Here is a 142,709-nt window from a genome sequence, read left to right as displayed (position 1 = left end):
ATTATGATTTGGGTATGGCAAGGTCCACCGATCAGGAGATGACTGCCATTGGAAGTCTTGGAAGGATGCCATTGGAAGGATGGTTTGTCACTCACAGGTCTCAAGAGAAGGTAGCTACCACCCAGGGAAGGACCACTGCTGGTCAGGAGGGGAGGACACGGTCAAGAATCTTAATTGTGGGTTCCCCTGGAAGGAGTAGGTGAGACGAGGAAGCAGGCTGAGGGTGAGCAGGTGGGGTGACTTCAGGCGGCTCTGGGGACACAGGGGCTGTCCTTAGTTGCCGGTCCTGGGGTGATCAGTGCAGGGGATGCTAGCCCTCAGTCTGGGAGCCCAGTGAAGAAGGTGGTTAGGTTTTAGGCTCTGGATGGTTGGCTTGTATTTGAGAATCATGCTCACGGGTGATTCATTTGCTCCCTATAGGCACTGGCTGACCCTGGGAGTGGCAGTCCACCTAGGGTCAGGAATTCCCAGATCCCAAATCATCAGCACACAGAAAACAAAAGGAGCGGTTAATATAATCACGCTCTGGCTCAATCGTGTCCGACTCTTTGCGGCCCTGTAGACTGTAACCCACCAGGTTTCTCTGTGCATGGGATTCTCCAGGCAAGAATACTGGAGCGGGTTGCCATTCCCTCTTCCAGAGGATCTTCCTGACCCAGAGATAGAACCCGTGTCTCCTTAGTCTCCTGCCTTGCAGGCGGATTTTTTACTGCTGAGCCACTAAGGAAGCCTGGTTAATACAACGAAGAGCGCCTAAAAAATCATCAAGAGAGACAAACAGCCCCGTAAGCAAAAGACTCAACTGTAACTTCATAGCGGAGGAAATCTAGTACAAGAACTAAAAACAAAGGTGCAAATTAAAACCACAATATGGCACCAAAAAAAAAAAAAAGTCCCCTACAGTAAGATACCATTTCTTATCCATCAGATGGGCAAACATTAGAAAGTGGCTGCTGGAGGTGGAACCTGGTGCCGCCACTTTGGAAAACAAGTCGGCATTTTTATCATGAAGTTAAAGATATGTGTTCCCTTTAGCCAAGCACGTGTGTTCGCACATACATTCCCCAAAGGAAGCTCTAGCAATGTCTTTATTTAAACGCTTTTGGGTGAATACGTAACTTTAAGTGGTATTTTACGCCAACAACATAGAGACATGACCCCGGAGACATACCTGAGCCAGCCCATGGCCTGTTGAAACACCTGGGCTAGCCCATGGCTAGGGATACACCTGGGCCAGTCCACAGCCAGGGGATACACTTGAGCGAGTCTATGGCCTGATAAAACACCGCGGCTAGCCCATGGCCTAATGATACGCCTGGGCCCACAGCCAGGGGACATAACTGAGCCAGCCTGAGCTGGCTTCTGTCCCTGATGACTGACATGTCACCCACTGATGACAATGGAGACTCAGGAAATGCGTGGACAGGAGCCCTTGGGTGGTTGTGAGAGTGTGGTGTTTCCGAGAGGACAGGAGATTCTCCCCGAGGCCACACCTTGGAGGCAGTGGGGCTCTTTCCTGTGGCTCAGTTCAGTCTCGAGAGCCCATGAGTGTCCCCAAGTCCCCAGCCTGCCACCCCCCAGCATGAAGCCTGTTTCTGAGAGTCACACGCTCATGTCAAAAAAATCGTTTTTCACAGCAGGCTTCCCCAATCCTTGTCCTCCACCATTTCCTTTTTTTTTTTCCCCTTTAAATTTAGAAATTGAGAGAGAAAATCTAGGCTGGGTCATGCTTGGGAAAATGCTGAAATTTTTTTTTTCTCTTCTGCTCAGTACATTTCTTTTATCTTAAAAAAAAATTAATACCATTAGGTCATCTGCCTCCCCCTCCCTTTTTTTATTTCTGGGAAAAATCTTCATTTTGTGTATTTCTCAAGCATCTTGACATTCCGTCTGAGACTAGCAGCCGGATCACTTCCTCCCAGTCCCTCTCAAAATTCCTGCTGGTTTTATCTCCTGCAAATGCCTTAGTGTTGCAAAGCAAATCCCCCCTCAGTCTGTCTCTCTGCCCGCCTCTCTGTGAAAAAGAAAGGGCCCCCGGCTCTCAGTGAGGTCCTCAGGCAGCCCAGATGCCTCCCCCAGCGCCTTCAAAGGTGCCTCCTCTGGGCCCACCAACCTCTGCCTATTAACTCTTTCAAACTGCATTTGTCAGCATGTGAAAGCTGTCTGGGTTCATTGATAAAAAAGGTATTGTTTTTTAGGACTGTTTTGTATTAACAGGTTGCATCGGGGACAGTCTGCATTTACAAAGGGCTGTAGGTCCCTTTCACCTACTTGTTGCTATAAAAGATGAAAGGAGTGGGTTGGAGACCCCCCTGCCGCCCCTGCACCCTTGCCAGAACACGCTTCATGGAAGAGGTGGGCAGCTTGGAGGTTACTTCTCCCCAAACCCTAAAGAGTTAACGTGCAATGGTTAAAACTCCTCTCTTTGGCCCCTGGTCCCTTATTCTAATGTATGAACTCTCATTCAGACATGAGCAAGCTGCATGTGCGTCTGGGGCTTGGCGACAGCTTGCCTCCTCTGGGTGACAGGATGGTCCCTGCCGAAATGTTTGTAAAAGCACCATGTTATAAACACCCCGGGCTCACTGAGATGTAATCGCTTCTTTTGCAGGCAGGTCTCTGCAGCCCCCACAATCCAAGAGGGGTTCACTTTGTCTCGTTCTGGCTGGGGGACTCTGGGCCCGAGGTGAGAAAAGTGACCAAGGTTATTAAGAATTCTGACAAGGTAGGCTGAATAAATTGTGTTTTCTTTGTGAGCCTTAATCCGGTGTTGTATTGGCTTCTCGGACATGGCTAATTTATTTGGAATTTCATTCTGTTCCTGACAGCGTCCTTGACTAGCTGTTTGATCACCCCCGAGCAAAGTTACATACCAGCTTTCAACTGCTGGCGGGGCCCCGGTGTGATTTTTCTCAAGTGTGTTCTCCTGGGCTCCGCTTTATGTTTGCAGGAGGACATTTCCAATGGCGGGGGCCGTCCCTTGTTAGAGAGAAACCCGGGCTGGCGCAGGGCTCTCCCTCAATGAGGAAGCTTTCCACTCTTCCCCACTTGTCCCCCTGTTTGGGATTCTAATCTGCCTTTGTGGAGCAGGCAGAAAGAAAATTAATTTTCTCCCCGTCTGCGAGGAGCGAGAGTGGCAGTGGAGACCTGGTTTGAAATGCAAGTTGTGTTGATTTCAGCGGCTGCACCCGCTGGGCCTTTGGATGCAGTATTCTCAGAGGAAGAAGTGGATCAACCACAAACCTTCTTGGGGAGGTAGTTCCAGGGTCTCTTTCGAGCTTAGGGGCCTCTGGCATTTTTCCCTTCATCTGGGCAGAAACAGGAGTTGACATCCTCTCTGTTAACTCACATGTACATGCAATGTTTGCTTTTTATTTTTTGGTAATAATAAGTGTGTCTTGCTTTTGCCAGAAGCAAAAGTGAATCATGATTTTCAATAAGACTCCAATACCTTGGAGGATCTCCCTCTCAGCCCTGTTGTAGCTGGTGGTTTGACCATTTGGGCAGAATCTGGTCTAATAAAACTTGGGCCTGCTTTAATTGGGCTTCTTGACGTCGGCCCATGAAGATGTCCTTTCAGAGGGCCTTCTAGGTGCAGGAACTGTGCTTAGCCCTGGGGGCTCTGGTGGGAGCTCACATTCTGGGAATACATATAGGATTTCAAGGGATGGTAGGTGTGTGATGATAACACACAGAACCAACCAACCTAGCACCAGGGCGAGATGCCGGACTCAGCTTTGCTCACTGGGCCCCGCCTTTGAGTCAGGGGAGTCCGCTGGGTCTTTACGACATTTGAGCAGTGCTTTCATCTCCTGCAGAGGGTTCTGACCCCTGGTCTGACTTGCAGACCACGAGGGAGGGGCTATTGTCCCCTTTGATGGAGGAGGAAGCTGAGGCCAGAGCAACGTTGAGACACCCTGATGGAGACACAGCTTGTTTAGGGCGAGCGGGATGCTTGGGGCTCGTTCCAGGGTAGTGACCTCCAGGGACAGCAGATCCTGGCTGGGGACACAGCTGTGCATCTACTTTGTCCATCTAAAGTCCCCGGCGCCTGCATTGGGTAGAACTTTCCCAGGAGAAGGCAGTCCTGGGCTGGCTGCACCCCGCCCAGGGGAGAGGGACTATTTGCTCCCTGCCGGGACCTCGCCTGTGGACCAGGGTCATCTGCTGGGTATTGTTAAGGGGCTGATGAGACAGGACTTGCTGGGTGCTGCTTCAGAGCTTGGACACAGCGTGCAGGAAGAGTCCCTGGCCCTTTGCTGTCCTGAAAATAACTTGGGTCCCCCACTCTGTCCTCAGTGACCCAGGTGGACCCTTCACTGGCTGGGCCCTGGAGTCGGGGCAAACTAGCTCCCATGGCCAGGATGCTCACTGAGGCCCGGGACGTGTTTGGGAGGCGGTTCAGGCACCCTGGGGACCCAGGAGGGAGGAGGGGGTGAGCAGGAGGCAGGAGGCAGGAGGGAAAAGCCAAGGGGAGCGTCAACTTAAGGCATAGTCCTGAACTCACCGTGATCTCAGAGGGCGATGTGAGGGCTGTATGACCTTTGAAATTGTCCTGACCCCCAGCAGAGGAGCTCGCCTTTCATCCCTCCTGGGGTCAGTCCCTGGTGAAGGGTGGCCTGGGAGGGTGTAAATCCCTGGGCACTGGGGTGACTCCTGTAATCTGGGATGTCCCAGGAGAAGGGTCGGGAACAGAGGGATGTGGGAGGGTCCCGGGGGCCGGGGAGGAGCCCACCCTCACTGCTATTTGGGGGGTCACTTGGGGTGTTGGGGTACCTGTGCCCACCCCATGGGACACTGTGGGTGCAGGCCACTTGCTGTCACCTTATTACCTCCCCCTGTGGGTGAGGGTCACCTTGTCCGTCGTAGGTCCCCTGCACCCACGTCAGGTAGAGCTCCCCCGGGACAAGACCGTTTTGGGCCTGCTGGACCCCGTCCAGGGAAGGAGACTGTTCACCTTCTCTCCTGAAGGGCTTGCTGACCTTGGCCTCCCCAACTCCAGAGGCCCAGGGACGTCTGAACAGGAAGGGAAGGACTCCATGACCCTGGAGAGTCTCCGGGCATGGAGGTCACGTGACCCAGGCGATATTGACTTTGTGTGCCGACTGTGTGCTCGCAAACAGAGAGGTTTATCTGAGGCTAAGGCCACCTTGTCCCCACTGCTGGGTCAGGGCCTGCGGGGTAGGAGGCGGAGGACGGGCCACCCTCGTCCAGTGTGGGCCCCGTCTCTGGCCACCCAGGACGCCCACCAGGAGACACCGACTTCCGAGATAAGTGACAAACTGAGAAATTAGCTTCTCCTCCCTCCCCGCGCTCAGCCACTTCCCCCGGGAGCCTCACTCCACGTGCAGGTGGGTTCTTGCAGTCGGGGGTTGGGGGGGGGGGGCGGGCGGTGCTTGCAAAGGCCCCTGGGGACGTTCTGCAATGTCCTGGAAGCCCTGATCCAGGCTCTACATCCTGGGGTGGGGGGTGGTCTGTTTGATTAATGACTCCACGTCAGGATCCTATGATCTAAATTCCCACGTGGGTTTGAAGAGGTAGTTGAACAAAGCTCTGCTCAGGGCAGACGAGCCCAGGGCTGAACATTGCCTGAGAGTCTACTCTGCAGACACGCTGGACACCTGGCCAGGCCACTGGCTGGCGGCTCTCTCTGTGGATGGAGGTGGAAACGGGTGCTTCCCACCCAGGGCACAGGGCTTGGAGCACTTTCGAGAGCCCATTTGTAGGTCACAGTAAGGCCTGGGCTCTGGGGTGGGGTGGGTGAGGGTGCAAGTGGGGAGCTCACAATGGGTCTGGCCCACAGCTGGATCACCCAGGAGTGACCACAATCAGCTCTTCCACTGCCCGTCTTACCCTGGCTCCCTGTCAAAGTCTCTGCATTTACTCCTTAGCTAGAACCTTCCATAAAGCCTGGGCGGACTCACATTCTCACTTTGTAGATGGAGGACGAATTCAAGAATGGAGGCTCCTCAGCTTTCTCCCTGCCTTGTGTCCCTGGGGGTGGGCAGTTTCCTGGCGAGAGCGCAGCTGGACTCCCTGATCTGGCATTTGGGGGCCAGGGCACCTCCTGACCTCCAGCTTGCACCCCTTCGTGTTATGGGACCAGGGGATCGGGGTTGGAAGAGGCCAGGCTGTCTCTTCGTCCATGAGAAAACTGGCTGTGGAAGGTCAGCCACGGACTTTGGGATGGGAGAGTCTGCGGAGGTGTGCGTGCCCTGGTGTGTATGTGTGCATGTGTGTTACACGTGCAGGTGTGTATGTATGTGCTTGTATTCTCGTGTGTGTTATGGGTGCGGGGGTGTGTGTGTGTGTACCTATATTCTCGGGTATGTGTGTCATGGGTATAGGAGTGTGTGTGTACCTATACTGTGTGTGTTATAGGTGCAGGCATGTATGTGTACCCAAATTCTTGTGTGTGTATGTGAATGTGTGTTATAGGTGCAAGGGTGTGTGTGTGTTATAAGTGCAGGCATGTATGTGCATTCGAGAAGGCGATGGCGCCCCACTCCAGTACTCTTGCCTGGCGAATCCCATGGATGGAGGAGCCTGGTGGGCTGAAGTCCATGGGGTCGCTAAGAGTCCAACACGACTGAGCGGCTTCACTTTCACTTTTCACTTTCATGCATTGGAGAGGGAAATGGCAACCCACTCCAGTGTTCTTGCCTGGAGAATCCCAGGGACGGGGGAGCCTGGTGGGCTGCCATCTATGGGGTCACACAGAGTCGACACGACTGAAGCGACTTAGCATGTATGTGTATACCTGTATTTTCATCTGTGTGTGTGTGTGTGTGTGTGCGTGCAGCAGGCAGAGAAAGGCGGGCCGAGGATGTGGTCACTCCAGTGGTGTGGTGGAGACATTTCTGCCCGGGTCCTCTTCGGGGACAAGAGCGCAGCCAGTGATTCCACGCCCAGGCGCCTTGCTGGTCCCGTGTGGACACTGTTCCTTGTGCATCCCCACAGCCCTTCAAGGCAGAACTGTCACTCGCCCCCCTTTCCCATACGGTTTGGCCCCGGAGGACGATCACCGTGCTCGGTCACTCCATGTCTGCGGTGGGCCCTGGACGGGGGCCCTGCTGGGTGTGAGGGGAGGGCCGCAGGCCGACCGTCCAGCCTGGGCTGTGGGCGGCGTCCAAGGCCCTTGGTGGGCCGCTGGGGGGTGATCTGGGGACCGCCCCGGGCCTTCCTGGGTGATTAAGCGGGTTCCCCTCCCGGGCCGCCCGCGCCGTCCCCGCCCCCGCCAGCCCGCGCTGCCCACCCCCGCGGGCGGCGGGCGGGCGGGCGGGCGGCCTTTGAGGCGCTGGCGGCCCGTGCGCTAATTGAGCTGCGCCGGGGTCGCCTGTGGGCGCGGGGCGCCGGGTCTCACCTTCGCGCCCCTCTGCTCCCCTTTCATCCGCACAGCTCCCGCCAGCCCTCCCGCCGGGCCGCCCGCCCCTCCCGCCCGGCCTGCTGCCGCCGCCGCGGGCCCGCAGCCGCTGGACAGCGCCGGCCTCCAGAAGTGATAGCTAATTGGGCAGAGAAAGGGCTCGATTGTCTGGCGGGGCCGGAAGAGCGGGCGTGGGCGGCTGAAAGCGCCCGGAGAAGGTGGCCGGCTTCGCCCAGCAGCTGCCGCCGGAGACGTTTGGAGATTACGTCAGCGCCGGGCCCCGAGCCTCCCGCCCGGCCGGACAATGCGGCCCTTGTCGGCCCCGAGCGCCGCCCGCGCGCGCTGAATGGCGCGGGGCCTCTTCTCCAAGGAGGCCGCTCGCCGTCCCCGAGCTGTCCTCTCCCGCCGGGGAGGCCCCTGCGCTGGGGCGCGGAGGGAGCGGGCTCGGTGCCTTAGGGAGGAGACCCCCGGGCTGGGCGGCGCGCGGGGGGCGTGGGGGCTGCTCCTCTGGTTGGGGTGGGGGGTGGCGGCTGCCCTCGCCATGGCCTCCTGGCTTGGGGGCAGCACGGGCCCCGACCCGCTGCTGGTCCTGCTGGTCATCATCTTGTTGGCACGCTTCCTTCTGTGGTCCTGCCTGGGCACCTACATCGATTACAGACTGGGCCGGCGGCAGCAGCGCAAACCCAAGGAGGACTAGGGCCTCCGCCGGCCCGTGGCCGGAGCTCCAGGCACACGGGAGCCCTCCCTGCTGGAGGGTGTGTCCCAGAGAAGATCTGTCCTGGCGCCGGGGGTGGGGTTGAGGCGGGGTGCAGAGCGGGGAGACCACCCCTGCAGCCCACCTGCTGGGCAGAGATGGCCCAGCCCCACCAGGACTGTCCTGGCCACCTGCATCCCACGTCAGAGGATGGAGGGGCCCCCCCTGCCTGTCTATCCACCAGGTTGTGGGAGTGAGTGATCCTGGCGGTGGGTCTCGCTTTTAGACTTTCTCTACTTCCAATTCTTTATAAATCTGTTTGCAGGAGGAGGCGCGGGGTGAGCCAGAGGGGCTGGTCTGGGGGGCGGACGGTGGCCAAAAGACAGATGTGACCACATCACAGGCCGGCCCTACCTCTTAAAGCCACCCTGGACTCCACCTCCGGCAGGGAGGACAGTAAACGCAGACTGTGCCTTGGTTTCCCCAGAGCAGACCCCTAGGGGAGTCTCAAGACAGACTTGTGACTATGAGTCCAAGTCCAGCTCCAGTTGACCATGGACAAACTCACTTTCCCCGTCTCTTAAATGGACGCACTAGTCCCTGTCCCTGCTGCACCAGCCCCCCCACCCCCAGAAGGTTATTACCAGAAGGGTCAGGTGAGGGGTGGGCTGAGCCATCCCCCTCCCCCCTGCCACCGCCCCCCTCTCCCTGCCACCGTCCCCCTCCCCCTGCATCTGTAACCTGCAGGACACACGGAGGATGGTTTAGTGAAGCCACGGGACCCAAGGCCCTCTGCTCCTTTGTGCTTTCAAGGATGAGGCTGAGACATCCCTGAGAAGACGGACAGGCAGGGAAACTTGACTGGAGCCCAAGAAGCCAGTGCCCTCTGCACCCTCATCCCGTTACACCCTGAACTGAAGCGGCAGCACGAGGTGGTTCTCCTCTCGATCTGGCAGCAGAGTCGAATCACCCCAGAGGTTTTGGCAATGCCAGTGGCTGAGTCTCCCAGACTGAGAGGCATCGGCTGATTCGAGATGTTCCGGGCAGGCTGGAGCCTGGTGGCACCGTGAATTCCAAAAGGGCTTGGCTCAGCTGGGATCTTCGGTGGCTGTTAGAGGTCTGGAGTCACTGAGCTGAGCAGACGCTTGGGCCCTGGTAGCTGGGAGCCATCCGCCTTGAGGCATCCTGGCAGAAGGGACCACAGCGTGATCTCTCCAGGCCTGTGTACGTGGCTGTCCTCTGGGCAGTCGTATAGCCAGTGGCTGAGCAGAACCCATGCCTCTTTGTAAGGACGATTGGTCACGGGGTGTCTGAGGGCTCTGATCATTGGGTTAGGGGAGGGCTGTTCTTGTTCTCTTTAGGGAAACTTATCTAATTTTCTTTAAAATGATCACGTGTGATTTTGCTGATCTTTCTGAGGAAGGGGAATCACATTCGTTGTCGTGAGCGTATGCTAGTGGGGGAAGTTTGCGTGGTATTGCCAGGGTTTAAAACAGAAAGTCCCACGGCCTGAGAAACCCCTCCGTCCTGGGCAAAGCAGTCCCTTGGATGGAGGGAGAAGTCAGATGTTCACATGACACACTCAAGTCTGCCCCACCGTTGAGTGTGTGTGGCCTGTGTGTGGCCTGCATGCGACCTGTGTGTCCACATGGGCATGTAGATTTAAGGTCCACTGTTTGGTCCATGGGGCTTCCCTGGTGGCTCAGTGGTAAAGAACCCGCCTGCCAATTCAGGAGATTTGAGATGTGGGTTCAATCCCTGGGTCAGGAAGATCCCCTGGAGGAGGAAATGGCAACCCACTCCAGTATTCTTGCCTGGAGAATTCCATGGACAGAGGAGCCTGTTGGGCTAAAGTCCATAGGGTCGCAAAGAATCAGATATAACTTAGTGAGTAAACAACAACAACAACAACAGTTTTGGCCCATGAGCTAATATCCCAGGGTTCTTGCTAGAGCTGGGGAGGGACTCACTCTTCTGTTGGGCTTGTCCAGTGGAGGGATGGAGCCATGGGAGAAGACAGGATTCTGCCAACATTGTCTGAGCCCCTTTCCAGTTTCATTGACCCATAGATTTTTCATCTCTTTTCCTTAAGCCAGTTTACATTGGTTTCTGTTACTTGCAACTGACAAAATTAGTCATCAGAATTTTGTCAAAATTACTCATCAGGGTACAAGTCTTGTGTATCCACACATTGACAATTTACAACCTCCTGACATGGGCCTGACTCGGTGTGGGCACCTGAAACATTGTGGCTGGGCGAATAGGGGCTGTGCCCTGGTCATACGCAGGCAGCGGTTGCATTCAGGGCGAGGAACAGACATAACAAGAGAAGCTTTTTTTTTTTCCTTTCCATTTTCTTTTACATGGAGCAAAATGTCTGGCATTTGGCAGGCAATGGCACCCCACTCCAGTACTGTTGCTCGGAAAATCCCATGGATGGAGGAGCCTGGTGGGCTGCAGTCCATGGGGTCGCTAAGAGTCAGACATGACTGAGTGACTTCACTTTCACTTTCCACTTTCATGCATTGGAGAAGGAAATGGCAACCCACTCCAGTGTTCTTGCCTGGAGAATCCGGGGATGGAGAAGCCTGGTAGGCTGCAGTCCATGGGGTCGCACAAAATCGGACACGACTGAAGTGACTTAGCAGCAGCAGCAGCAGGTTGTAGTATGGGCATGTCATCAAGAACCTACACCCTTCTGTATTTCTGCTCTGCCATCCTTAGGAGGTAGCTTGGTCTTCATGCTTACAAGAAGGCTGCAGCTACTCCAGGCATCTTGAGTGAGTTCCAGTCAGGAAGAGAAAGAAAAGGGTGATAGAGAGGGAAAGGTGTCTATATCAGAGAGGCAAAGCTTCCTAGAAACCCTTAGTTTCACGCCATAAACTAGAATTATGTCCCATGGCATCTCTAGATGCTGGAACATTGCCTCTTGGCCATTCTTTGCAATTGCAGCTTATATCCAGAACACTATTTGGGGATCTTTGTGTGTCTTTAGTGGCATCTTTATGCCACTGTGTGTCTTTATGTGCTTGTTTTGCCCTTGTCTGCCTTTGAGAAATACCAGCCATGCTCAGCTGTCCTTGGCCGCTCTGCCCTGGAGTCAGAGGGTGGAGCTTCTCATGGTTCCTAGGAGGCTCTTAAGAGTTTGGTCCAGTAAGAAGTCCAAGGATGAAAGAAACTTATTCCTTCTTAGAGATGCTTGGAGATGCTTCTTTAGTCACACCTGGTAGCACCAGGCAGACTGCAGCACGTGGAAGGTGGGCAGTGAATAGCTGATGGCTGGGTGAATGACAGTGAAGGGCAGCAGGTGGATAAATGGAGGGGCAGTGCCAGTCCTTAACTCGGAAAGTATCACTGGGGCTCATAATCTCACAACGTGGGAAGCATCACGAATACCATGTCAAAGGTAAAGTAGAACTTGCCCTGCAGGTAGCTTGCAGTCTGGGAGCCAAGAAATGGGCAGCTAAACTAGAAACAGGACTTAGACCCGAACAAGGCACACCAGGCTCCTAACCACCAAGACTGTGGCTGGTGTAAACTGAAATGTCCTGTAAGTGTGAAACACACCAGATTCTGAAGGCTGGGTGCAGAAACTACTGTAAAATCTAATTAACAATGGTTTTTTATTGATTATGTATTGAAATGATAATATTTTGGACACCTTGGGTTAAATAAAACATTAAGATTAATCTCACCTGTTTCTCTGAATGCACCTTAGTGTGGCTACTGGAAAGTTTAAAGTTATATATGTAACTTGCATTGTTTTCTTATATCGCATGGACTGCCACAGATCTTTATAATGCAGTGAGGGGGTTATGGTGGGTGAGTGGATTGAGTGTCATGGGAACACAGAAGGACACTTCCTGGAGGAGGGGTCTTAAGTGATAATGCAAATACGTCATACTAGAACCTGTGAGACGCAGCTAAAGCAATCCTTGGAGGAAAAGCTATAGCCACAAATGCCTTTATTAATAAGCGTGGAGTGAAGTGAAAGTTGCTCAGTCGTGTCCGACTCTTTGCAACCCCATGGACTGTAGAGTCCATGGACTGTTTCTAGGTCAGAATACTGGAGTGGGTAGCCTTTCCCTTCTGCAGGGGATCTTCCCAACCCAGGGATCGAACCCAGGTCTCCCGCATTGCAGGCAGATTCTTTACCAGCTCACTCACAAGGGAAGCCCAAAAATACTGGAGTGGGTAGCCTATCTCTTCTCCAGTGGATCTTCCTGACCCAGGAATCAAACTGGGGTCTCCTGCATTGCAGGTGGATTCTTTACCAGCTGAGCCATCAGGAAAGCATGAAACAATAAAAATTGATGAATTAAGCATATGACTCAATACATTTACGAGAACAGGAGAAAAAGCTAAGAAAAACAGAAGGCAGAAATGAAGAGAGGAAACTGATGTATTACCAATGATAGAACAAACAAATGTATCCGAGTCCTGTATTTCCTTTTTTTTTTTTTTTTAAGAAAACCATTTCTTCTACATGCTTTCTCTTCCCTGTGTCTTTTCTGGCTGTGGCGGTCTTGGTGCTGCGCGCGGGCTTTCTCTAACTGCTGTGAGCGGGGGCTGCTCTTTGCCGTGGGGCGTGGGCTTCTCACTGGGGTGGTCTCTCTCGTTGTGGAGTGTGGGCTCGGGGCACCCGGCTTCACAGTTGCAGCACATGGGCTCAGTAGTCGTGGACCAGGGGCTTAGATGCTCATTGGCATAAGGGATCTTTCCAGACCAGGGACTGTACCAGGGTCTCTTGCCTCTCCAGGCAGATTCTTAACCACTGGACCCTCAGGGAAGCCCTTCTTGTTGTTGATTGTGTTAAAACACACATACCATCAAATTTATCATCTTACCCATTTTTAAGTGTTCATTTCACTTGTGTTTTTGAGGGGAAGAAACTCAACAGTAAAAGCGACAAGATTAACCAACCCAATCCAGAAAAAAGAAGAAGAAAACACACAAAATTAAAAAGTCTATGGGGAAACAACTACAGAGACGTGGAAAACTCAGTTCCCAGCAAACAGGTTCTGGTGTATGTGAAGGATTTTGGGAATTTGAAAACATAAGGAACACATTTTATGTAGAAAAAAATGACCCCCAAAGAGATGTAAAAATCTGTACAAATGGATTACCCTTGGAGAAATAAGTCATCCAAGTCTACTGCTGCTGCTAAGTCGCTTCAGTCGTGTCCGACTCTGTGTGACCCCAGAGACAGCCGCCCACCAGGCTCCCCCGTCCCTGGGATTCTCCAGGCAAGAACACTGGAGTGGGTTGCCATTTCCTTCTCCAATGCATGAAAGGGAAAAGTGAAAGTGAAGTTGCTCAGTTGTGTCCGACTCCTAGCGACCACATGGACTGCAGCCTATCAGGCTCCTCCATCCATGGGGTTTTCCAGGCAACAGTACTGGAGTGGGGTGCCATTGCCTTCTCCCATCAAAGTCTACCCTCCTTAAAAAATAGTGTAAAGGCCCAGAATGTTTCAGAGGAAGACCTCTTACAATACCCCAAAAGAACAGATAGTACAACACCACTTAGACGGCCCCAGTGCCTGAGAGAGGGGCAGCTCCCAATTCTTTCTTATGTCGCTGCTGTTTGGTTGCTAAGTCATGTCTGACTCTGCGTGGTTTAATGTAGTAAACATTTATTGAGCAAACTCCGGGAGGTAGTGAAGGACAGGGAAGCCTGGTGTGCTGCAATCCATGGGATCATGGAGAGTTGGACATGACTGAGCGACTGAACCACAATTTATTGATACCAAAATCCACCAGAAGTAGTACAGAAAGAGAAAACACAGACCAGTATCACTTAGGAATACTGATTAAAAAAAAAACAAACCATGAAATTAAACATTACATTAGAGGGATAGGACATGGGGACCAAGTGGAGTGGGTTCCAGAAATGTAAGGACGGCTGAACATCAGGAAATCAGTTAACATAGTTTATGATATAAACAACTCCAAAGAGAAAAACTTTTGATAACTTCCTTTGATATATTGCCAAAGATATTTGGATAACATTCACCTCCAATCTCAAACTCTGAATCAGACAGAAATAGATCAGATCAGATCAGTCGCTCAGTCGTGTCCTACTCTTTGCGACCCTGTGAATTGCAGCACGCCAGGCCTCCCTGTCCATCACCAACTCCTGGAGTTCACTCAGAGTCACGTCCATCGACTCAGTGATGCCATCCAGCCATCTCATCCTATGTCATCCCCTTCTCCTCTTGCCCCCAGTCCCTCCCAGCATCAGAGTCTTTTCCAATGAGTCAACTCTTCGCATGAGGTGGCCAAAGTACTGGAGTTTCAGCTTTAGCATCATTCTTTCCAAAGAAATCCCAGGGCTGATCTCCTTCAGAATGGACTGGTTGGATCTCCTTGAAGTTCAAGGGACTCTGAAGAGTCTTCTCCAGCACCACAGTTCAAAAGCATCAATTCTTCAGCGCTCAGCCTTCTTCACAGTCCAACTCTCACATCCACACATGACCACTGGAAAAACCATAGCCTTGGCTAGACGAACCTTTGTTGGCAAAGTAATGTCTCTGCTTTTGAATATGCTATCTAGGTTGGTCATAACTTTCCTTCCAAGGAGTAAGCATCTTTTAATTTCATGGCTGCAGTCACCATCTATAGTGATTTTGGAGCCCCCCAAAATAAAGTCTGACACTGTTTCCACTGTTTCCCCATCTATTTCCCATGAAGTGATGGGACCGGATGCCATGATCTCTGTTTTCTGAATGTTGAGCTTTAAGCCAACTTTTTCACTCTCCACTTTCACTTTCATCAAGAGGCTTTTTAGTTCCTCTTCACTTTCTGCCATAAGGGTGGTGTCATCTGCATATCTGAGGTTATTGATATTTCTCCTGGCAATCTTGATTCCAGCTTGTGCTTCTTCCAGTCCAGCGTTTCTCATGATGTACTCTGCATATAAGTTAAATAAGCAGGGTGACAATATACAGCCTTGACGTACTCCTTTTCCTATTTGGAACCAGTCTGTTGTTCCATGTCCAGTTCTAACTGTTGCTTCCTGACCTGCATACAAATTTCTCAAGAGGCAGATCAGGTGGTCTGGTATTCCCATCTCTTTCAGAATTTTCCACAGTTTATTGTGATCCACACAGTCAAAGGCTTTAGCATAGTCAATAAAGCAGAAATAGATGTTTTTCTGGAACTCTCTTGCTTTTTCCATGATCCAGGGGATGTTGGCAATTTGATCTATGGTTCCTCTGCCTTTTCTAAAACCAGCTTGAACATCAGGAAGTTCACAGTTCACATATTGCTGAAGCCTGGCTTGGAGAATTTTGAGCATTACTTTATTAGTGTGTGAGATGAGTGCAATTGTGCGGTCGTTTGAGCATTCTTTGGCATTGCCTTTCTTTGGGATTGGAATGAAAACTGACCTTTTCCAGTCCTGTGGCCACTGCTGAGTTTTCCAAATTTGCTGGCATATTGAGTGCATCACTTTCACAGCATCATCTTTCAGGATTTGGAATAGCTCAACTGGAATTCTATCACCTCCACTAGCTTTGTTCGTAGTGATGTTTTCTAAGGCCCACTTGACTTCACATTCCAGGATGTCTGGCTTTAGGTGAGTGATCACACCATTGTGATTATCTGGGTCGTGAAGATCTTTTTTGTACAGTTCTTCTGTGTATTCTTGCCATCTCTTCTTAATATCTTCTGCTTCTGTTAGGTCCATACCATTTCTGTCCTTTATCGAGCCCATCTTTGCATGAAATGTTCCTTTGGTATCTCTGATTTTCTTGAAGAGATCCCTAGTCTTTCCCATTCTGTTGTTTTCCTCTATTTCTTTGCATTGATCGCTGAAGAAGGCTTTCTTATCTCTTCTTGCTATTCTTTGGAACTCTGCATTCAGATGTTTATATCTTTCCTTTTCTCCTTTGCTTTTTGCTTCTCTTCTTTTCACAGCTATTTGTATGGCCTCCCCAGACAGCCATTTTGCTTTTTTGCATTTCTTTTCCATGAGAATGGTCTTGATCCCTGTCACCTGTACAATGTCACGAACCTCAGTCCATAGTTCATCAGGCACTCTATCAATAAGATCTAGGCCCTTAAATCTATTTCTCACTTCTACTGTATAATCATAAGGGATTTGATTTAGGTCATACCTGAATGGTCTAGTGGTTTTCCCTACTTTCTTCAATTTCAGTCTGAATTTGGCAATAAGGAGTTCATGGTCTGAGCCACAGTCAGCTCCTGGTCTTGTTTTTGCTGACTGTATAGAGCTTCTCTATCTTTGGCTGCAAAGAATATAATCAATCTGATTTCGGTGTCGACCATCTGGTGATGTCCATGTATAGAGTCTTATCTTGTGTTGTTGGAAGAGGGTGTTTGTTATGACCAGTGCATTTTCTTGGCAAAACTCTATTAGCTTTTGCCCTGCTTCATTCCATATACCAAGGCCAAATTTGCCTGTTACTCCAGGTGTTTCTTGACTTCCTACTTTTGCATTCCAGTCACCTATAATGAAAAGGACATCTTTTTTGGGTGTTAGTTCTAAAAGGTCTTGTAGGTCTTCATAGAATCATTCAACTTCAGCTTCTTCAGCGTTACTGGTTGGGGCATAGACTTGGATTACTGTGATATCGAACGGTTTGCCTTGGAAACGAACAGAGATCATTCTGTCGTTTTTGAGATTGCATCCAAGTACTGCATTTCGGACTCTTTTGTTGACCATGAGGGCTACTCCATTTCTTCTGAGGGATTCCTGCCCGCAGTAGTAGATATAATGGTCATCTGAGTTAAATTCACCCATTCCAGTCCATTTCAGTTCACTGATTCCTAGAATGTCAACATTCACTCTTGCCATCTCTTGTTTGACCACTTTCAATTTGCCTTGATTCATGGACCTGACATTCCAGGTTCCTATGCAATATTGCTCTTTACAGCATTGGACCTTGCTTCTATCACCAGTCACATCCACAGCTGGGTATTGTTTTTGCTTTGGCTCCATCCCTTCATTCTTTCTGGAGTTATTTCTCCACTGATCTCCAGTAGAATATTGGGCACCTACTGACCTGGGGAGTTTCTCTTTCAGTATCCTATCATTTTGCCTTTTCATACTGTTCATGGGGTTCTCAAGGCAAGAATACTGAAGTGGTTTGCCATTCCCTTCTCCAGTGGACCACATTCTGTCAGATCTCTCCACCATGACCTTCCCATCTTGGGTTGCCCCACAGGCATGGCTTAGTTTCATTGAGTTAGACAAGACTGTGGTCCTAGTGTGATTAGATTGACTAGTTTTCTGTGAGTATGGTTTCAGTGTGTTTGCCCTCTGATCCCCTCTTGCAACACCTACCGTCTTACTTGGGTTTCTCTTACCTTGGGTGTGGGGTATCTCTTCACGGCTGCTCCAGCAAAGTGCAGCCATTGCTCCTTACCTTGGACAAGGGGTATCTCCTCACCGCTGCCCTTCCTGACCTTCAACGTGGGATAGCTCCTCTAGGCCCTCCTGCGCCCGCGCAGCCACGGCTCGTTGGACGTGGGGTTGCTCCTCCTGGCCGCCGCCCCTGGCCTCGGGCTTAGGGGCGTGGGGTATAGATAATAGACCAATATGTTTTTAACCTGAAAAAATAGTTGTCTCTGAATAGGAAAAATACAATATTATGATTAACAGAGGATGAGATGGTTGGATGACATCACCAACTTGATGGACATGATTTTGGGTAAATTCCGGGAGCTGGTGATGGACAGGGAGGCCTGGGGTGATGCAGTCCATGGGGTCACAAAGAGTCGGACACGACTAAGCGACTGAACTGAACTGATGATTAACAGGGAAATACCACAGCCCCATAAGGTACATACTACAGTCTCCATTATACAGATGGGAACACTGAGGCACAGAGAGGTGGAGTCATGAATCAAGATGTTCATAATTGTTCGAATTTGTTCTGGAGGCACAACCAGCACAATCAGAAGGATGAAGAAACAGGAGGTGTGAACACTGGGGAGGAGACAATGCATCGTTATTTACAGTGAGATGGAGGACTTTCCTGGAAAAAACAAAGGGAAATCCATGAAAATGATCGACAGCAGAATCCAGTAAGGGGATATTGGGTCCATATTGGGTCTGAACCAGTATGTGGAAAGCGCCTACGCAGCAGTTTATCAGGAGCTGTGATGGCATGAAAGACTCCATTTATAAGAGCCACATAGAGAAAACCTACTTAGGGGCCAGCTTCATGATGACACGTTAGCTGCCGTGGGTGGCCGAGTTATTTCCTTTTGTCGGTTTTACAGCCACCGTGGGTAGGATTCATCGGTGAGATTCACTGGGGGCATGAGGCCCGAGGCTGACTGTTTGGAAGGAAGTGGCTGGGGGTAGAGGAAGGTCAGACCTGACCCTTGAGGACAGACAAACCCTACCATACCTGTCTCTCTCACCTGCTACCTTGATGCCCAGTGACCTGCAGGGGAAGCTGGCACCTTTGCCACCTTGCTACCCGTGCTCGTGGCCTGGGACTTAGAGATGCCATGGCTACCGTGGCACCTGGGGCTGCAGGTGGACCTTCATGCATGAAAGATGATGGTGCCTCCAGAGACATGGGTTCGATCCCTGTGTCGAGAAGATCCCCTGGAGGAGGGCATGGCAACCCACTCCAGTATTCTCGCCTGGAGAATCCCCATGGACAGAGGAGCCTGGCTGGCGACGGTCCATGGGGTTGCAGAGTCAGACACGACTGAAGCGGCTGGGCATCCGTGCACGCGTAGCCGATTAACAAAGCTGTGGTAGTTTTAGGTGAATGTGGGTGGCCCTGTGTCACCGCTCTGCGTGTGGGGAGAACAGGACAGGGCACTGAGACCTCGGAAAACACCTCGTCCGTCTCTTCCTCATTCCCCCAGGTGCCTCCCTTGGCCCAGCGAGTGTGTCCTGGGCATCCAGAGACTGCTGTTCCAGAGGAGCAGGTGGGGGCAGTGACAGTCTCATTGCTCAGCCAGGCTTGGCCTCCGGGTCGGGGGACACAGCAGCCCAGCTCCTGCCCCCTTGCCCGCTGGGCTGGGCCTCCCCTGAGAGCAGCCCTCAGAGCCCCCGTGGTGGAGATGAGTCACTGGGTCTAAAAATAAAAAGAGTTAAGTCATGAAACGGAGCCTTTCCTTTTTAAGCCAGATGTGCTGCTGAGGGATTCCCAGCAGCCCTCGGCCTCGTCCCGCCACTGGGGGGCTGTCTCACTCGCTCACACCCACCCTCAGGTTTCAGCACCTGCACAGCCTCGGAATGAGAGTGGGGTGGATGGAGAGGCGGTCCCTGCCTCAGTGGGGAAAACAGACGAGGTGAGAGTAACGCCCACGTCAGGCAGATGGTCACAAAGACTATAACCATGGGGTGGAGGGTCATGAATATGCACACAGGGCTGCGTGTGTGCTAAGTCGCTTCAGTTGTGTCCATCTCTTTGCGACCCCATGGACTGTACTCTGTCCGTGGGATTTTCCAGGTGAGAATACTGGAGTGGGTTGCCGTTTCCTCCTCCAGGGAATCTTCCCAATCCAGGGGTCAAACTTGTGTCTCTTACATCTCCTGCACTGGCAGGTGGATTCTTTACCACTATATACATGGGAAGGGGAGTTAATTCTCTCTCAGAGTCTGGGGAAGGCTTCCTAGAGGAGGTGTCTCTGGAAATAAGACTTCTGAGAGATGGGGAAGGGACAGAAGCTTGGGCAGAGGTCAGGAGGTCTGGACCATCGAAGTGATGTGAGAGGAGTCAGGGGTCTGAAACGTAACAGGAACAGACTGGGGCAACTTTTTTCACCCCCAGGGGTTCAGGGAGATGGTCACCAGGGAAGCATGCATCATGGGGACAAGTCTCGGGGAATTGCGGGCTTGTTATCATGAGCTTCATCATGAGCTTCCCTGGTGGCTCAGATGGTAAAGAATCTGCCTGCAATGCGGGATACCCAGGTTCGATCCCTGGGTCAGGAAGATCCCCTGGAGAAGAAAATGGCAATCCACTTCAGTAATCTTGCCTGGAGAATCCCATGGACAGAGGTGCCTCATGGGTTACTGTCCACGGGGTTGCAAAGAGTCAGACATGACTGAGTGGGTAATAAACACTCATCATCATTAAGGGGGGCAGAAGCGGGTGTGTGGCTTCTGCAAAGAGCTGAGCCCATGCACAGAGCTTGCCCACGACATGTTGCAGGAAGGCGAGAAGCTTCCCTGGGGCTGTGTCTTGGCAAGTCGGATGGGACTTTTCTGGTTGTCACAAGAATTTGGCTGAAGCTGATAAGATGATAAGAGCCCTCATTCTTGAGGGGTTCGAGGCTCCTGGTCCCCTCCAACTGAAAGTGAAGAATGTCCCCAGCTGTCAACCCCATCCCATCCACCTCCAGCCTAAATGGGGTGCCTGGGGGTCATCAGTGAGTGGTTGCCCTGGCATTCAGGTGATTCTGTCTCTCCTGGCCAGGCCAAGGTTGGGAGGGCTCCATAAAACTACTCAGAACGTGGGGTGCCTGCAGGGGGACAGGGGGTGGGGAGAAAGCTTTCTGCTGAGGGGAATCCTGGCTGCAGGTTGCTGCCAGCTCAGAACCTGGGGGGAGGGAGAAGCCTTGGGGAGCTCAGCTGAGATTCCTGGCCGTGGGGGGTCAGGCATGAGCTAGTTTCTGGTACCTGCTTCCCTCCTGTGAATCCAGGCGGCTGGAGACTGGCTGCAGTGTCCCCCAGGGCAGAATGAAGAGGGGGACAGTGGGGCAACCTGCATGGACGCCCTTAGGCATGGTGAGTGCTGCAGAGACTCCAGATTTTCCCACAGGGTCAGGTCACTGCTCCCATCGTCCTTACTGCCAGGACGCCGGAGGCCCAGCTGAGCAGGGTCAGTCTCCAGCTCTCCCTGGGGCGGGTGTGCTGTGGTGGACACCCTGTGGTGGACTGGGCTGTGGTCATTAGGATGTGCAAAGAAGAGAAGCAAATGGCAGCTGCACCCTTGAAAAGGAAGTGATTCCCTTGGTGTGGATGGGCAACGCAAAGGAATGAACCCAGCTCCTTGGGGAGCCCCACGGCATGGACTTCAAGCACCCTCAAACTCTGGGGCTGCCAGAAGAGTGATGGACTTCTATCCAGGGTGTACTGTTGCATTTTGGGGCTCACTGTTACAGCAGCTCTGCCTGGTCCCTGCCTAAGACAGCAGGGATGACTCTTCCCTGTGGACCGAGGTAAACTGAAGAAGGCAGTGGGGGCAGGGCTGGAGCCATCCTGCGGAGACACCTCTCCTGCAGGCAGTTGGCCGGGGACACAACCCCCCAAGAGTTAGAGTCTGTGGGGTGGAAATTCGGGAGCAAGAGATGAGGAGGGCTGGCTGGGAGGTCACAAGAGGCCCAGCAGACACTGCACATTTGGGTCCCCAGAGATCCCACAGAGGTTCCAGATGGAGGGCCAGCATCTTGCTCCTGCACGTGGGCTGGATTATAATCACTCCCACCGGGTGGACATGCTTTCTCTGCTTGATCCCTCCTCCCAGACCCTGATGCCAGAGACAGGGAGGCTGAAAGGAGAGAAAAGGGACAGGCTGAGGTTCCTCCCACCACCTGGGCCATGAAGTGGGGCTCATTTTGGGGCAGACAAGGTGGAAGAGTGTTGAACTAGACTTGAGAACATGAAGCTGGTTTGGACTCAACCGGACTCATTGCTACTCACTCCCAAAAGGAGTCTTAATAACAGAATGAATCTTAATTGTGTTCTCATATAAGAAAATGAGTAACCAGCCCCAGGAACCATACTCAAAACATCAGGAAGGGATGATGAAGGGGGACTCTACTGGGCATGGGTGAGGAGGGTACGGATGGAGGGAGACAAAGCTATTGTCAGTTCTGGGGCTCTTTGTTACACAGCTTGGTCCATATCCTAACTCGTACACCATTTCAGCAAACCTGTTATTAATACAGTCAACCTCCTCATTCACAAAATAGACCCCAGCTGCCTGGCCTACAGCACAGAGAGTCAGGAAGAACCAGGACACACAGACATCCTTTATACTGCCCTTTTCTCTAAGGTTGGCCTTCTCTTCACTTCCCTGGAAGCCTTTGAAGCCAGGACCCATGACGATGCCCCGTTTTCATCCTCCTAAGAAGCATGTGCTGCCTGTCAGGAGAACCAGCCCCTTGGATACCAGCTGTTCTTATCACGGGACAGAAATCAGCAGAAGAATCAGAGTGAAAAAGCCGCCCTCTCCCACCCACTCCTTCTTGCCACTGAGAGCAGATAAAGGTGGCCTTGGCAGAAACACGGGCTAGGATCACTGGCTTTTGTGTGTGGATGGGTGGCCTCACATTTGGGACTCTGGTAAAGCCTTGTGCTTTGGGAGCTTGAAGCCAGCCGAGGCGGGCTGGTCCATCCCTGGAACAGCTGTGGGAAGAGGGCAGGTGGGGATGTTTTCTCAGAGCCCCGAGGTCTTGGGATCAAGTGCGCTTTGATCGTGGGGTTGGGCAGGCAGACAGATGGCCCGAGCATAGCCAATGGCAGGTTTTGTACGACGTGCGTGGGAGCCTGGCTGTCTTCACCCACGTTGCTGGGCCCCCAAGGTATCTGGTGAGCACTCACCACGGCGTGTGCACAGCTGTCTGACTGTGGTCTCACCCACCCCGAGCACATGCCTGTGGGCCCTCTACTTCCAGCAGACTGGCCAGGGGCCAGTGCAGAGGTAAAGAGCACACTTCAGTGCATCCTCAGCACCCAGCACTCTGCAGGAAGAACACGCAATAAAAGAGTCACAGCACAGACGAAAAGTCAGGGTCATGGGAAGACAGATGATCCTAAACAAGGAAGGTGAACCCAGGGACAAGGTGGGGGTAGGAACAGGCTGCTTCCTCAGTTGCCGTGGCCGAGGATACAAATTCCTGGCAACCAAAGGGAGAATCTGCCTGTAATGTGGGAGACCCAGGTTCCATCCCTGGGCCAGAAAGATCCCCCGGAGAAGGGAATGGCAACCCACTCCAGTATTCTTGCCTGGAGAATCCCATGGACAGAGAGGAGCCTGGCGGGCTATAGTCCATGGGGGTCACGAAGAGTTGGACGTGACTGAGCGACTAACACTTTCATATTTTCAAAGGGAGAAGGGGAAGAATGAAAGGTTTAGAGTTTGCTTGGCCCTTGAAGAAAATATACCACTTCTCGGGGACAGTAAATGTTCCCTAACACTTATTTGTTAAAAAAAAAAGCTTGCCCCAGGGCTTTTACCTAAATATCATTGGGAGATCTGATGATCATATTGTACTAGTCAGGGTTTTCCAGAGGAAAAGAACAGACCAGCTGTGCTGGTTTTATTTATTTATTATGAGATTTATTATGAGGGATTGGCTCACATGATTACAGAGGCTGGCAAATACAAAGTTTCCAAACTGGAGACCCAGAAGGCCTGATGTTCAGTAAGCGTCTGCAAACGATCTGCTGTAGAACCAGGGAGAGTGGACGCTGCAGATGGTGTCTGAAGGCCAGCTGCTGGGGAAGGCTGCCTTGCTCAGAGGAGGCTGGGCTTTTGGTGCTAGTCAGACGAGGCCCACCACACGGGGCGTGTGCAACCCACAACTCAGTTGGCCAACTCATATATTAGCCCCACTAGCCTCTCTCTCGTCTGGCCATCCACTCTTTCACCAGGGCCTCCACTGGCTGAGCTCACCCAGACGCTGGGGGGCAAAGGGCTATGGGAAATGTAGTCCTGTTGCTATGGTGCCCAGACAGGGCTGCGGGGGATCCAAATGTCTTCTCCTGCCCTCCCTCCCACCCCTGCCCCCAGCATCCGATCCCCTTTCCTACCTGCCTTTATTTTCCGCCATAGAACTTGGTACCAGCTGATGCTGCTTAGTACCAGCTGATGCTTGGTACCCGCTGATGTCCAACCAGCTGAGTCAGACACGACTGAGTGACCGAACTGAACTGAACTGATGCTGCATTATGTATTCATGGTCTTCTCTGGATCGGATTTTTATTTAATGGATTGTCTAGAGTGCAAGCCCAGGAGAGCAGGGGATTGGCCTGCCTTGGTCACTGTCTTGCTCGCTTGAGGATGGTGCCTGGTGTCTAACTGGTGTTTAAATCCCCACCTCTGGGTTGATTGACTCTTCTGAGTCTTCTCTCCTCTGGCTACACCCTCATTCCTTCAGCCCCCCACCCCCGGGTCCTGGCTTCTGGCTAATTGCTGTGTCACAGACTCTCCTAGCCCAGCTGACTGGGCGAGGCTGGACCACTGGCAGGGTCTGTTCGAGGACTTCCACCCTCGTCTCACAGCTTCTGAAAGCAGACACAGCTTCATCTTGGGTGCTAGACAAACCCCTGTGGGTCGTCAGGCCATTTACTGGTGAGGAGAAGGTGGTATTACCCTTGAGGGTTAAGGGGCCCTTGTGGGAGCTGGGGGTAGTCGCAGCTCCTATTGAATGACCCATATAGGTGAGTGCTTCTGAAGTGGGTACCATTCTGTTTTTTGACCTTGGTTACATGAGTATTTGCTTTATAATTCTTTGTTAAGTTATACATTTATATTTTATGTGTGTGTGTGTTGTGCATGTGTGTGTGTGTGTGTGCTAAGTCGCTTCAATCATGTCCAGCTCTCTGCGACCCTATGGACTGCAGCCCGCCAGACTCCTCTGTCCATGGGATTCTCCAGGCAAGAATCCTAGAGTGGGTTGCCACACCCTCCTCCAGGGGATCTTCCTGATCCAGGGATTGAACCTGTGTCTCTTATGTCTCCTGCATTAGCAGGAGGGCTCTTTACCACTAGCGCCACCTGGGTTATTTCACAGTATTTCACAGGTTTAGAAAATAAAGTGCATTTTAACATATTTTACATAAGTAATCCACGTTTGTTACAGAAACATAATAAAGCATTCAAAAAGACAGTAAAAAGAACGACCCATGCAGACCAGTGACCTTCCTAACAACATTCTGTGTACCCTTTCTTGTATTTTTCACAAACTTCCCCTGGACAGGTTACTAGTCCTGGGCCTCAAAGCAGCTTCCCCCACACCCCCTGCCAACCCGCTCCCCGGCCCACCAGGTGGCATGTGAACATCCAGGCTGCAGGCACAGGTGGTCTGACTGTGGTGGGCCCTAGCCCCTTACCCTTGGCAGGCTGTCCTCTGGGCACTCTAGGTGGCCAAATGCCACTTTGCTGTGGTTATTCAGTTGCTCAGTTCACCCCATGAGCAAGTGGGGTGCTCATTCAGTTGTCCTTTTCACTCCATGGACTGCAGCACACCAGGCTTCCCTGTCCTTTGTGATCTCCCAGAGGTTGCTCAAACTCACGTCCATTGAGTAGTGATGCCATCCAACCATCTCATCCTCTGTCGCTGCCTTCTCCTCCTGCCTTCAATCTTTCCCAGAATCGGAGTTCTTTGCATCAAGCGGCCAAAGTATTGGAGCTTCAGCTTCAGCATCAGTCCTTCCAAAGAATATTCAGGACTGATTTCCTTTAGGATGGACTGGTTTGATCTCCTTGTAGTCCAAGGGACTCTCAAGAGTCTTCTCCAACACCACAGTTCAAAAGTACCAATTCTTCGGCGCTCAGCCTTCCTTACGGGCAAATGCCACTGCAGAGAGTCAAAGGTGGGAGTGGGAGTGATCACAGGATGGATGACGAATCCTGGGGACACCTGGACTCAGCCCTGAAGCCGGGAGCCGATGGAAGGAGGTGCTTTCCGAGGGGAGGCTGGGCTTTGGGCCTTGTTGGAAGAGGGAGGCAAGGATGGGTTTGGAGAGCTGAGCTGCCGGAATGGGGGTGCCCAGTGGCCGGATCCTGCCTGCTTAGTGGAGAAACGAGCTCTTGCTTGCAAAGAAACATCTGTCTGGAAAGCTGGGGACATAGATGTTTTTACGCATGCCATATATAATGTGGGAGAGGCTGGGCCCATGTTCCCTACGTGTTTATTGCAAAACACTCTTATCCGAAGAATAACAGGAAAAATATCACCCACACCCCCACCACCCCAACAAACCAGCTGTAAACTTTTCATGCTCCCCCAGGGCCACATGCCTGTGCAGACAGGATGGGGGACCACCCGTCGGAGACCAGGCTTGTTTGCTCATTGACTTGCTCGGCAAAAGTGTACTAAGCACCTAGTTACGTTTTGTCAGAAATGGCGTGCCTATAAAACCTTCTTAGATTTTTCTCTCCGGTTTTATCACTTGTGTAAATGTCCCTTATTAATCGGGGTATGTTAACTGCTGTAACCACCGGCCCCAGTTGCAGTGGCTTAACCCAAACAGTGTGTATTTCTTGTTTATGACATTGCAGTGCAGGCTGGGCTGGGACCCTGCTCCATGTGGTCATCTGGGCACCCAGGCCTCTCGCTCCCCGAGATTCCACCAGCCCCCCCCCCCCCAGAGTCTGGGAGGTCTCCTTTCGATGCCCTGTGTTGGGCTGGCAGAGGATGAAGAGAGGAAAGGAGAAGGAAACTTTTCTGGCCAGGCCTGGAGATGCTGTATGTCGTTTCCACCACGTTCTGCTGGGTGTACGTGAACCTACCTGCAAGGGAGGCTGGGCCGCGTGGCCTAGGTGGGCCCCCAGGAGGAAGAAGGAACAGATGGAGGAAACGTCTGCCCCGTATCTGTGGCAACCCTCAGTAATAGATTGTTTAGCTCTGAAACAAACCAAGGCGGAAGGAAAAGGTGGTATTGTCACCAACAGCTGGAGGCTCCCAGGAAAATATACAGGATGACACCAAGCTGAAGGGGACCCCTGGGTCAGAGCCTGCTCGCTGGCCCGAGTTTGCCCAAATCCTTTCTGACCTTAGGGTGGACAGAGACGCAGATGAGCGGGGTTAGGCACAGGGCTCACTGCAGCCGGGATGTCTGGTGGGACCTCACTGGGCATCACAGTAGAAGGATGACCAGAGAGGGTGGGTTGCTTTGTACCACCTGCTTCTACGCTCATTGTGGCCAACTTCCTGCTCCTGGGAATAGGGCAGAGCTGAGCACTTCTGGGGGATGAAATATGAGATTCTAGATTGCTGGAGGATGCAGAGCAGGAGGAAGAGCAGGCGTGTCATCAGATCTGGTCAAGAGGACCCAGTGGGTGGAATTTTCACTCTAGTATCTTGCCTCTGGTGAAAGCGGTCCCGTGGCAGCAGGAGTCTTGAGTCACGTGGCTGTCACCTGGAGTGGCAGTCCTCTGAGTGCATCACTGCCATCCTGGGCTGTGCTTTCACCGTGTGCCTGGGACCTCCTTCACCCCTCACCTGTGGTGGAAGAACTGCTTGCATCTCCAGTCTCCTTCTTGGCTTACTTTCTCACATTGGGGTGCAAAAGCTTCAGTAGCTTCCTGACAAAGCATGGCTCATAGGCAATTGCTTTTCTGAGAAACTGCTTGTCTGAGATGCTTTTTATTTCATCCTTACACTTGAGTGATACATTGGCTGGCCATAGCATTCTAGATAGGAAATAATTTTCCTTTAGAATTTTGAAGGCATTGCTCCACTGTTTTCTTGCATCCAAGAAATTCTGTTGAGAATTTAGAAGCTACTCTTAGAATCAATATTTTATAGGTAACTGGTTCCCCCCAACAAATACCAAGCTTGTAGAAATGTCTCTTTGTCCCAAATGTACTGAAATTTCTCATCACCGTGTCCAGGTGCAGGTCTGTATTTATTTTCTAAGTTGGGTATTTCATGGGCCTCTTCAATCTGGAAACAAAGCTCTTCAGTGCTGGGAACCATCTCGGATGATTTCATTGGTTATATCTTCTATTCTTCCTCTCAGATACCTTTGCGGTGCCTAGTATCTGCATGTTGGATCGTCTGTGTCTTCACCCTTCTTATCCTCGCTCTTCTTTTCTTCTGCCCTTTCCTCTTTTTATTTTACTTTCTCGGATATTTCCTCCACTTTATTTTCTAATTCTTTTATTGGGTCTATCACTTCTGTGGTTTTTAAGTTTGGGGAGATTTTTCCTTTTAGTCTTTTGAATGTTCCTTTTTGATAGCACCCTGTTCTTGTTCTTGGGTGTGGTGTCCTTTCTCTCTGAGGGTACGGAGGACGGCTTCTTGCTGTTGACACAGCTGTGAAAGCTTTGTGTCTTTTGGACAGTCTGTTTCCTCTGAGTTGCATTTTTCTGTTGGTTGCTTTGGTTCCTATTTGCTATGTAAGAGGCTGTTCGCAGATGGCTGATAGCCTTTGACTGTCAACTCGAGACCAAGCTGAGGTGGCACACAGCTCATTGGAAGCTCAAGAGTTGTTGTTGCTGTTATGTTCAGTTGTTCAGTCATGTCAGAGTCTGTGACCCCATGAGCTGCAGTGTACCAGGCTTCCCCGCCCTTCACTCTCTCCCGGAGTTGCTCAAACTCATGTCCACTGAGTCAGTGATGCCATCCAACCATCTCATTCCCTGTTGTCCCCTTCTCCTCTTGCCTTCAATCTTTCCCAGCATCAGGGTTTTTTTTTTTTTTCCAATTGGTCAGCTCTTTGCATCAGGTGGTCAAAGTCTTCTCCAACATGACAGTTCAAAAGCATTCACTGTTAGAAGTTCAAGAGTGGAGCTCGACTCCTCTTGTAGCCACACTGTTCACTGTAGAATGATCTGGGCTGGGTTTTGAGCATCTCCTGATGTCAGAATTCTTAGACTTTCCTTTTGGGTGGGATCAGGCCTCAAAAGGAGGGCAGGATCTGATTGCTGGTCTTCTGGGAACCTAGTTGGTGAAGGAGAGAGGATGCAAAGTATCATTCAACCTGTCTCCCTGGTTTTGGCAAGGTACCCAGGCCCTCGACTGGGCTGGTATCTCTTATGTCTTAACTTGTCCAGAAAATAAGCTTCTTCTTTCAAGATGGGGGGTGGTCCTCCCAGTGGTGGGAGTTGGAAAGGGATCTAGATCCCTTTGCATCTCAGAAATCTTTCAGCTAGTCTTCTTCCTCAATGCAGCCTCTTTATCCCGATTCTGGAGGGGGGAATTCGGGAGGATGCTGCTTTATAAATAAGCTCTTCCCACACGTCTTCACTTTCCCAGGGGCCTCCCATGGAACTCTTCTTTTTAAAGTCATTCTGCTAAGTCAGTGTTCACCAGCTTGTTTTTTTGTCCCCATCTAAAATAAGGTTGCTGTAGTGTCTTTGCCACGCCCCACATCTTTGTGGGTTTATGTCTTTAAAATCCTCTCCTGTAGCACTGGTCAGGTGTGAGCAAGGAGCAGATTAGATGCCAATCAGTCAGCTGCCCTCAGGGGCCTCTCCTGCTCCCCTCTTTAATGTTGCTTCCTGGTCTCACTGCCTGGCCCTCATGACAGCGACTTTCACGCAGGCATGACCAAGGACTTTTCTTTCCAAAAGCCTGTTGCACGAAATGTTGGCTGAGAATGAAAGGTGTTCTGGGGTCAAATACTTTGGGATGTTTGGGGATTTACAAGGGTAACTGTACTCAATCCCCAGGCTTGGGTGCAAAGACCAATAACCCGCTAGGCCATGGTGCTTCTCGAGTGATTCTGGTCTTACCTTCCTCAGTCTCTCTTTTTTTGGCTATATCACACTACATGTGGGATCTTACTTCCCCAACCAGGGATTGAACCTGGGTCCCTGCAGTGGAAGCACAAAGTCTTAATCACTGGACCGTCACGGAAGTCCCTGGCCTTGCCTCTACTTCCAGAAGAATGGTGATAAGGATGCTATTTAAGCCCCAAGGCTGACCATTCCAAGAGCCCTAGGGCTGGGTTAGATGCCTCCCAAATCCTGTGAGCTCCCACGGCCCCTGTGGTTCCCTGGTCACATCCCCTGTTGTGCAATTGCCTGCTTGCGTTTTCCTCCAGCTGGGAGCTGCCTGGGCTGGAATGGAGTCGTACTAACTTAAAATCCTGTTGCATAGCACAGGTCTGGGGCAGAAAAGGCACGTAAATGTTTGTTGGAAGAAAAGATGGAAGGATGGAAGGGAGGACGTGAGGAGGGAGGAGGCGGTGGTCCTCCACCACCTGTGTGCACAGACACACGAGCCCGTGGGAGCTGGTGCCCGGCGCCGCTGTGTGTAAACAGAGCCTGGCCCTCTGGCGTGGCCCGTCTCCCCACACGGGCCCTCACCTCCCCGTGGAAACCTAAGATCCAGACTGGGACGAGGCTTGGCAGATGTCTGTGAAAAGGGCCGTCTGCCTTCGCCGATAAGACTCTGTCAGACAAAGGGCTGGCCCGGGCCGGGAATTCCCACCGGGTGCCAAGTCAAGAGACTCTGATCGGCCCGGGTCATGGCTCCCCTGACTCTCAGAGCTGTCCCTGTGGGCCTGGGTTCCCCTCTCATCCAAACCCATGGCCATTTTGGGATTTCTCAGAAAGGAAGATTTTTCTCCCAGGGTCCTGAGTTGGGGGTGTGGGTCCCATTGGCTCAGCTGAACCGTCTCTCCCTGGACCACTGGGGTCTGTGGAGCTGAGGACTGGGGGGCTTGATACGGGGTGGGGGGCACACAGCACTGACAGCTGAGTGGTGAGGAGTCGCCCTATGGGAGTGGACTGGGCTCCTGGCCCCAGTGTAATGGTCTCTCTTGTGCCTGAGTTGATAAGTGGCCTTGTGAGGCCAAGGAGGCCAACGACGGTGTCTAAGACCACACAGTCCTTGGGGTGAGGGCCACTTGTGGCCATGGGTGTAAGCCCAGGACCCTTCTTGATTACTGTGCATGCTCTGAAGGAAGGGTGTTTGGGGGCCCCCGGTGGCCAAGGCACCCCAAGGAGAGCCCATGCCTGCACTTAGAATGGGCACCCCCAGAGATGGAGAAGGGCAGTGCTGAGAGGGGAGTGCCGTGGACCAGCCTGTCTGACCTTCACTGGTGCGGCACAGTCACCCCATCACCCCCTTTCTGTGAATGAGAACCCCTGGTTCATAGGAGAAGCGTTTTGCCAGGAGCCAGGCGTCTGCAGTGTGGAGCTGGGTCTGCCTGGTGTCGAGGTCCTGGCTTCCTCCCCTGACGTCTGAACCTGTGCAAAGAGTCCCTTCCAAGGGAGGCAGGGAAGGCAGGAGGATCCCAGGGGTTTCAGTCCTGTTCTCTTCTCACTTCTCTGCCAGGCCTCCGATTAGACCGACAGTCATGGCCAGCCAGCCCCGCTAGGGCCCCACGGCTGCCACCGTTAGCGGGGCTGTATCTGCACGTCCGGCTCAGGGCTGACATATCTCGGGGGCCCCTGACTCACGCCCTCCCTGGCCCGACTTCTTCCCCTTCCCTTCCTCTGCCAGCACCTCTGAAAGCTTGGCCCCAGTCTCTGGAACAGGTTCACACATTACTCAGAGAAGTGCATCCTTTCTTTCACTGGTGAGATTTTCACCCAGCTGTTTCTCCCCAGCTCTCCCCTGAGCCTGTAAGGACCACAGAGCCTCACGCTCAGAGGCAGCGCGCACAGGTTGGGAGAAGAAAATACCTGTGGTGTCACACCGCCACCACTGCCATCATCTGATTTTAAAAAGAGGGTGAAAGGGGGGTCAGGTCCCCCCATACCATCTCTGTATCCGTCAGCTATTGCCCCGATGCTGCTGCGTAACAAACATCTCTCGGACTCAGTGGCACAGAACCATCAGACGTCATCTTTTGCTCGGGTGGTTGGTGGGTGGCTATGATCCACGAGGCAGGGCTGTGGATTGGCTGGGGTTTTGCTGCTCCAGGGACCAGCAGGCTCCCATGGGCATGGCCTTTCACAGTACTGGTGGAAGTGCAGTGGACAAACCCAGTCTCAAAGGCAAATTTCAAACTTTTGTTTTCATCTGTCAGCTAACGTACTTTTGTTCAAAGTGAATCAGGTGGCCAGGACCACATTACTGGGGAGGATATCCTTTCTCTGGGTCCCCTGGTGAGGGGCATGGGTCCAGGGCAGAGTGAAGAGTGGATAACATGTTGTTGTCTGCTGTGGCCCTTGCTAAGGGCTTCCAGCTGAACTCTACCCTGATTGAAGGGTGCTGGTCAGTGTGGGTGGGGTCGAGGCTTTGGGAGCTAGAAATGGTGGATTTGGTTTCCAGGCCCATTTGGTTACTTACAAGCAATGGGACCCTGGGCAAAGCTTGACTGAGCCCCAGTTTCCTCCTGTGTAAAATGGGAGATGATATTAGTGTGCACCCGAGCTTGTGGTGAGAACCAAGCGAACCGGACAGGCCGCTGTACAGTCAGCTACAGGACAGCCAGCATGAGTGCCAGGGCAAAATCTGGACTCCAGCACACGGAGGGACCAATGGTCACTGGTTAGTTCTGGAAGCTCCCCTGTGACCAAACAGAGCCTCTGTCTTCCAGCTTGTTGACTTCACACAGAGCTGGGGAAGAAGTGCCTGGTTATTGAGAGCCTTAAGGGACTCCAGAGGGCTTCCCTGGTGGCTCAGTGGTACAGAATCCACCTGCCAATACAGGAGACATGGGTTCGATTCCTGGGTTCGGAAGATCTCCTGGAGAAGGATAGCAACCCATCCCAGTATTCTTGCCTGGGAAATCCCATGGACAGAGGAGCTTGGTGGGCTACAGTCCACAGGGTTGCAGAGAGTCTGACACGACTTAGTGACTAAACAATGACAAGGGACTCTAGAATTTACACTGTATGCAAGATGTGTTCTTGTTTGTGACCTGGTGGGGCTGGAATGAATGGACAGGCCCACCCAAGTCTCTGCTCCAGAGTCTCTGTGTCTTTTGGGAGGAGCCCTCAGTGCCTTGGACTTCCCTCGTGGCTCAGAGAGTAAAGCGTCTGCCTATAATGTGGAAGACCCGGGTTCAATCCCTGGGTTGGGAAGATCTTCTGGAGAAGGAAATGGCAACCCACTCCAGTATTCTTGCCTGGAAAATCCCTTGGATGGAGGAGCCTGGTAGGCTACAGTTCATCGGGTTGCAAAAAGTCAGATACAACTGAGAAGCTTCACTTTCTTTCTTTCTCAGTGCCTTGGAGAATCTGATAGAAGCTCTTGCACCTTCATCCATCACAAAACACATACACATGCCATTTTACTGAACTCGATAAAGGACAGAAATGGTATGGACCTAACAGAAGCATAAGATATTAAGAAGAGGTGGCAAGAATACACAGAAGAACTGTACAAAAAAGATCTTCACGACCCAGATAATCACGATGGTGTGATCACTCACCTAGAGCCAGACATCCTGGAATGTGAAGTCAAGTGGGCCTTAGAAAACATCACTACGAACAAAGCTAGTGGAGGTGATGGAATTCCAGGTGAGCTATTTCAAATCCTGAAAGATGATGCTGTGAAAATGCTACACTCAATATGCCAGCAAATTTGGAAAACTCAGCAGTGGCCACAGGACTGCAAAAGGTCAGTTTTCATTCCAATCCCAAAGAAAGGCAATGCCAAAGAATGCTCAAACGACCGCACAATTGCACTCATCTCCCACGCTAGTAAAGTAATGCTCAAAATTCTCCAAGCCAGGCTTCAGCAATATGTGAACCATGAACTTCCTGATGTTCAAGCTGGTTTTAGAAAAGGCAGAGGAACCAGATATCAAATTGCCAACATCCCCTGGATCATGGAAAAACAAGAAAGTTCCAGAAAAACATCTATTTCTGCTTTATTGACTATGCCAAAGCCTTTGACTGTGTGGATCACAATCAACTGTGGAAAATTCTGAAAGAGATGGGCATACCAGACCACCTGACCTGCCTCTTGAGAAACCTATATGCAGGTCAGGAAGCAACAGTTAGAACTGGACATGGAACAACAGACTGGTTCCAAATAGGAAAGGAGTACGTCAAGGCTGTATATTGTCACCCTGCTTATATAACTTATATGCAGAGTACATCATGAGAAACTCTGGACTGGAAGAAACACAAGCTGGAATCAAGATTGCCAGGAGAAATATCAATAACCTCAGATATGCAGATGACACCACCCTTTATGGCAGAAAGTGAAGAGGAACTAAAAAGCCTCTTGATGAAAGTGAAAGTGGAGAGTGAAAAAGTTGGCTTAAAGCTCACCATTCAGAAAACTAAGATCATGGCATCTGGTCCCATCACTTCATGGGAAATAGATGGGGAAACAGTGTCAGACTTTATTTTTTTGTGCTCCAAAATCACTGCAGATGGTGACTGCAGCCATGAAATTAAAAGACGCTTACTCCTTGGAAGGAAAGTTATGACCATCCTAGATAGCACATTCAAAAGTAGAGACATTACTTTGCCAACAAAGGTCTGTCTAGTCAAGGCTATGGTTTTTCCAGTGGTCATGTACAGATGTGAGAGTTGGACTGTGAAGAAGGCTGAGCGCTGAAGAATTGATGCTTTTGAACTGTGGTGTTGGAGAAGACTCTTGAGAGTCCCTTGGACTGCAAGGAGATCCAACCAGTCCATTCTGAAGGAGATCAGCCCTGGGGTTTCTTTGGAAAGAATGATGCTAAAGCTGAAACTCCAGTACTTTGGCCACCTCATGCAAAGAGTTGACTCATTGGAAAAGACCCTGATGCTGGGAAAGATTAGGGGCAGGAGGAGAAGGGGACGACAGAGGATGAGATGGCTGGATGGCATCACTGACTCGATGGACGTGAATCTGAGTGAACTCCGGGAGTTGGTGATGGACAGGGAGGCTTGGCGTGCTGCGATTCATGGGGTTTCAAAGAGTCGGACACAACTGAGAGACTGAACTGAACTGAACTGAACATTGAGCAGCTCACAGGCTCCCTGGAGGCCGTGTATACAGGAGAGATGAACCCTGTCAAAGGGCACGTCAGGGAACAGGAGTCACTTGAAGGGCTCCTGTCTGTCAGGGAAGGCTGGGGAGTTTGAGGATTGTGGTGTGTGTGATGCCAGTGATGGATTATAATCCAGTCCTCAAACTGTGAGTCCGTGAGTCCATGCTGATAATGAATATGTATTAACAGACAAGTAGATAGATAGATAAACAACTGAAAAGAGAAAGCTCTTTGCAGTGGAATGTCAACTAACAAATGTTGATGGATTTAGGCTAAGAAAAATTGCAATTTTGCAACCATCAGCGTGAATAATACAGATGGCACACAGGTAAAGAATCTGCCTGCCAATGCAGGAGACACAGGAGACCTGGGTTTGATTCCTGAGTTGGGAAGATCCCCTGGAAGAGGAAATGGCAACCCACTCTTGTATTCTTGTCTGGAAAATTCCAGGGACAGAGGAGCCTGGTGGGTTACAGTCCATGGCATCACAAGGAGTTGGATGAAACTGAGCAACTGAGCACACACACACACAAAGTCACATATCGTACTCAAAGATGGACGTGAAAATGGCATGGTGAAAGTTTAATGAGGAACGAATTATTTACTTTGTCTTAAAATATCTTCCCACTGATGATTTATCACATTCAAAGGGACAAACGGGGAAGAAAGTAAAGTCAACATCACCCAATATGGAGACCAAGTGACATTACATGCCCTCCATTCCACATGTTCCCTCCAAAATCTAAGGAAATGCCAGACAGACACCAACAGAGGAGTGACCTATCCTCTTCAAAATGCTAACCTCATGAAGACAAAGACCAGAGGCATTGTCCAGAATAAGGGAAACTTAGAAAGATGTGATGGTAAATACAATGATGGATCTTATTTGGAAACAAAATGGTTTGAAGAACATTATGGGGATGATTGGAAAGATTGGAACGATTGTTTCAGTGGTAAATTTTCTGAATTTAACAATTGTACCATGGTATTCCTCATTAAAAATTCTATTCATCCTTAAAAAAATATTTGTACTGTGGTTATGTAAGAAAATGTGCTCTCTGTTAAAAGATACACTGGCTTCCCATGGCTCATTGGTAAAGAACCCACCTGCCAATGCAGGAGACCTGAGTTCAATCCCTGGATCAGGAAGATGCCCTGGAGAAGGAAACGGCAACCCACTCCAGTATTCTTGCCTGGAAAAATCCCATGGACAGAGGAGCCTGTGGGGGGCGGGGATGGCTACAGTCCATGGAATCACAAAAAATTTGGACACGACTTAGCAACTAAACAACAGCAACACTTGGACTGAATTGTGACCTCTGAAAATTTACCTGTTGTAGTGTCAGGTGTAGTGTGGTTGTACCTGGAATAAGGAAGTGAATCAGATAAGATGAGGTCGTGAGAGGGGGACCCTGATCCAATGGAGTTAGTGTCCTTATGAGAAGAGACACAATACTCTTGAGGCAGCATCCAGGGGTCCGGATGGCTGGGTCAGAGTTGGGGCCCTTTGCCTTCCCCTTTGTCCTCTCAGGGATTACCCCATCAGCAGGGCAGGCCCTGGGGGCCCTGGGTGTGACTGAGCCATGTTCCTCATCCCCTTGGCCTGACTCCTCTCCCGGTACTCAGGTTTCTGCTTATCTCTCCCTCCTTCCTCTGCCACATCCCACCTCTGCCCGTGCTCCATCAGAGAGGAGCCTGGCTCTCTCTAGGTCCTGATGCTCAGCCCAGAGGGTTTCTGTATAAACCACCAAACAGCCTGCACACTCAGTCTTTGCTCTGCTCACTGTGTTGGGGAAAGTCACCACCACACAAGGAAGCAACACCCTGAAAGCATCTGGGGTCTTTTTCTTCTGTTATTATTTTCTGGCTCCGCTGGGTCTTCACTGAGGGGCACGGGCTTTCTCTAGCTGTGGTGCTCAGACTTCTCTTGTGGCCGCACACAGGTTTAGCTGCCCTGCAGCGTGTGGGGTCTTAGCGCCTCAACCAAGGATCGAACCCACCGCCTGCTTTGGAAGGAGGATTCTTAACCACTGAACCAGCATGGAAGTCCCACTGGGTCTTTATCCTTTCTTCACGAGACCCTATTACACAGACACCCCCAGCGCTGCAGGTGCCAACCTGGAATAGCCAAAACCCTCGGCTTGTGCTTCTTTGAAAGTGAAAGTCACTCAGTCGTGTCCGACTCTTTGCGACCCCATGGACTGTACAGTCCATGGAATTCTCCAGGCCAGAATACTGGAGCGTGTAGCTTTTCCCTTTTCCAGAGGATCTTCCCAACTCAGGGATTGAATCCAGGTCTCTTGCATTGCAGGCAGATTCTTTACCAGCTGAGCCATCAGGGAAGCCCAAGCATACTGGAGTGGGTAGCATTTCCCTTCACCAGGGGATCTTCCCAACCCAGGGATCGAACCCAGGTCTCCTGCATTGCAGGCGGATTCTTTACCAGCTGAACCACAGAGGAAGCCTCTTAAACGTCATTAAAATGCCACTCAACTATTCATTCTGTTTAGCAGCATGGCCACTGCTCTGACAGTTGCCTTGACCCAACTGAGATCTCAAATTTCAAACCACGGGGCTCCTAGTTTCTGTAGGTTGATTTTCTGAAAACCTTCAACAAGTGGGCCCCGCCATCTCAACAGCCTCTGTGAGCCGGGAGGGAGCTATGGTCTGGCTGTGCAGACGTCTTCTGAGAGCATCTCACCACCCAGACCGACAGCTGGTCTCCGATTGCATTATCGGTGGGTTCATTACCTATTACCGTCGGGGCCAGGGATGCATCATGTCATTCGTGATGTCCTGCAACATCTCAATCTTTGTTAGTTCATGACTTCATTGCAAATCCCCGCATTTTTGCAGAAATCAGCTGGTGAACTCGTATGGTGCAATCTGTCCTTCTTTTATCTCTCCCTCCGGTACCCGGGATCTCCCCCAATTGCCTTTATTCATAGACAGAGCAGATCATTTCCCCCTTTTAACACTGAACAGTGTTTGCTAAGAAATGAAATATTTTCAACTCTGAATTTCAGCTATTTTCCATTTTCCTCAACCTAATTGAATGAGCAGATGCTTTATCTGTCTTGGCTCATGGCAAAATGGACGCTCACTCCCAAATTGCCGCAATGCCAAATGCATTTTGCTTCTTTAATGTTTTCTGATCGTTTCCAGAGCTTCTTTGGTCATGGGAAGCTCCGTGGGTTGCAGACGACCCTTCCTGATAACTGAATTTTTGTTCCCGGGATGATGAGCTGCAGTGACAAGAAGGGATGTCCTTTCTTCACAAAGTCATCTTTTAACCATCAGAAATGAAAGAAAAGTCTTCTCGAGGACCAAATCCGCCTTGAACTTTTTGCCCTTGGAGGGGAAATGGTGGCGGTCATGGTCCACTACTTTTGCTTAAATTTCAAATCAAGCTGGATTCTAATCGAAACGGTATCATTCTCTGAATCTGTGTTGACCCCAGATAAACCTCAGTGAATTATTGATGATAAAGAAGCCAACTATTTTTCTACCATCTGTTTCTGGCTGGGCTCTGCGGGAAAGCTTGGGGTGGACATGCGGTGGGCTAAGCGGGATCTTTGGAGAGTCAAGGCCAGCTGGGTTGGACCCAATGTCTTGGCTTTATTGTTGTCTCCATGTCTCTCCTAAAGAAGACTCTGCTGTTTTCACACCAGCACTGGACAAAGAGAAACTTGGCCTGAGTTTTGTTAACTCCGGGGCTGATGTAAAGTGATTCTGCTGGTTTACTGTTTCTGACAATACAGGGGTTGGGGGAGAGGAAATGGGTTTCCTCTGGGGACCAGTGGAGACTTAAGATGCTGGACTGGGAGTCTCAGAAAAACAGGCGGAGGGGTGACAGCCAAGGGCTGGGGTCATCGAGGGCCAGATGGCGTGGACGATGTGAAACCACGGGAGTCTGAGGGGTCCCACTGGTGGCCTTTAGGCTCAAGCTGTTCAGTGTCCCAGGATGGCCAAGGGGAAGAGTGCTTTTGGGCTGGGACAGGTGAAGCAGGATGAGGCATCTGGGGTGACCCTGGATCTTGGCAGCAGGCTGGGTGGGAATGGGGGGCTGCCATGTGCTTCTCCCCGCTGGGTCTGACTCCTTGGAGGTCTGGTCTGGGGTCGTCGGATGGCTTGGAATGGGGACCTGCTGTCACTGCGGGGTCCTCTGGCTATTCAGCAGCTCTGCTTGGTTCACTAGGAGGGACCCTGGAACCCAGCTGGCTGGAATTCACCCCAGACCTGGGAGTGCTTCTCACCTGGGCGGCTCATCATAGATGCAAGCTCCAGGGCCCCTGCTGCAAGACCGCCTCCCCCACCCCCCTACCAGATGCTCACACAGTCCTGCAGAGCTCTTCATATCTGCAAAAGTGAGATATGGCAGCGGCAGCAGGTAAAGCTGCTGACCTCTCCTGCTGACCTGGGCACAGGCTTGAGGGGTGACAGGGAGACTGCTGACATGGTCCAGGCCCAACTGAGGGACAGTGGTGGGAGAGTTTGCATGGTTCTGGTCACTTCTGTGTGGAGTCCAGTTGTTGCTGGCCCCCCAGGCACAGGCTGGCTTTCAGGTATATGTCTGCTGGGATGACCACCCCCAGTGTCTTGTAAAAGAGTGGAGCTGAGCCCACCGTATGGGCTGTGATGTGAGCCCATCTTCCGTCCTCTGGCCCCGCGAGTGTGTGGGCAGGAGAACCAAGTCTGACGGTCATGGAGCCAGAAGCGTGTCTGTGGAAAACCCATCCAGTCACCCTGAGTGTCACATTGTGAGCGGGGGATTCAGTGCTTATCAAATCTAGTCCAAACGAAAGGTCTCTTCTTTCAGGAAGTGACTTGACAATGCAAGGCATATCTTCACAAGCAGGTGGTACCACCTGCATCGCTCCATTTTGTCCTTTTCTTGGTGGGAATCATGGCAAATCCTTAGCTGGACTCCTAGGTTTGCAGAGCATAGCATACAAACAGCCAGAACACAGGTATCTGTGTGAACAAAAGAGTTTTCTTGAATCTTGAATTGTGGTGCTGGAGAAGGCTCTTGAGAGTCCCTTGGACAGCAAGAAGATCAAAGCAGTCAATCCTAAAGGAAATCGACCCTGAATATTCACTGGAAGGACTGATGCTGATGCTGAACCTCCAATATCCTGGTCACCTGATGCAAAGAACTGACACATTGGAAAAGACCCTGATACTGGGAAAGATTGAGGGCAAAAGAGGAAAGGGGCAACAGAGGACAAGATGGTTGGATGGCATCACCGACTCAATGGACATGAGTTTGAGCAAACTCTGGGAGATAGTGGAGGATAGGAAGCCCTGCATACTGCAGTCCATGGGGTTGCAAAGAGTTGGACACGACTTAGCAAATGAACAATGACTACAATTGAATCTCAAGCTACCACACCACGGGGACCATAAGATGCCCCAGTACTGGACAATGGCCTGAGGACACCAGGATGGAACTTCTACACGGATCTGTTGAGAGCTGAATGCACTGTGTATGAGACAAGCCTGCTTACAGAAGCATGCAGCCCAGGACAAGGCAGCCATGCGCTGAAAAACCCATTGGAATCATTGTTGTTGTCTAGTCACTCGGTCATGTCCGACTCTCTTATGGCCCCGTGGACTGCAGCCCACCAGCCTCCTCTGTCCATGGCATTTCCCAGGCAAAAGTTCTGGAGTGGGGTGTCATTGCCTTTTCCAATTTGACACAAATCAAAATCAAAATCAAATGAAAATCACAGTGAGAAATCACCTCATACTCATTAGCATGGCTACTATTAAGAAAACAGAAGGGACTTCCCTGGCGGTCTAGGAGTTGAGACTGTGTCTCCACTGCAGGGGGCACAGGTTTGATCCCTGGTGGGGGAACCAAGATCCTGCATGCTTTGTTGGTGTTGTCCAGCCGCTAAGTTGTGACTCTTTGTGACGCAGTGGCCTTCAGCACACCAGGCATCCCCATCCTTTACTGTCTCCTGGAGCTTGCTCAAACTCGTGTCCATCGAGTCAGTGATGCCATCCAAACATCTCATCCTCTGTTGCCCCCTTCTCCTCTTGCCCTCAATCTTTCTCAGCATCTGGGTCTTTTCAAATGAGTCAGTTCTTTGCATCAGGTGGCCAAAGTATTGGAGCTTCAATTTCAGCACGAGTTCTTCCAATGAATATTCAGGGTTGATTTCCTTTAGGATTGACTGGTTTGATCTCCTTGCAGACCAAGGTTCTCTATAAAATATCATGTATGAAATGAGTTGCCAGTCCAGGTTTGATGCACGATACTGGATGCTTGGGGCTAGTGCACTGGGATGACCCAGAGGGATGGTATGGGGAGGGAGGAGGGAGGAGGGTTCAGGGTGGGGAACACATGTATACCTGTGGCGGATTCATTTTGATATTTGGCAAAACTAATACAATTATGTAAAGTTAAAAAATAAAATATAATAATAATAATAATAATAAAAAAATAAAAACAAAACAAAACAAACAAAAAAAGTCTTCTCCAGCACCAGAATTCTAAAGCATCAATTCAAAAACATGCTTTGAGGTGTGGCCAAAAAATTTAAAAAGAGAAAAAACAAACAAACAAACAGAAAACAAGTGATAGCAAGATATAAAGAAATTGAAAAACGGCGCCCTGTTGGTGGGAATGTAAAAAGGTACAGCTACTATGAAAAATAGTGGAGATTCCTTAAAAAATTAAACAGAAAATTACACTGTGATCCAGCAATTCCACCTTTGGCTATTGCCCCAGAAAAATTGAAAGCAGAGTCTCAAAGAGATATTTGTACCCCTATGTTCATAGCAATATTCTCCATAATAGCTAAAATGTGGTACAACCAAGAGTCCAAAAATGGATGAATAAATAAGCACAATGTGGCCCATCCATACAATGGAATATTATTCCGCCCTAAAAAGGAAGGGAATTCTGGCACTCGCTGCGACAGGGATGAGCCTTGAGGACATGATGCTCAGTGAAATAAACCAGACACAGAAGGACAAATATCGTGTGGTTCCACTCACAGGAGTTCCCTGGAGGAGTCAGATTCACAGAGACAGAAAGGAGAAAAGCGGGTGCCAGGGGCTGGGCGGAGGAGAATGGGGGCCAGTGTCTACCAGGTAGAGCGGTTCAGTTTTACAAGATGCAGAATTATGCGAATGGTGTGATGGCTGTACGAAGTGAACGGGTTCATTCTCCGCTGACTGTACACTTAGAGGTGGTTGAGATGGTAGACTTGATGTTACGTGTATTTTATCACAATAGCAAAAGACGTAAAGAAAAAATCCACTTGAATGGCTTTCATATTTCACACTGTCTGTATCTTTCAGAGTTATTGGTGATTTCAAAAATAAACATGATACAAAGGACTATCCTAGTGGAAACCTAAAATATAAGCCAAATGCATGCAGGTGGATAAAATATCAAAATACTAAGATGCCTCTTCTTCTTTTTTTTTTTAAATTAATTCATTGATTAATTTTATGGCTGCACTGGGCCTTCATTGCTGCATGTGGACTTTTTCTGGTTGTGCGTGGGCTTCTCACAGTGGTGGCTTCTCTTTTGCAGAGCACAGACTCTGGAGCTTGGGCTCAGAAGTTGTCGTGCATGGGCGTATTTGCTTCATGGCATGTGGGCTTTTATTTCCCGGACCAGGGATCGATCCTCTGTCCCCTGCACTGGCAGGAAGATTCTTATTCACTGTGCCACCAGGGGAGTCTCCACACTCGGTTAAATGATCTGTCGCCAGTGTGAAATTCTCCATAATTTTGAATGAGGGCTGACTATTTTCATTTTGCACAGGGCCCTGCAAATGATGTGTCTGGACCAGGTAAGGGGTGCCAACCAGCTAGACCTGGCCAGGACCTCCCCAAAACGGCGCCGTCGGCCCCTCTGTGGGGGCTCTTCCAGAACGTGGTCTCCTGGGAAAGCTGAGTGCTTTGTGTGGTTGATGAGTTTCACCGCCCCCCCCCACCCCAACCACTTTCCTTGAATCTATTTGTAAAATGAATTACTTCAATACAGGAGGAACAGGAAGGTTCTTTATCTCCACTTGGGCAAATCCATTAGGATTAGCAGCCCCTCTGAAGCCCCTCAGAGTGGGTGACATCAGCTTGTCTTTGGTGATTTGCAGAGTGGCTGCGTGATAAGGAATCTGGGCCCATTTTCTCAACAACAGGGCATCCTTCCGTGGGGGTGTCCAGGAATTAAGAGTCCTATCTCTCCATTTATCAGGGCCTCCTGGGGGACGTGATGGCCGGGCAGAGAAGTGCCGTTGCCTCGCTGGCTCCCGTCCACAGGGCCTGCAGCCCCTGCTGGCTTGGCTGGACCCCTGGGCTCTCCCCAGGGTCTGAAGACCGTGTGGATGGACGGGGAGGACCAGGACATGGAAGGCACTTCAGAGTGTGTCTGGCATGAGCTACACATTCAGGGGGTGAGAGGAGTTTGTTTGGCTAGCTGTTGTGTTTTTTGCCAGTTGCTGTTCAGTTGTTCAGTCGTGTCCGACTCTTTGCGACCCCATGGACCACGACCTGCCAGGCTTCCCTGTCCTTCACCATCTCGTGGAGTTTGCTTGAACTCATGTCCATTGAATCGAGTTAGGGGAAAAGATCCCCAACTGTTCTGCCTGGACTGGATTCAGGCTGGGGTCCCATGAAGGTGGCACTGCCTAGGAAGGGGAAAAACCCATCACACCTGCTCTTCTGACAGTCTGAGGGGAGGGGGCTTGTTCCTTCCCTGGGCAGATCTGTGTAACTCTTTTGGGGTATGACACAGAAGGGAGGACTTGTAAACTAACTCCCAGTCTGGGTTGGAAAAGGCATCTTGGTTTCTGCTCATATGTTTCTCCTGGGATCATAGTAGGGGGTGGGGAGCTGGTGTCCATCCTTCGTGTTGTGTGATGTGTGTGATCAGTTGTGTACAACTCTTTGTGACCCTGTAGACTATAGCCCACCAGGCTCCTCTGTCCACAGAATTCTCCAGGTAAGAATACTGGAGTGGGTTGCCATTTCCTTCTCCAGCGGATCTTCCCCACCCAGGAGTGGAAGCTGAGTCCGCCGTGTCTCCTGCATCGGCAGGAAGATTCTTTACCACTAGTGCCCCCTGGGAAGCCCTGTGAGGAAGCCCAAGAAGCACAGAGGCCACGTGTGTTTCTGACCAATGGTCCCCGAGGCCCCAGCTGACACCTGCCTCCACCCCCAGCCTTCCACAGCCCAGCTGAGGCCACAGATGCAGTGGAGCACAGATAAAGTGTCCCCACCATGCCTGTCTGCATCCCTGACCCCAGGAGCCATGAGAGATGGTGTGTCTGTGAGTCACTCAGTCGTGTCTGACTCTTTGCGACCCCATGGACTGTAGCCCACCAGGCTCCTCTGTCCGTGTAATTCTCCAGGCAAGAAAACTGGAGTGGGTTGCCGTTTCCTTCTCCAGGGAAGTGAGAAGTGGTGATTACTGGAATAGATGTGATTCACCTGTGGGAGGAACCATCTGGGTGAAGGGACGCCTGTTCAGAGTCTCGTACTGGCCGCCACGGCCCGTCACTACACCTCCCCGGGGGAGGGGGAGGGGCTAGCAGAAGAAACCTGGTTCGCAGGAGCCAGTCCCCTCTGAGCCCTGCCATGGAGGGCACGCCCCCTGCTATTCACCTGCCACATGTTGTGTGGGGGGTGCCCAGAGTGGTTTCCTGGTGAGACCCTCGCTGACCGGGTGGGCCTGTACAGATCTGGGGTTTAACAAGAAAAAGCCACCTTCCCTCAGATCTGTGAGTCAAGTGACCTGAAATTAGCTTTGTCAGGGATGATGGAAACGCTTCTGTGCTTTGTCTGCAGAGCTCACTCTCAGTTACAAATGATTCAGAACTCTTGCAGGGGAAATCCTGGGCCCCGTTGAACTGCTCCCCCACCCAAGATATGTCCAAGTACCTGAGAACACGACCTGATGGGGCAAAAGGGTCTTTGTAGGTATTGAGATGTGGTGTTCTTTCCTGGAAAGCTCCATGGATAGAGCATCCTGGCAGGCTACAGTCCAGGGGGTCGCGGAGTTGGACACAACTGAACAACATGAGCACGCTGGGATTATCTGGGTGGGCCCTAAATCCAGTGACAAGTGTCCGTATCAGAGGAGGAGTTGTTGTGTTTAGTCGCTCAGTCGCGTCTGACTCTCTGCGACCCCATGGCCTGTAGCACGCCAGGCTTCCCTGTCCATCACCAGCTCCCGGAGTTTACTCAAACTCATGTCCATTGAGTCAGTGTTGCCACCCAACCATCTCGTCCTCTGCTGCCTCCTTCTCCTGCCCTCAGTCTTTGCCAGCATCAGGGTCTTTCCCAGTGAGTTGCCTCTTCGCATCAGGTGGCCAAAGTACTGGAGCTTCAGCTTCAGCACCAAAGGAGGAGAGGACACGTCAGAGGGAGAAGACCTCCATGTGTCTATGGAGGCAGACATTGGGCTGACAACGCCACAGGCTGGGGACACCTGGAGCCTCGGAAGCTGGAAGAGGCAGGAAGAGCCGTCCCCAGAGCCTTTGGAGGGAGCCAGCCCCGCCCACACCTCCACCTCAGACTCCACCCTCCAGCCTGGGAGAGAATGACCTGCTGTTTCAGGTCCGTGGTCAGTTGTCAGGCTCTCCTCCCCTCCCCTAGAAGCCCCACCAGCTGAGAAGGCAGTTGGGAGGAGAGTGTGACCCAGGGGAGAAGCCAAGGATGAGGAGGGTCACCAGCATCGAGGTGGTGACTCTGGGAGGGAGGAGCCCACGTTGGAAGAAGGGTGAAGATGGAGCTGGGGGTGCTGGAGGTATCCAGGCCCCTCCAGGAACTGGAAGAGCCAGGAAACAGATTCCCCCCTGGAGCCTCCAGAGGACCAGCCCCACCGACGCCTTGCTTTCAGCCCGGGGAGACCCACGTCAGACTTCCGACCCACAGAACTGTAGATAATAAACGTGTGTTATTTTATGTAGCAATTTGTTATAGCAGCCGCAGCAGGAAGCTTAACGCAGAGTCTGTGGGCTCTTGGCAATGGTCCAGCCGAAGATGTTAACATGGGGTGGCGAGGGGCAGTTGAAGGAGACGCGTCCTGTGTAGACAAGCGGACCTGGGGTCCAGGACCCAAATGGCAGTCATTTAATCGTGACATCATCACTGTCACCATCAGTAAAAGAGTCCCTGCAGAGAGGACCGTCCACAGGAGGTCTGAGGAGGGTGGTCCATCAGGATGGAGCGTTTCCGTGGCCGCCCTCAAGTTGCTCTTTCCCACGACGTGAAGGGCAGGGGTGTGGGGCCTGGAGGCAAAGGCAGAACTTAGAGACCAAAGTCCACGGGGGCTGGGGGCATCTCGGCGGAGGACGAACCTGTCCCATCCTCCGGATTCTCCCTCTCGCTTTCTTTGCCTCCCGGGGAGGGGAGCACTGGTGGACCAGACGCTGTGGACAAGCAGCGCGAGACTATAGGAGCCCCTGCCTGGCGTTGAATCCTGGCACCAGCACCCATTGTTTGGGTAATCTTGATTACTCCACCTCTCTGTGCCTCAGTGTTCCCATCTGTATAATGGATACCATAGCATATACCTGTTGGGGGCTGTGAGTTAGCACGTGGCAGGGCCTCTGAGCAGGCACAGGTATGTGATGAGTCTGGTGGCACTTCAGTGCTCTGTGGCCCTGGGAAGGGAGGTGGCCTCTGAACTTGGGCTGGGGGAAGTGCAGAGCTCAGAAGTCAGGAGACAGGACTCCATGGGCCCATGCCCCACCAGGGAGGTCCTGTCCTGGGCTCCAAGTCCTTGAGTCCTGGGAAGGTGGACAGAAGGTGACAGGCCGGTGACAGCGGCTGCCCACTGCCGTGATCAGAAGCTGCCCTCTGGTCTTGCCCGAGGAGTCAGTGCCCCCGCTGCTGCAGAATGTGGCACCGGAAGTCAGAGGCGTCCAGGGAGGTGGCGATGCGCCCAGTGAGGGCTGGGTGTAGGGAGGCATGTGGGAGGACTGTCCCCATCCTGCTTAGCACCCGGCTCACAGTAGGTGCTCATTAAATGCCTGTGGGAGGGATGGGGCGTGGACAAGGGAAGTGTGTATCTATGGGTAGCTTGAGGGCTTCCCTCGAAGCTCGGTTGGTAAAGAATCCACCTGCAATGCAGGAGACCCCGGTTCGATTCCTGGGTCGGGAAGATCCTCTGGAGAAGGGATAGGCTATCCACTCCAGTATTCTTGGGCTTCCCTTGTGGCTCAGCTGGTCTGCCTGCAATGAGAGAGACTTGGGTTCCATCCCTGGGTTGGGAAGATCACCTGGAGAAGGAAATGGCAACCCACTCCAGTATTCTGGCCTGGAGAATTCCATGGACTGTATGGTCCATGGGACCGTACAAGAGTTGGACACGACTGAGCGACTTTCACTTTCATTGTGAGCCCCCCAGCCCTTCCACAGGCTTTGGAGGTGGCGGCTGGAGCCCAGAAGGTGAGTATTCTGGCTTTTGAGGGAGGCTCTCAGCTGGAGCCCAGAAGGTGAGTATTCTCCTGGCTCTTGAGGGAGGCTCTCAGCAAGCCCAATACGAGAACCTTCACTGTCGTTACAGGAAGTTTGAGAACTTGCAAATTTACAGTCGCTTGAAAACATAAACGAAATACTAACAATTAAATCAGTGTATCATAAAAACTTTTCCTTGAATGGAGTCTTTTATAGAAAACCCCTTTAAAAACGGATAAGAACTGGGGTACTCTGGCTGAGTTGGGGGTGCACACAGTGGACACAGAAGGCTTGGGACCAGGTTCTCGGTTGAGCCTCAACCCTGACTTGTGGCGCTGGGAAGGTTGTCAGTGCCTTTTGGAGGCTCTGTTTCTTCAGCCACACAGAAGAGCAGCGCGATGCTCTTAGCCACAGCGTCGCTCTGGGGTGGGGGCACAAGGGTTTCGGGGGGCATTGATGCCAGCACACCAGGGGGAGGGGCTGCTTCCTGGGTGGCGGCCACACAGGGGCCTCCTTCCTCCTGGGAACTCGGGCTCATGCTGTCTTCTGTCTCCATCTGGAAACCCCCCATGCTGTTCCCTGCAGGCTGGAGCCTCCTCTGCCATGCGTAGGTGCGCAGGACTCCGTGCTGCCCTGTTGGGCTCAGCCCGGCCATCCAGGGATGAGATGCTGTCACGGCCACACCTCTGTCTCGGGATCTCTGCCACCCTCTCAGGGGGGTTTCAGGGTCTGCCTCTGAGCAGAGCCCGGATCTGACTGCGGGCACCACCACTCTCACTTCGCTCCCTGAGCTGCGGTCTTCACATCTGTAAAATGGGGCTGCACCTCAGGGAGGACCTGGCCAGTGGCTGTCCCTCGGCTAATGGGGTCAGGGAGGCACAGAGGGTGGAGAAACAGCACTGCGAGGGGCTGGCTGGTGGCAGGGTGTGGGCTGCTCTGAGGCCAGCCAGGCTCTCAGGACAGCAGGGGGTGCAAGGCGAGGGAGAAGAAGCTGGAGCGCGGCTGGGGAGCTGGAAGACCAGGCTGAGGAGGTTTAAACTTTAGGGACTTCCCTGGTGGTCCAGAGGCTAAGACTGCACTCCCAATGCAGGGGACCTGGGTTCAATCCCTGGTCAGGGAACTAGACCCCGCATCCTATAACTTAAGATCCCACATGCTGCAGCTAAGACCTGGTGTAGATAAGTAAATAAATGAATGAGTATTAAAAAAGAAAAAGAGGTCCACACTTTAAATTGTTGCACAGAAGAGCTGGTTGTGCAGCCAAAGAAAATGGCAAACAGAGAGGGCAAGCGACCTGGCCAGTGTCACACAGCACTTTGGGGGTGAACTGGGGCAAGAGCAGGCATCCTGCTTCTCAGCCCTGTGCGGTCTCCCTGGAGCTGATGGGCTGGCCTCCCCGACGGCTTCAGACCCGAGGTGCGGCCTTGGAGCTGAGAGTCCCAGGCGGGGAATGAAGCCCACAGCACCCTTGGCCTGTGTCTGGGTCAGGGGGCCGACATTTCTGACTTATCTTAATTTGCCTTGAAATCAGGCACAAGTCCTTTGTAAAACAGGAAGTGGTCTCTTCGGGCCTGACATGAAATAGTATTGCAGTCACCTTGCATTAACGAGACGGCTCTCAGAGGAGTGGCATATTGATGTGTCTGGTGGGGTCAGCCCAGCCCAGCCCATCGAAGCCTTTGATAGCGCAGCTGATAACAGATCCGGCTATAAATACCCAGAATCAATCAGTGGCGGCTGCTGACAGCCAGCGTGTTCACATATCATGGCAGATGGGAAGAAGGCAGGAATGGCCATTTGTCTTGCTTTTCAGATGGATTTCCTGTTTTTTAGGGAGCGAGAGGGGGCCCATCTGGCGATCAGATCGTGGGCTGAGATAGCCGCTTCTGGGTCACTGGCCCGGGACTCGACATGTCTCCCCGGCCACGTGGTCCCGGTGTCACGGCGGCCCCTGCAGCCCGGCCTCCACAAATGGTAGCCATCAGGAGCCCTCCCGCCACGGAAGCTTCCGGAAGTGGAGGATGGGTGGGGGGCCTGCCTTTCATCTTTTTCTGCTTCCTTTCTGGGCACCTAGCTTTGCTCACAGTCATTTCACCAGGCTTTTTCCTTCGAAGGCTCTTCCCAACTTGTACATGTATACGCACAGGTCCATGCGCACCTGCATACGTGTGTGCATGCACACACGCTCCATGGCCATCTTCCCCGGCCGACCCGGGGTACTTCCTGGCCGGCTGTCTGTACGCTGCCCCGCATGCCTCATCCAGGTAGAGGCTGTGGGGTCTGCTGCTGCTGAAGACCTGCCAGGGGGTGGGCTGGGGGCCCCTTTTTTCCTTTTGGATCCAGCCTTCCCACCTGCCAGCTTTTGTCTTTGTGGGTTCATTCAACGTCCGGAAGTTCAGTTTCCCTGACTGCATCATAGCACGCTGCCTTGGTCCTTGATAGGAAGCACTCAGGGCGAGCTCTGTGTGCCGTGAGCCTGGCGTGCTGTTGTGTGTTCTGACGGTGGTGCTGGAATGAATGTCCCCTCCTGGAGTCCTGTTCCCAACATGGTAAACAGCTCTTGGAGGGGTGCCTTGGGGCTGGAGGACCCCCGTTCTCCTTGTCCCTCTTGGGGTGATGCTGTCACGGACCCACCGCCCACCCCAGCCCCGAGCCCCAGCTATTCCCGGAGTGTGCCCTGGGGGCTGGGACCCATGCCTCCTCTTCCTTTTCAGGGAACGGGCGAGGAGATGCTTCTTCTGTGATCATGTCTTGGATGTACCCCCTCCTTTAGCTTATGAAACCTCCTGTCCCCCAAATTACATCCAGACAGCTGCGGTAGCAGGCATCTCTCCCTTCCAGCTCAGGGGCCCACCAGCCGGCCAAATGGGGCGTTTAATTGGAAAGAGAAGCTGGCAGTCTGCCCAGAAATCCTAAAGAAAGGCAGCAGAGTGAACCAGCTTTTAAAACCTCACCACACACCTTCCCTGGGTATTTCTGTATCGAATACTTGAAGGGGTTTTTGGGACTGTTTGAGAATTAAAAGCACCAGTCTGAAGCCATGCAAGGCAGACCCCAGTCCTTGGGGTGGAGGATGGGAGTGCTGAGTGGCGGGAGAAACTGACCGCTTTGTACAGATGGGGAAATGGACACAGTTCAGGGCTGGAGGGGAAAACTCAGTTCTTCAGATGTTAACTGGGGTTCTCGCTGTAAAGGCCACACTGAGTGCTTGCTTACCTCCAAATTCGTCCCCCAAGATTTTGAAGTCTTGGCATGTTTATGGATGTCAGCAAGAACTCTTCCCAATATTCTGGTCCTGCCGGATGATTTCTGAGTCCACAGGATGTGAGCAGGGCAGTGTTGAGTGTATGAAGTAATAGTGGCTGATGGAAACTGATTCCTAAAGGCCCCGCGGGTTTATCTGCCAAGCAGGTGGGGGGTGTCTCCCTTCAGAAAGAAATCGGGGTCCATCAGGGCTGGAGTTGGACCATGGAAAGTGGAGAGTGAAGATGAGGAAAGGGGTGTACAGGGCCATCGGGCCAGCAGGTCCAGAGCCTGAGCCCCCAGGTGGTCAGCTGACTGCTCTCGCCTGAGACCGTGGAGGTGATACCCCCTCACCAGAGTTGTATGGTCAAGAACTCAAGCAACGTGGTGGCCATGGGTCAGTCCTGCTTTTTTCCCTCTGTAGAACCATAGCTGCTTTGTCAGGGGCCGAAAGATGAAAGGAAGCATTAGGGCCGAGGGCTGCCCCCATGTCACGTAGAGAGGCTGGTCCATCAGCCCAGGGGCTGCTTCTGTCAATTCAGGGGCATCCCAGCCTTGGCCTTTGTGAGCTGTGTGACTCTCAGCAGGTTATAAAGTCCTGTGAAGTGGGGCAGTGACAGTCTTACTCCACAGGGCAGGTGGGTGGCAGTGCAATGGGCTAGTCCACACAGAGCTCCCAGAACAGTGCCTGGCTGGTGCTCAGAGTGGATGAACTGCTGCTGGTTATCACGGTGGTGACGGTAACAGCGGTGATGTCGGTGGGAACTGGTGGTGCCAAACAGAGGTGAGGATGGTGCTGATGCTGGTGATGTCAGTGGTGATGATGAACCGAGCATCTGTTGTAGTCTAAAGTCTGTCCTAGGCACAGGGATACCACCGTGAACAAGACAAAGATGATCCCTGCTTTCTGGGGAATCCACCCTAATGGGGGTACAGCCGGTGAACTGATATCTATATAAATACATATTTGAATAAACTGATAAATAAAGATAGAAGACGAAAGGAGAAGGGGGCGGCAGAGGATGAGATGGTTGGACGGCTTCCCTGACTCAGAGGACAAGCGTTTGAACAAACTCCGGGAGATGGGAGGGGCAGGGGGGCCTGGCGTGCTGCAGTCCACGGGGTCGCAAAGAGTTGGACACGACTTCGCAACTGCACAGCAACAACAGACTGGTGAATATAGAAAATCGTGGCAAACGGGTGAGCCAGAGCCACGCAATGGGCAGGACAGCCCCGCGGCGCGTTGGAGAAGGCGGCACTTGGGTGAAGGGGGCAGGGCGGGTGTTAAGGTCAGTCTCTCCTTCCCCTGCCCGCGTCCCGCGCCTTTCTCCTCTCTCTGCTCTGTCGCCCTCGGCTGGGGCACTGAGTCTCTGACACTCCTTGAAGCTTTGTAGGCCTGAGGTCCTGGGCTAGCTGTGTCCGCTCTCTGGGGCTTGGTGGTCCCGTCTCTACATATGTGTGTGTGTGTATGTGTGTGTTGGGTGGACATGCAGTCCAAAGCCTGCTCGGCTCCTTTCGTCTGTGGGATCTTGAGCATCTTGGGCCTGTGCTCACGGCCTTGACCCGTCGCGGAGTAATTGGCAATAAATGGTTAGCACGAGGGGCGTCTGTAGGTCAGGGCCCTGGGGAGCGCAGGCCGGTTCACATCACAGCGGTCCTCCTGGCCTACCTGCGACGAGCTGGCTCCAGGAGCCATTTCCCCGGATGAAACGGTCTCTGGAATCCACCGTATATCATTGGCCGTGACGTCTTCTGTTTAAACAGCGGCAGCCGGCGGAGGGTGTGCGCTGAGGCCGCATGTCTGGGAGCAGGGGGCTTGGTCCTGGCCCCCGGCCCCCCGCCCCAGCCCCCTTCCCTGTGGAAGGCCCTGCTTGGGGGAAGGAGGCATATGGAACCCATTTGGGAAATTCTTTCTGCATAAACCACTTTTTCCAGGTAAGACACACACTCGTATTGACTGGGAAAGATGAAATAGCTTTCTCGTTTTGCCAGCTACGTTTTTATGGATCTTAATTAAACACATGCCCTCCCTGGGCTGGGAAATTGAATGCTCTTTGAGCGGCCCCTTCTCAAGAGGTGGTGTCGGCCCAGGGGAGGCCCAATTATAACCTCCATCCTCGCCACCTCCCAGGACCTCCCAGACCCTCCGAGCGCTTGGAAAATGTGTGCTTGATAGAGGGGTTTTGATTCTGCACGCCTGGAGAGCGTTAGGCCTGTTTCCAGGCCCGAGGCAAGTGGTGGTCAGAGTCCCAGGCCGACGGCGGGAAGTCCTTGGGGACCTGGGCTTTCAAACCTCATTGAGCATCAGAGCTCTCCTTTCACACCCGATCACACTTAGCCCCCCGATACAAACCAGATGAAGCTGCTTGGGCAGAGGGGGAGGGGTGCTCACACGGCCCCGTGCTCACCCCACGCTGCCCTGACGGTCAGTGAAACTCGTACTGAGGTTGTTACGTGCCTCACCTCACTGAATGGTCACAAAAGCCGAGTGAGGGAGGTGCCATGGCCATTTCACACTCGAGGGAACCTGGGCACGGAATGAGAGCGACCTGTCCAAGGTCGCCCAGCCGGGGCGGGAGACATCGCAGTCTGAACCCTGCGTGTTTGGCTGGACCATCGCTGGGAGGCTGCTGATGGGCTCAGGGCTGTCCTTCCATGGCAGCGACGCTCTCAGCGTGGTGGGAACGGGCAAGGTCCCCATACATAGTGCCCTCCTCAAGCCTGGCTGAGCGGGTCCCAGCACCCAGGTTCACCTTCTCCAGCAGGCAGGGCTCGGCGGGATGTCTCTCAGCCTGGGGCTAGCAGTTGGTCCCGGGGACCCCACGATTTCTCAGGAGCCTCTTCAGTGGGTGGTGGTTTAGTTCCTGTCGTGTCCGACTCTTTGCGTTTCCATGGACTGCAGCCCGCCAGGCTCCTCTGTCCGTGGGATTTTCCAGGCAAGAATACTGGAGTGGGTGGACATTTCCTTCTCCAGGGGATCTTCCCGACCCAGGAATCGAACTCGGGTCTCCTGTATGGTGGGTGGATTTTTACTGACTGAGCCACCTGGGAAGCCCCTCTTCAGTTGGAGGAGAAGGCAACTTTGTTCTCCTTTATTTGTCAGGTTTTTGCAAATAGTTCACTTTATGGAAGAGAATCATTGATGAAAACCAGTTTGCTGACCTTGGGGTTACTTCTTCATGAGTGGGTAGGGCCAGGCTCCTCCTGAAAATGTTCCTGTCTAGCCCAGAACCCTGAGCAGGCAAAGGGGAAGGCCCTTACCCTCATTGGTTTTGAAGTCAGGATAACGGAGAGATAATTTACATACTGTGAGATTTAGTCTGTCCAGGTGTAGAGTTCAACTTGTCTTGACAGCTGTGTGGAGTCCTGGAGCCATCACCGTAATCAAGAGGCCGAATATTCCAGCGCCCTGCAAGGCTCTGCCCATCCCTGGTCCTGCTCCCGAGGGCCTGCTTTCCATCTCCAGCATTTTGCCTTTTCCAGAACGCCATGGCAGAAGCATCACGGAGTATGCTGTCTCTTTACCCTGGCTTTTTTTGCTCTTCATTATGCCTTCACAATCCAGCCCCAGTCCCAAGGATGTGGTGTGCTGTATGTTGTGGACCGGGCGGCTTTGGGGCAGGCAGAGCTGGGCTGACCCACGGGGACCCTGGAGCAGAGCGAGGCAGGTCCAGGAGCATCTCCCAGTGAGCCCTGAGGTAGGCAGCGCACGGCTGCAGGTGTCAGAGACCCGGCCAGAGGTCTGGAGGTCTGGAGAGAGGTGGCCCCAGGAGCTCAATCCCAGAGCTCTGCGCGGTGGGGGAGCTGGGTGCCTTCGCTGGTCGCAAGGTGACTGCGGCCTCTTGTAGCATCAGGTGCCTACGTCACAGCATACAGAACGGGAAGGGGCGCCTTCCCTACGTCGCAGCGTACGGAACGGGGAAGGGGCGCCTTCCTGCTTCCCTTCGTCAGTAAGCAAACTTCCAGGAGCGCTCCCCCGTCTCAGCCGCCTTCTCTGGGTCTCATTGGTCAGGACTGTGTCACAGCGGGATGAAGGCTAACATCCTCGAGGCTGGGGAGGGGCCCACGCGGCACGGAGCAGCCAGCACCTGGGCAAAACTGGGCTCTACTGGCCAGGAGAGGAGGGGACACTCGTGCGACAGACAACCAACAGAGTTTGCTCGATGAAGTCGGGGAGAGCGCCCAGTGCAGTGTGAGGGCAAGTGGGTTCTTGGGTACAAAGGGCCTGGGGGAGAAGGAGACCATCAGGGAAATGGCTCCTCACCACAGCCAGCTGTCTGTGGTGGGCCCTTCCTACAGCTAAGTTCAGATGCAACTGACTTTACGGAGGGGGAACAAATGAATGATGTCCAAACTTAGTATGCTTGCCACCATCCCTGCCTCCCTCCTTCCCTGTATCCCTCTGTCTTTCCATACTCCATTCATCCCTCCACCCTTCCACCCCTCCTTCCATCCAACCCCCATCTTTCCATCTCTCCATCACTGCACCCCTCCATCCGCCTAACTCTTAGGGCTTTGCCGGTAATCACTATATACACCTCCAGGTGAAGAGTTGCCTTTTAGTTCTTAATATTCAAAGAGTGCAAATTTCCCCTTGCCTTATACCGCCCACCCCCACCTCCCAACAAATTCTGCAGCCAGTCAACTACTTTTGATCTCTCTGCTTGCCGTGTTTAATTAAGACACACTCCAGCCAGCTCGGGAGGAGTACAGCCTCCAGGTGTAGCTGGCCTTTCTACTGTTCCTCTTGTCTGTGATGTCCCAGGCCACGGAGGACCACCGAGGTGCGAGTAGAGATAACCCACCTTGGCTTTCCTTGCCGGCAGACTTTCTGGATGACTTTGAAACACCAGACGACGTCTGTGGCCAGAAGCCTTGAGCTTTGGCCCAGGGGCTGTCTGGGTGGATCTCATTTGAGAAGACACTCGATTGGCTAACTTCCTTGTTAGCACCATTTGTGAAAACATGAAGGCTGGTTGGTTTATTTGTTTATTGGTTGCAATGGAATTTTCAAGACTTAAAAGGAAAGCACCTTCACTGCTCCCACCCAGGGGCTTTTCCACCTGGCAAGAGAAACCACCCGTAGCTGGGTGGTGGATGTCACATCGTGTCACTTGGGAAGAAGGAGGTGCGCTTCACGGAGGTTCTGACACGACGTATGTAGGTTAGCCTTGCTCGCTCGCAAGCTGGAACACAGTCCACAGGACTGCGAAGGGCTGGGAGGCGTGCATTTTAGTTTTCAAATTTATAAACAAACGCAGCGTGAGGGGGACCAAGGGCTGCCACCTGCCCGGGAAGCATGGGCCCTGGTGGTACGTCTCATTGAGGACTCCCGGTCGTCCTGGGCAGTCTCCCCCCTTTTCTTGGAGAAACTGGGAGGCGGGAGTGTGGCAGATTGCCTGGGGACAATGGGCCCCTGTCCTGTTGGGTGGGCCACTGGGCCCCAAACAATAGGCAGGGGCCGGCCCTCTCCTGCTGCCCACGGCCCGAGACAGATGCCCAGGGGCCCCCTGCGAGCGCCCCGGAGGTGACCTCTGGGGCTGCCCCGTTACTCCGTGGATGAGACCCCGAGAGGGCGGCAGGCAGACAATGGGGTCTCATGCCAGGCGCCCGGCCTCCGGCACGGGCCGGGGCTTCCCGGGGAGAGCGAGGCCTGGCAGGTGCTGCTATTGTTTGGGGCACGGGGGCCTTCCCGGGGGTCTTCCAGCTCGGCGGCCACAGAGGCTTGGGGCTGGGGGCCCTCTTGTCCTCAGGGTGGGGGGAGACCCAAGGAGCCGGTTTGGCCCCGTTCAATCCTGACAGCCCCTGTCCAGCCCTGGACTTGGCCTCTAAAAATGTCATTCAGAAAAGCAATTAACTGGCTTCCAGCAACACCAGGTTCTGAGTGTCAGATTTTTATGACCAGACCTGCTGAAGGAAGTCCTGGGCTTTAACCTGACATTCTTTCTTGAGTCGGGGCACAGGAGGAATTTTCCGGAGGAATGTCCATTTAGGAGGATGAGGGGCGAGCTGGGGGTGATCTTTCTCTTCCAGCTCTTTCTTCCCTGGGACAGAAACCGCAGCATAAGCTGAGAAGAGCCCAGAGGTACATCAGTGGGTCCCTCCGACCGAGGGAGGAACAGCAACCAGTGTGCAACTGTGTGCACGTGTGCGCATGTGAATGCATGCAGGTGTGCATGTGTGTGTGCATGCACGTGCACACGGGTGCATGTGAGTGCTGTATGTGTGCGTGCGCACACATGTGTGCATGTGAGTGTGTACGTGTGTGCTTGTGTGAGCATATGTGTGCATGCACTGTGCTGGGGCTCCCCCACCCCGTGATTATTCATAGCAGCTTTGTTTGTAGAGGCTCCAAACTGGAAATAATTGAAATATTCCTCAATAGGTGAATAAACAGAATGTGATAATCCATGACATGAAATACGGTGCGTGTGTGCTCAGTCGCTCAGTCACGTTTGACCCTTTGCGACCCCATGGACTATAGCTGGCCAGGTTCCTCTGTCCATGGGATTTTTCAGGCATGAATACTGGCTGCTGCTGCTAAGTCGCCTCAGTTGTGTCCGACTCTGTGCGACCCCATAGACAGAGCCCACCAGGCTCCTCCATCCCCGGGATTCTCCAGGCAAGAACACTGGAGTGGGTTTCCGTTTCTTCCTCCAGGGGATCTTCCCGGCCCAGGGATAGAACCCGTGTTTGTTCTCCAGCGTTGCAGGTGGATTCTTTTCCCTGAGCCACTGGGAAAGCCTTGCCATGAACTACTACACCGCGGGTAAGAGGGGCAAAGGAGCGCACTGCTGGCCTGGATCCTGTGTGTGTCTGCTTAGGCGGCCACACCGACATACTGCAGACTGGGCAGCCTGGGGGACAAAAACTCATCTTCTCCTAGCTCTGGAGCTGAGGGTCCAAGATCCAGGCATCAGCAGGGCTGTTCTCGTCTCGGACCTCTCTCCTGGGCCTGCAGACGGCCGCCCTCTTGTCGTCTCAACGTGGTCCCTCTACACACATCCCTGGGGTCTCTGTGTGAGCCCAAATTTCCTCCTCTTCTGAGGACACAAGTCAGACTGGACCAGAGCCCATCTAGCAGCTTCATTTATGCTCAGTCACCTCCTTCAAGACCCAATCTCAGGAATTCATTCCCCAGCAGACCAGTCGTCAGGACTTCATGCTTCCGCTGCAGGGGACCCAGATTCGATCTCTGGTTGGGGAACTAAGATCTAGCAAATCATGTGGTGTGAACCCCCAACACCCCCAAAAAACAATAGGCCCTATCTCCAAGCAGCCACCATCAGGCCCTGGGGTTAGGACTCTACCCCATGACAGAAGTCAGTCCCTGATAGCTCTTACAGGTGGTAGGCTGAGTGGATCGAACCATCCTGAAAGGTCCCACACCGTAGGATTCCATTACCATGACACTTTGGATGGCTGAATCGCAGAGATGGAAAACAGATAGTGTTTGCTGGGGACTGGAGACGGCGGATGCTGGCCGGTGTAACTAGCAAGGGCTGAAGAACAGATGCGTGTGGTGGTGAATCTGTAACTTAATTGCAATCAATAATGGGGATTTTTGCATTTATTCAGTGGAACCCAACAGGAACCCAATAGGAAAGGCATCCTGGTCTGATTTTATGGACAGAGAAATGGAGCCACCGAAAGCCATGTTCTTTGACCAAACTCAGGGTTAAATCTGCAGTCAAAAACGGGTGACTTTTTTCACACCCACCCCCTAGAAGGCCATTTCCTTCCCCACCTCTGCTGGCTCCATGATCCAGGAAGGTGACTCAGCTTCATGGGTCACTAAGGGCTGGGTAGACCATGTCAGGAGGCCCAGGGGCCAGCGCCTGTGCCAGGAATTGTGAATGAGGCTGGGTCCACTGGCAGCTCCCTTGGAGGTCTCTATGTCACTCTCATTTTTCTCTGACATGCCCTCTGTCCATTTTGATTGCTTGTCCAAGGCCTTTGCTAAGACCACTGGGCATTTTTTTTTGGGGGGGTGACCAACCAACCCAAGGGTATAAGCCATTCATATATAAACCCAAGGGTGTGAGCCATATCTCCCTCATAACAGAAATTGGGTGGAACCAGCCGCGGCATCAGATGCCATGGAAATGGACCCCAGGCAGAGCAAATGGCTCCTTTGGGGTTCCAGTGTGTTCGGAATCACAGGAAAATGGAATTGCAGGGCTGGCAGGGTCCTTAGAAATGTCCCCTCTGCCCGGTTGCCGTGGTACAGAGAATAAGGCTTGTCTGGGCCTGGAGGGTGGGGACAGGGCTGCCCAGCTGGGGGTGCACAGCTTTTGCTCTCTGGTGTTCCGGGGTCAACAGTGCGGGGACAGCCTTCCTTTGCACCTGCTCATGTGTGAGTTTCTAGGAACTTCTGCTTCACTCCTTTAGAACCTAATGACCCCATGGAGGGGGATGACAGCGGTTGGACTGGTTGACCTCCGCTGGTGCAGACAGACATTTGGGGCAAATTGGTTCATCTAACTTGCCAAAGTCAGAGCAGAGGAAACGGTCAGGAACTCAGGCCCCGGAATCCAGTCCCAGCTCCATGGGCGGGTCACTTAGCTTCTGAGTCTCAGTTTCCACATCTGAACGAGGGTGAAAATAAAACCGCCCGTGAGCGGGTCTATGCTGGCAAGACTTTCCGTGCTGTGCCCAGCGCTGGCTCACAGCAGGTCCCTCTTAATCCTTAGTAGAATTGTTTTCCTGTATTGCTGGGGGACACTGGTCTAGCGCGTGTGGTGAAAATTGCCTGGATGTGGTGGGAAAGAGCCCTTTTCAGCATTGTGATGTAGTGGGGGGCAGGGGTGCATCATAGAGTCCATGGAGTTAGGAAGGGAGGGGAACACACGTGATTGACGTGATGATGGTTCTTCCCCTCAGGAAGGAAGCTACAGTTGGGGCCCAGTGGGCTGGGTGCTTGGTGAGGACAGGCTGGCTGGGGGTCTCCCCAGCATGAAGGGAGATACTTGCTGGAGCCCGGGGGGGCGTGGCGCGCAATGACAGTGACCTGGCTCTTCTGGCTCCGTTTCCTCATCTGTAGCCAGAGCACTGATGTGACCTCCAGCTCCTGAGCCAGACCTGCCTTGCTGCCCCATCGGGCCCGGGTTCAAGAGCGGCTGGCAGGCTCCCCAAGGACCTGAAGGAGGCCTTGGAAGGGGTGGCCAGACCGCAGCATGGCGGGGCTGGCGGCGGGTCCCCACGCCCCGCAGGCTGTCTGGGCCCGCCAGCGCCAACCAGCCGGCCCCGGAGAAGCAGGCGATCTGGCGGCTCCCCTGCTCAGCGAGACGTTTGTCCCCCTCGGGCCCCCGCCCCTGGCCGCCGATGACAAGTGGGCTTTCAGTAGATATGACAGCCACTGGTGGGGGGTCCCTGGCCCCGGTCCACGTCTCCACACTTGACTTGCTCAGAGTTCACTGGCCCGAAATAATGTCCCCCATGCAAGTCGGCGGACGGAACATTCGGAGTGGACGGCTTGCTTTTTTTTTTCCCCTCCCTCCTTTTTTTTTTTTTTTTTTTAATACATTAAACATGCATTACTGGATTTCTAGCCGGTTCCTCTGACAGCTGTGGAAAAATAAAGAAAATTCAGTTTGAACTTAAAAAGCCGGGGCTTAATTTATATCCCGCACCTTTGTCTGCCTGGTTCTTTTTCCTCTTCCGATGGAAAGGCCCCAGGGAGCGGGAGACACAGGCTCTGCCACCCCACGTGGCCCCGTGGTGCCCAGGCCTTAATAGGGGCGCCCAGTGGCCAACACGAAGGGGAGTTTTCAGATGGAAATGCAGCCAGACAATGCGGTCATCTGTCTTGCAATCTGTTTTGAAGGGGGGAAGGAGAGAGCCGGCCGGGAAGGGAGTCGTTTCTACTGGGGAGGTTTCATTCAGAGCATTTTATAGGAAAAGACAGATGTCATGAATACTGATGTGAACGGCCGCGGCCTGGTAGTTTTTTTTAATTTTCTGAGTTGTAAAGACAAAGTGTTTTAATAACACAGGGAAACACATGTTGATGGGAGGGCCCTGGATTCATTCGGATTTCTTTAACTCTCTTTCTCTGTCTCTTTCTTTCCTTCCTTCCTTCTTTCTCTTTCTCCCCTTCTTCCTTTTTCTCTTTCTTTCCCTCCCTCTCTGTTCTCTCTCTTCCCATCCTCTCCTTCTTGTTTCTTTTGGTGGGGGGCGGGTGCACAATTCTCTTGGAAACAGTCATTTCTCTGTGCCAAGGAGAACAGGGAAAGGGAGGCAGGTGCGCACGCTGGCATCTGAAGACCCAAGCCCAGAGCGCCGTCTCCCTGCGGCCCGTCGTGGGGTTTGGGGCCACAAGAAGCATTTCCTTTCTGTGCCTTTTGGGCCTGCCGTCCAGCAGAGGGAAGGGGCCTGCCTTGCTGGTGGGTTTCTGCCTGAACCTCACAGTGTTACTGAGTCAGGGGCAGGACAGCTGAGCTAAAAGAGGTATTGGTTCATGCAACAAGCATTTATTAAGCACCAAGTGTAAGCTAGGAGCTGGGAAAGAAGAGTGGGTCAGACAGGCTACCTGTCCTTAAGGAGCCACCGGTCAGAGCAAGGAGGCAGAGGGCTGGATGGATAAGGGCAAGGTCGTCACCTGCCGGGGGAGGTCCCTGCCTTGGCTGCTCTGGGAGTGGGGGAGCCGTGCCCCAAGGCGAGCTTCTCACCCCAGGCAGCACGCAGGTACCTCCTGCATCCCCGTGACCTTGATGCCACCAATGCTAAGCTTCCCATTTGACAGAGAAGGAAACTGAAACCCAGAGCCCAGAGGGACAGGGCCCCAGAGAGGCAGTCAGAACTGACCGTTGGCCCCAGGAGCCCAAATCAGGGTGTGGCTCACCCCTTGCATCCTGGCTGCGGAGAGGGACCAGCAAGGTCATCCAACGAGACACCATTCATGGACGCTGCGTGTCCACCTGCTGGGCAGCAGCTCCCAGGAGCCCTGAGGGGGAGGGGCTTAGGGGATGCCACATGACAGACAGGAAGCAGAGCCGGGCAGTAAGTTGCCCGGGGCCACACAGCTCGCACCCGGCGGAGGCCCATCTGAGATCAGAGCTATATTTTTTTAAAATTGTAGTAAAATTGAACATAATGATTCGTCACTTTAGCCATCTGGAAGTATACCACTCAGTGGCACACATACATTCACAGCGTCAGCTGACCATCAGCACTGCCTGGACCTCAGGTGTTCATGGGCTGCTTCCACAAATCCCAGCTCTGCGACTCCCTCCCGGCTGTGCCTCCCCCGCCTGCCCTGGGTCTACAGGTTCCTCAACTTCTTCCACAAGGAAAAGTCAAAAACCTGTTGGCAAGGCACCTGTGAGTCATCCCAAGGCCTCAGGTGACCCTCGGCCCGCTCATCCTTGGGTCCTAAAGGGCTGACATCCCAGTGGCCGGGGCCCCCTCTCTGGGCCTGGGAGAGCGGGAAGCAGATAGTGAGGTGATGGGGAAGAGCAAGGGCCCCAGGGCATACCCACCCCTGGCCATTCTGAGCTGAGGACCCGTGGTCCACAGACCAGGGCTCAGGCTGGGAGGGGGAGGTGGGGGTGAGGTTGGGGGAGGGGCACAGACCATGAGGCAGGGGTTTCAGGGTGGTGAGAATGCCCCCCGGAGACAGATGCAGCCCAACTCCACTCTTACCAGCTGGTGGCCCTTGCAAAGCTCTTTAATCTTTCTGTGCCTCAGTCTTTTCCTCTGTAAAATGGGTCTGATGAGTCTCATGAGGTAAAGGTGCTGAGACATCACTGGTGCCCAGCTCAGAGCGGGAATGCGGTACTGCTGGCCATTCGAGGACCACGGACATCCCACACAGACCCTTAGCAGAGCGCAGGGAAGCCAGCCGGGCGGCACTGTGAAAGCGGACGCCTGGTCCCAGAGCTTGGCCAGAGGTATCTTCCCAGGATGCTCTGTCCTTGTCTCCCCAACAACCTGCTTCCTCCTTCACCCTTAAATGCAGCTCACACCCCCTTGTCAGGGAAGGCCTCTCTGATCTCCCCTACCAGGACAGACCCTTATCCCAGCTCCCACAGCCTGGACACAGACGCTGTCCCCCACCTCTTCTGTTGGTGGGCTGCACCCAGCTCCTCAGCAGTGTGGAGGCTTGCTGACACCAAGGAGAGGGGTCCCGGGTGACATTCATGATGGGTGGGGCCCCCCCACTGAGGCAGGAGCCCATCCCCTGAGACTTGCCCATTCACAGCAGGGAAGCACGTGGCCTCTGGTGATACAGTCTGGGGCCCTTGAGGGGCCAGCTCTGGTTCAAGTGGGATGGCCCTGGGAGGGCAGCTGTTTGTTCTTAGTTTCCCCATCTGTCAGCAGCTGCATTCCCCACACAACCTTCCACTGCTATTTTAGCTCATCTTTCCGGGGTGGGCAACTCTGGGCTTAGTTGGGTGGATCAGCCCTGGTCTTAGGGGAACAAGTGTGCGTGGGGGTGGGGCTGTGCTGAGGAGTGGCACAGGGTTCGAAGGAAATCTGGACCACACTTCTGCTCGGATCCCCCCAGGAGCGGGATCTCTGCTTGTAAAGGCAGGTCCCGAGGGCGGTCTGCTCTCTGTCGCTGCCACCCACTGCTTCTAACGCAGATCTCTGCAACCCCCGGACCAGGGGCACACGCTCCATCCGCGAGGCGCGCGTCCGCAGCTTCCTGGAATGCTGGGCCGCCTGTGCCGGGGGGCGGTCGCGTGCCTGGAGACCGCGGGGAGGAGCCGTCTTCCTTCTGCTGGCACTTCAGATAAGGCTCAGTGCCTGGGCCCCCAGAGCCAGACCTACATGTGCTGCTCTGAATTCATAAAAGTGGCGCTGCTGGGTCAAAGAGCGTGCCTCTGTCTGGACTGGGGAAGCGTGTGGCCGAAGTGACAAGGGTGGGGGTGTTGCCAGTTGTGCCTCTGCCTGTCCCATCTCACTAACCTGCTGTTGTTTCTTGCTCATCTTTGCCGGTTCAGTAGGTGCAGATAAGATGTTAGTTGTCTTGGCTTAGATTGCATCTCTTGATTATTGGCCACATCAAACATTTTGCTATCTGTCTTTATGGACTGTGCTTTCCTTTTCTGAATTATCCAGTTGTGTCCCTGATCCGTTCTCTACGATCATGTTTCTCTGTCTTATTGACTCATAAAAGCTCTTTGCATATTACAGGTAGGAAGAAGAAGATAGATTTATGGGTGACATCTCTCTTGCCTGGAGGGGACAAACAGAACTTTCATCCCCTTCCTCAAAATTCAGCTGATGTTTGAAATTCTAACAGGGCTTCCCTGGTGGCTCAGACAGTAAAGAATCTGCCTGCAATGCAGGAGTCCCAAGTTTGATCCCTGGGTTGGGAAGATCCCCAGGAGAAGGGAATGGCTACCCACTCCAGTATTCTTATAGTCCATTTCCCTCCACTTTGTTTTACATTTTCCTTTGCATTTTGCAGCTGTCTGGGCACAGACATCCCTGACGAGGCTAGGGAAATCTACAGGGGAACCTTGATCTTGGAGCAGAGTGCCCTCCCGTATCAGCTTTTCTGGGTCACCGGGTGCAAGAAAGGGTGTCTGAGTTCAAGTTCTCTGTCGCGTTCTCTGGCTGACAGACGATGGGGACGAGCCGGATCACTGCCATCCCCTCCAGACACGGCCCCCAGCCCCGCCAAACACGCGGCCACTTCTCTGGGGACAAACAGATTTTTCAAGAAAAGTTTGCCAAATAAGCACAATTTTTTTTTCCCCTTCCAGGGCAGATGCAAACGGTCTTTTCAAATCGGTTTGGAGGAAAATAAATGAGCCCACACTGGGGCTTCAATAAATCTTTGCGTAGCCACAAGGGTGAGTTTTGGGCCCGATGAAGGGCTCAGTGTGTGGCTTATGAATGATGCCCAGTGACGGCTGCCCACCCCCACCTTCCTCTCTGCCCCTCCTCTGCCCCCCGACCCAATTTAAAATCGGACATTTAATGTTTTAAGACAAAGGGACCTTTGGGCCTTTCTCCCCATCTTGGAGGAAGTCTCCCGGTGAAATATTTGTCGTAGCTGGGCCCTGCGTGTGACTGGGGTCCATGTCTCCATGCCAGGGCCTGTCTCCAGGGGATGATCCATGTGCCCACCTTCTGCCCAGCAGCTCGAGGACCCTCACCCCAGCTGCAGGCAACTCTGGTCCCTGGAGGGCGCGCCCCTCCTCGCCTCCGCACTGGATCCAGGAGAGTGAGGAGCAGCTAGCCCCACCCACCCGGGCGCTGCCTCTTGTCCTGTGGCCCCCGCGCTGTCCCCATCCCCTGTCCAGATCGTGGCCGGCTGAGGGTTGCTGCAGGAGTTCTGAGCCTCTTACCAAAATCAAGCCTGTGTCCTCTGTCCTGCAGCCTGTCTCTCCCCGCCCTTTCTCTGGTGTGTGCTCTGTATCCATTGCCCCACCCCAAGCACGTGGCTCAGGTGGCTTTGCACCTGGGGTGATCCTCACCTGCCTGGCCCACGTGGACCGATCCCATGCTTCCTTAAGGGTTGGCCCCAAGGCTCCCCGATGCCGAGATGCCACGCTGACTTCCCAGCCCAGTGCCTAGCGGCTGCCCCGCCGCTCAGCACTCGGCGGTGGGGGTGGTGTGGCGAGCGCTCGCCCCATCCTTCGGCTTCCACCTGGTGCTGACCTGGCTCTCTCACCTGTCTCCTCCCTCTGAGTCTGTCTGGCTCCTTTCTTAGAGGAACGTCCAGGGTGAAAGGCAGTGCCAGGTGTGGTTCACGTGCCTTGCACAGGCCACGGGGTGGTGGGGCTGGGGGAGTCAGTCTAGGCAGGCCAGGAGGGGGCCTCGGCACCCAGCAGGGAAGAGGGGTCCTTCGCTGGCTCTGTGACACATGGAGGAGGCCACGTGCCCATCCTTGCCTGAGCGTCTCTACTGGGCTGAACTGTGTCCCCCAGCTCATATCAACCTGGAACCTTAAAACGTGGACTTCCTTGGAAATAGAGTCTTCGCAGATGTAATTAAAATAAGGATCTTGAGATGTGATCTTCCTGGATGAGGGAGGCTCCTTCTGTTGTAAAGGATAGGAGAGGAGAAGAGAGACACGCAGGAGAGCCATGTGACGACGGAGGTAGATGCTGAAGGGTCGTGGCCACAGGCAGGGCTCCCTGGAGCCCCTAGAAGCTGGAGGTGGCAGGAAGAATCCTCCCCTGGAGACTTTGGAGGGAGCCTGGCCCTGGGACAGCTTGATTTTGGACTTCTGGTCTCCAGAACCCTGCTATTTGAAGCTAGCAGTTCTGGGCCACTTTTTGCAGTGGCCGCAGGACACTCACACAGCATCCATTGCCAAGGGGACTAAGAGTCCTTCATAAAGGAGCATGTGGCCATTTTCAGGCTTCCCATGTGGCTCAGTGGTAAAGAGTCTGCCTGCCAGTGTAGGAGACACAGGTTAAATCCCTGGGTCGGGAGGAGGAAATGGCAACCCACTCCAGTCTTCTTGCCTGGAGAATCCCATGGACGGAGGAGCCTGGCGGGCTCCAGTCCATGGGGTGGCAAGAGTCGGTCACGACTGGGTGACTCACACACACACCTGTGGCTGTTTTCAATATGTCCTCTTTGAGCCAAGGAGGTCTGCTCCCGATCCCTGCTCTCCAGAGTGCTTGTCTGCTGGCCGAGAGCCGCATACCTCATCTCCTCGAACCCTCTGTCACCTGGGGAGACACGAGCTGCTGTTCTTCCTTTCACGGGTGGGAAACAGGCTCAGAGTGGCGGGATCATAATCACGGTGACAGAGCTTGACCGCTGAGTTGGCTCAGCCTCTCCGGTGACTTGTCTCAGGCCCTGGAGGGATGCAAGGGAGCCAGAACCAAGTCTGATCATCTGGTTTTGTGACTCCAAATGGTTGCTGGTACCTGTGAGACCACTTGGGTGGGACCCCATGGACTTCCTGCTACCAGTGAGTTTGCCCAGGAAGCAGTAAGGATTCTCTGAATGACTGAGTGTCTGACTGTGGAGGAATGGATGGGTCCATGAATTTGTTCGGTCAGACTCCAGGGATAGGGATAATAACCACTTGTAACTGGGTCCTTTCTTTTTCCTGTCTTCCATGCATGTATTTGCTTGAGGAACAAGCAAGAAGCTGTGAGCAAAGAGCAAAGTACAGGTCAACTTACCGCTATTGTTTTAGAAGGAATGGCAGGGGTTTTGGGGCCCCACTATCCTCATCTACTCCTGGAAACATGACTTGTGGTGGATGGGTTTCATTCTATAAGCAGGACTCGGACTCATGGCGGATAGAAGGTGTGAGTCGAGGCCAGAACACTGGGTAGGGCTGTCATGGGGGCAGAAGAGGAGTTTGGAGGGTCTTCATTGCTGGAAGCTTTGAAAGTCCAGGGGAGGCCCTTGGATGTTGTCCTGTGGACACTGGAGACTCTTAAAGGTTTGGGCAGTGACGTGTTTGAGTCTGGCTCTGGGAGGATGAACCCAAAGGTGGGTATTGGAGGTGGGGCCTCAGAGAGGGACTTATCATTGCCCAGGTGCCAGGTGGGCTGGGCTACAAGCTAGTCATTCATTAAGTTACTGATGGAGACTAAGTAGCTAACCAATGAACCAACCAACCATCCAAATTGAATACTTCCTTTCTTCCTTCAGTGAGGGGTATACCTTGCTCCCCTTGCAATGCCCCTTTGGCATAGTCCATCTGGGGAGTGGATGGCTCACCCCATTTTCTGAGAATGCTCTGGGTTGTGCCCCTTGGTGATTCAACCACACTGCATCCACAAATGGTCAACATCTGGAGGTGTTCTCCGAAGACAGGACAAGCCAAGTCTTGGAGTAGGCTTTAGGGTCTCCCTAAAGGCTGCACGCACATCTTGATGGTGGTGGCGTTGTTCAGTTGGTAACTCATATCCGACTTTTTGCAACCCCATCGACTGCAGCACACCAGTCTTCCCTGTCCTTCATTATCTCTCAGAGTCTGCTCAAACTCATATCCATTGAGTTGGCAATGCCATCCAACCATCTCATCCTCTGCCACCCCCTTCTTCTCCTGCCCTCAGTCTTTCCCAGCATCAGGATCTTTTCCAATGACTCAGCTCTTCCCATCAGGTGGCCAGAGTACTGGAGTTTCAGCTTTAGTATCAGTCCTTCCAATGAGTACTCAGGGTTGATTTCCTTTAGGATTGACTGGTTTGATGTCCTTGCTGTCCAAGGAACTCTCAAGAGTTTTCTCCAATACCACAGTTCGAAAGCATCAGTTCTTTGGTGCGCAGCCTTCTCTATGGTCCAGCTCTCGGTGTGGTCCGCGCTGTATCAGAAACCACAGCTGGAGGCTTCAGATTCCTTTGCCCGGTTCAACCACTGTCATCAGAAGCTTTAGTCCTGGCTGGGACCTTGGAGAACTTTATTCATTCTGAGGTCTGGTTTTTTCACCCAGAGAAGAAGATTCCAGGTTTATCAATGATGACAATGAGCCCACAGCGGGGACACTATCAGGGCAGAGACAGCTAAGGGTGGGAGTTCCTCTGATTCTCATTTATATGAGGAAACCAAGACCCCAAGTTGAGTGACTTGCCTAAGATCATTCAGCCAGCCTGAAAGGAAGGGAGCCAGGATCCAAATCCTGGTTCGTGTGCTCCAGAGCTGGGAGGCTTTCCTGCCAAGCCAACGGGAGACAGCTTGTGTCTCCTGGCTGGGAGCCACCTCCCACCTCCCTGCTTCCCCAATGCATTTGACACAAAGGCTTGTCTCAGGGAGTCTGGCTGGTTTTTCAGCTCCAACCTGGCTCAGAATCCCATCTTGTTTGTTGGACCCATTCCCAGTGAAGAAGTGGGTGGGCTGGTAACAGCAGAAGGAATCTGGGCTCTACCACCCATCCATCTATCCACTCAATTATCCACCCACACACATGCCCATCCTCCCATCCACACACCCTTCCATCCATCCATCCATCAATCCACCCACCCACTTATCCATCCATCCATCCATCCATCCATCCATCCATTTATGCACCCATCCACCTATCCATCCATCCATCCATTTATCTGCCCATCCATCTATCCATCCAACTACCCATTCCCGTGGCCATGCATGCATGCATCCATCCATCATTTCGCCTCTCTATTTTTTGAACATCTACCTGTGCTGGGTCCACTAACCCTCACTGCTAAGAGAGGAGATTTACCAGAGGGAATATAAAAACAAGTACAGAGCACACTCATTCCTTGTGCTTCCAAAATCTAGTTTCACATACACATGGACTGTTTTTTAAAAATATATAGATTTTATTACTTTTTAAATTATTATTTTTGGTTGCACCAGCTCTTTGTTGCTGGGCCCAGGCTTTCTCTAGTTGCAGAGAGTGGGGGCTACTCTACAGTTGTGGGGTGTGGGCTTCTCATGGCTGTGGATTCTTTTCTTGCAGAGCTCGGGCTCTGGGTGCGAGGGCTCTGTAGGTGCAGTTCGTGGGCACAGGGGTAGCCTTGTATCAGATTCCTCTCACGTCCTGCCTCCCATGGTCTCAATTCACTCTTCCCCAGCAGCCCTTTCTGCAGCAGCCAGCTCCGTGGGGGTGGCAAGCGTTGGCTGTCCCTGGGCCGTTCTTTCTGCTCTGAACTTCTCAGCCATCTGACTCACACACAAGCCTAGAAGCATGAAGGCCACCCTTGACCATGGGGATGGGAGATACAGCCAGTGGGCAGACGTCCCTTTTTCCTTGTCTTGGGTTGACACTTGTGAGTGTTCCATGTGGCTTCTGAGAGGCCCCCAGCTGGTGGCAGCCTCTGGTGCCCACAGGAGTGCCAGCATGATAGCCCACTCTCAGACTGGCTCATCCTCCTGCCCTGTCTCTACATGTGCTCGTTTGTTCATCCATTTGCTCATTCATTCATTCTCTCACTCACTCCTTGAGCAGGTTTCAGGTTCCCTCAGGACTGGGACCACCCCTGCCCTCCATCTGTTCTCTGTAGCGACCAGACAGGCATTGTTGCTGAATGACTCTTGGTGAATTAAGTTGAGGAGGAGGCAGGAGAGTGATGAAGGGGGCAGATGCTGGAGCCAGACAGACATAGGTTCAAATCCCGCCTCCCCACTTTGTAGCAGTGAGATCTCAGGCATGCCATTCCACATCTCCGGGCCTCGATTTTCCTATTTGCAAAATGGGCATGACAATACCTACTTGAGGAGTCCTGGTGGGGATGTGACCAGACCTCCTATTTCGGGCACGGAGCCTGGTATGCGGTGAGCTTGTGGTCAGGGCGAGGCATTGGCTGTCACTGATGGTGAGTGGGTGCAAGCAGCCTTAGGCAGTGGGGTTCCTGGGACCTGGCACCTCAATTCTGTTGGCCTGCCTTAGTCCCTGAGGCTACCCAGCACACCCCTTGGCCTTGGAGACTGCCAAGAGAATCAGCAGCCCACGGCTCGTCGGTGGGAACCAAAGAAACAAACACCGCGGTCTCCAGGAGGGGACGGCACCGACCTGCCCAGTGGGGCACCGCTGGCAGGCGCGATGCCGCGATCAAAAGTGTTGTGGGGCAGAGGGCCTCACCCTGGATGCGAGACGTTTCCTTGGGAAAAAGATCACTTCTTTATGTGTATGTCAGCTGGTTATGAAATGAGAACTGTTCAGAGGTTTAAAGAAACCCACCCTGATCTTTGGAAATCTCTGCCCGCCCTGTTCAAGTCCCAACAGCACTTGCCTGCCGACAGCTCATGAGTCAGAGAGGCTGAATTTGTGACTTTCATACCCTCAGAATTGGATTTAAAGATAATGAAAACTTTCCAGTAGGAAAATGCCTGATTTCTGAGGACATGCTAAGGAGCTGGTCACTTGGTGGGTAAATACGGGCTTCCCTCGATGGGCCCAGAGAAGGATCTCCTTCTGGTAGGAATCATGGTCCCCAAACTGAGCGGCAGGGTCGGGGGGTGGGTCTTTTCTTGATGTTCTGGGCTGGTTGCCATTCTTAAAGGATCGGAAAGGTGGGATTATCTTCTTGTCCCACTCCTCTTTTCTTATCATCAGTTCATTTCAGTTGTCCTTTAGTGAAAGCATCCATCTCATTTCCTCTGTAGCCCTCACATCATCCCCAAGAGCCAGAGATGCTCATCACCCCGTTTTACAGATGGAGAAATCAAGGCTCAGGAAGGCAAACAGCTTGCAGGGCATGATGGACATGATGCAACTGGGAGCAGCAGGGCCGGGACTTGGGCCCAGGGGGTCAGTCTGCACGATGGTGAGTCAAATCTTCCCAGGCTCCTGGTTGGGCCCTTGGCTACCCACCGAGTCCTACCACTCACCTGCCAAGGCTTGGCTGCAGAGGGCCGAGGACGAGGAGTGACCGGAGCTCTCCGAGGCTGCTGGCTTGTGGGTGGCCCGCTGCCCTGTGGCACAGTCTCAGAAGCTGCCAGTGCCTTGCAGCCCTTGTCCCAAGGCTGAGTGGGGTCACTCAGGGACGCGGCTTCTCCCTGGGCTGTGGAGGGAGTGTCCCAGGGAAGGGGCTTGGGGCGTGCCTCAGGCTCGGGGGCCTGGGTCCCCCTGGAAGCCCCGTCCTGCAGATGGCTCCCTGCTGCCCGCCTGACCACAGGCCCGTCCTGTCTGGAGCCAGCCTTCTGAGCCTTGTCTGGCCTGCCCACACCACCCAGCGCCTTGGACTGCCCCCATCTGTCTCCCTGTGGAGTCTGGCGGGTGTCCCCTGGCGCAGGGCCTGACTACAGCCTGGGAACCACCAGCCTCCATCCACGGCTCTTTGTCAGAATGATGAGCCGATCGGTGAGGGTCAGGTGAGGACCTCAGAGAGCACGCGGTCCAGACCTCGTCCCTTATGGGCGGAGAAACCGAGGCACAGAAAGACAAAGGGCGGCCCGGCGGCGGGACTCAGCAGAGTCCTGTGGTCTTCCCTGTCCGCTGACACTGCCGTCCCCGGGGCCCTAGTCCAGCAGTGTGGGTGCTGGCATGGGCTGGGGCCCCCTTGAGGGTCATGTGGGCTGATTTGTGTTCTGCCAAGGGGCCCGCCGGCCCAGCAAACAAGGGGCCAGGGGCTGGGGGCAGCAAGAAAGAGGGCTTGGGGTCAGCCGCCCACCTTCCTTGGCGGGGGGCAGCCGCCTCTGCTGGTAGGTGTATTTGATGGGCCCTCTGACCCCCACTGTACCCCACTCCTTGGCACCCAGAGGGGTCCAACATATGTGTGCACACAATGCCAGGGAGCAACTCACAGCTCTCCTGGCCTCCGTCTGCTGTGTGTGTGTTCCTGAGCAGAGGACCCAGAAAAGCTGTGCCCAGCCTCCTGGCATGGCCGTTGAGGACTCAAACAGGAGAGGGGCTGGGGACTCCTGTGACCTGTGACTTGGCCCTGTGAAGACGGTTCCAGAAAAGCCACCGTAACAACAGCAAGAGAAGTGGCCACAGATATATATCGAGTCTCTGCTGGTACCACTCAGTGCCTCACGGCAGCCCCACGAGAAGGGCAGGTGCATCTCCCCATTTCACAGATGAGGACGTGGAGGCCCAGAGAGGTTGAGTAACTTGCCGGAGCTCATACACAGAGCAGGCAGGGCCAGAGCTGCAATTTGAACGCAGACTGTTCCTATTCTTGAGCAGCACCCAAAGCCGCCTACAGAGAGGTGGGTGGTGACGAGAGGGGGGCCATGGCAAAGGTGTGAAGCTGGAGGCCACCTCCCTGCATTCCCCCCGGCTTTGCTCGGAGCGCGCCTCCTTCCCACGGGTTCTGGCTCCAGGCCCCACCCTCCCACTGGCCTGTGCTGGGCGCCACTGAGCCACTAGCCATCCCCACCTCGGTTTCTCCTCCCTGAAGCGGGGCCGAGAGCACCAGCCAGGCTGGCTGTCGTGAAGATGGGATTGGATACAGGCGTGGAGGCTCCAGGAAAGTCCAGCATTCTGGCAGGAGCCGGCTTGGCAGCCTCGAGGCGGGGCTGAGGCTTCGAGCCGCCCCATCCTTGCTCCTGTGCAAGTCCCTGTCCTTGGCTAATTGTTGGACCCTGGACAGCGGCCCGACTGGAGCGCTGTCTCTGCTGAAGGGCCCAGGCTGACTTGGCTGCCCTTCTGGGGCCTCTTGGGAGGTCTGACAGGGGCCAGGAGGGGAGGGCACGAAGTCCTCCACGCTCCAGCTCTGACTCCCCATCCCCCAGACCCCTCCGTGCCTTGCTCCTCATCCTGAAGATGGACCCAGTGACCTGCCAGTCTCTTCCAACCTCAAGACTGTATTTTGAAACTCAAGAACAGAGGACCCCGCACGGCCACCCACCTCCTAGCCACCTGCCAAGGGCACCCACTTCTCTTTCTTCTCTGTGGGCAGAAGGTGTTGCTGGCCGAATACCCTTTTCTAGCGGACGACCCCCTGTTATCACCAGAGATCCAGGGACTATGACGTAATTGGGGGGGAAAAAAGTGAAGTGTTTAGTTGCTCAGTTGTATCTGACTCTTTGTGACCCCATGGACTGTAGCCCATGGGATTCTCCAGGCAAGAATACTGGAGTGAATTGCCATGCCCTCCACCAGGGGATCGTTCCAACCCAGGGACTGAACCTGGGTTTTCTGCGTTGCAGACAGATTCTTTACCATCTCAGCCACCAGGGAAGCCTCTATGATGTAGAGGGACAGGTATGGATGGATGTGACGATCCTGGGATTGAGCAATCCCAGAGGAAAGAGATCCTTAAATGGGGCAGAATAAGTTCAGATTTGGGGAAGAGGGAATTGTCAGAGACAGAATTCTCCAGGGCCACGTCATCCAACAGAAACCTAAGACCACAAACATGTGCTGCCGGTGTGATGTCACGCTTTCATAAAGGAAGAACAAACGGGCGAAATTTATTTTAATAATACCTTTTATTTTCTTAATCTATGCAAATGTGATTGTTTCGGCACTTAATCCATCTGGAACACTCCTAGACACTGTACACTTTTTGTTCACAGAAGGGCTTAGAAGTCCAGCACTTCTCATTCAGCACTTCTCATTCAGTCACACTGCACTTGCTCAGCCGTCCCGGGTGGCTGGCCGCTGCCCTAGGGGACTGCATAGCTCTGGGGTGGAGGTGGGTTTGAGACCTGCCTGTACCACCCACTGGCTGTGCTACTTATCTTTACGGTGTGCCAGGCACTGTTGTAAGGGCTTTATGTGTATTAGCTCATCTGACTCATTTCCACCTTTCGATTGAAAGACATGGAGGCACAGAGAGGCTAAGTCATTTGCCCAAGGTCACCCAGGGATCAGGGGGCAGAGCCGGGACCTGAACCCTGAGCTTTATGAGCACTGCATACTCGATTCCACAGTCTGATCACTAATGGATCAGTGAGTCAGTTCACAGGGCAGCTCCCGGAATGGGGCAGGGCCATGGTTGTCTCTGTGCTCTAGGCTGTGAGTTGCCTGCATCATGCCAGCTGAAGGGCAGCCTGAGGCAGCCCTGGCTTTCTCTCCAGGGACTAGCTTTTCCTTGCCTTCCCACAGAGCCCCGTCTCGCTGCCGGGTGTCCACCCTGGGCCCTAGTGGGCTGGGCTCCCCCACCCTGGCCGCGCCCTGAGAGCTCGCAAGTTCAGGCTGAGACCTGTGGGAGCCTGGGCACTCCTGCAGGTGGGGGAGGCTGGGCCCGTGTCCATGGATGGAGTCTTGTTGCCCTGCCCGCTGTTGCTGGCTGGGACTTTTGCCTGGGAATCTGAAGGATGCTGCCTTTTCTCTGGGGCCTCCTGGGCCCCTGGAAGTGGATGTGGGTCTTAGTGGCCAAATGGGTTCATGGTCTGGGTTTGTTTTTCCTTAATTACAGTTCTCAGCCTCCTTGCTTTTCTCCCATTCATTGAAAGTTACTTTTTTAAGTTGAATTTTTACCAAATTACTAAGTAACATGCACACATCTGGGTTCACACTTGGGTCTACACCATGGAACTCCCCTAGATCAAGGTCATGCACAATCCCATCCCCTACCAGGCTTCCTGTGACTCCACCCAGTCAACACCCTCCATACCCCGACCCCAGGGAGCACCCAGCCTGGTTCCTGTCACTATAAATTGCTCCCGCCCATCTCTGAGCTTCAAATGGGAACCCTTCAGCATGTGGTCATTTCTACTGACTTTTGATCAGCGTAGGCTTTTTGAGATTTATCCATATTGTTGCAGAGATCCAGGATTTGCTTTTTTTTAATTGTTAAGTTTTCTATCTTTGCATGAATTTAGCACAGTCAGTCCGCTCACGTGCTAGCAGACATATGACTCGTTTCCAGTCTTGGGTCTGTGAGCCCTGCCGTCAGTGCCCGTCCTTGGTGGGTACACGCGTTGTTTCTCCAGACTGGAGGTTCTGGGCCATAGAGTCGCATTTGTTTATCTTTAGAAGGTACAGCCCCTCAGTTTCCCCAAGTGGTTTGTTTCCTCTTACTCTCCTGACAACAAGGCATGAGGGTCATGTTGCTCCATGTCTTCGCCAGCATTTTGTATTGCTAATATGTTTTTTTTTTTTTTGGTCACACTGCACAGCATGAAGGATCATAGTTCCCTCACCAGGGAGTGAACTTGTGCCCCCTGCATTGGAAGCAAGGAGTCCCAACCATTGGACCATCACGGAAGTCTCTCACGCGTCCTTTTCATTACAGCTGCTGTTAGATGTGCAGTAAACAAGCCTTTCATTGCATTTCTCTGATGATGGAAGGTGTGGAGAACCTTTCCGTCTCTCTCCTGGCCCCTTGGCGAAGTGCCTGTTAACGCCTTTCCTCTGCTTGTAAGAAAATTAAGTTGTCTGTCTTTTTCTTACTGACCTTTAGAGACAGTATGCCAGCTACAAGTCTTTCGCTGGAGCTCTATATTGTGATTATCTTCTCCCATTCTGTGGTTTGTCTTTTCAGCTTTTTAAAATTTATTTATTTGGCTGCGTCAGATCTTCGTTGCATCATGACTCTTCGGCTGTGGTGGATGGATTCCCTAGTTGTGGTGCGTGGGGTCGGGAGTCACAGCATATGGGCTTAGCTGCTCCAAGGCACGTGGGAGCTTAGTTCCCTGACCAGGAATTGAACATGTGTCCCCTGCATCGCAAGGCAGATTCTTAACCACTGGACCACCAGGGAAGTCCTCCTTTTTAGTTTTTTAATTGCCCTTTTTTCCATCTCTTTAGCTTCTTTTTTTTTTTTTTTCTTCAAAGATTGCACTTTTTATTTTGAGATAAGTGAAGAGCCATATGCAGTTGTAAGAACACTGAGTGGTTGCATCTCCCTGTCAGTTTCCCCAGTAACATCTGTGACATCGTGTGAAACCATAGTGCAGCAGCATAGCCAGGACACAGGCCCAGATGCAATCTACAGAGCGCTCCAGCACCAGCAGGGTCCCGAGGGCTGCCTTTCTAAGAAAAAATTGGAGGATAATAGAAACTAACGATGTTGTTAGCTTCTGCTGTACAACAGGGGAATCAGCTCTATGTACACATATGCCCCTCCCTCCCACCACCCCCAGTCCCACCCGTCTAGGTCAATCCGAGAATCAATCTGAGCTCCCTGTGCTGTACAGCAGCTTCCCACCAGCCATCTATGCGCACATGGTGGTGGACACATGTCAGCGCTGTGCTCTCAACGCGTCATACCCCTTCCTTCCCCCGCTGTGTTCACAAGTCGTGTTGCCTTTCTGTGGCCACACCTGCTTCCCTCCTGTCCCCCCCCGTCCCTTAATCCCTGGCAACAGCCGCCACAGCTGGAACCACAACAGAATCACGACCTGTTCTCTGTTTCTACAACTTTGTCATTTCAAGAATGTGACATAAATCAAATGATACATTCGTTTTTTCCCACAGTTCAGCACACCTCTTCGGGAATGCATCCAGCTGCCCTCTGCAGCAATAATTCATCCCTTTGCAGTACTGAGTAGTGTTCCATGGGGGGCAGGGGATAGAGCATGGTTTGTCTGAACATTCGCATGTTGAAGGACATTTTCACGTTTTCCAGATTTTGGTTATTAATTACAAAAAAGCTACCATAAATGTTTGTGTACAGGTGTGAACATAACATTCATCTGGGGCAAGAGCCCAGGAATGTAACCGCTGGGTCACATTGTCAGTGCATGACTAATTTTTAAAGAAACCCTCAAACTGTTTTCCTGAGTAGCTGTCCCGTCTCGCGTTCCCACCAGCCACATATGATGTATGCAGCTATTAATACTGTGTGTTCTCACCAGCACTTGGCATTGCCACTCTGTTTTGGTTTAGGTGTGTAGTGGTAGCTTGTTGTGGTTTCAACATGCATGATTAATGGCTAATGACGTCGAACGTCTTGCCATGTGCTTATTTGCCCTCTGAATATCTTCTTTTGGGAAATATCTCTTCATGTCTTTTGCTCGTGTTCTAATTGTTTGCTTCACTGTTGAGTTTTAAGAATTAAAAAAAAACAATCCTAGATACTTGTCCTTGGTCAGACACATAGATTGCATTTTTTTTTAAAAACCAGTCAGTAGCTTGCCTTTTCATCCTCTTCACAGGGTTTCTGGGTGCGCCAAAGATTTTATTTTTGATGAGGTCCAATTCATCAAGCTTTCCTTTTATGGGTGGTGCCTTGGGTGCCAAGTTTAGGAACTCTTTGCCTAGCTCAAGGCCCCGAAGATCTTCTTCTATGCTTTCTCTACAAGTTTTATAGTTCTACGAGTTGGACATGTGCATGATCCACGGAGTTAATTTTCATCTCATTCATTTTTCAAGGAATTAGTCAATGTCACTTAAGTTCTCTGATTAATGTGTGAAGAGTTGTTCATAGTATTCCATTTTAGCCACTTGTCTTTAGGATTTGTAGACCCCCCGTTTCGCTATTAGTATCAACAATTTGTATCTTCTTTTTATCTTTGTCAGTTTTGCTAGAGGTTTGTCATTTTTATTGTTCTCAAAGGACCAGCTCTTTTTTTCTCTGATTTTCTTTGTTGTTTTGGTTTCCAATTAAAAAAAAATTCTCCTCTTATGTGTATTATTTCTTCTCTTCTATTTTCTTTTAATTTACTTTGCTCTTTTTTCTCTAGGTTCTTGAGGTGGGAGCTTCACTTACTGATTTTTTTTTTTCCTTCTTTTCTTTTGTAATGCATTTAATGCTATGAAATTTCTTCTCAACACTGCTTTAGCTGTGTCCCACGGATGCTTATAAGCTGTATTTTCTTTTTTATTATTTTTTTTTTGGCAGTATCACACAGCATGTGGGATCTTATTTCCTTGACCAGGGATCAAACCCATGCCTCCTGCTGTGGGGCTGCAATCTCAACCACTGCACCACCAGGGAAGTCCTGTAAGCTGAATTTTCATTTTCATTAAGTTCAGTGTATTTTAAAAAAATAAAATCTCCCTTGAGACTATCTCTCTGACTCAAAGACTCTGGAATTGTGCTGTTTAATTTCTAAATGTTAATAGAGATAATCCTGTTATCCTTCCTTTATTGATTTCTAGTTTGACTCCACTGTAGTTGGAGAGCACTGTACAGCTTCTACTCTTTTAAATCTGCTGCTGCTGCTGCTGCTGCTAAGTCGCATCAGTTGTGTCCGACTCTGTGCGACCCCTTAGACGGCAGCCCACCAGGCTCCCCTGTCCCTGGGATTCTCCAGGCAAGAACACTGGAGTGGGTTGCCATTTCCTTCTCCAATGCATGAAAGTGAAAAGTGAAAGGGAAGTCGCTCAGTCATGCCCAACTCTTAGCGACCCCTTGGACTGCAGCCCACCAGGCTCCTCCGTCCATGGGATTTTCCAGGCAAGAGAACTGGAATGGGGTGCCATTGCCTTCTGTTGAGGCTTATCTATAGTCCCGGATATGGTCTACCTTGGTATATGTTCCATAAGACAGTGTGTACTCCGGTGTTGCTGGTGGAGTGTTTGGTATGGATCAGGTCCTACGTGTTGATGGCGGTCTTGATTCTCCTGTCTAGTTGTCCCATCACCCGTGGGGAGAGGTGTGCTGCAATCTCCAACTATAATTCTGTATTTGCTTATTTATCCTCTCAGGTCTATTGGTTTTCCTTTGGCATTTTCAAGATTTTATGTTGTCTTTAGCTTTCAGAAGTTTAATTAGTATGTGTCTTGGTGAAGGTTTCTTTGATTTATCCTATTTAGGATTTACTCAGATTCTTGAATCAGTAAGTTTATATCTCTTTACAAATTTGGGAAATTTTCAGCCCTTATTTCTTGGAGTATTTTTTCAGTCCTGTCATTTTTTTCTTTTACTTTGGGACTCTGATGACATGAATGTTTTATCTTAAAAAAAAAAGTTCCACAGACCCCTGAGACTCTGTTCACTTTCTCTTAGTCTATTTTCACTCACTTCTTCTTTCTCACACTTCTCAGAGTCTATTTTCTCTCTGATGCTCAGACTCAGTAATTCCTATTATTCCGTCTTCCATGTCACCGATTCTTGCCTCCGTCTCTTCCATTCTGCTGCTGAATCCGTCAGTGAGTTTTTCATTTCATTTATTGAATTATTCAGTTCTAAAATTTCAATTTGGTTTTTCTTTATCTTCTTTTTATTTGCTGAAGATTTCTACTTGTCATCTGTTTCTAATGTATTTCATAATCCCTTATTGAAGTATCTTATGATGCATCAATGGGAACAGAGGGGAGGATACACTGGAAAGGCCAGGCTAGAGGCTGAAAGACCCATCGGGAGAATGATGCAACGGTTCTCAGGGCTGATGAGTGCCCAGTCATGCCGTGGCATGGGGCTGGGAAAGGGGCCGGGGTGGCATCTGCTGCCACCACTCTGGTAATTGTCAGGCCAGGGAAGGAGCAACTGGGCTTTAATGTGGGTGCCCCAGCCATCCTTGGGGCCCCAGATCTCCTGACCACAGTCCTCTCAACACAAAGACAGTCTGGCCACGGGTGCACGGGGCCACCTGACGTGGGAGACGGCTGAAGTACAAGGAGGTTATTACGTGTGAGACGCTGCTATCTCCGAGGCCCTGTGGTACTCAAGCAAAGTAGACAGAACACAACTCAGGTCAAGTGGGAACATGTGAGATCAATCAGATAAGCAGGGCAGGTGATGCGCACCCATCAATGGTGGATCTGTAAACAGCGATCTCCCCAGTACTTGCGGGCATGGAGAAAGAGAGCTCTTTTAGAAGTTTCTTCCTTTTAAATATGGACGCTTCACTCTTGCTCTGACTACTGACTTGTCTGAAAGGCAGGGTCTGCTAAGTGCAGATCCTTGGTGGGGTGTCTTTCTAGCACCCCTTCTCTTGGAACAGGAACCTTTCTTGGACTCTCACTTGGGCGTCCCACCCTTATGCTCTCTGCATCACCCCCCCACTCCCCGCCCCACAACCTGCCATGGAGATGGATCAGGATGGACAGCTGACCACATCTGTGCAGACCATGTCTCTGCACTGATCACTTAACCAGAAGAATTGAAATGGGCCATGTTGGAGGAATGCCCAGGTGTCCCAAGAAGTAGAGAATAGAGGGATGAAGGCAACAGATAACCCTGTACTTGGGTACAAGAATACCCCTATGTCCTTATGTAGAAGCTGCCATCTTGGTTAAGCCAGCCCTGTGGTACTCAAGCAAAGTAGACAGAACACAACTCAGGTCAAGTGGGAACATGTGAGATCAGTCGGATAAGCAGAATGGGTGATGCGCACCCATCGACGGTGGATCTGTAAACAGCAATCTCCCCAGTACTTGCAGGCATGGAGAAAGAGAGTTCTTTTAGAAGTTTCTTCCTTCTAAACATGGATGCTGCTCTCTCGCTCTGACTACTGACTTCTCTGAAAGGAAGGGTCTGCTAAGTGCAGCCCCAAACAGAGGAGGCTTCTCTGTTTGCAGCCCCCAAGTGTTAGCTGTTGCCCTGAGTCATGGTGAACATCACTGCCTTGTTGAAATGACCCTGTAATCCAGGGTGTGGCCTCTGGGTGTGCGTCCAAGGGAACTGTGACAATTATTCTTTCTTGGGTAACAGAACGTCCCCAAACACAGCACCTTCAAACAGTGGTAAACACGCATTATCTCCACAGTTTCTGAGGGTCAGAAACCCAAGGCAGCTTAGCTGGGTGCTTCTGGCTCAGGGTCTCTTTCGAGGCTCCAGTCAAATGGTTGGCTGTGGCCACCTCATCTGAAGGTTCGACTGGGGCCAGAGGAGCTGCTTTGAAGCTCACTCACTGGTTGCTGAGAGGCCTTGGGCCCTCACTGAGTCATTTGCAGCTTCAGTCCCTGAGACAGGGTATTTCTGCAGGACTGCAGCTGGCTTTCCTCAAAGAGAGAGGGAGGGAGGAGGGAGGGAGGGAGGCAGAGCATGGGCATGTGAAGGATGAGCGGGGTTGGTGGGCAATGGGGAGAGGGGTGGGAGAAATGTTCTGGAGAGCTCAGGGAAAGTCTTTGTGTTCCAGAATATTGCTTACAGCCCTCGTGATGAGATGCTGCTGGGGGCTTGGTGTTGCTGAGGGAGTGCAGCGGGGTGATATTTTGGGGGTTACAGTAAGGAGCCCAAAGTTTTAAGCAGAGAAATGATGTTTTCTTAAAATTCTGGCTTCTCCGATGGCTCAGCAGGTAAAGAAGCCACTTGCAGTACAGGAGAAATAGGAGACGTGGGTTTGATTACTGGGCCGGGAAGATGCCCTGGAGGAGGACATGGCAACCCACTCCAGCATTCTTGCCTGGAGAATCCCATGGACAGAGGAGCCTGGCGGGCAATGGTCCATGGGGTCGCACAGAGCCACACACAACTGAGCATGCATACTTCTTCTCATAACTCTGGCGTGATGTATAGAGAATGGAATCGGGAAGCCAGGTGAAGGCAGAGAGAGAGTTCGGTCATTTCCTGTCCTCAGATGTGGACACTGATGCTCGGAGCAGTGAAGCAGCTTGCAGGAATTCAGAGCTGGACACCATGGAGCTCGGCTTCGAGCTCAGGCAGTCTGCCTGGAGCACACGCCCTTCAACTGGCTGCTCTAAGCACCTGTGATGGGTTGGACCGTGTCTCCCCAAAAGATATGTCCAATTCCTGGTACCTGGGAACGTGACCTTATTTGGAAATGGTATCTTTGCAGGTGTAATCGAGTTAAGGATCTTGAGATGAGATCACAGTGAGTTTGGGTAGGCTGTGAGCCAATGACTGGGGTCCTCCTAAGAGAAAGAAGAGGGAGGTCTGAGACACACACACACACACACACACACACACACACACACACAGTGAGGAGAAGGCCAAGTGGAGAAGAAGGCAGAGGCTGGAGTGAAGCATCTACCAGCCAAGGGTGTCCAGGACTGCCAGTGGCCTCCAGCATCTGGGAGAGAGGCCTGCAGCAGACTCTAGAGGGAGCGAGGCCCCGCCAACACCCTCATTTAGGGCTTCTGGCTTCCAGAGCTGGGAGAGAATGAATTCCTGTGGTAGTAAGCCACCCATTTGTGGTCATTTATCACAGCAGTCCTAGGACATTAATACAGCCTCCCAGGCCTCTTCTGGGGTGAGCCAGAGCTCCCCACATTTCCAGACACTCACTGAGTCTGGGAAGACCCTGAGCATCCAGACCTAAGTAGGACGGTGAACGGACCCCCCTCTTTCTGCTGCCTGTTCTTCCCATGAAACTTCCATGAGGCCACCTGCTCCTTCAGGGCCCAACCTGAGCTACAAATGGCTTCAAACTGAGAGAAACGCAGGGAGAGAAGGGAGAGAGAGAGACGAGGAACACAGGTGGTTCAAGGAGGGCCTCTCAGGCTTCAGCATTCACAAGGATCATCTGGAGAGCTTGAAACACATCCCTGGGCACCCCCCACCCAACACCAAGAGGTTCTGATTCAGTAGCTGGAGGGGGGCCCAGGGATGTGCGTGTCTCACAAGTTCCCAGTGACGTTGCCGCTGCTGGTGGGGCCCATATGTGAGTAGCCCTGTTCTAGGCAGAGGCAACAGCTTGGACCAAGGATGGGCAACAAGGAGTGGAGTAGAAGGGGGTGGGGAATCCAGCTGGCATGGAGCACAGAGGCCCCACCTGGGAGCACTGGATGAGGGAGTTCAGGTGGGAGGCTCATGTCCACAAGAGTTGGGGTGTGTCCAAGGCCAGGATGTGCAATCTAGGGTCTGCTCCTGGAAGGGAAGCCATGCGTGGGCCAGGCATGTGCAGGAAAACATGGACTTGGGAGGCCACATGGGCAAAATGGGGCCTTGGGTCAAGGGTCTTCAGCATGGAGTTGGTGGCTGCCGTGGACGTTTAGAGACGGTCCCCCACCTTCAGGCTGGGGGAGCCAGTTCACAAATGTCAGTTCCATCAACAGCGTCTCCGTCAACCCAGCTGGGTGTCTGCAAGCTTCTCAAAATCTCCGGCCTGTGAACGCTGGCACTTGAGCTGGCAGGCGAGCTCAGCTGCAGGGGGCCCAGATTCAGACTGTCTTAAGGAGACAAAACTGAGACGAGCCATATTGAAACCGGTCAGGAGGCCTCAGAGGGAGCCTCTGTCCTCCTGCGATTGTTCACGAAAGGCAAGACCCCTTCCATCTGCAAGGCTAGGTCCCTGGCTTTGCAAATGCAGCCCACCCCCCACGGAGCCCTGCAAAGCCCAGACCGCTTAATGCAGCTCCGCGGGGCCCTCATAAACAGCCCTTCCCCAGCTGGTAGGAGCTGTTTTCTTTTCCCCTCTAAGAGGTTTGTTCCTGGTCATAAATTCTGCAGGCCCAGTCGGCCAGGCTAGGATGTACACGTTGGTAAACACTGTAGTTAAAAACACGCTTCCCGGCTGAGAAAGGGGTCCAGACAATGGAGCCTTGTCCCCGGCAGCAAATCTGACGGCCACCTTCTTTGATTCCTTAACCTTGCTGCAGGCTTGTATGAAATTGGCCCCATTCTCCGGGGTCCATCAAACATGCATTTCAACTCCTTCATTAGCATCATCCTCTGATCCATAACCGCTCGGCAAATCCAACAGTCATTTCGGTAAGGGCAGCAGCGGTTTCTATCTGGTGAACATCTAAAACTCCTTGACAAAGTTCCTTTTAAAATTTACTTCCTTTGTCTCGTCTTCGTCTTCTGTTGAGATCTTTAGTGGCCAATGTACTCCGAGATGACTTGGGGACAAAAATCCCGTCTGGCCCAGACAGTAAATCTAGCCTCCATTCAGACGGGTTAAATGCATGCTTTATGCCTATTGTCACAAGCTCTCCAAAGCTCCTGCGCCTTTAAGGGTTTCCTACAATAAATTAAACCCATCACACCGTGGTCGTGGTCGAGGGAGGGGCCCAGCCCGGCTGCTGTGTAGTGCGGAGGGCCCGCGTTCGTGTTGGCCTGGTTTGAACAGTCTGGGCCAGGATCGCCAGGCCCAGGGCACCAATCCCTCCAGCCCTCTGGCCTCGGGATACTTCGGAGTCTTGCTCGCAAGAGGCCAAAACCCGACCCCAAGCGGATGTGGCCAAAACGCACTGGCTGGCACAGGAAGACCTGGGGTGGAGGAGTGGCTTGCTCCAGGCTCCACCACCCCAGGAGCCTGGCTGCATTCTCATCCCATCTCCGGGTGACATCCCCAGGCTCCCTCCTGTTTTATCACAGCAGGCTACTCAAGGTTCCAAGGCAGCAAGACTTCTTTCCCAGCATTCCCTAGGCAAGAGCCTCATTGGCTGGGATTGGGTCACATGACCCTCTCTAACCACTCCCAGCATTTCCTAGGCAAGAGCCTTATTGGCTGGGATTGGGTCACATGACCCTCTCTAACCACTCCCAGCATTCCCTAGGCAAGAGCCTCATTGGCTGGGAGGCACTTTAGTATAAAGACACAGATTGAGAGCCGAGGGATGGAAAAATGATAAACCAAGCAAATGGTAAATATACGAAGGTGTATTAGTGAAATAAAACAGGCTTGAAGACACAGTGTAATGCTGAGATAAAGGGGAACATTTTGTAAATACAGATATCTAATATATTTAGTAAGTGGTGAAGAAAGCTGAGTGCTGAAGAATTGATGCTTTTGAACTGTGGTGTTGGAGAAGACTCTTGAGAGTCCCTTGGACTGCAAGGAGATCCAACCAGTCCATTCTAAAGGAGATCAGTCCTGGGATTTCTTTGGAAGGAATGATGCTAAAGCTGAAACTCCAGTACTTTGGCCACCTCATGAGAAGAGTTGACTCATTGGAAAAGACCCTGATGGTGGGAGGGATTGGGGGCAGGAGGAGAAGGGGACGACAGAGGATGAGATGGCTGGATGGCATCACTGACTTGATGGACGTGGGTTTGGGTGAGCTCCGGGAGTTGGTGATGGACAGGGAGGCCTGGCGTGCTGCGATTCATGGGGTCGCAAAGAGTTGGACACGACTGAGCGACTGAACTGAACTGAACTAAAGAAGCCTTCATAAGGAAGATACATGGCTTGAGTGCTTTCATGACATGGCAGCTGATTTCCCCCAATTAGTGGTCCAAGAGAGAATAAACCATAAACCACAAAGTCTTTTATGACTTTGCCTCAGAAGTCACACAGCATCTTTCCTGCAGTATGTGATTGGTTACACAAATCAACCCGATTCAGGGTGGGAGGAAGATGCCAGGGGCAGAGATCCCAAGGGATGCAGAGCATTGCCGACCATGGAGAATGAGTACTGCACTCTTCGCTGTCTCTGCTGGGCCCTTGGGTCTCCAATTATATGTACAATAGGCCACTGGATATTGTCCTGAAGGCACTGACTCTGTTTTTTGAATCTTTTTTTTTTTCCTTTTGTACTTCACTTTGGATAGTTTCCACTGCTGTGTGTTTAAGTTCCCCAATCTTTTCTTCTAGAGTGTCTAATTAGTTGTTCATTCCATCCAGCAAATACCTTCTTTCAGATATGTACTCTTCATGCTTAGAAGTTTAATTTGGTCGGTTGGCTGACAGTATGGTGCAAGTCACCTGTATTCTCTTGATTGTCTGTCTACGTGATCCACCAATCAGTGAGAGAGGAGTGAAATCTTCAACTATCATCGTCGATGTATCCATTTCTGTTTCCAGTTCTGTCCATTTTTGCTTGGTGTATTTTGACCTTCTGTTACTTAGCACACACATTTAGCATTGCCACATCTTGGTTAAGTGACTTTTTTATAGCACTGTGAAATTTCACTCTTTGTATCTTTTTTCCATCTCTTTACTTTAAACCTACTTGTGTATTTAAATCTAGTGTGGTTTCTGTATATAGCCTGGAATTGGGTCTTGATCTTTCATCCAGCCTGACAGTTGACAAACAGAATTCTGAGTGTGACTAAATACTTTCCTCTGACTCAAAATTGCCACCACGTGTCCTATGTCACTTTTTTCAGAGCCCCAGAATATGTCTCACGCTCATTCCTCATCTTAAATCGGCCCTCCCTCGTCCGCAGGGAGAATGATTCCATTTCACGGGTGTGGGCGCTGAGACTCCAGAAGGGGTGTGGCGTGCCAGAGCCCCTCCCACCGGACTTTCCAGCTCTCCTGTCCACACCGCAGCTGCAGTGCCGGGGGGGGGGGGGGGGTGACCTTGAACTGACACTGTGGGCTGAGAAGGAGACTCCAGCTTCCCAAAGGAGCTCCTCCTCCTTTGCACAAATAAGTGGATCGATAAAGGCTGTTTCACATTCACATTGGACTGATCAGGACCCCCCCCCCCCTTAACCAACCACATCAGAGGGTACATTTTCCCTTTCGACACTGAGGTGAATTTTCCAGAAACTATAGGAGGTAGGTTTGCCCTAGAATTAGTTGGCAGCTTGTACCTATTGTTTAAAAAGAAAAAGAAAAAGAAAAGGTCTTATAAACCTCTGCCCACATCTTCAATGCTGGGAGAATGAGTATAATTGAGAGATTTAGGAATATTTTTTAAAAGAAAACCTCACAGCCTTCTGTTTGGCGTATGGCTGAGATGGGGCAAAAAGGGAAACTGAGCTGCCTGAGCTGGGGGATTGAATATCAAAGGCACTGGTCTGCCTGAGTGTGGTGTTGCTCGGGCCCCATCTGGACCCCTGCCCCCATGCCACAGTCAGGAGGTGGTAGATGGGGAGGGTCTCCTCTCTCGGGTCACTTGATCTGTTCCCGCCCACCTCTCCCACCCACCTTCTGTGGGCTCAGATTAGCCCTGGAAACCATCCACATGTCTGCAAGTGACATTCTTCATCTGTCTGGATAAATCAGGAAGGGACTGATGCCTCTGTTGGGTTTTCCAAACCTCGAAGGGCATTTAAATCTGCAACCTCGTGACCAGCATGGGGAACCTCTTCAAGGACCCGTGGGAAGCAGTGGGGAGCCAGACTCAAACTCAGTCCTGGCGACCTGGTGTTCAATGATGGAGACACGGTGATGGTTAACACCCAAGGCTCAGACGCGAGGAGCGTGTCAACGGGGCTCCAGCACAGCCTCAGTTGCTGAGTGACAGCAGGACAGCCAAGGCTCCGGGGTCAGAGAAGGGATTCAGAGGCAGGGCTGATGAAGGCTGACGAGTGAGCACCTCCCATGTGCTCCCACGGAGGCAGGTTTGCCCAGGATGGTAGCAGCTTGTATCTATTGTTCCAAAGGGATAAAGAGCTTGTGAACATCTTGCCTCTCTTATTTGTGGGATGATGTGAGCCTGGTTCTTTTGCACAATCTCTTTGGCTTGTCTGGGGCCAACCCATCAGGATCTCATTACTCTACATCTCAGCGAGGGAAACTGAGGCTGGGGGAACCTTCAGGCACAGTTGCAAAGACTAGCCTCTCAGCCTCTCAGAGGAGGGGGCCTGTGTGTCCAAGGCCAGGTGGGGATGGGGTGAGGCTTAGGGCTCTTTCCTTGCACAGGAAGCAATGAACCTATATTTGGAAGCAGGCTAGCCCAAGACACGTCCAGACCCAGCAAGTGGCACAGCATAAACAGACCAAAGGATCTGGGCAGTTACTGGATAAGGCTGAGGCTGTACCAGGAGCCTGGAATCCCAGACAAGGTATAGCCTGAGTCCAGCATGGCTGTCCTCCTGCTATGATCACCTCTGTTGTAGCTCCTTGGGTCTGGATGGATGGGACAGGACTCAGGGATGTTGTTTTATTTTACAGATGAAGAGACCGAGTCACGGGGTGGGGGGGGGGATGGGGAGTGGAGAAACTTCTGGAAGTACCAGATGGTCAAGCAAAGATGAGACCAGCTTCGCTCCCCTTCCTGATGGTCTCTCCATTCCTGGTTCACATGCTCCCTTTGCGGGTAGGGTTTCTTTGGGGCTGGCTTCTCTCTCCCCTGTGGTCGCTGGGGAAGTGAGTGATGCCAAAGGGCTAGAGTTCCTGAGCCAGATACCACTCCCGCCCCGCAAGAAACTGCAAAGTTTCTTTCATCCTTGCTCTGGGGAATAGGTTGCATCTGGGTCTAGCCCAGGCATCTGACCTCTACCCAAAGAGTTTGTGAGGTCAGTGTGTGTGGTGGGGGTGGAAGGGGGCTGATGTAGAGGGTTTAAGGCTGGGCAGTTTCTCCCAAGCCGATGAAACTGAGACTTTTACTGGTTCTCCCACTTGATTAAAATCCCCTCCCTTGTCCTCAGTGAAGGCTTTTGGTGCTGGGGGCTGTGAGTTCTTTCTCCAGTTGTGAGTTCCCTTAGAGGCCCAGGAGAGACATTTGCAGGACAACGCCTAGGTCTCCAACCATAGGACTAAGCGCCTCCAGGTGGAGGTATCTGGAATTGCAGGTTTTAGAAGCTTGGATTGGGGCCATAATGGAGAGTCCTCCAAGTCCCAGTGCCTGTGGGCAAGGTCACAACCCTCATCTGATGCCTTTTGCTCTGTCTCCTCTCTGTCCCCCTCCAAAAGCACGGGCAGGATGCTTCCTTGCTGCGAGGAGTTGGTCTGACTCCCTCACCACACTGTCAGTGAAGATACTGAAATTTAAACACTTCCCCTTTGCTTACCAGGGTCCCTCCCAAGGGCTTCTCTGCCCCAGCCTACAAGTCACCCCTGACCCTGGGTCTTGTTTCTGGGTTGGGGGCTGGCTTTCAGGACAACTTGCTCCAGGTGGACCTCCTGGAGATTACTGCTCAGGGACCCAGTGATCAGGACTCAAGGCCTCCTGTTCCTTCTGGGACGAGAGGTGGCCAGGACCTACCTGAACTGCTGGCTTCTCCCCGGTGGTTGTTGGGAGCGTGAGTGATGCCAAAGAGCTAGAGGCCCCCAGCCAGATACCACCCCCTCCCCCCCAAGAAACTGCAAAGGACTTTTCCAATTTGGCCTTGGTGCTCAGTCGCTCAGTCGTGTCCAGCTCTTTGCGGCCCCATGGACTGTAGCCTGCCAGGCTCCTCTGTCCACAGAATTTTCCAGTCAAGAATACTGGAGTGGGTTGCCATTTCCTACTCCAGAGGATCTTCCCGACCCAAGGAACGAATCCAGGTCTCTTATGTCTCCTGAACTGGCAGGCAGATTCTTTACCACTAGTACCACCTGGGAAGCCCGATTTGGCCTTAAAAATAAACAAATCTCAGCCAAACCCAATCCCAGTTGGGTCTTTCAGCTTTGAAGTAGAAAATCATATTACAAAGTCACCATCATGCAAAGAGAAGCCAAGAATGAAACCCTGAAAATGCGGGGGAAAACGGTGTGATGGAGAAGGTCAGGCAGCAGTTAATCGTGCCACCGTGAGCTATTTTTCTGCATTTAGTGACGTTTAAAATGTGTCACTTGTTCTGATTCATCTTTCATTAAATTGACCATTTTGTACTTAATTTGTCTTTGTAATGTGGGTGCTTTTTCTTAAATGGGCCTCCAGATTGCATGAGCTTCAGGCCCCAGAAGTCCGGATCCACCTAGCCCCAGTCTTTTCTTTGCTCAGAGACAAGCTTTCCTCCTCTTCTCACTCAGGCCCCGGGTAGGGTTCCAGGCTTTGTATTATTGCTCTTCCCACGAAGAGACCCACTTAGAAGAGTCTCTCCCATCCTCCTAAAAGGAGTAAAAGCTGCCACTGGTATTCAATTCCCCGATCCCAGTGTTTGTGGGCATCTTGGGTCCCCATGGAGCCCTCTGGTGAAAGAGGAAGTGAGGGAGGCAGACGGGGTGGGGGCTGGTCTCTGAGATCTGGGTCAGAGCAGATGGCAGGAGCAGGTGAACAGGTGAGTAGGTGAGCAGGGCTCCAGGATACCCTCCCCCTCGGGTCTCTAGGGCCACCTTTGCCTGGCCCAGGACTAGGTGTCAGAGGAAGCTGGCTCTGTGTGGAGTTGCTAACCCCAGTGAAAGCTGCCCTTCCCTACTGAGCCGATACTGTGTAGGCTGCTCCATGACCGCAGAAGCCTGGCTGTCTGGGGCTTGTGTGTGCATCTCTGTGGGTGAGTCCCCAGCTGAACCTCCTGAGAAGGAGAGGCTTCATTCCTGGGAGGCAGATCACGCCAAGAGTAAGGAACTTGCCTCACCAGCACTTGATCCAGACCTGTTCAGTATGGCTCTTCGGCCTTACTGACTCTGGGCATATGTCTGTAGATGAACTTTATGGTCTCTCTTGGCTTGGGCTTTCAAGGAGTCCCAAGCAGTTACTCTGTAGAAGATGTACAGGAAATTATATACAGCCATTTATCCACCATATATCCATTCATGTACCATCCAGGTATCCATATATTCACCCATTTACTCACATGGCCATCCATTCATCCACCCATCCATCCAGTCATCCACCCATCTGTCCACTAACTCACCCATCCATCAATCCATTGGTCCATTTGATTCATCCATCTATCCATCCATCTACCCATCTGTCCATCCATCCATAAATACACTCATCCACCTATCCATCCATCCATTCAGTCACCTCCTCCATCAATCCATGGATCCATTTGGTTCATCTGTACGTCCACCCACCCATCCATCCATCCATCTACTCATCCATTGACCCATCCATCCACCCATCTATCTGATCAATGCTCAATGAACCACATGTTATTCTGGGACCAGCTTTGGCTGCCTGGGGCAAAGGGGAATCAGATGTGGTCCTTTCTCTGAGTTGTTCTCAGCTCCATTCTGAAGAAAGATCAAAGTGAAACTGTTAGCTCAGTCCTGTGTCTGACTCTTTGTGATGTCATGGTCTACAGTCTACCAGGCTCCTCTGACCATGGAATTCTCCAGGCAAGAATACTGGAGTGGGTAGCCATTCCCTTCTCCAGGGGATCTTCTCGACCCAGGGATTGAACCTGGGTCTCCTGCATTGGAAGCAGATTCTTTACTGTTGGAGACAGAAGAAAGACCAGGGAGAAACAATTGCAGCGTGTCAGGATCCATGCTCTGGCTGAAGCCAGCGCAGTGGGCACCCCAGGAGGATCAACTCAGCTGGAGGCAGACCAAGGAAGACTTCACAGGGGAGGAGGCCTTGACTCTGGGTCCTGAGGAGCACAAGGGATTCAGGAGGAGGGAGATGGAAAAGGACATTCCAGACCAAGAGACAGACCTCATCCTCAGCCTCTTGGGAGGGGTTCCAGAGTGTGGGAGCCAGTCTACGCAGGTGTGCTTATCCCTTACCCCCCGGATTCCACACCCTTGAATAGTGCCCTCCACACCGAATCAGGCTTGGTCTGGATGATGGATTGCTGTTGTTGTGGAAAGTGAAAGTATTTAGTCACTCAGTCGTGTCCGACTCTTTGTGACCCCATGGACTGTAGCCCACCAGGCTCCTCTGTCTGTCGAATTCTCCAGGCAAGAATACTGGAGTGGGTAGTCATTCCCTTCTCCAGGGGATCTTCTGGACCCAAGGATTGAACTCCGGTATCCTATATTGCAGACAGATTCTTTACTCTCTGAGCCATCAGGCAAGCCCCTAGGGTTGCGAAGAGTCAGACACAACTGAACGGATAACACTTTTATTTTCTTTTTTCAGACATTCATTAATTTTTCAAGTATGTATTGAGCACCTACTGTGTACAAGGCTCTTGCTGTGGGCTGTGAGTGCAGCAATGTCGATGTCAGCCGGGGGCCCTGGCCTCCTGTTACAGCCCTGCTTTAATAGGGCCCCAGGAGATAGCCTTGTGCGTCAGAACTCAGCCTGGGGTGCGCCCTGCCCAAGTGCTGCTCAGCTCTGAAATGGGCCTCGGGAGGTTTTGTTCTGTTCTTTATTATTTAAAAAACCAACAGTTTAAAATATTTATTTATTTTAATAAATTTAAATATTTGTTTGTTTAAATTATTATTTAAATTTTTTCAAAATGAGGAACTTTTAAAAATTAACATATAGTTGATTTACAATGATCTGTTAATTTCAGGTGTACTGCAAAGTGAGTCAGTTCCTTACATATATTCTTTTTCCAGAATCGTTTCCACTATAGGTTCTTATAAGATATTGAATACAGTTCCCCAGTGCTACACAGTAGGTCCTTGCTGGTTATATATTTTATATATAGCAGTTAGTCCCAAACTCCTAATTTACCCCTCCTACCCACTTCCTCCCCTTTGGTAATGCTGTTTGTTTTCTGTGCCTGTGAGTATTTCTGCTTTGTAAATAAGTCCGTTTGTATCATTTTTAAGATTCCACAGATAAGTAGCATCAAGTGATACTTGTCTTTCTCTGACTTGCTTCGCCTGGTATGATAATCTGCAGGTCCATCCGTGTTGCTGCCGATGGCATTATTTCATTCTTTCTTATGGCTGAGGAGTATTCTGAATTCATATATATATATATATATATATATATATATATGTGTGTGTATGATTTTAAGAGAAATGCAGGGCTGAATGAGTTACAAGTTGGAATCAAGATAGGCGGGAACAACACTAACAACCTCATATATGTGGATGATACCACTCTAATGGCAGAAAGTGAAGAGGAGCCTCTTGATGAGGGTGAAGGAGGAGAGTGAAAGGGCTGGCTTAACATTAAGTATTAAAAAAACTAAGATCATGGCATCCAGCCCCATTCCTGCATGGCAAGTAGAAGGGGAAATCGTGGAAGCAGTGACAGATTTCCTCTTTGGGGCTCCAAAATCACTGCGGATGGTGACTGCAGCCATGAAATCAGAAGACAGTTGCTTCTTGGCAGGAGAGCGATGACAAACCCGGACAGCGTGTTGAAAAGCAGAGATGGTACTCTGCCGACAAAGGTCCGTAGAGTCAAGGCTATGGGCTCCCCAGTGGTCATGTACGGTTGCGAGAGCTGGACTATAAAGAAGGCAGAACGCCAAAGAATTGATGCCTTTGAATCGTGGTGCTGGAGAAGACTCCTGAGAGTCCCGAGGACAGCAAGGAGATCAAACCAGTCAATCTTAAGGGAGATCAACCCTGATTAGTCACTGGAAGGACTGATGCTGAAGTTTACGCTCCAGTATTTTGGCCATCTGATACAAACAGATGACTCATTGGAAAAGTCCCTGATGCTGGGAAAGATTGAGGGCAGAAGGAGAAGAGGGCGTCAGAGGATGAGACGGCTGGACAGCATCACTGATGCGATGAACATGAGCTTGGGCAAAGTCCAGGAGACGGTGAGGGATGGGGAGGCCTGGCGTGCTGCAGTCCATGCAGTTGCAAAGAGTCGGACATGGCTGGGCGACTGAGCAACAATATATATATTTGTATGTAGGTTGCTCCAATGTCTTGGCTATTGTAAGCACTGCTGCTATGAACATTGGGGTACATATATCTTTTCATATTAGAGTTTTTGTCTTTTCTGGATATATGCACAGGACTGAGATTGCTGGATTATATGGCATCTCAATTGTAGTTTTTAAATGAACCTCTTTATACTGTTCTGCATAGTGACTACCCCATTAATTTAAGCATTTTTAAGTTGCAGAGTAACTGAGCGGATTTCGAGATCCAAATGCTTCCTCTCCTCCCCACTGCACAGTTGCCTCTGTTACCGGCGGCTGGCATTGGAGAGCAGTCTTGATCTGTTATTATTTGTTACAACCGACAAGGTGATCTTGACAGATTATGAGTAACTAAAGCCTATAGTTAACATTAGGGTTCACACTTCGTGTTGTACATTCTGTGGGTTTTGGAAAATGCATAATATCACGTATCCGCCGTTATAACGTCCAGAATAGTGTCTTCTGTGAGCACGCTCAGTCGTGTCCAACTCTTTTGTGACTCCATGGACTGCAGCCCCCCAGGCTCCTCTGTTCATGGGATTCTCCAGGCAAGAATTCTGGAGTGGGTTGCCACTTCCTCCTCCTGTGTCACCGCCCTAAAAGTCCTCTGTGCTCCACCTGTGTGTCCTTCCTTCCCCTACTCTTTTCACTGTCTCCGTACTGCTACCTTTCTCTCGGATGTCACGTAGTTGAATCAGACAGCATAGCCTTTTCAGACTGGCTTCCCTCACTTCTCATTTTTATGTTTCTTCTATGTCTTCTGTGGCTGGACAGCTCATTTCTTCTTCTTTTTTTTTGCTCTTAAAAATGAAGAAAGTTTTTGACTGCCATCCATTCATATGGTTCCAGATTCAAAAGGAACCCAAGTCCCCCTCTTACTCCGATCCTCTAGCTACCTGCTTCCCTTCCTTGGAGGCAACTGGTGTTAACACTTTCTTGAAAGGACATCCTTCTGAAGATGATTTTATATGTACAGAAGCATTTTTCTTGCCCCCCTTTTTCATTGTGTTAGAATACCCATAACACAAAACTTGCCATCTTAGCCTTTTTAAGTATGTATTTCAAGGGTTTTAGATGCAGGAAATATTTTCTGCAGCCACCACCATCAGCCATCCCGTAACTCTTTTCATCTTGTGAATTGGGAATTGTCCTCACGAAATATTAACTCCCTATCCTCCCCTCTGCCAGCCCCCGGCATCCACCATTCCACCTCCTGTCTTTATAATGTTGACTATTCAAAATGCCTTGCTCATTTTTTTTAATCATCAAATAATATTGCTTTTGTTCAGTCACTCACTGTCCGACTCTTTGGGACTCCATGGATTGCAGCATTCCAGTCTTCCCTGTCCTTCACTATCTCCTGGAGCTTGCTCAAACTCATGTCCATTGAGTCGGTGATGGAATCCAACCATCTCACCCTCTACCTCCCCCTTCTTCTCCTGTGGGAATCCTCTCACAGAGCCTCTGGTGATTCGACAGGGGAGCTGGTTTGAATCCTGGGGATCTTCAAAGGGTCCCCAGCCTGGTGAGCTTGGAAGCTCCTTCCTTCAACCTGTGAAGAGCCCACTGGGTTCCCTTTCCTTCCCTTTATATTTTGATGTGGCTGGTTGCTCTTTTTCAGTCCATGGGGTCGCAAAGAGTCGGACACAACTGAGCGACTAACACTAACGCATTTTTTAAAAAATGTATTTATTTTAAGTGGAGGATAACTGCCTTACAATATTGTGTAGATTTCTGCCGTACATTAACATGAATCAGCCATAGATGTACGTATGTCCCCTCTGTCTTGAACCTCCCTCCCGGCTCCCACCCCATCCCTCTCCTCTCGGTTGTCACAGAGCACCAGGTTGAACTCGCTGCATCACACAGCAGTTTCCACTGCTTCTCTACTTCACACATGGCAGCGTGAGTGTCTCCACGCTCCCGACCCAAGTTGTCCCACTCTCTCCTTCCCTCACCGCGTCCAAAGGTCTGTTTTCCATGTCCACATCTCCACTGCCACCCTACAAATAGCTTCATCGGTATCCTCTTTCTAGATTCCGTATATATGCATCACTATGATATTTGTTTTTCTCTTTCTGACTCACTTCCCTCTGTGTAATAGGTCCATGTACTTCATTGGAACGGACTCATATGCGTTCCTTTTTATGGCTGAGTGATATTCCATCGTATGTATGTACCACAACTTCTTTATTCATTCATCTCTTGATGGGCGTCTAGGTTGCTTTCATGTCTTAGCTATTGTAAATAGTGCTGCCGCGAACAGTGGGGTACATGTGTCTTTTTCATTTATGGCCTCCTCAAGGCACAAGCCCAGTAGTGAGATTGTTGGGTCATATGGTAGTTTTATTCCTAGTTTTTTGTTTTTTGTTTTTTCCCCCAAAGGAATCTCCAGTGGCCGTATAAATTTACATTCCCACCAGCAGTGCAGGAAAGTTCCCTTCCCTCCACACTCTCTCCAGCAGCTGGTCAATCCTTTGTTCTCTTCTTTGCTGGTCTCAGCGCATCAGCTGCCCTTCCAGCCGCAGCCGTGTCCCCATCTGTTCTGTGAGCTGCCCTGCCTGTGTCCTGTGGGCTTGGACAGCTCTGCTCTGTTCCTTGCTGGCCCTGGGGCTGTGTGTTCCTCAGTGTGCCCCTCTGCACAATGGGTGTTGGAGCTACAAAACGGACATCAGGGGCTCCATGGGACTCAGGGTATAAGCCCCTGTCTGTGGGGGCAGGGTGCGTTCCCACCGTGTTTTCTCTGGCTCCTGTGTGGGGTCCCTTGCGGGTGGTTTGTGCCTTCTCGGGGCAGCAGGGAGCCAGGGGTCTGGGTCTGCCCGTGGGGAGTGTGTGAATCAAAGGAGCCGGCCGCAGCTGAAGCAACCTCGCCTGGATTCTTAATGTGGCCTCTTGACAGACCGATTGTGTAACGGCATTCCTCCCAAGGAAACACGTCTGCCCCCTCGGAGAAGGTGCGAGAGCTTCCCAGACACTGAAAGGGCCCTGCTGGGTAAATTAATTCTTCATTATTCCGTTCCCGGGGCTCTCGTGTTGGCCCAGCGCCCGGCACACAGACGCCCGCCTGCACCGGGTCGCCCAGACGCCCGCCTGCACCGGGTCGCCCAGACACGGGGGTGGCGAGTGCCAGGTAGGCTCGGCCATCCACAGAATAGGAAGATGTGCTCAGAAATGCAGATTCCCACCCTTCCTTGTCTCCTCCGCCGGGACAAAGGGTCTGTTGTTGACATGTGAACTTGCTCTCTGGTATCTAAATATTTTACTGCTGGGGACGCGCAGGGTCATGTCTGTCTGTACACGATAGCTTTGAGCAGGGTTGGAGATTCTGGCAAGATGCTTGCCATTTCTCCTTCTCCGTGGGTCCTGGTTTACCCACTCTGGACCTCAGCAAACACTCTCCTGGGACCGGAAAATGCCACTCGCTGTTACGATTTCCGAGTGGGGTCCTCAAAACCCCCAAACTATTCAGACCCAGAGCATGGAGAGTGCAGTGCAGGCCTTGATGCCCCAGAAGTGGGGGTCCTGGAGGCATGGCTGCTGTGGGTCATCACAGGCGGGGACGGGGAGGTGTCTTCCCTGGGATGGAGCACCCGCTGGAGACGATGCCTGCGAGTGAGCCAGCGTCCTTTCTCCCATCTTTGACATGCCCCTTCCCCTGGTCTCCCTTCATTCAGACTAGATATGGAAATCCATCACCACCACTGATGAGCTGGGCGGACCTCAGTCAGCTACCTAATCACTCTCCCCCTCAGCTTTCTCATCTGTAAAGTGGGGATGGTGATCCTGCCTCCACAGGTTGAGATGTTGGGAGAGGAAGCTGAGGTCCTGCATGGAAGCACTCGGGACGTGCCCGGCCTGGGGAGAAGCTCAAGAAATGATGCTTGTTTCACCCAGTTGCCTTCTTACTGGTCTGACAGTCACCTGAGTCGGGAGTGAGGGTCCCTGCCCCAGGGGGTGGGCGGGCGGTGGGAAGGGCATGAACAGGGAAGTGTGTTCAGGGAATCCCCCTGTCACCAAGGGGACCTGTGTGGACGGGGATACCAGATGCCCAGGTTCACAGCCAAGGCGGTTTGTTACCAGCTGGGGCCTCAGTTTCCCCAGATGTGAAGCCGGCGATGCTGGTGGCGGCTGTTCCTGTGGATTAAATGAGTGAGCGCCCGTGATGCCCAGCACAGCATCCAGCGAACGCGTCTGGGGGCTTATTAATACACAGCTATGTGTACGCCATTGCGAGGCTGATGCCACCGCTCTCAGAGGCCAAGACGGAGGACACAGAGGTTGATGGAGATTTCGTCCGCAGCGGGCCCGAGGTCAGCGACCCACACTTCCAGCGGTCCGGAGGCCAGAGCAGGAAGCACTCAGGTGGTCTCCTCCCTCCAGCCGCTATCTCTCCGGCTCCGGGCACCTCTTCTGCTTCCTTCCCTGGGGAGCGGGCGGGAAACCAGAGCCGCTGGCAGGAGGCGCGGGCCTTTCATCCACCCCAGGACGGGAGCGAGTTACAGGTGAGGCCATTGTTCCTGAGCACAGGTGGAGATAATGCATCCTGACAGCCCGGAGGACTGGCCCCTGGCAGCACCACCGGCCTGGCCCGAGCCCCAGGGCAGCCCTCGTGGGCACCCGAGTTACAACACGTCCTGTGAACGCTCCCCATGGCGCGGCCTCTTCATGTGTTTCCAGCGCCGGCGGCTGGGACTGCACCTGGGAGCAACATGGCACATTCATCGAGGGCTTTGGCGAAGGTCACCGCCAGCTGGGGGACAGAACGTGTATTGTCGAGGGTGCCAGCCCAGTCTCTGCGGCCGGCCGGCTGCCCTGACCACAAGCATTCCTCGCGCTCACCCTCGTCCACACCAGGCGGGCACCCGCTCCCGCTGGGGCTGGCCTTGCCCCCGCCCTCTGACGCCACCTTTGGGCTGCGGGCTGAAGCCTCACCCACCATCTTCCAAAACCTAATTGCCGCACGCTGTGTCTGCGACGGGCACGGACCCAGGGCCCCGGGCCTGCCAAGAATTTCCCCGTGTGAATACCTGCGCAGGGCATCTCCTGTGGGAACCGGGAGGCACCCGGGGCCTGGCGTCTGTCCCCGGCTGTCTTGTGACATTAGGCAGATCAAAGCCCCATTGTCAACCGTCGTGTTCGCTCTGTTCCTCCGCTCGGAGCCCGTGTCCCGGGACTGCCCTTTCCTCCTCTCAGACGCGGGGCGGGGGGCTGACCCCCAGACCCGGCTCCCGGTCCAGCCCCGGCGCTCCTCCTGGCAGGGCCCCCACCGAAAGCGAATTGTCTCTCCCGGGTCTGAGGCCAGGCACACCCTGACGAAGAATGAGAAAGTGGGGCGGCCCGGCTCCTCCCTGTGTCTTCAGCCGCAAGCTCCGACCTGGCTCTGCATGCAGCAGCTCGGACCAGGAGAAGAAAGTCGCCGAGGCTGGAATCGCTCCCAGAGCTGGTGGAGGGGGAAGGGCAGCAGGAAGGAGCCGTGTGATGGCCCTGCTCAGCACCCCTCGGAGAACACCCAGGAGAAGGGACACCCCGAGAAGCATGAACACGGACTGTCAAGAAGGTGTCAGATCCTCCCAAGTCCACCGCTGGTGTCCAACGAGGGGGCCAATCAAATGATTCAACAACACGAGTGGCAACGCTTGAGCTCACAGGAGCTCATTACATCTTAGACCCATTTGTCCAGGCTGCCTGTGCATGTGCTAAGCTGGGGGAGGAAAGAGCGCCCAGATGGAATAATTATGTCCGTCCAGGTGTCAGTCTCTCCCAAGACCAGGCAGCTGTACTCACATTTCGTATTTCAATGGGACAGGAGTCTTTCTGAGTGTAGGTGGCTTAAGCATGTGTTGAGAAACCCAGAGATTTCAGCTTCAGGAATGGCTGGATCCAGAGGCTCAAATGCTATCATCAGATCTCAGTCTCAATTTCTCCATTTCTCATTTCTGCCTTCCTCTGAGAAGGCTGTAATCCCTGGATGGGCTCACGTGGATTTGATCGGGGTCACATGCCCATTTCTGATTCAGCCACAATACCCAGGGGGCTAAGAAATGCTGATTGACCACTCTGGGTCTGGGGAGCATCTTTTGCATCTTTTGAATCTCATGGACGGAGAGAGGTTTGCGCTGGGAGTGGCATCAATGCACAAGACACAGTGCACCACGACGCTCCATTTATTAAATGGGGCGCATGTGCCAGGGTCTTCCACACTGGAGAAGTTGGAGAACATTCTACATCCAGGGCAGAGATGGGCATGATTGCCCAAAGGGCTGGTTAGGCAGAATTGAGGTCTGGCCAAGTGTGATATTATGATTTTTAATAAGAAATATAAATTCGGTCTTAGTCCCCATTCCTGGCACAGAGACCCTAAACGCCTTGGAGTTTCCTGTGACGAGAGCACAAAGGTGTCTTTTGTTATGTTGACAATGTGATTTTTGGAAACTACCAAGGATGGAGGCTGGCTGCCAGGAGAGCCAACCACACACATCAGAGACAGAAATTCAGCCCCACCACAGGGAGGGTGAACCCATCACCAATCACCAATGATTTGACCAATTGTGCGTGTGTAATGAATCCTCCAAAAACCCCCAAAAGGACAGGGTTCTGGGAGCTTCCAGGTTGGTGGACATGTGCAGACTTGAGGAGAGCAGTGCTCAGAGATCATGGGAGCTCCGAACCTCCCCCTCATACCTTGCCCTGTGTGTCTCCTCCATCTGTGTGTTCTTGAGTTACATCCTTTTGTAATAAACCTGGGGGCTCAGGCAATAAAGAATCTGTCTGCTATGCAAGAGACCTGGGTTTGATCCTTGGGTCAGGAAGATCCCCTGGAGAATGGAATGGCAACCCACTTCAATATTCTTGCCTGGAGAATCACATGGACAGAGGAGCCTGGTGGGCTACAGTTCATGGGCTCGAAAGAGTCGGACACGACTGAGTGACTCTGTGTGTGTGTGTGTTTGTGTGAACTAGGAGGCAAAATGTTTCTCTGAGTCTTGTGAACTGCTATACAAAATAACTGAACCCCAGGAGAGAGTCGCTGGAACCCCTAAACCGTAGCTAGTGGGTCAGAAGCACAGATGGTGACCTGGATTTGATACTGGCATCTAAGAGGGATTGGGGGCTCTTGTGGGTGAGGCTGTGATTGTAGGGTCTGTACTATCTCCAGGCTGGTAGTGTCAGAATTGAGTGGAATTATAGGATTCCCAGTTCATGTCCAAGAATTGTTTGCTGTGGGAAACAATCCACAAACTGGAACTGCTGTCAAAATCTTAGTTGGAACCAGAGTCAAACAATGAAAAACCTTGAGAGTTAGCCTAAGGAGTTGAAGTATCCACCAAGCAGCAGGAACCACTGAAGGGTCTCAAGCACATGGGTTTGATCTGATTTACACTGTGGACTTCTCTTGTGGCTCAGCTGGTAAAGAATCTGCCTGCAATGTGGGAAACCTGGGTTCAGTCCCTAGGTTGGGAAGATCCCCTGGAGAAGGGAAAGGCTACCCACTCCAGTAGAATCCTGGAGAATTCCATGAACTCTATAGTCCATGGTGTCACAAAGAGTCAGACATGACTGAGTGGTTTTCACTCACTCACTCATGCTGTGGACAGAATACAATGGCTTCTCTGGTGTGTAGTGTGGGCTGGACAAGAGGTAAGGATGTTGTAATAGCTGAATTGCAGCTGATCAAGTCCTCACTAACTCAGAACTTGGAGTGAAGATTAGCTTAGCTAGGAGCTGGGCCAAGCGGGAGATAAAGGGAGACAGAGCAGTTAGGAGAATAACCAAGCCCTAGCTCTGAGAACGTCAGCTTTCCAGACAAGAAGGAAGCAAACGGAGCACGAGGTCTTCCCAAAAGGTTCAATGCTGTTACATCCACTTTCGGTAGGCCCTCGGTCATAGCCTAGTGACTCTTACTTTACAAACAGTAATAATGGATTTTCAGACTTCTGTTTCTACTCAATAGGAAATCAGGGACTCATAAATTGGATGTGTGTGGGTCTGTGTGAAGGAGAGAGAGAGGGAGAAATTGAGAGACATGGAGAGTGAGATTTAGTGGGAGGGTAGCAGTGGAAATAGAAGGAGAAAAAGTGGAAGCAGTGACAGATTTTATTTTCTTGGGCTTCAAAATAACTGAAGATGGTGACTGCAACCATGAAATTATAAGACACTTGCCCCTTTGAAGGAAAACTATGACAAAATCTAGATATCATATTAAAAAGCAGAGACATCAGTTTGCCAACAAAGGTCCATAAAAAGTGATAGTAAAGCTATGGTTTTTCCATATACAGATGTCATATACAGATGTGATTGTTGGACCATCAAGAAGGCTGAATGCCAAAGAATTGATACTTTTGAACTGTGGTGCTGGAGAAAACTCTTGAGAGTCCCTCGGACAGCAAGGAGATCAAACCAGTTGATCCTAAAGGAAATCAACTCAGAATATTCATTGGAAGGACTGATACTGAAGCTCCAATACTTTGACTACTTGATGCAAAGAGCTGACTCATTGGAAAAGAATCTGATGCTGGGAAAGATTGAGGGCAGGAGGAGAAGGGAATGACAAAGGATGAGGTGATTGGATGGCATCACCCATTCAATGGACAAGAATTTGGGCACACTCCGGAAGATAGTGGAGGACAGAGGATCCTGGCATGCTGCATGCAGTCCATAAGGTCACAAAGTGTCAGATATGACTTAATGACTGAATAAGAACACAACACAGCAGTGAAAATGGAGATAAAGAAACCCCGTGAGTGCAGATTGGGGCCACATGGTGCAAAGGTAAATAGTTTTACATAAATCAATAAACCCTAAGAAGCACATACCATTCGAGGATGGGAAGTGGTCACTGGTAGGTGTTGGCAGTTGCTGCCTTTGGCCGCTTGAGGGCAAGACGATGAATGGTGGTGGGCACACAGCTGGCTCTCTGTCTGGGTCTCCTCTGCTGACCCGCCCCCATTCCTGAGAGCTGCACCATCACACGGCTCCCCTCTGCCCATGGATGCCAGACCTTGCCAGCCGGATGTCGGGCTGCCCAGAGGAATCCATAGACTCTGTGGGATGGATGCGGGGGGTCCCACCCAGAAAGCATGGGTAGCATCACCCATGGATGCACCTTGGCTGGGATCCTGGCCTCACTGGCTGCAAACCTGGCTGGACAGACCTTCAGCCCCCATAGGGGATGTTATACAACCAGAAACACTGGGCATCCAACCCTGAAGCTTCCTGGGAACACCAGGCTTTACTTTCTTGAGAAAAGAGGAAGGGAAGGAGCAAAGCCTACTGGTCCAGCTACAGTGAGTGGGGGCAAGTGGGCACTGGGCCTCCTCTCCCATTACACACGTGCCATTCACAGGCTCCTGGAGACAGATGCTGCTATGGGCTGTTGTAGCCTCCCAAACCCTATACTGAGGTCCTGACTCCCAACAGATCAGTATGTGACCGTATTTGGAGAACAGGCCTTTAAAGATGTAATTAAGGTAAAATGAGGTCACTAGGGTAGTCTGAATCCCACAGGACTGGTGTCCTTATAGAAAAGGAGGTCAGGACACAGACTCACACAGAGGGGCGACCTGGTGAGGACACATGGAGGAGACGGCTGTCTGGACGCCCAGGAGGGAGGCCTCAGGAGGACCAGCCCTGCCCACACCTGGGCCTGGGATTCCAGCCTCCAGGCCTGGAGAGAGTAAGTTTCTGTCATTCAAGCATCCCAGTCCATGGGACCTTTTGAAAGGCAGCCCGAGCGGACCATCCAGATGCCTGTTTGCAGAGTAGTGGGTCTACAGAGAGGACTCCAGGCCCAGGCAGGGGGAGGCGGGTGCTGTGGACACAGGGAAAGAGCAGGCAGGACACTTGGCCGCAAAGGTCCACCCTCTGCTGACGCTGGTGAGCAGCTTGTGTGCCGGGGCCTGTGGCAGACCTGCCTGGGCTCGGGCCAGATGACAGAGGCCAAAGCCACACTGAGGTCCCCACTTCGAGGGCCAGGGTGGCTGTGGGCTTGCATGGCTTTGGAAAAGCTGAGCCAGGCCTCTCGAACTTCCCGAGCACCCACTCTGTGATGCTCCCCAGCTGGGTGCCCAGGGTTCCCGATCGGAACTGGCAGTGATGGGATCCCTGGCTCACTTGCTCTAGGCCTTGCCCGGACGCAGGCTTGTGGCTCTGCAAGCCCTGTAAACCTTCGCTGCAGCTCAGGGCACAGGTCCTCGTCCCAATTTCCAGAACCTGGAAAGGCCCCGGGAAGCCCAGGGCCACACGGCTGTTGGGCGGCATGGCTAGGATTCTGTGTGTGCACTTGAAGCCCAGGCCCCCGGCCACTCGATTCCTGGCTGCGGGTGGACGTTTAGCAGAGTGGTTCTTGCCTGTTTACAAAGACTCCGTGGGGGTGCCGACGAGGGGCCCTCGGCAGCCCCAGACTGGGCCACGTGCATCTCCCTGGTCCTCCCCACTCCCAGCGTCAGGATCTGGGCTCAGGGCACCAGGAGCTGGACTTTGGGGCACCAGAGCCCCAATGCTGGGAGAAGGCATGGGGTTAGGGGCCTAGGGTCTCCAGGATGGCCCATCTGCTGGCTAAAAGGGCTAGCCTGTGGTCTCTGGGGGCCCACAGGGCTGGGTCTAGGGTCCATGGAAACAACTCTGGTCCCTGGTGTGCCCTGATCAGACACCCCAATCCCAACAACAATCCCAGTGGCCGTGTTCCTGCATTCTGAAGCCACGGCCACCCACCCCTCCCTCTTGGGGGCCTCTGCTTCTCTAGAGCAGACTCTGGGCTGGCCCCATGAGGACTCTGAGCCTTTGCAGACTCTGGGAAGCAGAGAGAACTGTCAGAATGCCCACGGAGACTGAAGCCAAGCTTCCACGCCTTCTCATCCTCCCAGCCAGGGAGATGGGCCAGAGCTAGCACTCTGTGGGACTCCCACTCACGTTGCTGAGCACTCCTGGTGGGGGTTCTGCGTGGCTGGCACCGGCAAGGGGGCACCTGGCAGGGCCAGCCCAGGAGGAGGGGAAGGGGCAGGGCTGCGTGAGCACCAGGAGTTGGAGTCGCAGGCAGGAGGGCGGCCACCGAGTCACCCGCCTGACCCAGTGGAGGCCCGGTGTCAGCCTCTGAGCCCCGCCCAGGCTGTTCCTTCCTCCTGGGAGGCCGGGCCCCTCCGCAGGCTGGCCTTCATCTCCTCTAGGAAGGGAAGCGGGGTGTCCCGTGTGCCCGCCCTCTGCTGGCAGGGTCACCTTCTGTCCTCCAAGGATCCTCTGACTGCTCAGTCCCACCCAGCTGGACTCACCTTGGGGTCAGCCAGAGGCCACCTCCACGCCCTGCTAGTTTTAGACCTGGAGTTGATTTTCTGAGATTTCCTGGGAGGTATTTATTGGGGGAGGGGAGAGTCCCACGAGGCAAGAAATTCACCCAGGAAATTGAGGAATCAGATACTTAGAGAAAAAGCCCTTTCCCTCAAGTGGCAGTGTCTCCTTGAACCTCCACACCTGTGAATTCCTGGCACCCTCTGTGTATCTGATGGAGATTAAAAATCTGAAAGAGTCAGTGTTAGCATGCAAATTCCAGCAGAACCAGCCTGCTGTGATTTGCATGGGAACCAAAGCTCCCTCTGCTACCCCGGGGCCCAGCCCAGAAGGTTCCCAGTCTTTAGAATGGCTCCAACTCCCAAGCCAGGCAGGGATCTAGGAGAGCAATTCTCAAAGTGGGGGTCCCCTGGGCATGAGGCAGAAATACAAAGCCTCAGGTCCCCAGACTGCTGAATGAGAAACTCAGGGTGCATGGTTGACGGAAGAAGTATTCCATGTTTATGAATTGGAAGACCCAATATTGTCAAGATGTCAGTTCCTCTTAATTTGATCTGTAGATTTAACACGTGCGCACGCATGCCTGTGTGCTCAGTCGTGTCTGACTCTTTGTGACCCCTTGGACTGTAGCCTGCCAGGCTCCTCTGTCCTTGGGATTTCCCAGGCAAGAGTACTGGAGTGGGTTGCCATTTCCTTCTCCAGGGGATCTTCCCAACCCAAGGATCGAACCCACATCTCCTGCATTGGGAGGTGGATTCTTTACTGCTGAGCCATCAGGGAAACCAGGTATCAAGAAACCAACTCTAAAAGCTAGACAGAAAGACATGGTAAGAGAGTAGCCAACAGAATCCTAAAAAACTATGAAACTTTAGGAACAGGCTCAACATTTTTTTTTTTTTTTGACCTACAGATTTCACTTTATTCCAATCTGAATCAGGAAGAGTTTAAAGGCAAACTAAAGTCATCCTTATTTTATCCACTCAACAGTTGTTTTAGACAGAACTAGTCCCTTTAGATCCTAAAAAGAAACCATATACTCTAATGTGTGTGTGTGTGTGTGTGTGTGTGTGTGTGTTCAGTGGCTTAGTCGTGTCCGACTCTTTGTGACCTCATGGACTATAAGGCTATGCCAGGCTCCTCTGTCCATGGGATTTACCCAGAAAGAACGCTGGAGCAGATTGCCGTTTTCTCCTCCAGGAGATCTCCCCAACCCAGGGATTGAACCCGCATCTCCCGAGACTTCTGCGTTTCAGGCAGATTCTTTACCTCTGAGCCACGGTGCTGTGCTTAGTCCCTCAGCTGTGTCCAACTCTTTGCGCCTGGGAAAGTCTATATTCTAATGTAACCGATGTTATTTACTTAAAAAATCAAATCTATTAGCCTATAAATTAAATTCATCTGTGAAAAACTAATGTTTCTACAATTTTTTTAAATTCTGAAAAATTTATCGAAATTGTTTAAACTATATTGGGTTTTTAATATTATCTAAGAAGTGGAAAGAATAGACAGAACAGCTATACAAAAAAGGTCTTAATGACCCAGATAACCACGATGGTGTGATCACTCACCTAGAGCCCGACATCTTGGAGTGCGAAGTCAAGTGGGCCTTACGAAACATCAGTATAAGCAAAGCTAGTGGAGGTGATGGAATTCCAGTGGAGCTATTTCAAATCCCAAAAGATGATGCTGTGAAAGTGTTGCACTCAATATGCCAGCATATTTGGAAAACTCAGCAGTGGCCACAGGATTTCATTCCAGTCTCAAAGAAAGGCAATGCCAAAAAATGTTCAAACTACCGCACAATTGCACTCATCTCACATGCTAGCAAAGTAATGCTCAAAATTCTCCAAGCAAGGCTTCAATAGTAAGTGAACCAAAAACTTCCAGATGTTCAAGCTGGATTTAGAAAAGGCAGAGGAACCAGAGATCAAATTGCCAACATCTGTTGGATCATCAAAAAAGCAAGAGAGTTCTAGAAAAAACATCTACTTCTGCTTTATTGACTATGCCAAAGCCTTTGACTGTGTGGATCACAACAAACTGGAAAATTCTTCAAGGGATGGGAATACCAGACCACCTTACCTGCCTCCTGAGAAATCTGTATGCAGGTCAAGAAACAACAGTTAGAACCCGACATGGAACAACAGACTGGTTCAAAATTGGGAAAGGAGTATGTCAAGGCTGTATACTGTCATCCTGTTTATTTAATTTATATGCAGAGTACATCATGCAAAATGCTGGAGTGGATGAAGCGCAAGCTGGGATCAAGATTGCTGGGAAAAATATCAGTAACCTCAGATATGCAGAGGACACCACCTTTATGGCAGAAAATGAAGAAGAACTAAAGAGTCTCTTGATGAAAGTGAAAGAGGAGAGTGAAATAGCTGGCTTAAAACTCAACATTCAAAAAACAAAGATCATGGCATCCGGTTGGGGCTCCAAAATCACTGCAGATGGTGACTGCAGCCATGAAATTAAAAGACACTTGCTCCTTGGAAGAAATGTTATGACCAACCTAGACAGCATATTAAAAAGCAGAGACATTACTTGACCAACAAAAGTCTGTCTAGTCAAAGCTATGATTTTTCCAGTAATCATGTATGGGTGTGAGAGTTGGACCATAAAGAAAGTTGAGTGCTGAAGAATTGATGCTTTTGAACTGTGGTGTTGGATAAGACTCTTGAGAATCCACTGGACTGCAAGGAGATCAAACCAGTCAATCCTAAAGGAAATCAGTCCTGAATATTCATTGGAAGGACTGATGCTGAAGCTGAAGTTCCAATACTTTGGCCACCTGATGGGAAGAAGTGACTCATTGGAAAAGACCCTGATGCTGGGAAAGATTGAAGGCAGGAAGAGAAGGGGATGGCAAAGGATGAGATGGTCGGATGGCATCACCGACTCAATGGACATGAGTTTGAGTAAACACCAGAGATGGTGAAGGACAGGGAAACCTAGAGTGCTGCAGTCCACGGGGTCGCAAAGGGTTGGACGGGACTGAACTGAACTGAAAAAGTGGACAAGCCTGTGAAATTTACTAATCTATATTATTTAAAAAATAATCTACGTAGAAAACCTATCAAATTGAGTACATGGTATTAATATTTTAATGATACAGAATGCTGTAGTTACACACTTTTAAAAAATGTTTTACTCAGGAATTTTTGCTAGTACTTTTGGTAGTTCTTTTTGTAATTGGAGGAGATTTGCTTTAGAGTGTTGTCTTAGTTTCTGCCATACAACATGAGTCAGTCATACGCATACATATCCCCTCCCCCTGGAACCTCCTTTCCACCCCGCACCCCATCCCACCCCTTTGGGCTGTCACAGAGCACCGGGGTGAGCCCCTATGTTAGACAGCGATTTCCCACGGGCTATCTATTTTGCATATGGTAATGTATATGTTTTAATGCTACTCTCTCCATTTGTTCTACCCTTTTCTTTCCCACTGTGTCCACAGTCTGTTCTCTCTGTTTGTGTCTCTATTCCTATCTTGCAAATAAGTTCATCAGTAACATTTTTCTAGATTCCATATATATACATTAATATATAGTATTTCTTTTTCTCTTTCTGATTTCTTTCACTCTGTGTAACAGGATCTAGGCTCATCCACCTCATTAGAACTGACTCAAATTTGTTCCTTTTAATGGCTGAATAATATTCCATTGTTTTTCCAGTGGTCATGTATGGATGTGAGAGTTTGACTGTGAAGAAAGCTGAGCGCCAAAGAATTGATGCTTTTGAACTGTGGTGCTGGAGAAGACTCTTGAGACTCCCTTGGACTGCAAGGAGGTCCAACCATCCTTTCTAAAGGAGATCAGTCCTGGGTGTTCATTGGAAGGACTGATGCTGAAGCTGAAACTCCAATACTTTGGCCACCTCATGTGAAGAGTTGACTCATTGGAAAAGACCCTGATGCTGGCAGGGATTGGGGACAGGAGGAGAAGGGGACGACAGAGGATGAGATGGCTGAATGGCATCACCGACTCAATGGACGTGAGTCTGAGTGAACTCCGGGAGTTGGTGATGGACAGGGAGGCCTGGCGTGCTTCGATTCATGGGGTTGCAAAGAGTCAGACACGACTGAGCGACTCAACTGAACTGAATATTCCAATGGATAAACTTCTTTATCCGTTCATCTGTCAGTGGACATCCAGGTTGCTTCACGTCCTAGCTATTGTAAACAGTGCTGCAATGAACACTGGGGTACTTTGAGGTACTCAGCTGTCTGTTTTAATGAGTCCTCTAGGGGAGTCTCGGGCACAGTCTGAGAACTGTTGGAGGAACAAGGAAGCTAGGTGGGGGTGCAGAGGGAGCCACGTTCGGGGACCGCCTCAGTCCTTGAGCCCCTGCATATCTGGTCCCAGCAGCCCCCACAGCCCTCTCGTGGCAGTGGTCTGCAGTGTCTTTGATCCCTGGCCTGTCCCTCTCCCTGTTTTTTATCCATCATCCTACCTGGGCTGAAGCCTCAGGGGCTCCACTCAGCCTGACTCACCTGATAGCTGACATCTCCATTCTCCATCAAACACACACCATGGTCCCTTCTGGAGCGAATCTGATTGGGTGGAGATGAAGCTCTCTTTAGCATCATTGATGCCTAGGGAAAGGCAAGTTACGTTCACACATGAGTAAAGTTTGTTTCTATCATATGTATTTTAAACTCTAATGTAATGCTGGCGTCTTTCTTGCACCTCTGCTGGCCCCAGCTCTGGTTCATTCTGATACCTTCTTGCAGGACCAAGTGCACTCTCCTCCCCCTGGACTCCTCATAACCTTCTGGCCAGCACCTTCTGCCACCGCTTCCCCCATACCAGCCACCAGAGTGGCCTTCCTGGAGCACAACCGTGTAAGATTTCACGTGTGTTGTGTACTCAATTTTTATTGTTTATTTTTTTTTTCTTAGTGGCTTATGGTTTCCGGTCTTGCTTAGGAAGACTTCCTGCACAGTGGGATTGAAGAATATTTGCCTCTATGATCTTCCATACGTTTATAAAAACAACACTCCTTCCTTTGGATTCACTTGGAAATTACTCTTATATATGGTGTGAAATAGGGGTTTAACTTTGACTTTTTCCAAATGGATGGTCGATCGTCCCAACTCTTTCATATAAAAAAACCTGTCCTTTGTCATATTTTAAGTTCCTGTATATACTTGGAGGGGCTTCTGGACTCTATTTCTTCTGTTGCTCTGTCTGTTCCTATCATAGGAACAGTTTAACGACCACAGCCGCAGAGTAAGGTTTAAAATCTAGTTGGTCACAACCCCTGCAAGGTCTCTTTCCAAAGTTGTTTTGACAATTTTTGCAGATTGATTTTTCCACTTGAACATCAGATTCAGACATGCGGAATCTTAGTTCCCTGACCAGGAATCGAACCCATGCCCCTGTAGTGAGAGCATGGAGTCTTAACCACTGGACCACCAGGGAAGTTACTCATATGGTCCAGTTTTTTAGAAAATGAAGATTTAGTCTAGTTTTTAAAGAAATGACTTAGACTCAAATTCAGAATCTTGCTGGGATCCAGAATGAATTAGAATAAACATATGAATCCTGGGAAATTTGGCCAATTGTGATAGTAATGTCTTTTTCTTGGAGAACATTTCTCCTCATTGATTCAGGACTTTAGTTCTTCAATGGTGTTTTGTCATTTTCACCATAGAGATCTTACCCTTTTTGTGTTAAACTGATTTTGAAGTATTTCATAGCTCACTCACTGAGGTTGGAGAATTAGGATGTGGCAGGCCTGGGGGAAGCAGGGCAAAACCAATTACATGTGGCGATGAAGGAAGTATCTAGAAAGTTCTTACTCTGTGGGGTCTGTGGCTACACCAGCTTGTAACCCCAGCTCGGGGAGATTCCAGAGTCAGGTTCAGATTTCAGCAAGATGTTTGCTTAGAGTTCACACTTGTGATATTAACATTCATCTGGAAATTTCCAGGTGGATGGTGAGATTAAGGGATGGGTCCTTCTCCTGTGCCTTCAATGTACATGTTTAAAACTTCTGGGGCCTTTTAAGACCCAAAGGGCCAGACATCAGCATTGGCAATGTGACTTTAAGTGGTGGAAGACCTGCAGCTTCATGATCAGAGCCTGCTTGGCTGTGTTGATTTTCCACCAGGCTGTCCTCAGTGGGACCCGGCATGAATCGCTGGCCAGGGCAGGCACCCTCCAGCTGAGCTCCTGTCTGGGTGACTTTCCAAGGAGTCCCCACAGGGCCCCGGTGGTGGTCTCAGCTTCTTGGGCAGGACCCTTTCAAGATGACCCACTCTTGCCTTCCTTCCCTTGTCAACAACAGACAGTAACAAGTGTCCACGAGGATGTGGAGAAATTGGAACCTTCTTATGCTGATGGTGGGAATGTAAATTGTGCAGCCACAGTGGAAAAGAGCCTGGAAGCCCCTCAGAAGGTTAAAAGCAGAGTTACTGTATGATCCAGAGTTTCCACTCCTAGGTGGATGCCCAAGAGATATGAACAAATACTTTGATGTGAGTGTTCACAGCAGCACTAAGGCTGGAAACAAAACAAGTGCCCATCAGCTGATGGATGGATGAATAAACTGGCAGAGGCAATAGAATATTATTTAGTCATAGAAAGGAATGAAGCGCTGATATTGATGTGCTGCAACATGGATGACAATAGAAAACAGCATGCTGAGTGAATATAGCCAGTCACAAAAAAATACTTCCTGTCTGATTTCACTTAGATGAAATGTCCACAATAGGTGAATCTACAGAGACAGAGAGTATATTAGTGGCTTCCTGGGGCTGATGACTGATGGTGCAGAGTTTCTTTTTGGAGTGATTTGAATGCTCGAAAAAAGATTGTAGTGGTGAGTACACAGCTCTAGGAATTCACTAAAAATACTTTAAATGATGAATTGTACAAAACATAAGTTATGTCTCAATAAGGCTGTCATTAGAAAGAAGAGCCCAGCCATGGCTTGTCTTGTCTTTAGGAATAAGGTGACCTACCTAGGTCTTAGGGGTAGGGAGGGTGCTCCTGAGAATCTTAACCTGCTTCTTCCTCCTCCCCACCTGCCTGGTTGTGGTCCCTTTTACTCCTTGTTTCCCACAGCCCCCCATCCCCAGACTAGCAGAGAGGATCTGCCCTCACTACACTGCAGGCCCCCTTTAACCCCTGCCCCCTGGAAGCACCAGGTCCCCAGCTGCAGTGGGCTCTGCTTCCACTCTTTGGTCCCCGCGGCCACAACAGTGCATTGATGCCAAAGAGATCATGCCTGTCCACATCCACCCGTACATCCACCCATCACCCATCCATCCATCTATCCATCCATCCACCCACCCACCCATCCATCCATCCACCCATCCATCCATCCACCCACCCATCCATCCATCCATCCATCCACCCACCCATCCATCACCCATCTATCCACCCACCCACCCACCCACCCACCCATCCATCCATCTATCCATCCATCCACCCACCCATCCATCCATCCACCCACCCATCCATCCATCACCCATCCATCCATCCACCCATCCATCCATCCACCCACCCATCCATCCATCCATCCATCCACCCACCCATCCATCACCCATCCATCCACCCACCCATCCATCCACCCACCCATCCATCCATCCACCCACCCACCCATCCATCCATCCACCCACCCATCCATCCATCACCCATCCATCCACCCACCCATCCATCCATCCATCACCCATCCATCCATCCACCCATCCATCTATCCATCCACCCACCAATCCATCCATCACTCATCCATCCATCCACCCATCCATCCATCACCCATCCATCCATCCATCCACCCACCCATCCTTCCATCCATCCACCCATCCATCCATCCATCCACCCATCCATCCATCCATCCATCATCCATCCATCCATCTATCCATCCATCCACCCACCCACCCATCCTGCCATCCACCCATCCATCCATCTACCCATCCATCCAGCCACCCATCCTGCCATCCACCCATCCATCCATTCATCCATCCACCCATCTATCCATCCACCCATCCATCCATCCATCCATCCACCCACCCATCCATTCATCCATCCACCCATCCATCCATCCACCTATCCATCCATTCATCCATCCACCCATCCATCCATCCATCCATCCACCCACCCATCCTTCCATCCATCCACCCATCCATCCATCCATCCACCCATCCATCCATCCATCCATCCATCCATCATCCATCCATCCATCTATCCATCCATCCAGCCACCCATCCATCCATCCATCCATGCACCCATCCATCCATCCACCCATCCATCCATCCATCCATCATACATCCGTCCACCCACCCATCCATCCATCCATCCACCCATCTATCCATCCACCCATCCATCTGTTTTAGTCCATTTGGCCTGTTATAACAAATACCATAGACTTGGGTAGCTTATGAACAACACAAATTTATTCCCTCCAGTTCTGGAGGCTGGAAAAGGTAAAAGTGTTGGCAGATTTGGTATCTGGTGAGGACCCCTTTCTAAATCATAGATGGCCAACTTCTTTCTGTGTCCTCACATGGCAGAAGCAGGGGAGGAGCCGTCCAGGGTCTCTTTCATAATCCCATCCATGAAGCCTCACCCTCAGGACTTCATCACCCCACAGCCCCCACCTCCTCATACCATCACTTCAGGGGGTTAGGATTTCAGCATGTGAGTTTTGGAGGGGGGTACATTCAGTCTATAGTACTATCCACCCCTCTCTCTGCCGTCTCATCCCAACTGTCTGCTCACCCGCCCACCACTCACCTACCACCCAACCCTCCATCCTCCTGGCAAAAACTCGCTGAGCACCTGCTGTGTCAGCCTCAGTCTGGTGGGAAGACAGCTGAGTAAACAGTGACCACTGGGTATCCAGGGCCAAGAGCGAGAACATTTCCCGCTTTGGTTCTGAAAACATGAGTCTCAAACCCCCTCTCTGTGCTAGGCTGCGTCTCAAGGTAGCTGACATGGCCTGATTATTTTACCCTCTAAAACAGTAGTCCCCAACCTCAGTTCAGTTCAGTTCAGTTCAGTCGCTCAGCTGTGTCTGACTCTTTGAGACCCCATGGACTGCAGCATGCCAGGCCTCCCTGTCCATTACCAACTCCCCGAGTTTGCTCAAACTCATGTCCATTGAGTTGGTGATGCGGTCCAACCATCTCATCCTCTGTTGTCCCCTACTTACCGGAAGACAATTTTTCCCCGGACCCTGAGGGCAGGCAATGCGGGGGAAAATGATTCAGGTGGCAATTTGAGCAGTGGGGAGAGGCAGGTGAAACTGCTTGCTCCCCTGCTGTGTGGCATCATTCCTAACAGGCACCCAGACTGGTACTGACCTGAGACCCGGGGGTTGGGGACCCCTGCTCTAGACCCAGATTGCTCCTCTTGGATTCCAGGGAGGCAGAAGGTGCTGGTCTGGGCTCAGGTCTCAGCTGACTGGTCTCAGCTCTCCCCCTGACTGGCCATGTAACCTCAGGCAGGTTGCTGCCCCTGACTTGGTCATCCCTTCCGGCACTGCGAAGGGACCAGCTGGCCATTTTCCAAGGCCCCCACTGGGACTGGGCCCCTCCTGCCACATGCGGAGCAGGCCCCCCGCCCCCCACTACACTCTGTTAACCCATTACAGTCACACGGGGGGGAGGCGCCCTCTATGTGAAACATCAGGCTTTGATGCTCCCTTGGAGAGAAGGCTTCAGGGGTCACCTGGGCCTCTGCGGCACCTTCTCCCCAGCCTGGACTGGGGCTGCGCATCAGCTCAGCCTTCCCTTAAATACCACACGCTTTCCTGCGCGTCTTGACCCTGGAGCCTGTCGAGCACCCACCGCCGGGCCAGCTTCAGGGCGAGCGATCGTGTAATTGGGCCCCCCGGCCCTTAGGGCACACACTTGACTCTGCTCCACAGTAGCTACCTGGAAGCGCCTCATGTTTTTTTGAAGGAGAGCCCACTATTTGGCCCCTGTGAGTCCTGCCAAGGGTCTTGTGGCCCAAAGGCCCAAGCCTGGGCAGCCCCGGCTCAGGCCCCACCCCCGTGCTCCTGTGAGGGAGGTGGGCTGGGGGCGGCGCGGGGCAGGGATGGAAGCTTCCCAGGTGCTCCCTTTCCAGTGCCCACCCACCTTCAGACCATCAGAAATTAGGAGCAGAATCCTCTGTCCACGGGAACATCAAAGCCTGATGTTTCACGTGGACGGAGCCTCCCGCCCAGGGCACTTGCTGTGGGTGAACAGAGGGTGCCCAGCAGCGAGGGGTTCCCTGGTGGCTCAGACAGTAAAGCGTCTGCCTGCAATGCAGGAGACTCGGGTTCGATCCCTGGGTCAGGAAGATCCCCTGGAGAAGGAAATGGCAACCCACTCCAGTACTCTTGCCTGGAAAATTCCATGGATGGAGGAGCCTGGTAGGCTATAGTCCACGGGGGTCGCAAGAATCGGACTCGATTGAGTGACTTCACTTTCACTTTCAGCAGCGAGGGGGCCCTGGGCTTTTCAAGCCAGGACAGTGTTGGAGTCTGGGTCACATTCGGTGATGTTTGGCTTCCCTGGGGCCCAAGGCTCAGAGCTGCCACAGGGCCACCTGTCACAGGTCAGTGTGAGTATCAGGCTATGAAATGCCAACCAGAACAGCCTTCTAGACTTTAGTCCAGAGTTTAGTCCTGGCTCTCCTCCCTGGGCTTCCCTTGTAGCTCAGTTGGGAAAGAATCTGCCTGCAATGCAGGAGACCTGGGCTTGATTCCTGGGTCAGGAAGATCCCCTGGAGAAGGAAATGGCAACCCACTCCAATATTCTTGCCTGGAAAATCTCATGGACAAAGGAGCCTGGCGGGCTACAGTCCATGGGGTCACAAGAGTCAGACACGACTTAATGACTAGACCACCACCACTCCTACCTTCAATGGAGCAACTGAGAGCAACTTCTGGCCTCAGTTTGCTCATCTGCACAGTGGGCATAAACTCATCATCCGCAGGGGTGGGGGCCGAGGGAACGCTATGACTGCTCGAGGAGGCCTGTGCTGTGTCTGAAGAGGACTACGGAGGCGAGCCCTGTGCTGGCACAGAGGCACTCAGGGAAAGCCGGTCACGTGGAGGGAAGGCAGGGAAGGATGGACGCTGTGAGCTCCAGCGATGCACCTGGACTCGAGGTTGCCAGGCTCAGGCCCTGCGGTGAGGCAGGGCCACGGCTGGGAGGGCAGGCAGGGGACGATGAGGCAGGAATGTCAAGGGGAAGGCGGCCCTGGCTGGAGCTCAGGAAGGAGCGGTAAGTAAGCAGTGCCCGGAGGATTAGGAAACACAGGAGGAAATGAGAGGCGTGGAGGGCCCTTCGCAAGTCAGATGGGAAGAAAGATTAGATGCTGAATCAATAGAAGAGGCTCCAGCAGGGTCAAAGGTGCTGCTGGGGAATGCGGTGACTTCAGGGTCAGGCTGGGGGACCAGGGTGCCACCACCCAGGGAGCTGGGGAGCAGGGCAGCTGGTACCTGCCTGGTGCCTACTCACGAGTGCTCCAGACCCTCAAACTAGGTTCCACACTTGCCAGCTCTGTGGCCAGACCTCTCAGATCCTGGGGTCCTGCCTGCTGGAGGCTCCTGGTGAGGGGAAAATACAGCGGGTAAGGAGAGGTCTTGGAGGGACAGAAGCAGACCCCCATGCCCACCCCGCTTTATTCCTCCCCAGGGAGCCCAGCCACCTGTCCCGGCCTTCCCAATGCCCCCTGAAGCTTTTGTCCCAGGCAGCAGGCTCCTCTGGACCACAGGGGACTGTGCTGTGTCTCCAGGGACCCAGGAAGGCAGCCGTTTGGCCCCCACATCCTTGGTGGTGGTGTGGCTTTGAGTCCACCTACTCCCCAGAGCAAGGAGGCAGTGGCAGTCCTCAGTCATTGAGTGTGGGTAGAGGGGGCCAGGAGCCCACACCTGCTACCGGGAGCTTTCTAAGCATCTTCCTCCAACTCCAACTCCATACTAGGTTGGGCCAGAGCCGTGATCTCAGCACTTTGGGGCTTCGTGGGCACCTTGGGAAGTGTTTCTCAAAGAGGGTTCCAAGGAACACTGGCTCCATAAGATGTTCCAGGTAAAGAATTTCTGAGGTCAGATTAGATTGAGAAACTGCTCGCTCTCTCCGGTTGGAGGCACATAGGAAAGGCTCTGACCCAGTCCTCGGGAAAGACTTTGCCTCATTCTGTGACCCCCTAATCTCTGATCCTACTGACATCCCGTGAAACTGGAATTGGCTTTGGGAAGTGGAGGCCGTGTGTATCCGCGCTCTCTCCACACTAAATGGGTGTCTGCAGAGCTGTGCGCTTCATTTCCTCAGGGGGATTGTGTCTGGAGGGTGGGTCAGGTGCCGCCCTCGCCCCCTGCCCAGATGGTGCTTCCTTCCCCTATGGGGTGGGGGCGGGGGTTGGGTGGGTGGAAGGGGCCCTCCAGAACCCTCCATGCTGGGGAGGGGGGCAGGGAGAGTAGATGAATGTCTGCTCCTGTGGGTGGGGACCCCTTTCTGCCTCCATGGACGGAGGGAAAATGGCCAGGCCACCGAGAATAGTGAACTCGGTCCTGATCAGGTGCTGGGGTCCCATGCAAGAAAAACATCAGTGGAGTCTCTCCTTGGGCTGCTGGCCCCTGGAGAGGCTGGGGAAAGGGGTTCCCTCATCCTGCCCAGGAACGGAGAAAAGACAGGAGGGTAGAGAGGACCCCGGGGCTCAGCAGTGCTGGCTCTATGCAGAGGAGGCCTGGAAATGAGATGCCGGGGCAGAGAGGGGCTTCCCAGACCTCAGGCTCAAAGCTGGACCACTCGGGCTGACCAGAGACCAGCGTGGAACCAGTGAGTGCAGAGGGTCAGTGCGCGGGGGCAGGGAGAGACTTGGAGAGATCAGAGCCAGGAAACCAGTCAGCTGCAGGGGATTGGGAAGGGAATTTCAGGCCCCCGGTCAGACCAAGGGGGATGCCCTGAGTGCACAGAGGGCCAGTGTGGGCATGAAGAAGGACCTCCCAATCCCCCATCAGCCCCCTGCCCCAGCCAGGCTCACCCCCAGTCCCAGTGTCTGAACTTCCAGCGGAACAGCTGGCAGAGGCTCTGCTGTCCAGCCTTGGTGGGCTGGAAGCCCCTTCCCAACCCATGGGGGGGCCAGCCGGGAGCCCAGCAAACACCTCATGAGCTCTGCGGCTAGGCGGTTGCGAGGGTCTTGGGTGGGCTCCTTGTGCCGAGCACCGCGATGGCAGATGCCAGGCCTCAGGAGGAGCCGGGACCCCAGGCCTGGGCCATGGGGGGACCCTGCCATTGGGGCCTGGGAACTCTGGGACTCAGGCTGCTAATGGCCCCGAAGATTGACAAGGGGCAGGGCCTGCCCTCTGCCTCCCGGGGGACGGGATTGACGGTTCATCAGTGGGGGGCAGGCGGCCCCGGGCTGGGTGTGCTGGGAACGGTGAGCCCCTGGCTCCCACCTTGCTCCTCCCAGGCCTGGCCGCTCAGTTTGGAGGGAAGGGCTGGGGCACCACAGTGACCCCAAGAAGATGGCCGCATTGCGGCAGGAGGTCAGCCCCAGGCATCCACCTGCTGGGGCTGGGACGAACACAGAAGGGGACGGGGGAGCCTCGGAATGGACCGTGTCTCCCTCAGGCTTCCCAGGGCCTCCGGCTCCCACTGCTGGACTTTCCATTGCCCATCCCCCAACCTGCCCTGGGGCACATGTGGCTCATGGTGGCCTACACCCCCCAGTCCTCCCACAGGCCCCTCCCTGCCAGGCCCAGGACACCCCAGACTCCAGTCCCAGAAAAATTCCCATGTTCCTGACCCACACTGTCTTCCATACAGGCTCAAGACAGAGATGGGAAGGTGGTCCCAGAGGAGGGGTTGATCTTGGCCCAGCACACGTCCAAGGGGACACCTCTGTCCAGGTGAGAGTGTTGATGTTCAGTCGCTCAGTTGGTCCGATTGTTTGAGACCCCATGGACTGCAGCACACCAGGCCTCCCTGTCCATCACCATCTCCCAGAGTTTGCTCAAACTCATGTCCATCAAGTCGGTGATGCCATCCTACCATCTCATCCTCTGTCATCCCCTTCTCCTCCTGCCTTCAATCTTCTAGCATCAGGGTCTTTTCCTATGAGTCAGCTCTTTGCATCAAATGGCCAAAGTATTGGAGCTTCAGCTTCAGCATCAGTCCTTCCAGCGAATATTTAGGGTTGGTTGCCTTTAGGATTGACTGGTTTGATCTCCTTGCAGTCCAAGGGACTTTCAAGAGTCTTCTCCAACACCACGGTTCAAAAGCATCAGTTCTTCAGTGCTCAGCCTTCTTTATGGTCCAACTCTCACATCTGTACATGACTACTGGGAAAATCATAGCTTTGACTAGACAGAGCTTTGTTGGCAAAATAATGTCTCTTCTTTTTAATATGCTCTCTAGGTTTGTCATGACTTTTCTTCCAAGGAGTAAGCGTCTTTTAATTTCATGGCTGCAGCCATCATCTGCCGTGATTTTGGAGCCCAAGAAAATAAAGTCTAACTCAATGAAACTATGAGGCAAGATTAGGAGCCCAGATAAACCAAGGGTCTTTTCTCCTCCAGCCGCCTTTTCAGTGTGAGCTGCCGGAACTTGGTTTTCTTGGCCTGAATCTCAATTTGCTGAAGCTGGACGAGCCCTGGAGATGGTCCTGGCCAGTGTGTCTGGAGACCCCTCACCTGTGAGCAGTAGCAGCGGGAACTACGAGGGGGCCTCTAGGCCAGTACCTGCCTGGGTTTTCACTCCTGTCCTGTTGCCCACTGTGATGGAATCCCCAAGATGCTCAGGGCCTTCCAGGACACATCAGGTGAGTGTCAAGGCTGGTGATGTGTCTCCAGCCCAGGGCTCTCCCTCCAGCTTCTCCGGTTGGGAGGGAAAGTGGCTGCTGACTCGCCTCTGCCTGCAACGGGGCTGTTGGCACAATAGAGGGGACACTGGCAGCACCTGGGCCACAGGGCTGAGCCTCAGCTTGGGCTGGGTGCCGGGTGTTGGAGAAAGTCTCTTGTGCAACTAGAATTCGGTCAGCAGGGACCCATCCATTGCCTCACTCACCTAACTTTAAACCCATCTCTCTGTCCAGACTTCTGTCTTTCATTCCAGTCATCCAGACACACATCCACCATCCATTGGCTCATCCATCCATTCATTGCTTATTTATCCATCTATTCATCCATCTCTTGGCCCACTCATTCACAGGTTTATCCATCCATCCATTCATCCATTCAACCATCTATACATCCCTCTGTCTTCCCACCCTACTTATAAATGTGGCAGTCATTTATCCAACCATGTATCCATCTATCTAGCTGTCCCACTGTCCATCCACCTGATTCCTTGATCCAGTCGGATATCCATGAACAGACAATGCCGCACAAAGTTGCCATATTGGTCACAAAGCGCAGAGTGACGTCATTTCTTGGACTGTACAACTCTCCCCACTCAGGTGAAAACCCTGAGGCGCCAGGGTCACATATATATTGGAAACTATTCTCAGTCAGACAGACGTTGGTTCAAACCCTAAGTCCATTGTCTCATTAGCCGTGTGGTCTTGGGTCAGTCACTTGTCTCTCCGAGCCTCCGTTTTCTTCCTATGTAAAACAAGAATATGAACTTTGAGATTGTTCTGGAAATTAAAGAAAAACATGTAAGAGATTCTGTGCATAGCAGGTTTTTTTCTTGAATGTTGTTATTCAGTTGCTCAGTCGTTTCAGACTCTTTGCTACCCCATGGACTGCAGTACACTAAGCTTCCCTGTCCTTCACCATCTCCCAGAGCTTGCTCAAACTCATGTCCATTAAGTTGGTGATGCTCTCCAACCATCTCATCCTCTGCCGCCCCTCAATCTTTCCCAGCATCAGGGTCTTTCCCAATGAGTTGGCTCTTCACATCAGGTGGCCAAAGTATTGGAGCTTCAGCTTTAGCAACAGTCCTTCCAATGAGTATTCAGAGTTGATTTCTAAACATTCATTTCTCAGCATTCTGGAGGCTGGGAAGCCCACAATCACGGTGCTGGCGTCCAGCGTCTGGTGAGGCCCTCCTGGATTTGTAGGCCGTCATCCTATCGTGTCCTCACACAGTGGACAGCAGAGGGTGCAGCATGTTGTAGGTTCTTAATAAGAGTTTGTGTCCTGGAGGAATGACCGTCGCATCCAGGGCTGTGCCCAGGTCTTGTTCCTGTAGTCTCCCAACTCTTGGCCATCCTGTTCAGATGGCCACCTGTCTACCCAGTGAAGCTGAGCGGTGCCAACGGCAGGCAGGACTTTGGAGCCGTCGGGGGCCATCAGATGACTGCCACCTCGGTGTGACCTGTCCTGCAGCTTCTTGCCAGGGGAGCCCTGCCTCTCCTGGCCCAGGCTGACTGCTGCAACCCCAGCAGGCAGCTGAAGGTGTGTGGCCTACACTCCTAGGACGTAGCTTCCCCCTGTCCCCTGCCGACGTGCCCCCACCCCAGTCCAGCGGCCAGGCATGGATGTGCAGCAGCAATCAAGCCAAAGGCCTCTGAGTTCATCTCTGCCTGCCCTACCAGGCAGGCCCGTCCCTTCCCCATGGAAGGTAAATACAGGAATCTAGTTACGCAGTAACATGGCCAGTCTGCGTGGCGGTGTAGGTGGCTTACGTAATGGCAGCGTGGTGCTTGGCAGCCCCTGGGCACCGCAGGAGAGGGAGGCCTCCTGCATGACGAGACTTGTACCCTGGGGCCGGCTCCTGGGGGTTGCTGGTTTGGCCCAGGAGCCCTGGATGGCCCCGGCGGCAGGGGTGTCAGGCCCAAGGCCTCACCTGCCTGCAGGCTCCCTCCTCCCTGCGTAGCCCCTCCAGAGGCACACACATGCCTACGGGCTCGCCAGTGTCCAGCGGGCATCGCCACGGGCTCTCATGGGTCCTCCCCTGTCCCCACTCTATGGACAGGGCTGCTGACCCTCAGAGAGGAGAGATGCTTGTTCAAGACAAGGGTTGGTCTGACTCAGCCATGCTCTAGCGCCGAGGCCCCTGCTCTGGGCTGCCTGTGCTCGGCCTGGCCAGGCTCGGCTCGCTTGTCCCTGGGGTCTTCTCCAGCTCCCACCCTGGGAGCTCTGAGGCTGGCAGCCTCTGAGTCAAGTGAGGCAACCAGGCTATGAGGGACCCATCTTTCCCCCACCTCCCCTTGATATCACGGCTCTGCATCAGAGGTGCACCTGCTCTTTCCTCCTCTGCTTGGGGACCCCCTGGGTGCCCTGCCCAAGCCCACTCAGGCTGCTCTTCTGAGAACCCAGGTCTCCATGGCAAGGCTCCTGAGGCTCTGTGGACCTCAGACTCTTCTTCTGCCAAAGGGGAGAGTGATCCTGGAAATCGCTTGGCAGATTAGGCAAGAAAACATTATGAAGCTCCTTCCATGTCCCTCACGTGCAGAAAGGGTCCTGCACATAGAAGTGATAAGGTCACACTGCAGATGGACCCCGATGCATCTCAGAAGCTGACACTTTCGAGGGCAGTGGGTGTCCCTGCTTCTGTCTGGCTCCCCTCCTGATGCAGGCCCAGTCCTGAGGAAGAGAAAAACCACTAGGGACTGAGGGGTGGATGGATGGATGGAAAATAGAAAGAGTAAATGGACACAAGACTTAATGGGAGGGAGGGAGAGGAGAGATGGAGAGAAAGCAGAGGTGGGAGGTGGTTAACCCCGCAGGCCTGGAGTCAGCCGGCGCAGAGCCCAGCTCTGTGACTGGCTGCAGACGGCACCTGTATGCATCTCATTTCTATCTTTTTCACCTAGAAAAGGGCCTGTAACTGTGCCCACCCTGGAGCGCTGCTGCAAAGATGAAACAAAACGATCAGATCATGCAGGGACCTATCTTAGTGTGAGAACACCCCTGGAAAGGGACGCTTCCTCCCGGACACCGTGGCTCCAGTTCCCAGCGGGGCCAGGTACCTGCACAGCCGTTCCTGCGCTGGGTGTGACCCGCCTTCTCCCACCTCTGATAAAAATCCCCTGGATTAGCGCCTCTCCCAGGTATGTCCCGATTATGTAATCTCCGCGGGGCAGCTACGCACCGGCGGCTCTTCCCTGACTCCTGTTTACTCTTTGGCTCAGGGAAGAGCTTCATTCAGAAGAAATTGCTATTGTTTCTCAGCCTTCCCATGGGAAAGTGGTGCTGGGGAGGAGCTCTGCGAGCTGGCACGGGAGGAGGGGGTGGTGGCAGGGGAGGAGGAGAGAAGGAAGCAGGCCCTGGCACAGCCCGGGGCTTTCTTGATACGCACACAGGGCTTACCGTTTACTTTGTCTCTTTAAAAACAAACGTCTCAAAGGATTTTTTGCATGACCTGGTTTTCTGATAAACCTGGAAAATGGTTAAGAAAAAGGCAGACCCTTATCTCACCCACTTTCCCAGTCATGACCTTTTATTCACATCTTACCATGTTTTGTGGACTTATCATTCATTCATGAGTACATGCATGCATCCATCCACGCTTCCACCCACCCATAGGTCATCCATCCATCCATCATCCGTCATCCACCATCCATCGACACATCCATCATCCATCCTTGCATCCATCCATCCATCTGTCATCCATTATCCATCCATCCATCATTCATTTACCCATCCATCCATCTTTCACCTCACAGGTTTGAGTTAGTGGGAGAAATACTGGACTTGAGTCTTGTGACCTGGTTTCCAATCTCAGCACAGTCGTAGTGTTGAAGCAGAGTGCTCTGTGCAGAAAGCCAAGTTTGAACGTGATGCCTACCCAGGTCTGGGTCTCACATCTGTCATTTCTACTCCTGTCCTTGGCCACACCCTTCACCTCTGTGAGCCTCAGCTTCCTCATCTACGAAACAGAGCAATAATGGTACTTGTCTCCCTATTTTGCAGGCACGATAAGAAAGTATGCATGGGTGTTCCTGGAATCACGTGAGCCTTCCGCGGGAGGTGCTCGCATCCTGTGATTTGGGCAGGGGCTGCCAAGATGGGGCAAGAGCTGGCCCTGGTCCTTGGGGCTTCCTGGGCAGTGGAGTAGAAAGGGACCCAGCCAGCATTAGTGGGGTGGAAATGGAGAAGAATGGAAGAGGCCAGGACAAGCGAGGCATGGTGGGGAAGGGTCTTGATGATTGTGGTGACTAAGGAAGGGTTTTGAGCAGGGTGGAACATGATTGGATTAGTATTTTGGAAGGACACTTTTGGCTGCTGCATGGAGAATGGATTAGAAATGGGGTCCCACAGGGACAGAAACCAGCCAGGAGACTGGCGGCTGCCTGGAGTAAAGACTGGGAGACTAAAGGATGGGCGGGGGGAGGGATGTGGTTAGAAAACTTCACAAGTGTTTTTTTTTTCTAAACGTGGGGGGACTTCCCTAGTGGTCCAATGGTAAAGAATCTACCTTCCAATGCCGAAGACATGGGTTTGATTCCTGCTCAGGGAACTAAGATCCCATGTGCTGCAGAGCCACTAAGCCCACACATCACAACAGAGAAGCCAGCATGCTGCAGCTGCTGAGCCCATGCTCCGCGACCACAGAAGCCTGAGCACCACCATGACGAGCCCGTGTGCTGCAACAAGGACCCAGCGCAGCCAATCATAAAAACGATCAAAGTGAAAACTACGCAGGTGCCAGAATTGACGACTTGGACCCCAGGTGACGTGGGTCATACCAGTTCCCTTGGTCATTGGGTGACACGGCACTCCTATCTTACCTTCTAATCCCGTGTCCCTGGTAGACATTGCTAATCAATTACAGCTCTTCTTCTCTTAGAGCCTAACACCATGCTGCCCCAAATAGTAGCCACCAGCCACCGTTTAAATATGGCTATCATCACGCGCGTGTGTGCCTATTTGTGTTCATGACTCTGCGACCTCATGGACTGCAGCCCGCCAGGCTCCTCTGTCTGTGAGATTTCCCAGGCAAGAATACTGGAGTGGGTTGCCATTTCCTTCTCCAGGGGATCTTCCCGACCCAGGGATTGAACCCGCATCTCCCGCATTGCAAGTGGATTGTTCTTTGACCACTGAGCCACCTGGGAAGTCCTGGTAGACATTGCTAATCAGCTGCAGCTCTCCTTCCCCTAGGGCCCCAAACCATGCTGCCCCAAATGGTAGCCACCAGCCACCATTTAAACATGGCTATTTAAATCTAAATTCAATCAAGTGAAATCAAATGAATGATTCTACTGCTGAAAGGCAGTAGTCACATCTCAAGAGCTCAATTCCTCCACGGGGCTAGCAACTCCCTGTCGGCCGGAGCAGACACAGAACATTTCTGTCATCACAGACATCCTCTTGGACTCTGCTGGCCTCAGTCAGGCTACCGTAGCCCGTCCCTCATCGCTGGGAAGGACAGCAAACACTCTACCTTCTTGGGCCAAGAAGGCATGAGTTCTGCCAAACCCCACACTTGCCTGGGGTCACATCTCGCTGCAGCTTCTGTTTCCATCCGCATTTTACATACAGCAAGGTCATGCATGAAAAAGCAGGTCCTTCTGGGCTGACCCTTTTCAAGTTCACTTTCTGGTTGTCTCTTAAGGAAAAAAAAAAAAAAAACAAACCCCAGTAAAACCCTTGCATGCAGCCACACACGTAATCAGTGAGTGTCGTTTCTGCCCTGAGTTCACCTCATTCTCCAGCCTCCAGAGACCTGGTCCTTCTGTATTGCGTCTATTTTTAGTGCCTCTGGGTGAATGTCATTGCCGCCAGGGGCTGACATTTCATACTCTGGGAACCCTGACCTGCTGCTTTTCCGGTTGTGAGCTGAACCTGCTTTTTCATGCCCCAGAAGGAAAGAACAATGATCATTAATAATCAGCATCTTCTGGAAAATCGGAAACGGGGCCTCCGTGATCCGAGACCGCCCTTAACCCCAGCTGTGCTGCTGGCTGCAGCCACCGCAGGGCTGACCTACCGACGGCACCAGGGCTGCCAGGGTTACGCCCTGGGGCCACCAGCCACGCCAGAGCAGGGACAGTGGGCTGGCCACATCACCGCGGGGAGGAGGAGGCTGAGGCCGAGTGACACAGACTTGGTGGAGAAAGCATTTCCAACCGTGTAGAGACCGAGCGGTGGCCCACCCACAGAGACCAGCACGGGGAACACCCGCTCAGGGCAAGGCGGGGCGGGGGCAGGCAGGAGGGGGTGCCTTACTCTAGGTGGGTGGGGGGTCTCTTTGGGCTGGGGAGCTTGATTGATCCAGAATGCCAGAGCCTCTGACCCTGGGCTGGGTCTTATGCTGGGTCCTGGGGGCACAGAGGAATGGGGGCCAGGTAAGTGGTGGAGTGATATTGGGGTAAGAAAGGGGCACTGGCCGGCTGCTGGCTCAGAGGTGGGGACAGAGGGGCACAGGGTCTCACACTTGCCAGCAAGGGACGAGGTTGCAGGTTCCCCTCGACTTCCCAGGTGGTTCCTTCTGCCCCTGTGGCAGTGGGAACCGAGGAGGACCTGGTCTTTAGGGAATGGGGGGAGCAGTACTTGCCGAAAGCACCTTTGACAAGGAAAGCAAAGGTCGCGGGAACAATTCCTCCCTTTCACGCTGGGCGACCTGGCAGGAGTGCACTGGAGCTGACGGAGGGTGGCAGCCCTTCCCAAGCAGCCCAAGACAAACAGGGTGGCAGGAAGTTCCCACGCTCCCAGGGCTGGCGCCCTGGAACCTCTGCAGTCACCTGCGGGGGTCGGGGGGGGGGCGGGAGGAAGGCGGGGCATCAGCCACCCACAGGTGAGCCTGGGGCCTGCCGGCCTGGGGGCGGGGCTAGATGTGGAGGCGGGGCCAGCTGTCCCCTGCCGTCTGCAAACGCCATCTCCCCGAGTCCTTACAGGAATCCTACTAAATTAACGTTGTTGTTGTTCAGTCGCTCTGTTGTGTCCAGCTCTTTGTGACCCCTTGGACTGCAGACCGCCAGGCTTCCCCGTCTTTCACTATCTTCCAGAGCTTGCTCAAACTCATGTCCATTGAATCAGTGATGCCATCCAACGACCTCATCCTCTGTCGCCCCCTTCTCCTCCTGCCCTCAATCTTTCCCAGAATCAGGGTCTTTTCCAATGAGTCAGTTTGTTGCATCAGTTGGCCAGAGTATTGGAGCTTCAGCTTCAGCGTCAGTCCTTCCAATGAATATTCAGGGTTGATTTCCTTTAGGATGGACTGGTTTGAGCTCCTAGCTGTCCAAGGAGTGGGGAGTCAGGTCGGCAGTCAGGGGTCCGTCCTGCCCACCCACCTCTGGACCTGCCCACCCACCCATCCTCCTTCCTGACCCACACTTACCATCACCTGCCCAGTGTGAGCAGCCACCCATCAGGTCACCCATCAGCCAGCCACGCACGCAGGTTTCCGTCCTGTCATCCCTCCACTGGTCCAGCCGTTCACCCACCAGCATCCTCCACTGACTGTCCATCTGCCCGTGCAGCCTTCACCCACCCACTGAGTTGTCACTCTGTCCACCCTGCACATCCATGCCCTCCTGTGAATCCCCCGAGCCAGGCCTGAAGCTGTCAGCTCAGAGCAAGACTGGCCGGCATAAATTCTGGGTGATGTGGCCAAAACCAGGTTGGTTCAAATTGATCCAACTTTCAGACACTTTCTGTCACTGGCAGCTTCCCTGCCAGCCACACCTGCCCTTCTTCTTCTGGGAGGTCAAATGGAGTGGGGCTGGGGAAGCTTGGGCTTTGGGTCTGCGTGAGCTGGACATTGTAACTTGCATGGTGTGAAGAGTCACGCCAGCACGCTGTTGCTGAGCGATGTAACAGCAAAACACCCAGAGTAAGTAGTCTGTGTTATTGCCATAATTAACTGTCCCTGACAGAGGCTGGACTGTCCAATTGCACCTGATGAAGGAGAGGTTGCTGTGATTCCCGAATGCCCGGTTAGTGAAAACCATCCCTTTCTGCAGTTTCTCCTTCACCCAGGCCTTCCTTTTTCCTAGCTGGCCGTGCCTTGTTTTCTATGGCACATTTCTTCTTTATTGATATTTAAGCAGCACTGATAACACCTCTTTGATAAAAGGAAAACAAAACTTCCAGCGGAGATAAAGGAATGTCCGTGCTCTTTGTCCGCAGTCCTGGGAAGGAGCGTTCCACGGCCCATGTTATTTTCTCACTGGAATGTGACAAAGGAGGTGTGAGATATTTGTCCAGCTCGTTTCTCATCAATGGGACATTCCAATAACCACCAGCCGTGCTGGCCCTTTCTCCCCAGAACACCCCAGAGGGAGCCACTGCTCTGGCTAATCTGGATTTGGGGGTGGAAGGGTCCTGGCTCACTGGCTGAACGGGAGGAAGGGGACCCTTGTGTGTCTGTCCCTGTCAGCTGCGGGCCTGCTGCTGCGTCTGGTCTGTGTGAGGCCGACCCTGAGGCTCCGGTAGGTGCCAGACCCCTGGGCCTATGGGGCTTTATTCTCTCTCTTGCTTGGGAGAAACGGCTAATTATCCCATTTTAGAGGAGGAGACTGAGGGTCAGAGTGGATCTGGGAGACTTATTCAGGGTCGCACAGCTCTCACATCCAGCTCCGAGGGCCACGGCTGGAGGGGCTGCCCTTCTCCTGGTCATTCGCTCCCTGAATCCACTTGGCATTGCCCAGCAGGCCATGTGTTTGAGAACCGTGCCTCCTGGACCTGATCATCCGCTGTGTTTCCCCCAGTGTGATGACAGCCAGGTGTGAGCGTCTCCCTTCAGCTGAGACACAGCTCCCAGCTGCCGCTATGGTTTGGGTCCCTCTGGATCGGTGCAGTGCCCCCAGCTGGCATGCCCCCCTCCTCCAGGGCACCCCACTCCCAGTTGTCTGTGACACCAGACGCCACTGTACCACTGGCTGCTGGCTTTCCAGGAGAACTCAGGTGCCTGGTGGGAGAGTCAGACAGGCCTGGGATGGCAGCCAGTTCGAGATGGCCTCTGATGATGCTGGCCCATTGGTATTCACCCCTGTGTAGCCCCCTCCCCACCTTGAATGGGGCTCACCTGGTAACCAGTAGGATGCGGTAGGAAGCTGGAACATGATCCCCAAGGCCAAGTCATGAAAGGCATTATGGCTTCTGTCTTGTTCTCTTCAACTGCTCACTGCGGGGTAAGCCCCGCATTGTGTTGGGAGGACACTAAAGCATCCCCGTGGAGAGGCCAGGTGGCAAGGTCCTGAGGCCTCCTGCCCACAGCCAGGTAAAGAAACCGTCCTGGAGGTGAATCCTCCAGCCTCGCTCAAACCTTCGATAACTGCAGCCCTGGCTGCTACCTTGCCACCAGTCTCCCAAGAGATTCTGACCCAGAACCACCCAGTCTAGCGGCTCCCAGGTCCTTGACCCATAGAAACGGTGGGAGGTAATAACAATTTGGTGTTTCCAGCCACCTCGTTTTGGGATAATTTGTTACCCAGCAAGAGATAATTAACACATGAGCTTTGAACTGTGTGCTTCTCCTTATGAATTGAGTGGCCTGGTTCCCTCCTTTACAAGACAAGCTTAACTGTAACCCCCTTAGAGGACCGTGCTGAGAACCGAATGGGATGCAGCCTGCACTGTGCCCAGCATCCCCAGGGGCCATGGAGATGCTGTGACTGTTGCCTGTGAGGGGCTCTGCCCTCCCTGCCTGGGGTGTCAGCACCATCTTCTTATATCCCTCTTATGCCCCGCCACACACACACTCACATACACACACACACACACACACTCACACACACACATACTCACACACACACTCACACTCTCTCACACACTCACTCACACACTCACACACACACTCACTCACACACACACACACTCACACACACACACACACACTCACACACACACACACTCACACACACACACTCACACACACACACACTCACATACGCACACGCTCACCTGGCCCAGTGCCTGGCCCAGAACTGAAGTAGACTCTGCTGCACTCACTGCTGCAGACCCAATGAATGAATAAATGTTTCCTTTTATTTTTTTAATCTTTAAAATTGTTTATTTACTTGGCTAGGCTGGCTCTTAGTTGTGGCACGCGGGACCTTTGATCTTTGTTGAGGCGTGCGAACTCTTAGTTGCGGCGTGTGGGATCTAGTTCCTCGACCAGGAATCAAACTCAGGCCCCTTGCTTTGGGAGTGCGGAGTCTTCACCCGTGGACCACCAGGGAAGTCCCTGAAATGTTTTCTTGTAATTAAAAAATTTTAATGGTGATGAAATAAAAGTAAGAAAAATTTCACCCTGTTAATCACTTTTGCATCCAGTTCAGTAGTGTTTAAGTGTTGAGCAGCCAGACTTTGGAATTTTTTCCTCTTTCTAAACAGACACTCTGTCCCCATTAAACAGCAAGTCCTCATCCCCCTCCAGCCCCCAGCACTACCATCCTACTCTCTGCCTCTGGGACCCTGACTCCTCGAGGGACCACACGTAAGTGGACGCAGGTTTCACGGCACACGGTGCCCTCTGAGTCCACCCACGCTGGAGAATATGTCAGAATGCGCCCTTCCTCTTGGAGGCTGAGTAATACTCCACAGTGAAGGCTTTCTCCATTCGTGTTCCCTTTCCCCCCTAACCATGAGACCGTCGGGGTCAGGCATGAAGTCTTACTTATCTGCTTGTTCCCAGCCCATATCTTGGAACTTGGCCCTGAACCAGCCTGACTCAAGATGTATTTATGGAAGAAATGACCGAGGTCCAAATGTCTGCCACTTGCTGGTGGGGTGGCCTCTGCAGGCGGCTTGCCCTCTCTGAGCCTCCGTTTCCTCCTCTGTGGAGTGGGGATGGTGACTCAGGGGCGGCTGGGGTCGAAGGTGATGACTGTTCTGTTGGGTATGTGGGCAGTGTAGAAGCTTCCTGATTCTACCCTCGAGGTCAGAAATGGTGATGCTCCTTTGCCTGACCCTGGCCTGGCCAGATGGCCACGCAGCAGGGGGCTGGGCTTGGTGGCCAGTCTGTAGTTTCAATATGGCAGCACAGGATACTTAATTACCACCTGTCTTCTGAGGTAAAGCTGGTAGGTCCCACATTCCAGGCTCGATAATTCCATCGATAAGACCCCAGGGCCGAGCGGAGATGTCTTATGCCCAGGAATGCCGCTGAAAATGATAGCAGGGGAGGAATTAGACCCAAATTTGCTTTAAGTGAGGTGTAATTTCAGATACAGGCTGATAACTTCTCTGGGGTGAGGGGGGCTAAAGGCTCTGGAATTCCAGCTGAACCTGGATCAGAGGGCAAAAGATCAGGAGAGCAGGCTTCGTGTAGTGAGAACACGAGCTAAGACCTCGGGTGGCCTGAATTAAATCTCAGGTCAGCTGCTGGCTTCTTAGGTAATCCTGGGGACCTTGCTGAACTGCTCTGAGCCTCAGTTTCTCCACCTGTAAAACGGGGCTATTAACGGTTCCCACCATTGCAGGGGACAGGCATGTGGATGGAACACACTGAGGCTCCGTAGCCTCCTGGCTGCGTTCTCCTCTCTGAGCCTCGGTGACTTTGTTTGTAAAATGGGGAAGCTCTCCTCCTGCCCCATAAAATGGCTTGTTGATCCCTTTTCTCCCACTCCCACCACATAGATGTGGTGAATTGGCCAAGTCGTCTTTCCAGAATAAGGGGGCTTTTCAAATGTGCCTCTTCCAAGCTTGGGTCAGCCCCCTGCCCTGAGCTCTGTGCATCTGGGCCTCTACCAGCATCCCCACTGGGGTGGCTCGGGGCACCGCATGCTGGCATGTCCCCAGTGCTCTGGCCCCCTGCCCCCTGCTCCTGTCCTTACCTTTCCTTCTTGGCAAGCCCACCCCTGTCTACCCAGGGCTCAAGACCAGAACCTTTGCCTCAGCTCCTCCAGCCCGCATGGCCTGTACCCAGCCCCTCACCCAAGCCCTCCCATCCTGCACCCCTGCCGGAGGAGACCCATCACAAAGACCCTCACTGGACCACGACGGGAATACCGAACAGATCTGAGGTTTAGTGTGATGGCAGCCCAGCCTCGCACGTCCAGACAGAACTGCCCTGGGCAGCTTGTGCCCTGCACCGGCCGGGAGGGTTCATCGCCTCCCCTGGGCTCCCTGCACCTGGCCTTTCCTGTCATGTCCCACCTTGCTGGAGTCGCGAGCTCAGAGGACCCCCTCCTGGCCTGATACCCCGAGGCAGGTGCCTAGCACCCTGCCCACACCTCCGTTCACGGGCCCTGCTGAGTCCCTCCTCCCCAGGGCTCTGGCTCTGCCGGCCGAGCCTGTTGGGTGACTGGCCTTGGCGGGGACCCAGCTGTCCTCTGCGTGTGCATTCTTCTTTCCCGAGGAATGTCCTGGATCCAGGTTCCCACAGAGGTGCCCGAACCGAGGGGAGTGACTCTGAACTCTGGCTGTTGTTCTGCTGCAGAAAAAGCCATTCTTTTGAACTTGGATAAGCCGGCCCACGAACAGGGCATAACTGAGACGCAGGAATTCCAGGGTCAATGGGCACTCACTCGGGCGGGGCCACCCTCCCCCTGCGGGTCAGCAGGAACGTCAAGTGAAACCCATTCTAATTAAAGGGAACATTGAACAGGGGCCTTTAAAACACAGCCATTTCCGAAAATCCTCTCTTGATACCAATTAATTTCCCTGAGGAAGGAGCAGGGATGTGGCCGGGGGAGGCGGAGACCCCTCGGAAAGCCCGGTTTTTCCACCCCCATCGCTCACTCGCCATTTATCTAGAACTTCATCTCAATGGTAATTTAAAGGCCCCGGGAAGACTTCTCTACACCCTAATTCATCAACCGTTTAATGAGAAGGCTGTCCCTCCATCAACACCACTTCCTGGGGGAAGAGATGACCATCAGGGTGCTAGGACAAGGGGGCTGAGACGCTGACGCAGCCAGGAGACCGTGCTGGGGAAGCCAGGGCTGGTCTGAAGACAGCTTGGAGGCACAGGGGTTCCTTCACTCAAGAGGCATTAATTGAGTGCCTTCTGTGTACTGTCCTAGATGCTGGGACAGAGCCTGAGGCGGGCCTGACGGGTGCCTTCCGCCATGTGGCTTGCATTTCACTCTGCTTCACGTGATTTGTGATGCCAGTGGCCTTGCTCTACCTACGTTCCTCTGTGCGTGAGAGACAGGAGGGGGCGGGGAGAAAGAGGGCTGTCTCATTCTCGCATTATGTTGTTGCTGTTGTTCCGTGGCTAAGTCATGTCTGACTCTTTGTAACCCCATGGACTGCAGCTCACCAGGCCTCCCTGTCCTCCATTATCTTCTGGACTTTGCTCAAATTCATGTCTCTTGAGTCAGTGATGCCATCCAACCATCTCATCCTCTGTTGCGCTCTTCTCCTTTTGCCTTCAACCTTTCCCAGCATCAGGATCTTTTCCAATGAGTCAGCCCTTTGCATCAGGTGGCCAAAGTATTGGAGCTTCAGCTACAGTGTCAGTCCTTCCAATGAATATTCAGAGCTGATTTTCTTTAGGATGGACTGGTTCGATCTCCTTGTTGTTCAAGAGACTCTCAAGAGTCCAGCACCACTATTCAAAACCATCAGTTCTTTGATGCTCAGCCTTTTTTATGGTCCAGTTCTCACATCTGTACATGAGTACTAGAAAGACCACAGCCTTGACTATACAGATCTTAGTGAAAAAGTGATGTCTCTGCTTTTTAATATACTGTCTAGGTTTGACATAGCTTTTCTTCCAAGGAGCAAGTATCTTCTAATTTCATGGCTGCAGTCACCATCTGCAGTGACTCCTGTTAAAATGGTTTCTATAATCTTCCAATTGTCTTGGTCAAAACTGGCCAGAGCGTGGAGACTCAGACCCTAGTGGGCTTCATGACAAACCTAGTGTCCATCTCATGAGCAAAATGGCTCAAACCCCAAATACCCTGAAGGATCAGTTGCTTGAGAATTCTACCACGGATTATGGAAAGGGATAGCATGCATGCTTTGCAAGTGCTGGCCCTGCTCTAAGATCTAAATTGAAGTAGCTTTTGAGGAAAAATCGTGAATGTTCCTGAACAAAGCCATTGAACTTTATCTCAAGGGCCTGGAGTACCTTGTGACACGTCCTGAGATTAAAAACCCCATTGGCCTCACCCATTGCCCAGGGTCCCCTGATGGCCTCAGGCACCAGGTGAGGGCTAAACCTCTACCTGCTGAGCTCAGCATCACCAGATTTTTGGCCTCTGCTCTCACCCTCTGGGGTCTCTCTTGGGCCCTATTTGGTGGCTGGCTCAGTCTGTAAAACTTAATGGGAAAGTGGTGCATTTGGTTAATTAATCATCTGAGTCAGTCTTGGAAGGAATAGAAGCCAAGGAATTCCCTTCCAGAAGTGGGCCCTAGGGCTCCTTCCCAGAGCAGACAGCCCACCTTGTGTCCAGCAGCACGTGGTTCCCCAACAAGCCTCTGTATCTTTGCCCAGGCTGTTCCTTCTGCCCACTATGCTTTTCCTCACCTGGTCTGCCTGGAAAGCCTCTCCTGGCTCCATGAGGCTCAGATAAAGCTTCCTGCCCGTTTCGGCCCACCGTCTCCCAGCTCCACAGCCTCCCCACGGATCACACCACATGATAAACAGCCTATGCACTGGGTCTCTGTCCTCTGCTCGATTCCAGGGCCCAGAACTCATCTCAGCCCGGGGTGTGGTGCAGGAGGGTGCCCTCCGAGTGGCACAGGACAGTTGCCTCTCCCCTTGGTGCCTTTCGTCAGCTGTCATTCCCGAGTCTGCCTCTGCCAGGGCTCATGGAAGCAGCGACTGGGTTCATTTTGGTCCTAATGGTACCAGCAGAGGACCTGTGTCCAGTTCATTCAGAGTCCGTGGACACAGAATAAAGGCCCTTGTAGGTTTTTAAGATTTACTTTTTATCATTGCTTGATAAATGTGTGTGTGTGTGTGTTAGTTGCTCAGTCGTGTCTGACTCTTTGCAACCCCATAGACTGTAGCCCTCCAGGCTCCTCTGTCCATGGGATTCTCCAGGAAAAAATACTGGAGTGGGTTGCTAGTCCCTTCTCCAGGGGATTTTCCTGACCCAAAGATTGAACCCAGGTATCCTGCATTGTGGGCGGATTCCTTACCACTGAACCATCAGAGAAGCCCTGTTTGATAAATGTTATGCCGTGTTTAGCTGCTCAGTCATGTCCGACTCTTTGTGACCCCTATGGACTGTAGCCCACCAGGCTCCTCTGTCCATGGGATTCTCCAGGCAAGAATACTGGAGTGGGTTGCCATACCCTCCTTCAAGGGTTCTTCCCAACCCAGGGATGGAACCACATTGCAGGAGGATTCTTTACCATCTGAGCCATCAGGGTGTTTGATAAATACTTTTTTTTTTTTTTTTAACTCCTTTGAAAGGTTCTTGAGGACATGAGTATGTGGGCTTTTCTAGTGGATGGCAGGGTTCCTGTCTGCCCCAGAAACTGGGGGTGGGGAGGCACAAACTGGCCTCTTTGTTGCTCCTTGGGTGTGAGATTCTCACCTGGGGCTCTAACCAGGGAGGCAGAGATGCCAAAGTCTGTTCTCCTGCCCCAGAACTTGGCTGGGCACCTCTTCCATCTGCATGGAAATCATAAAACAATTATTGCTGTTGTTGTTCAGTCACTCAGTCATATCCAACTCTTTGTGACCCTATGGACTGCAGCATGCCAGGCTTCCTAGTCCTTCGCTATCTCCCAGAGTCTGCTCAATTATTGTTAATATTAGCATACTATCAGCCAGGCTGCATTCCTCCTGGAGGCTCCGGGAAGAATCCACTTCTGCATCATTCAGGTTGAACTGAATTCACCAGACTCAATTCCTTGAGGCTGTAGGACCGATGTCCCCATTTCTTTGCTGAAGAAAACCCCTTGCTTCTAAAGGGCTCCCATGGTGAGGTCAGCCCCCCGACCTAATTGATGCCCCTTTCTTAGAGTGAACAGGCTGTGTGTTGCAACACCACTTGTCACGGGAGTGGAATCCATCATATTCACAGCAGCAGGGAGTAGAGGGTCATGTACCGGGTTGATGGGATCATGGGGACCACCTTAGAATTCTGCCCACCGCAATGAAGCAACACACTCAGCATGTGACCACCTTGGTCCCAGGTGCTCGTTTCCATGGAGGCAGCAGGTGCTGGGCTGGGTGGGCTCCCCTCCCATGGCAGCAGCAGGTGGACTGGTGGGCTGGGTGGGCTCGAATCAGGGCTCCCTCCCCAGTGATTTGGCTTCCATTGTGGCTCAGGTGGTAAAGAATCTGCCTACAATTCAGTAGACACAGGTTTGATTCCATGGACAGAGGAGCCTGGTGGGCTACAGTCACGGGGTCGCAAAGAGGCGGACACGACTGAGTGACTAGCACTTTCACTTTTTCCAATGATTGAGAGCCTCAAGGAAGCAACTTAACTGTTTCGGGCTTCAGTTTGCTCATCTGTAAAATGGAATGAGAGCCACTGGTGGGACAGCAAGACGGCCGAATGAGCCAAGCAGACAAGGGTTTTGGTGGACTGTGTAATGAACAAGGCTGCTGGATCATGGTTTTTAAAAACAACCCAGCTTTCCATTTCATTTCAAGCAGGATGGGATGGATATAAAGCATGTTTTCAGGCTCAATGCATCCAAGTACACTTTAGGCATTGTTCCAGGCAAGTGTGGCCAGGGAAGGGCCTGATTACCAGATGGGGGTCCTTGAGAGACATGCCGTGTGCTGACCGGTGCCTATCCTGGCTGGAGGTTGCAGCTGGCCAGTTGCTATGAGGGGAAGAATGTCAGGGCCACGCCTGACCAATGGGTTAGGGTTAGGGTTAGAGCAGGAACCTTGGGTGGGGAGTGGCGGCAGGTGAGGCGGTCACGTGCGTACAGCAATGGAGTGGCATTGGCAGTGTCCTACAGGGCACCCACGACCCTGTGCCCCCATCAGCGACCTCAGCTTCCTCCTCGGGTCTTATTGGGAAAGAGTGGCCTGAAGGGTATCGATGGGGACGGTGTTTTCCTTTGCAGGCAAACAATGAGTATCATAGGAGGGGCACACCTGGCAAGCTGTTTCACGACAAAGGCAGGGTAGGGAGTGCTCAGTGAGCAGACTCTGCTACAACCGCCTGTGTGAGCCTCTCACCTCGACTGCTAACTAGTTACGTGACTGAACCGCCCCGAAATCAGCCTCATCTTCCTCTTGTAAAATGGAGATAAGTAGGGGACTGCGCTCAAAATGTTGTCACGAGGATTAAATGAATTGGTGTGGGAATGCAACTGGCAGGTAGTGAGTGCTCCGTAAAATTATCCTCTGCTTTATCGTCTTCATCCCGCCCTCAGCACCATCGCCGTCGTCATCATCACTGTCATCCTGTCGCCACTGACACCACCACCAATATCGCCTCTGTCTTCATCGCCATCTCCATCATCATCATCGCCATCCACGTTGTCATGTCCATCACTATCACCAGCATCACCATCTTCATCACCACAGCATCACCATATCATCTCATCACTGATCTAACAGGTGGACTTGCACCCAGAGGGAGAGAATTCAGCCAGGACCAGTCACAATTCTATAGTACTCATCACCTCCCAGCAGGGCCCAGCAGGGCTGCGGAGGTGGGGTGGTCACAGAAGCAGACACTGGCTCAAGGGAATACATTTTGTTAGCCAACACTAGGCTCCGGTGGGACTGAGTCTGGGGTCAGCATGGGGGTGCTGGAAGTATCTAGGGTTGCTGGGATGTTGACAGCAGACAGCAGTGGGATGAGGCATCTCCTGGCACCCACCCTCTTTCCATCTGCTCCTCAGAAGCAGCTCTTTGGAGAGGGGCTGCTTGGCAGGACCCCAGAGGTCTCACGCCACCTCTGCCTCTCGCTGGATGGTCTCAGACAGGCCTCTTTGGCCTCAGCTCCCCGTTCTCAAAAGTGGGGACGCATCAGGACACCACTGGGGGCCTGCCCTGGACCTCCAGTAGGTGGTGCTGGTGGGCATGAAAGCGACCTGGGGTGGGTGAGGGGGCACTGGGTATGGAGGAGCGGCAGAATGTTCTGTATCTGTGGGCCTATTATTATTGCCTGGGACGGGGATGGTGAAAGCAATGAATAAGTGGAAAATGAATGAATGAAGGAAGGAAGAAAGGAGTAAGGGGCGCCCTGGCTGCACCATGCCCTGGTCCCCTGGGCGCCTCCAGCCTCCCTGAAGGAGGTGGCTGTGTAGATCCCCCATGGGGTGACCCAAGCCAAGCGGGGTGCCCTGACACCCAGGGCAGGGTGGGTGTCTCTCCACCCTGACCTTAACCCCAGGGGAAGGAAGGGTGATGGGAGGGAGGCCCCGCCCACCCAGGTGCCCCACCCACCCCGACTGCCCCGCCCACCTCACTTGTGAGGTCTTGGTTCTGCTCCCTTTCTGTGCTGGCTCCGTCCACACGCCCCGCTGTCTTACCAAGGAGGAAGGTGAGTCTGGGAGAGGGCAGGTGACCTGGGAGACGGGGCTGGGGCTGGGCTAGCTGCCGGTGGCTGGGGCGCTCTCTCACCGGATGCCATGACTGTCTCCCACCCTCTGCTGCTCCTGTGCAGGAGACAGGGAGGGAACTGCTGCTGCCAACAGTTTGGGACCGGCTGAGTCCACCAGCTGTCTCAGCCCCCAGTACCCATGTTGAGGGTCCCAGCTTTCATACCTCTGGGGCCAGGGACCTCACCATCTCAGAGACAGCCTGGTCGGGTGATGGGTACCTTGTATCACAGAGTTCCGCCAGCCTCTGAGCCACAAGCTTTCTGGACCTTGCTGCTCTTTACCTGGGGGCCCTGGCTCCTGGGGTGGGGGGTGATGAGGGCATAGCTCAACTCAGGCCCCGCCTCATGGGGATCTGGGGGTGATGGTGGGTGTCGCCTGGACAGAGGGAACTGGGGCCTCTCTTGGTCTTGTATCTTTTGGTGGAGCAGTTGTTGGGCCATCTGCTGGCCAGGGACCCCCCACCCCAAGAGGACGGACAACTGGCGGCAATCACGTGGCCCTTTCAGCCTGGTGGAGAGTCTGGGTTTTATCCAGAGTGAGGTGGCTGGGCCCTGGTGGGCCTGAGTGGGGAAAGTGGTGTTTGTTGTGTTTTAAGGAAAGCCCTTTGGCTGGAGTGTGGAGAGCTGCCTGGCGGGGGCAGAGGGCAGCCTGGCAGGGGCAGAGGGCAGCCTGCCCAAGGTAGTGCCAAGGCTGGGCCATTGTATGACATGAGGCCTCCAACCGCCGCCCCCTCCAAGACAGCCCAGTGGCTTCTGCTTGGTCATTGTCTCGAGCGGAGGGCAGGAGGGTCCCAAAGACCCCTGATCTGGGATTGAGGACCTTAGCTGAGAAGGCTGCTCTGTCTCTTCCTCCAGGACAGTAGGAGGGGCTCCTGGGCTGGGCTGCCCCAGGGGTCTGGGCAGGTCTCTCCACCTTCCAGGTTCTGGGCTGGTGAGTAAAGATGTGGAGGGACCCGGAGCCCATGGGACCCAGGTGTGGAGTGGTCGCTGGCCCTCGCCCTGATAGAAGTGGTATGAGAGCCCAGCCTGAGGAGTTGACGTGTGGGTGGGGGGCTCCTGCAGGGAGTCTGCCCTGGCATGTCTCCTGGAGTCAGGATCTGCTTAGGAGCAACCAGGTAGTAAATCAAGTGGGTCATGCTGTGATCACCGCCTCCAGCGACGTCCCAGGCATCAGAACAATGGCCACGGGTGTCCGCTCCACGTGCCCTGGAGGGCTGGCCCGCAGCGTGTCTGCTCACACCCTGTCCCCACCCCACGCTCTTCCCACCCAGGACTTTGCACACTCCGTTCCCTGCACCCAGAGCAGCCTCTTCCTTGCCTTTGGCCCTCAGTTTCAGGTTACCTCCTTGGCCGGCCTTGCTGGCCATTCCGAGCAGCAGTGGTGCCCACTGCTTGCTTCCCTGGCTCGGCAGTGTCTGCCTCCCTGGGCAACAGGCCTGGCCTGCCGATGGTTGGCCCGCTCCTGTCTGCCCTGCAGTCCCCCTTGAGCGCAGGGCGGCATGCTCCCTGCATGCGTGCTAAGTCACTCCGTTGTGTCCGACTCTGCCACCCCATGGATTGTAGCCCTCCAGGCTCCTCCGTCCATGGGAGTCTCCAGGCAGGAATACTGGAGAGAGTTGCCATTTCCTTCTCCAGGGGATCTTTCCAACCCAGAGGTCAAACCCGGGTCTCCTGAATCACCTACATCGGCAGGCGAATTCTTTACCTCTGAGCCACCAGGGAAGTCCCTCTCGCCCTTTACTAGAAAAATTTTAATTGAGCATCCACTCGGTGCAGGCACCAGCCAGGTGCTGGGAATACTGAGATGACCCAGGCCCTCCTGGGCCTCTCCTCATCCGCTTATAGGCAGGATGACAAGTAAGTTGGTCCCCAGGCTGATTCTGGCACATTGGTGGTGGCCTCCCTGGTGGCTCAGATGGTAAAGCTTCTGCCTGCAATGCGGGAGACCTGGGTTCGATCCTTGGGTCGGGAAGAGAATGGCTACCCACTCCTGTACTCTTGCCTGGAAAATTCCATGGATGGAGGAGCCTGGTAGGCTATAGTCCATGGGATCGCAAAGAGTCGGACACGACTGAGCAACTTCACTCCCCTGGAGAACTGCGTTGCGAGGGGCTTGGGAGGCAGAATCTGGCTCGGGGAAAGTGTGCTGCAATCCGTTAGTGATGTCTGCCATGCCCAGAGGTGCGGGAGCTTGGAAAGCTGTGCTTCAACCTGTAGACTCCAGGCCAACAGAGCCTCTAATATGCATCCAGGCAGTGCTGGGTGCCTGGCCTGGCCCTCCAACCAACTTTGCATTCTTCTCTCCCTTTCCGGGTGAAAAAGAAGCTCCTGAGATCTTACACCTCCTGTGTGGCAGAGCTGGGGTCTGAAGCCCAGTTTCCCAGATCCCAGTTTTCCATAGTGTCACGCTATCCCATTCCCCTCTTTGCTCCGGCTGCTAGGGAGCTCAGCCTGGAGCTTTGGGCTGACTCTCGGGGCTACATCAGCCTAGGCTTTGGGTCATATTTGTGTCAGCCCGATCCTCATACTTTCATCCTCCCTGCCGGGCCTCCCGTGGAGCAGGCCGGACGTAAGTTATCAACTATAAATAAAACCAAGACTTCCGTTCTGGCTCTCACTTTAGTTTCCTGGTGCATTTTTTTTTTTTTTTAAAGTCCTTCATTGGGGGAGGTGGGGGGAGACTCCTAACGGAAGATGACATCATCATCAGCTGGCCCTGGGGGGCATGTCCCCAGCTCCACAGGCCCGCGTGGGCCCTGAATGCCCCCTTTATGAGGGGTAACCTCATTACACAAGCCACGCCACATGGTGGAATTTCAAATGGGGTTTTGTGGTTTCTGCCCTTCTCAGCAGAGCGCACACAGGCAGCTGCGGTCGCCCGGCTTCCTCTGCCGCCGCAGCCCTGGCACCCGGCCAGCCCAGTGACCACCCGTCCATCCATCGTGAGTCAGTTTCATTCTTAATTCTCTGAATCAGGCCCCTTTAAAGGGACGACAGGGCTGATTCCTCGGGGCAGGCAGGCGAGGAAGGGGAAGCGGCGGTCGGAGGTCAGGAAGGAGCTTGGGGACCTCTGGCAGGCAGCATGCCTCCATCCGCCCTCCCTCAGGATGGAGGGGGTTTCCTGCCTGCTGCCGGGGAGAGGAGCTTGTGATTGCCCCCCCCCCCCCCCCTCCATCCAGAGCTGACCGTCTGCAGGGCGGGAAGCCCCGGGCCCTCAGCGACCTTGCTTCTTGCCTGGCAAGAAACCACACCCAAGCTCAGAGGCCATCGGAACTCTGTAGCCACCCTCTTGGTCCTGCCTTCTTCCCATCGCAGGTCCTAGGATGTCCGAGCTGCCTCTTGGGCAGCCCCTCCGGCCACCTGGAGTGCATAGCCCTGATGTTTGAGGTCCTGTCTCTTCTCCCGAGGTCCCCCTGCCAGGCCTGCCCCAGAGCTCCCTCAGTTCTACCAGCATGAGGGACGACTCCCACCCTGCTCAGTGTGTGTTCATGGGCTTCCCCACGCCCTCCAGACCGTCAGCCCCATGAAGGCAGGGATACTGCGTGTCTTGTTTGCAGCACAAGGCCCAGCCAATTCACAGAATGGACAGATGAAGGCTGAGTGGCTGCAGGGCATTCGTGGCGTCCTCTGTTAAGAGCCTGGGCTGGCTCCTCCCCGAGGCCGGGGGCCAGGGGGCAGGCCAAGGTGACTTGTGGATGATGATGAGCCCGAGGGGCTCCTGTGGGTGCCGGGCCTGGAACTCCAACCCCAGGGCAGATCTCAGTGTGAGGCCTTAGTGAGGCTGAAGAAGAATTTCCCTCTTTTCCTCCTCTGTCTGACTCACACTTAGGTTTTGAAGTTCCCCGTTTTGTCAGTATTTCTGGCGAGGTTACGGAGTGGTCAGGCGAGGCCGGCAGGATCTGGCAGAGGCAGGGACCCAGGCCATGGCTCCATTCACAAAAACAGGACCTGCCTGCCTCACGGGTCCTGCCGGCTCGTGGTGTTTGCAGTTTTGCAGGGAATGAGACGCTCGGGGGCGGCATTAAGAGTTCGTGCGTCCACGTGGCTGGTGACCATCTAGGCATCTCCCTCCAGTCTCTTGGCTCATCTTCCCTGGAGGCTGGGGCAGGGACGGGGTGAAGTGGGGGGCAGGCATGGGAGGTGGGGACTTGTCACGGAGGCCTTGCTCCTCCCCCGGGGGTCCAGGCAGTCTGGAGACCAGGCAGACTGCCTCCTGCCCTATGGGTGCCTTCCCCTCTGTGGTTCCCACCCCCCAGGACGAGTGGATCAAAGAGGGAGGGAAGACAGAATGGTAAGAAGAGCAAGACGCCTTCGGGGCACACGTTCCCCAACCCAGCCACTCATTGCTCCCTCCGGCGGGGGGCCCTGGGGTCTCACCAGCCTCACGCACGAAGCTGGTCCTGAAGCCCCTTGGGGCCAGGGTGTTGCGGATCCATCAGTGACTTGATGCGATCCTTTCCATCTGGAGCCGCCAGTCTGAGGGTGGAGACTGCTGGACAGCCAGACGGTGAGAATATAGGGTGGGCAGTGCCTCAGTAGGAGACAGGCAGAGAAGAGACCCAGCCCGGCCGGGGGGTCAGAGAAGCCTTCCAGGAGGAGGGGGGCTGAGGCCGAGCCCTGAAGGGTGAGGGGACCTTAGCCGGGGTGAGGGTGGAGGGGAGGCGACAGGAAGGGCTCCAGGCGGAGGGGACAGTTCATGCGGAGGCTAGAGGCAGAGACCTGTCAGGGCAGCTGAGCAGAGTGTCCTCTGGGTGGGGGGCAGGACGACAAGGCAGAGGCTAGAGGGGAGGGAGGTCCTGCTGAACCTGGGGGCAGAACTCAGCGATGCTGAGGAGCTGTCGTGGGCTTGGTTTGCTTCGGGAACTGGCTCCTCTCTGCCTCCATGGGCAGGGTAGGTAGGGAGGGCTTACCTACACTCGACACCAAGGCCGTGCCCCAGCCATGGGACTGCCCCCAGAACGGTGCCAGGAACCTACCCCCCCGCCGGCCCGCCCGGCTCCCCGCACCCAGACCCGGTAGGCAGAAGGAGGTCTAAGACCCGGTACCTTGGCTGGTTCGGGGAAAGCTGAGACAGGATGGAGGCGGGGAGGACCTCAGCCCTGAGCTTGAAACTGAAGAGGGAGTCCTATGAGAGAGCCACAGCCAGCCCTGCGTCCCCCACGCAGGGCCTGGACCCTCTCTCCAGGGCAGAGCCGTGTCCCTGGCATTCTCCTGGGACGCGGCTCAGCATCAACCTTGTCCGCAGGCTCCAGGGGCTCTGGGACCCCGAGGAGCTGGGGGATGGGGGAGCAGGGGTGGCCCAAAGCCGCCACCCGCTGGCCCCAGGTGCAGGCTGGGCCCCCATCCAGGCCTGGCCACATGGGCTCCTGACTGCGCTGTGGGTCCCATCTGCCATCCGTGGCCATTTCTTACCTGTAGAGACTAGCTCGGTTACCTTGCTTGCATCTCACAGTTAATAATGGAGCATGACAAAGCAGCAGGGAAAATGAGAGAGGTGGCTGAAGGCTTAGAAGGGGCCCGCCAGGGTGTGGCCAGAG

The 142,709-nt window shown here is 52.7% G+C and overlaps 1 protein-coding gene across 1 annotated transcript; it reads left to right on the top strand.

Annotated features, from left to right (window-relative positions):
* The first annotated feature begins 7,904 nt into the window (after nucleotides 1-7,904).
* Nucleotides 7,905-8,060, top strand: SMIM38 (small integral membrane protein 38). The gene has a single exon (XM_055583832.1). It carries the CDS (start codon nucleotides 7,905-7,907, stop codon nucleotides 8,058-8,060), a length of 156 nt encoding a protein of 51 aa, XP_055439807.1.
* The last annotated feature ends 134,649 nt before the right edge of the window (nucleotides 8,061-142,709 follow it).

Source organism: Bubalus kerabau, chromosome 5 (genome assembly GCF_029407905.1).
Source record: "Bubalus kerabau isolate K-KA32 ecotype Philippines breed swamp buffalo chromosome 5, PCC_UOA_SB_1v2, whole genome shotgun sequence".
Taxonomy (NCBI): Eukaryota; Metazoa; Chordata; class Mammalia; order Artiodactyla; family Bovidae; genus Bubalus; species Bubalus kerabau.
Note: the sequence above shows the minus strand (reverse complement) of the source record. Positions and strands in the feature narration are given on the sequence as shown.

Bases quoted from the DNA above. Each gene is read 5' to 3' on its own strand.
- SMIM38 (XM_055583832.1), top strand. From the start codon at position 7,905: ATGGCCTCCTGGCTTGGGGGCAGCACGGGCCCCGACCCGCTGCTGGTC.